We start from the raw sequence: 103,426 nt of genomic DNA on the forward strand, positions 1-103,426 counted from the left end.
ATTGTGTCTGACCTTATGTATAGATCTTAATTCCATTTTGAGTTTATTTTGGTGTATGGTGTTAGGAAGTGTTCTAATTTCATTGTTTTCATGTGTAGCTGTCCAGTTTTCCTAGCACCGCTTTTTGAAGAGTCTCTTCAGTATTCTGTATTCTCGTCTCCTTTGACTATTCAAGAGGAAATGGCACCTATTTATTCAGAGTTGGCTGTATCAAAGGAAGTCAGCCACTGTCAATAGCTTTTGGCAGAGATTCAAAGCAGGCAGAAAGGGAGGGCTCCAGGTATGCTTTCATTGGACTTGTTGCCATGGGGAAGCTGGGGGAGAGGCAACTATGTGATTGGTTTGGGCAACATAGCTGCCTTTTCCTAATTGGTCCTGAGTTGGAAGTGGATGCCAATCTAGAGAAGCTGGCAGTCATTGACTCTTCCTTGACTATTCCCCGATGGCTCAGTGGGTAAAGAATCCACCTGTAATGCAGGAGATGTAGGAGACGTGGGCTTGATCTCTGGGTCAGGAAGATCCCCTGCAGGAGGAAATGGCAGCCCTTTCCAGTATTCTTGTCTGAAAAATCCCATGGACAGAGGAGCCTGGCACGCTACAGTTCATGAGGTCGCAAAGAACCAGATATGACTGAGCACAATGGGCTTGGCTTGGCTTGGCTTTCTGGGCCAACTGCTATTAGAAGTTGAGGGTTGTGCACTGTTGTCAAACTGGCCACTGTCAGTTGGTATAGTCAATCTTGCACTGTGTTGAGTTCCATTTTAGCCTCTTGAAATTGAAAATGAATGTTTTTTTCTTGCCCTAGTTCTTTGGTCATTCCTATAGGTTGTCCAGGTTTGTTGGAAGTGTAGATAAAATATCCTGGGTTTGCAGCTGACTCCAGAGTGAAATAGGAATCCACCTGTTCCTTGAGGAAAGTGAAAGGCAGACAATCCTTAGCCTTCAGTGAACTCAGTTCTTTGATGTGCTTTTTCTGAAACACAGAGCAGAGTTTGTTAGGTGGCCAGGCTACCTTGGGAAGAAAGAAAGGAGAGATCAAGGCAGTTGTTGTCAAAGTTCAGGCTTTCAGTCTTATCATTTAGGCTTTGCACGTTCCTGGGTGGCAGGACAGGGGACATTTTGTTCCTAGGTCTCCTACCTTTAGTTGCAAAGAAGGATGCTTTGGCCTTTTGACTTTGTCACAGTAAAGACAGAGCTCCCCTTTCGAGACAGCCAAAAAAATATGATTCTTTTCCTCGTTCATAGGTTTCACAACTCTTCTGTGTGAAACTGATATATAAAAAGTCTCTGAAATTATGGACAAGGGTGGGGAAGAGGAAGGAGAGGATGAGATGAATGGAGAGAGTACCATGGAAGCATATACATTAACACATGTAAAACAGATAGCCAGTGGGAATTTGCTGTGACTCGGAACTCAAACTGGGACTCTAATAACTTTAGAGGGTTGGGAATGGGCAGGGGAGGTGGGAGAGAGGTTTAAGACAGAGGAGACATACGTACATCTATGGTTGATTCATGCTGATTTATGACAGAAATCAAACCAATATTGTAAAGCAATCATCAATCAATTAAAAATAAATAAATATAGTAATAATAATAAAGTCTTTGGAAAAAGTCAAAAACTGGATCAGCCCAAGAGGAAAAAAATGATCTTTTTTTTTTCCTGTTGACATTTTGGGTTTAACCACCATGTTTCCCTGTGCAGTGTCATCAAATTCTCAGGCCTGGATTGTCCCAGGACCCAAGAATGTTCCTCTTTTTAGAATTTCCCACTCCCTGTCCCTCTGGCTCCTCTTCCTCCCAGCCCTCCCAGGGAGACTTCTTTGAAGTCAGGGGGTCTCTGGGCCCACATTCCCATCCTTGCTGCTAACTGCCATCAGCTGCCCTGTGCTCTTTCCAGGAGGCAGACCTTTGCTGGTCCCAGGGGAGGGAGGTGCTGAGCTGCCCCATGGGGGAGGGCCTCCCTACTATAGGCAAGGGCAGTGAGAGAATGAGAACCACTTCTGCTGAGTAAAGCAACGCTGAGAGTCACCTCGGGCTGTGACGTCCTTGTCTGGAACTGCCTTGAGGACCCCGCCTTCCAAAACCAGAACTTGCTGGTTCCTGTCTCGAATATTACACTTCTTAAAGGTTACAGATTTGACTCTTGGGCCTGAAAAACAGTACCAGAGATTAGAAACCATTAACAAGGCCTCAGCTCCCCACCTTTCTCAGCGGACTTAGGCAAGATGTATGCCTCTCATTAGTTTTCTATCCTAACTCATCCATCTATTCATCGACGAACTTCAGTGATTAACCCCTGCACCCTGAAGTCAGACTGAGTCGGGGTCCCATCCTTGTTCAATCATTTACAAGCTGATGTGTGCGTGTGTGCTCAGTCATGTCCGAGTCTGTGTGACCCCATGGACTATAGCCTACCAATCTCCTCTGTCCATGGGATTTCCCAGGCAAGAATTCTGGAGTGGGTTGCCACTTCCTTCTCCACATTTACAAACTGAACAAATTACTAAATCTCATTTGGCCCAACAGTAAAATGAGGCTACTAAAGGCTACCTTACACAGGGTTGGTGTGGGGAATAGGAGGGATTCAAGGAAAGTTCATTATTATTAGTGGTGGTATGGGTAACATTCATTGAAAAGTCATCATTGTTATAGGTAATAGTTGTATTGATACATCCAAATGAAAGGAAAGTAATACATCATAAAAAAGCAATATATCCATGACAGTACTAAAGATACATCATCATCATTACTAGTGATAGTATTGATAATCCTCTTTTCTGCATCATTTCCCTGGTGGACCCATGCTATCAGTAAGGCTGGGGTAGCACAGATATCTGCCATATTGGGCACCAGTGAGGCCAATGGTGAGGAGGGTAAAAGGCTGAAAATAATGAGGTGAAGCAAGAAGGCCCCAAGAACAGCAGCTTTGGATTGAGAGGAACTGGAGACGCAAGAGTTTGGAGCAAAGTGTGGAGGGACTGTGTCTGCCCTTGTGGAGCCTGAGTGGGCAGGGCCAGCTGCAACATTGGCCAGGGATTTCCTTGAACCTGTTGGTGGGGAGAAATTGGAGCATTCAGTCAATGCAGCCCTGCTTAGAAGAGGGGGGCAATCCTAGACTGGAAACTTGTCCCTGTGCCACTTGTGATAGGGCCAGTGACCATCCATCAGATGGTCAGGTGTTGGGGCTTCCCTGGTGGTCCAGTGCTTAAGAGCCTGCCTTGCAATGCAGGAGATGTGGGTTCGATCCCTGGTCTAGGAAGATCTCTTATGCCATGGAGCAACTAAACCCATGAGCCTGTGCTTTAGAGCCCCTGAGTCACAACTACTGAAGCCCGAGTGCTCTAGGGCCCGTACTCTGCAACAAGAGAAGCCACTGCAGTGAGAAGCCAGCCCACCACAACTAGAGATTTGCCCCTGCTCCCAACAAGTAGAGAAAGCCTGTGTGCAACAATGAAGACCCAGAGCACCAAAAATAAATGAATAAAATTATAAAGAAAGATGGTCAGGTGTTGCAGCCCGTACATAGAATTGATGATAGAGTCTATCTAGAACAACAGATATAAAATATGGTAATTGATAGATGACCTTGTAGATTAGAAATTGTACCATATAATTATATACAGACATAACATAGTCTGGATTCCTATTCACTACAAACATAATGCTTTCAGCCTGGAGCCATAGTATGCACCCTCTTCCTGTTGCCTGTGATCCACCTCCTCCCTGTCCTGTCATCTTAACTCACATGCCACCTCCTCCTCCTGAAGCCTTCTGTCAACCCCTTAGTGGGAGAGACATTTTCTACTTGGATCTGCCCCAGCCATCAGTCTGTGTTTGGGGAAGGACAGCAGGATGGCAAGATCTCATACTACGGGTATTGCATGCTTGTGTGGGGTTAATTTCTGACTCATTCTATATTTTTCACAGGCCCAGGGTGGGGCTTTCAGGAATCAGCCCTGGGTCAGTGTTCACTGAGGTGGCCTCTCTGGGTCTGGAGGAAGTTATCAGTGTGCTTCAGAGGGCTCTTCTTCTTAAAAACTCTTTTAAAAAATTATTATTAATTTTTTTATTAAAAAAATATTTGGCTGTCTCAGATCTTGGTTGTGGCACATGAGTTCTTTGTTGGGTCATGCGGGATCTTTCATTGCAGTGGTCAGACTCTTTGGTTGTGATGCGTGGGCTTAGTTGCTCCCCAGGATGTGAGATCTTAGTTCCCTGACCAGGGATTGAATTTGTGTTCCCTGCATTGCAAGGCAGATTCTTAACTACTGAACCACCAGGGAAGTCCCCCAAGGGCTCTCTGACCTCAGCCACATGTGACTTTTGTTGGAGAATAAAACAATGAAGGTCGAAACTAACTGAAGATGCATCTACTTGTATCCCCAAGTTCAAATTGTCTTTTTTTGGGGGAAAAATAGATTGACACAAAAAAATGGCATAAAAAGTACTGGAATATTGTTAAAAATCAGTGGCTCCACACTTTCTGGTACCTATGAGGTCTAAGAGAAGTACACGACTGACCTTTTACAAAACTGGCATCAGGGATGCACTACATGATCGGCACGCAGTGAAAGGAAATCATCTGGAGTTTGACACCACTAAGATAGGACAGCCCAGCTGAGGAAAGCTTCTGCACCATAAGGGCATGGTCATTCAGGGAGGTGGACAAAGTCTTCATCACTTGGCTTTTTCAGCCTGCATTCCTGCCATCCCTCCACTCTGGCTTCACGACTCAGTCCCAAGCTCCTTCTCTTCCATATGCTCCTCTATGCCTTTGTTTACGCTGTTCCTTCTGCCTGGAATTGCTTTCTACCTTTATTCCCAGTGTAATTCCAACTTCTCCTTTGATATTCAGTGCAGGCATCACCTCCTCTGAGATATATAACACAATTCAACTCCCCAACATAAACTGGTTTTCTGTGTTCCTGAAACAACCTGTGCTGCCTTCTAATGCCGTTTCTTCTATTCTTTGTATATCAAAATTGTTGTTAGAAGTCTGTTGCCCCACTTGCTCCCCCACTGGCCTGCAATTGCTGAAGGTTGAATGAAAGTCATCCTGTGCTCATTTGCATAAGTACTAAGGGAGCATTCACAGGACCTTCCTTGCCTGGCCCCACTGCAGTCTTGGAACAGCAACTTCTACACCCAAAGTCAATGGCCAGAGGTCTTACACCAGGGCCTGGGTTCCAGGGGCAGGTTGGGAGAACTTGAAACAAGGGCATCTCGGCAGAGAATGGCAATCAGTGGGCTTCTGGTGGGAGGAGCTTCCAATGTATCACTTTCCCTAGTCTCTGAGGGACATCAGGGCCAGAGGAATTGGGGCCAGTCCAGGAAAGGAGTCTAACTTTTAATGCCAACCAAACCATCATTGCCACCAGCAAAACTGGGAGTGGCAATCACTGGCTGGGCTAGCAGTGAATGTTCATCTTTTCTTTCTGTCATTGGGTTTTCATAGCACTTTATAGACACGGAAGTGTGGGACCCATGCACACGTTCTGGGACTCAAACTGAGGTCTTCCCGTTGTGTGTGATGGAAGGACCCATAGACTTAGAGGCAGGCAGACCTGCTAATCATCCCGTCTCTGCTTACTTGTCACTACATGTCTTATATGAGTTACTCACATTTCTGATGATCTGTCTGTCGGGACCAGCCCAACAATGAACCGACTGGAGGGAGCAATGCCGCAGAAGAATAAAGAAGAAGACTCAGAAATACAGTGGGGATCAGGGGGCTGATGCCATTCCAGGCAAAAGCCCAGATCCTAATCCTTGCATGCTTTTTATTGTTAACTTCTACTTCTTTATTCCTGCTCTAGAGATACCTGTTCTTTACGATCTCAGATCGGGGATAAAGATATACAATGCACAGTCCTCAGTGTCAAACCTTCAGGGCTTTCATGACTTTGTTTAGCCTTTTGACTAGTGACGTCCTTTTTCAGCAACTCCCTCAAGGCTCTGGTTACGGGAACAGTCACTAATGGTTTTCCATCAGTCACATCAGTACTTAAACATCTTGTTTTCAAGATGTCTTTCCACAATGTACTTTTTACTGCTCCCAGCCCTTCACCTGGGGGTGATGAGAAAGTCATTCTTATTTTTCAAATAAGCCCCATTAATTATAGTACAGGCCTGTGCATAGCATATTCCCTACACTGTCTTTATCAAAAAGGTGGAAATATAACACTTTCCCAGTAAAGTTGGGCTTCCCAGGTGTCACAGTTGGTGAAGAATCCACCTGTCAATGCAGGAGACTGAAGAGATGTGAGTTCTATCCCTTGGTCAGAAAGATCCCCTGGAGTAGGAAAAGACAACTCACTCTAGTATTTTTGATTGGAAAATTTCATGGACAGAGGAGCCTGGCAGGCCACAGTCCATTCGGTGGCAAAGAGTCAGACATGACTGAGCACACACACAGTAAAGTTGTCATGGGAAACGAACATTCCCTTGTGGAAAGAGTTCAGCATGGAGTTTGGTATATATTTATCAAGAAATGTGAATTTCCTGCCCTTCACCAGTTCCAAGTCCTGTATCAACTTCCTGGGTTTATTCTTCCCCCAAAGGCTAATTTTTTCAAAGCAGAAATTGCAAAGGCTGGGTGCCAATTCCAACCACCCACCCCCAGTTTTAGATGCCCCCAGTTTTAGATGTTCCCTGCTTCTTAAAGGAGGCTTAGGTACACACCACCCTCCCCTCCCATCCCACAACCCCTTGGAAGGTCACCAGAGTGGGTGGGAGCCACAGAAGAAAGGCTGGGGTCTGATGCCAGGGCGCCTTGTGCTGATGACAAGAGACAAAGACAAAAAGTTAGCAACTGCAATGCATTAGCCTAAGGTGTAATTTCATTTGCTTAGAGGTGATTTAATTCTTAACTTTGGCAATTGTTAAATGGCAATCTGTAAAACTCTCACACAGAAACATATTAATGCTCTTAAGAGGGTTCTGTGTCCAATAATTTGGGGAGATTCTGAATTAAGTACTGTTAAGCCTGATTCCTTAAAGTGGGACTTCTCAGAGCCATTCCCCACCTCCCCCCAAATATTTGGTGAGGAATTACAAGAGTTTTGCCAATGGTGATCTAGCTAGACCTCCTCCAGTCCAAAAAAGGGGTCCCTTTTCTGATTTTTGGTTTGGAGGGCTAAGTAAGACTTTCAACAAGATGGATCTCACTCCTGGTTATTCCTTTGAAATTTTTAAATTTTATTTTATTTATTTATTTGGCTGTGCCAGGTCTTATAGTTGCAGCATGTGGGATCCAGTTCCCTGAGCAGGGATCCAACCTAGGCCTCTCTCATTGGGAGTGCAGAGTCTTAGCTACTGGACCACCAGGAAGTCCTGTGGTTTTGCCTTTTGTGGTCTAGGGAGTTTAGTATCTGCAAACCAGTTGATTGAGAATCAGTGCTTTGAAGTTTTGTTCTGTTTTTTAAATCAGAGTGTGTGTATGAAAATTGTGTCTACTCAGGATAGGCCTGAGGTCCTGAATCCTAATATGTCCCTTTCCAACACTTTTCATAACTGTCCCTGTCTACCTAATGTGCTTGGGCTTCCCAGGTGGCTCAGTGGTAGAGAATCCACCTGCAATGCAGGAGATCCAGGTTCAATATCCCCTGGAGAAGGAAATGGTAACCCACTCCAGTATTCTTGCCTGGAGAATCCCATGAACAGAGAAGCCTGGCAGGCTACAGTCCATAGGGTTGCAAAGAGTTGGACATAACTTAGAGACTAAAAAACAACAATTTAATGTGCTAGGGAAATTCCTGGAACTCAGTTCTTTGGCAAACTGGACAGAGGAAGAACCATTTCTATAGACAGCATTGAACACATTTCCTGTTTGGGAATCACTTTTTGATGCTCATGATGAATTTGTAGAGGTTGCTTACCTTCCAGGTCTGGCAAGGATTCAGACTCATCTTCATGGAACTCACAGCCAGTTTTCATGTCTGAGCTGCCCTCTGAAGAAGACATCACCCAAGGGGGAGAATTAACGTGATGGGAGAGGTGAAGGGAACTCTGGACCTGCAGAGATCAGGGGATACTGGTTATGAAATCTCCCTAGTCTAGAAAACCTCAGCTAGTGCCCTAATGCCTACCTACAGGACCTTGCCTCGTCTCTACTTGGGGATGTTGCTTTAATGTCGAAGTACGAAATCATTTCAGTTCATAATGAAATTCTGTTTAGAGTGTAGTCCACTGAGGTAATCCAGTGGTTTACCTATCAAATGACTATTTTTGGCTACTTGCTGTATTTTATTTCCCATGTAGAAGAATTCCCAGGAATCACCTGGAAGGAGTCTTGCTAAAATGCAGATTCTGAAACAGCAGGTCTGGCAAGTTCATAGGAGATGCTGCTGGTTCACAGACTGAGTGTGTGTGTGTGTGTTAATCGCTTAGTCGTGTCCAACTCTTTGCAACCCTATGGACTGTCTATGGGATTCTCCAGGCAAGAATACTGGAGTGGGTTGCCATTGCCTTTTCCAGGGGATCTTCCTAACCCAGGGATTGAACTCAAGTCTCTTGCATTACAGGCAGACACTTTACTGTCTGAGCCACCAGGGAAGCCACTGTCAGGCATATATTGGATTGCCCCAGAAGTATTTTTGGGTTTTTAGTAACAGTTTATGGAAAACCTGAATGAAAGTTTGAGTCAACCAAATACACACACACACACACACACACACACACACACATGTACACGCATGCACGAGTGCGCGCGCGCACACACACACACACACACACACACACATATATATACTTGTCTTAGAGATTCTTACAGAAATCCCCTAGACATGAAGAAATCTAGTGTTTGAGTTGAGAAGTCTGGGGACCACTGGTTTAGAAAGTATAGGTCATGTTGATCAGGCAGAGCACTCCCTTGGGATTAGTCAGTCCCTATAACAGTGCATAGGAGAAGAAAATGGCAACCCATTCCACTGTTCCTGCCTGGAGAATCCCAAGGACCGAGGAGCCTGATGGGCTGCCATCTATGGGGTCGCACAGAGTCGGACACGCCTGAAGTGACTTAGCAGCAGCAGCAGCATGACAGTGCATTTAGGTGTGGAAACAAAACTGTTAGAATGGGGTTGTGTTGTGCTGGGAGACAGAGAAGACTGGATTGATCCACCCAATAAAGAAAAAAAATGTCTGATACTTCCACAAGCACCAGAGAAGGGCAAGGGAAGGGCCCTGGAAATTGAGGGAGGCCAAGGAGTATGAAAGGAGAAAGAGAGGACTGGGAGCTGGAGCTGGAGGAGATGCTGTGTGAGAAGTTTCTGATGAAGGTACCACTGATGTGTGTCCTACCAGGAAGGGTACAGGTGGCTTGCTATATGCTGTCATCTCCTATGTGTGTGATGACACCTTGCTACTCTGGGTGTGGTCTGGGGATCAGTAGTATCAGTAACACTTGAGAGCTTATAGACAGAAATAGAGAACATGGGGCCCCACCTCAACCCCAGAAACAAGTCTTCCTACTAACAAGATATCCAGATCATTCCCATACACACTGGCATTTTAGAAGCACTGTGCTAGCTGAGTTTCTCAGTACTGCTGACACGGAAATACTCAGAGGAGCTAATAAAAATATAGAGGCCTGGGTCCCACCCTCAGAAATTCCTATTTGAGGGACTTCCACGGTGGTCCAGTAGTTAAGAATTTGCTAGCTAATGCAGGGGACACAGGTTCCATCCCTGGTTCAGAAACAACCCACATGCTGTTGGACAATTAAGTCTGTGTGCCACAAATAGTGAGCCCGCCTGCATCCTGATCCTGTACTCTGCAGCAACAGAAGCCACTCCTAGAGTACTGCTAGAGAATAGCCTCTGACTACAACTAGAGAAAGCCCATGCACGGCAACGAAGACCTAGTGCAGCCAAAAATAAATATATAAAAAAGAAATTCCTATTTGATTGATCTAGGAAGTTGACTCAGCATCAGGATATTTAAAAGTCTTGCAGGTGTTTCTAAAGCCAAGCGAGAACTACAGGGCTGGTACTGCTCAGTACCACTTTTTTGTTTGTTTGTTTTTGGAGGAAATCAAAGTTCTGGGTCAGTTTGGGACCAACACAAGAACCAACTGAAGTATGTAAGCCAAGAGAGAGATCAGAGGGCATAAGAAATCGCTGATGACAAAGAGGTACACTGAGGTCTTAGGAACTAGGGTAAGAGAAATTGGGTTTCCACCGTATGTTGGACAGGCCATTAAGTCAATTCCTACTTAAACATTGCAAAAAAGATGATTCCAATAGCCTGGAGAACTTGGAAATGTCTAGGTAACTGACATCCAGTTATGGACAAAATAGGCTCACAAGGCTAATGAAATTCACAACAGACTCTTAGATGATATTTACTTGGGTGGTATCTACAGATCCATCTAAAAAAGTCACATTCAGCCATCTGGCATCTGTCTCCATCAAGCAGAGTGCTCAAAACAGTGAGTCCAAAAGCACTCTTCTAAGACAAATTCTCTATTTGCCTTCAAAATTAGTCACTCCAGCCCCTGGAATAGAGAAGTTTGTGACATCAGTGGTACTCTACCACGACACACCAAGATGGGTATGATCCCAAGCTTCATACTCGCCCTCTCCCATTGTTGTTGTATCACTAACAACCCATTGATATCTACGGCCTCCTGGGAGAAAATGCCTGTTCTTGTTCTTAGGAGCAAGTTGCTCAAGGTGGTCTTAGGGATAAAATTCCGAAGAGCTAGAAAAGCATAAGCATAGTTAAAAAAAAAATTTCAGCCAAGCCAATGAGTGCTATTCCACATTTTCATCTATGCAGGTCCATAGCTAAGGAAAACAATTTAGATGTAACTTGATCCAGAAGACTGTGAAGGGCCAAAATCACTGGGACCCACAGCTCAGAGGGTGATTTTTAGAAACCAGGGATGAGGACCACATACCTGGGCCAGGGAGATCCCGTGTCTGAGGCTCTGAGTGGATATCAGCATGCTGGTGTGTCTTATACACTATCAGGACTGCTGCTCATCTGGATAATGGATGGGAGTGGGTAGATGTGAAATTATGATAACAAAAATTAGTTAACAACTCACGGGTGGGGCAGATTAAAGATGACTGTGGAGTCTTTAATATTCCTCTCCTTGAGATGAGTGATCCATATATCCTGTCTTTGACTCTGGGTGGGTTCTGTGATTGCTCAGGCAATAGAAGGTGGTGGAATTGTGTCTGTTTCCAGTCTCTTCCAGGTCTTAGGGACTGGTGGCGTTTACTTCCTGTCTCTTGGGATATTTGTTCTTGCAACCCAGTCATTATTCTGTGAGAAATCCCAAGTAGCCCCACTTAGGAGGTCCACGTGGAAAGAAATTAAGGCTCCATTGAGACACCTGCTGAGCTCTTAGCTGACATGCAGCACCAATATGAGAGTGAAAGGAGGGGCCTCCTGGGAAAGCATCCTCCAGGCCCAGTTGAGTCACATGAAACAGAGTCACTTTCTCAGCTGAGCCCTGTCCATAATGCAGAATTGTAAGCAAAATAAGCCAAAAAATGAGACTTTTCTGGAGGTCCAGTAGCTAAGACTCTGCACTTCCACTGCAGGGGCACATGCTTGATCCCTGAGGGGACTGAGATTCCACATGCCATGCTTCATGGCCAAAAAAAGAGAAAAAGCCACAAAGTTTTGGGGTGGTTGGTTATGGCAGGAATAGATAATTAGAAGAAATTTTGGTATCAGAAGTGAGGTGCTCCAGTAACTAAAGTTTAAAACACGTGACTCCAGCTTTGTGTTTGAGAGGCTGGTAGAAGCTGGAAGGCTTTGAGGAGACTGCTCGAAAGGCTTGAAGGGCAGTGGGGAAGATGCAACTGAAAACTGAAGAAAAGAATGGTGTGTGTTATGTCACAGAGGGGGTAAGTTCAGCAAAACTGATGCCTGAAGCAACGTGGGAAATTGAATCTCAGAAGGATTGAAGGGTGTGCCTGGGAGGTTCGTTAAAAAACTTGAAGGTCTTGTCCCACAGAAACCTCACAGGTGACGCAAGGTACGTGGGCTGTCTGCAAAGGAAATGTAGGTGTGTCTTTTTGTCTAGTGGAATTGATTATCAATTGAGAATGCAAGACTTTTTTAAAATTTACAGTTATTGAATTTATTTACCCATTAGTGAAAAATTTAATTAATTTATAATCTATAGTTTGATTCCAAGTTAGTTAAAAGGAAGATCATCAGAATTGTATCATGATGATCTTGTTGTTGTTTAGTTGCTAAGTTGTGTCAGACTGTTTGCAACCACATGGACTGTAGCCCGCCAGGCTCTTCTGTCCGTGGGATTTCCCAGCCAAAAATACTGGAGTGGGTTGCCATTTCCTTCTCCAGGGGATCTTCCTGACTTAGGGATAGAACCCATATCTCCTGTTTGGCAGACAGATTCTTTACCACTGAGACACCTGGGAAGCCCTATAAGTGTATGTGCATAGTGGCGGCTGCACAGCGCTGGAGCGGCAATTGGCCAAGAGGAGATACCCCACGGCCAAGGTCAGGAGTGGTGATTGCACTTAGCTGGAATGGCCATGTAGAGATACTCCAAGTCCAAGGTCAGAAAAACCCCAGTAAGATGGTAGACACTGGAGAGGCTGTGAGGAGATACCCCAAGTCCAAGGGCAAAAGGAGAAGCCCCACCAAGAAAGACTGTTCAGTTCAGTTCAGTCACTCAGTCGTGTCTGACTCTTTGTGACCCCAAGAATCGCAGCATGCCAGGCCTCCCTGTCCATCACCAACTCCCGGAGTCTACTCAAACTCATGTCCAGCGAGTTGGTGATGCCATCCAGCCGTCTCATCTTCTGTTGTCCCCTTCTCCTCCTGCCCCCAATCCCTCCCAGCATCAAGATCTTTTCCAATGAGTCAGCTCTTTGCATGAGGTGGCCAAAGTATTGGAGTTTCAGCTTCAGCATCAGTCCTTCCAATGAATACCCAGGACTGATTTCCTTTAGGATGGACTGGCTGGATCTCCTTGCAGTCCAAGGGACTCTCAAGAGTCTTCTCCAACACCACAGTTCAAAAGCATCAACTCTTCTGCACTCAGCTTTCTTCACAGTCCAACTCTCACTTCCATACATGACTACTGGAAAAATCATAGCCTTGACTAAATGGACCTTTGTTGGGAAAGTAATGTATCTGCTTTTGAATATACTGTCTAGGTTGGTCATAACTTTCCCTCCAAGGAGTAAGGGTCTTTTAATTTCATGGCTGCAATCACCATCTGCAGTGATTTTGGAGCCCCCCAAAATAAAGTCTGACACTGTTTCCCCATCTATTTCCCAGGAAGTGATGGGACCAGATGCCATGATCTTAGTTTTCTGAATGTTGAGCTTTAAGCCAACTTTTTCACTTTCCACTTTCACTTTCATCAAGAGGCTTTTTAGTTCCTCTTCACTTTCTGCCATAAGGGTGGTGTCATCTGCATATCTGAGGTGATTGATTTTTCTCCTGGCAATCTTGATCCCAGCTTGTGTTTCTTCCAGCCCAGTGTTTCTCATGATGTACTCTGCATATAAGTTAAATAAGCACAATGAAAATATACAGCCTTGACATACCCCTCTTCCTATTTGGAATCAGTCTGTTGTTCTAACTGTTGCTTCCTGACCTGCATATAGGTTTGCCAAGAGGCAGGTCAGGTGGTCTGGTATTCCCATCTCTTTCAGAATTTTCCACAGTTTATTGTGATCCACACAGTCAAAGGCTTTGGCATAGTCAATAAAGCAGAAATAGATGTTTTTCTGGAACTCTCTTGCTTTTCAATGATCCAGTGGATGTTGGCAATTTGATCTAGGGTTCCTCTGCCTTTTCTAAAACTAGCTCAAACATCTGGAAGTTCACAGTTCACATATTGCTGAAGCCTGGCTTGGAGAATTTTGAGCATTACTTTACTAGTGTGTGAGATGAGTGCAATTGTGTGGTAGTTTGAACATTCTTTGGCATTGCCTTTCTTTGGGATTGGAATGAAAACTGACCTTTTCCAGTCCTGTGGCCACTGCTGAGTTTTCCAAATTTGCTGGCATATTGAGTGCAGCACTTTCACAGCATCATCTTTCAGGATTTGAAAGAGCTCAACTGGAATTCCATCACCTCCACTAGCTTTGTTCATAGTGATGCTTTCTAAGGCCCACTTGACTTCACATTCCAGGATGTCTGGCTTTAGGTGAGTGATCACACCATCGTGATTATCTCGATCATGAAGCTCTTTTTTGTACAGTTCTGTGTATTTTTGCCACCTCTTCTTAATATCTTCTGCTTCTGTTAGGTCCGTACCATTTCTGTACTTTACTGAGCAGCTTTGCATGAAATGTTCCCTTTGCCACTCTAACTTTCTTGAAGAGATCTCTAGTCTTTCCCATTCTGTTGTTTTCCTCTATTTCTTTGCCTTGATCACTGAGGAAGGCTTTCTTATCTCTCCTTGCTATTCTTTGAACTCCTCATTCAAATGGGAATATCTTTTCTTTTCTCCTTTGCTTTTGGCTGCTCTTCTTTTCACAGCTATTTGTAAGGCCTCCTTAGACAGCCATTTTGCATTTTTGCATTTCTTTTCCATGGGGATGGTCTTGATCCCTGTCTCCTGTACAATGTCACGAACCTCCGTCCATAGTTCATCAGGCACTCTGTCTATCAGGTCTAGTCCCTTACATCTGTTTCTCACTTCCACTGTATAATCATAAGGGATTTGATTTAGGTCATACCTGAATGGTCTAGTGGTTTTCCCTACTTTCTTCAATTTCAGTCTGAATTTGGCAATAAGGAGTTCATCATCTGAGCCACAGTCAGCTCCCGGTCTTGTTTTTGCTGACTGTATAGAGCTTCTCCATCTTTGGCTGCAAAGAATATAATCAATCTGATTTCGGTGTTGACCATCTGGTGATGTCCATGTGTAGAGTCTTCTCTTCTGTTGTTGGAAGAGGGTGTTTGCTATGACCAGTGCGTTCTCTTGGCAGAACTCTATTAGCCTTTGCCCTGCTTCATTCTGTACTCCAAAGCCAAACTTTCCTGTTACTCCAGGTGTTTCTTGACTTCCTACTTTTGCATTCCAGTCCCCTATAATGAAAAGGACATCTTTTTTGCGTGTTAGTTCCAAAAGGTCTTGTAGGTCTTCATAAAACTGTTCAACTTTAGCTTCTTCAGCATTACTGGTTGGGGCATAGGCTTGGATTACCATGATATTGAATGGTTTGCCTTGGAAACGAACAGAGATCATTCTGTCATTTTTGAGACTGCATCCAAGTACTGCATTTCAGACTCTATTGTTGACTATGATGGCTACTCCATTTCTTCTAAGGGATTCCTGCCCACAGTAGTAGATATAAATGTCATCTGAGTTAAATTCACCCATTCCTGTCCATTTTAGTTTGCTAATTCCTAAAATGTTGGCGTTCACTCTTGCCATCTCCTGTTTGACCACTTCCAATTTGCCTTGATTCATGGACCTAACATTCCAGGTTTCTATGCAATATTGCTCTTTACAGCATCAGACCTTGCTTCCATCACCAGTCATATCCACAACTGGATATTGTTTTTGCTTTGGCTCCATTCCTTCATTCTTTCTGGAGTTATTTCTCCACTGACCTCCAGTAGCATATTGGGCACCTACCAACCTGGGGAGTTCATCTTTCAGTGTCCTACCTTCTTGCCTTTTCTTACTGTTCATGAGGTTCTCAAGGCAGGAATACTGAAGTGGTTTGCCATTTGTTCTACAGTGGACCACATTTTGCAGAACTCTCCACCATGACCCATCCGTCTTGAGCAGCCCTACACAGCATGGCTCATAGTTTCATTGAGTTAGACCAGGCTGTGGTCCATGTGATTAGATTGGTTAGTTTTCTGTGATTGTGGTTTTCAGTCTGTCTGCCCTCTGATGGAGAAGGATAAGAGGTTTATGAAAACTTCCTGATGGGATAGACTGACTGAGAGGGATAATGGGTCTTGTTCTGATTGGCAGGGCCCTGCTCAGTAACTCTTTAATCCAATTTTCTGTTGATGGGTGGAGCTGTGTTCCCTCCCTGCTATTTACCTGGGGCCAAATTATGGTTGAGGTAATGAAGATAATGAAGGTCTTCCCTGGTGGCTCAGACGGTAAAGTGTCTGCCTACAATGCTGGAGGCCCGGGTTCGATCCCTGGGTCGGGAAGATCGCCTGGAGAAGGAAATGGCAACCCACTCCAGTTCTCTTGCCTAGAAAATCCCATGGATGGAGGAGACTGGTAGGCTACAGTCCATGGGGTCGCAAAGAGTTGGACACGACTGAGTGACTTCACTTCAATGAATGAAGAAAGTGAAAGAGGAGAGTGAAAAAGTTGGCTTAAAGCTTAACATTCAGAAAACGAAGATCATGGCATCTGGTCCCATCACTTCATGGGAAATAGATGGGGAAATAGTGGAAACAGTGTCAGACTTTATTTTGGGGGGCTCCAAAATCACTGCAGATGGTGATTGCAGCCATGAAATTAAAAGACGCTTATTCTTTGGAAGGAAAGTTATGACCAACCTAGATAGCATATTCAAAAGCAGAGACCTTACTTTGCCAACAAAGGTTCATCTAGTCAAGGCTATGGTTTTTCCAGTGGTCATGTATGGATGTGAGAGTTGGATGGTGAAGAAAGCTGAGCGCCGAAGCATTGATGCTTTTGAACTGTGGTGTTGGAGAAGACTCTTGAGAGTCCCTTGGACTGCAAGGAGATCCAACCAGTCCATTCTAAAGGAGATCAGCCCTGGGTGTTCTTTGGAAGGACTGATGCTAAAGCTGAAACTCCAGTACTTTGGCCACCTCATGCAATGAGTTGACTCATTGGAAAAGACTCTGATGCTGGGAGGGATTGGGGGCAGGAAGAAAAGGGGACGACAGAGGATGAGATGGCTGGATGGCATCACTGACTCGATGGACCTGAGTTTGAGTGAACTACAGGTGTTGGTGATGGACAGGGAGGCCTGGCGTGCTGCGATTCATGGGGCCGCAAAGAGTTGGACACGCCTGAGTGACTCAACTGAACTGAATGAAGATAATGGTAACCTCCGTCAAAAGATTCCAGGCATGTACTGCCACAGTCCGTGCCCCCAACCCTGCAGCAGGCCACCACCAACCCACCACGCCTTGACAGGAGACTTCTGGACACCCACAGGCAAGTCTCCTGTGGAGTCACTGTTCCTGTCTCCTGGGTCCTGGTGCACAAGGTTCTGTTATGCCCTCCAAGAGTCTATTTCCCAGTCCTATGTAAGTTCTGGTAGCTCTTTAGCGGCATTAATGGCGACCTCCTCCAAGAGGACTTATGCCATACACACACCCAGAGCCCCTGACCCTGTGGCAGACCACTTCCGACCTGTACCTCCACAGGACATGCTCAAACACAGTTCTGTCTCAGTCTCTGTGGGGTCCCTGGGTCCTGGTGTGCACAAGGTTTTGTTTGTGCCCTCCAAGAGTCTGTTTCCCCAGTCCTGTGTCAGTTCTGGTGGCTCTGTGGTGGTGTTAATGGTGACCTCCTCTAATAAGGCTTATGCCATACCCAGGTCTACTGCACCCAGAGTTCCTGCCCCTGTAGCAGTCCACTGCTGAGCCATACCTCTGCAGGAGACACTCAAACACCATTCTGTCTCAGTCTCTGTGGGGTCTCTGGGTCCTGGTGTGCACAAGGTTTGTTTGAGCCCTCTGAGCATCTCTGGCAGGAACAGGGTTTGATTCTAAATGTGAATTCGCCCCTGCTATAGTCTGCTCCTCATGGTGGAGAGGTCTGACAGAATGTGGTCCACTAGAGAAAGGAATGGCAAACCACTTCAGTATTCCTCCCTTGAGAACCCCAGAACAGTATGAAAAGGCAAACTGATAGGATTCTGAAAAAGGAACTCCCCAGATTGGTAGGTGCCCAATATGCTACTGGAGATCAGTGGAGAAATAACTCCAGAAAGAATGAAGGGATGTAGCCAAAGCAAAAACAATACCCAGTTGTGAATGTGACTGGTGATAGAAGCAAGGTCTGATGCTGTAAAGAGCAATATATCATAGGAACCTGGAATGTTAGGTCCATGAGTCAAGGCAAATTGGAAGTGGTCAAATAGGAGATGGCAAGATTGAACGTCAACATTCTAGGAATCAGCGAACTAAAATGGACAGGAATAGATGAATTTAACTCAGATGACCATTATATATACTACTGTGGCCAGGAATCCCTTAGAAGAAATGGAGTAGCCATCATGGTCAACAAAAGAGTCTGAAATGCAGTACTTGGATGCAATCTCAAAAACGACAGAATGATCTCTGTTCGTTTCCAAGGCAAACCATTCAATATCATGGTAATCCAAGCCTATGCCCCAACCAGTAATGCTGAAGAAGCTGAAGTTGAATGATTCTATGGTTCTATGATTCTAAAGGTCTACAAGACCTTTTAGAGCTAACACCCAAAAAAGATGTCCTTTTCATCATAGGGGACTGAAATGCAAAAGTAGGAAGTCAAGAAACACCTGGAGTAACAGGAAAATTTGGCTTTGGAGTACAGAATGAAGCAGGGCAAAGGCTAATAGAGTTCTGCCAAGAGAACGCACTGGTCATGGCAAATACCCTCTTCCAACAACACAAGAGAAGGCTCTACACATGGACATCACCAGATGGTCAAGATTGATTATATTCTTTGCAGCCAAAGATGGAGAAGCTCTATACAGTCAGCAAAAACAAGACCGGGAGCTGACTGTGGCTCAGATGATGAACTCCTTATTGCCAAATTCAGACTGAAATTGAAGAAAGTAGGGAAAACCACTAGACCATTCAGGTATGACCTAAATCAAATCCCTTATGATTATACAGTGGAAGTGAGAAACAGATGTAAGGGACTAGACCTGATAGACAGAGTGCCTGATGAACTATGGACGGAGGTTCGTGACATTGTACAGGAGACAGGGATCAAGACCATCCCCATGGAAAAGAGATGCAAAAAAGCAAAATGGCTGTGTGAGGAGGCCTTACAAATAGCTGTGAAAAGAGAAGCCAAAAGCAAGGGAGAAAAGAAAGATATATGCATTTGAATGCAGAGTTCCAAAGAGTAGCAAGGAGAGATAAAACAGCCTTCCTCAGTGATTGATGCAAAGAAATAGAGGAAAATAATAGAGTGGGAAAAACTAGAGATCTCTTAAAGAAAGTTAGAGATACAAAGGGAACATTTCATGCAAAGATGGGCTCGATAAAGGACAGAAGTGGTATGGACCTAACAGAAGCAGAAGATATTAAGAAGAGGTGGCAAGAATACACAGAAGAACTGTACAAAAAAGAGCTTCACGACCAAGATAATCACGATGGTGTGATCACTCACTTAGAGTCAGACATCCTAGAATGTGAAGTCAAGTGGGCCTTAGAAAGCATCACTGTGAACAAAGCTAGTGGAGGTGATGGAATTCCAGTTGAGCTCTTTCAAATCCTGAAAGATGATGCTGTGAAAGTGCTGCACTCAATATGCCAGCAAATTTGGAAAACTCAGCAGTGGCTACAGGACTGGAAAAGGTCAGTTTTCATTCCAATCCCAAAGAAAGGCAATGTCAAAGAATGTTCAAACTACCGCACAATTGCACTATCTCACATGCTAGTAAAGTAATGCTCAAGATTCTCCAAGCCAGGCTTCAGCAATACGTGAACTGCAAACTTCCAGATGTTTGAGCTAGTTTTAGAAAAGGCAGAGGAACCCTAGATCAAATTGCCAACATATGCTGGATCATCGAAAAAGCAAGAGAGTTCCAGAAAAACATCTATTTCTGCTTTATTGACTATGCCAAAGCCTTTGACTGTGTGGATCACAATAAACTGTGGAAAATTCTGAAAGAGATGGAAATACCAGACCACCTTACCTGTTTCTTGAGAAACCTGTATTCAGGTCAGGAAGCAACAGTCAGAACTGGACATGGAACAACAGACTGGTTCCAAATTGGGAAAGGAGTATGTCAAGGCTGTATATTGTCACCGTGCTTATTTAACTTATATGCAGAGTACATCATAAGAAACGCTGGGCTAGAAGAAGCACAAGCTGGAATCAAGATTGCCGGGAGAAATATCAATCACTTCAGATATGCAGATGACACTACCCTTATGGAAGAAAGCGAAGAGGAACTAAAGAGCCGCTTGATGAAAGTGGAAGAGGAGAGTGAAAAAGTTGGTTTAAAGCTCAACATTCAGAAAAGTAAGATCGTGGCATCTGGTCCCATCACTTCATGGCAAATAGATGGAGAAACAGTGGAAACATTGGCAGACTTAATTTTCTTGGGCTCCAAAATCACTGCAGATCGTGACTGGAGCCATGAAATTAAAAGACGCTTACTCCTTGGAAGAAAAGTTATGACCAACCTACAGCATGTTAAAAAGTAGAGACATTACTTTGTCAACAAAGGTCCATCTAGTCAAGGCTATGATTTTTCCAGTAGTCATGTATGCATGTGAGAGTTGGACTATAAAGAAAGCTGAGGTTGAAGATTTCATGCTTTTGAACTGTGGTGTTGGAGAAGACTGTTTTTTTTAAAAAATATAAATTTATTTATTTTAATTGGAGGCTAATTACTTTACAAAATTGTATTGGTTTTGCCATACATCAACATGAATCCACCACAGGTGTACACGTGTTCCCCATCCTGAACCCCCCTCTCACCTCCCTCCCCATACCATCCCTCTGGGTCATCCCAGTGCACCAGCCCTGAACACCCTGTATCATGCATCAAACCTGGACTGGCGATCCATTTCGCATATGATAATATACATGTTTCAATGCCATTTTCCCAAACCATTCCACCCTCGCCCTCTCCCACAGAATCCGAAAGACTGTTTTATACATCTGTGTCTCTTTTGCTGTCTTGCATACAGGGTTATCATTACCATCTTTCTAAATTCCATTTATATGTGTTAGTATACTGTATTGGTGTTTTTCTTTCTGGCCTACTTCACTCTGTATAATAGGCTCCAGTTTCATCCACCTCATTAGAACTGATTCAAATGTATTTTTTTTAATGGCTGAGTAATACTCCATTGTGTATATGTACCACAGCTTTCTTATCCATTCATCTGCTGATGGACATCTAGGTTGCTTCTATGTCCTAGCTATTATAAACAGTGCTGTGATGAACATTGGGGTACGCATGTGTCTTTCAATTCTGGTTTCCTCTGTGTTTATGCCCAGCGGTGGGATTGCTGGGTCGTATGGCAGTTCTATTTCCAGTTTTTTAAGGAATCTCCACACTGTTCTCCATAGTGGTTGTACTAGTTTGCATTCCCACCAACAGTGTAAGAGGATTCCCTTTTCTCCACACCCTCTCCAGCATTTATTGCTTGTAGACTTTTGGATTGCAGCCATTCTGAATGGCGTGAAATGGTACCTCACTGTGGTTTTGATTTGCACTGCCCTGATAAGAGTGATGTTGAACATCTTTTCATGTGTTTGTTAGCCATCTGTATGTCTTCTTTGGAGAAATGTCTGTTTAGTTCTTTGGCCCGTTTTTTGATTGGGTAGTTTATTTTTCTGGAATTGAGCTGCAGGAGTTACTTGTATATTTTTAGATTAATTCTTTGTCAGTTGCTTCATTTGCTATTATTTTCTCCAATTATGAAGGCTGTCTTTTCACCTTGTTTATAGTTCCTTTGTTGTGCAGAAGCTTTTAATTTTAATTAGGTCCCATTTGTTTATTTTCACTTTTATTTCCAATATTCTGGGAGGTGGGTCATAGAGGATCCTGTTATGATTTATGTCAGAGAGCGTTTTGCCTATGTTCTCCTCTAGGAGTTTTATAGTTTCTGGTCTTACGTGACTCTTGAGAGTCCCTTGGACTGCAAGGACATTCAACCAGTCCATCCTAAAGGAAATCAGTCCTGAATGTTCACTAGAAGGACTGATGTTCAAGCTGAAACTCCAATACTTTGGCCACCTGATGTGAAGAAGTGACTCACTGGAAAAGACCCTGATGCTGGGAAAGATTGAGGGCAGGAGGAGAAGGGGACGACAGAAGATGAGATGGTTGGATGACATCACCAACTCAATGGACATGAGTTTGGGTAAACTCTGTGAGTTGGTGATGGACAGGGAGGCCTGGTGTGCTGCAGTCCATGGGGTTACAAAGAGTCAGACACAACTGAGCGACTGATCTGAACTGATATATATATATATATATATATATATATATATATATAAAATATATATAAACAAGTGTGAAGTCCCATACCAAGGTCACAGGTGGGAGGCCTTGTACCAATACCACAGACGCAGAGCCCAGAGCCACCTTGCCAGTCTCGGATATGAATCCTCCCTCCAGCTACACTCCCTGACATTGCTTGGCACAGCAGTGAACTGACTCTGCTGACTTCTGTCCAATTGTCAGAGTTTTGAACAAAACAAATGGTTGTTAATATTTTAAGCTACTAAGTTTCAGGTGGTTGGTAATGCAGTAATAGATGATGGAGATATTTGACTTCCCACGCTAGTAAAGTAATGCTCAAAATTCTCCAAGCCAGGCTTCAGCAATACATGAACCATGAAATTCCAGATGTTCAAGCTGGTTTTAGAAAAGGCAGAGGAACCAGAGATCAAATTGCCAACATCCGCTGGATCATCGAAAAAGCAAGAGAGTTCCAGAAAAACATCTATTCCTGCTTTATTGACTATGCCAAAGCCTTTGACTGTGTGGATCACAATAAACTGTGGAAAATTCTTCAAGAGATGGGAATACCAGACCACCTGACCTGCCTCTTGAGAAATTTGTATGCAGGTCAGGAAGCAACAGTTAGAACAGACTGGTTCCAAATAGGAAAAGGAGTACGTCAAGGCTGTATATTGTCACCCTGTTTATTTAACTTATATGCAGAGTACATCATGAGAAACGCTGGGCTGGAAGAAGCACAGGCTGGAATCAAGATTGCTGGGAGAAATATCAATAACCTCAGATATGCAGATGACACTACCCTTATGGCAGAAAGTGAAGAGGAACTCAAAAGCCTCTTGATGAAAGTGAAAGTGGAGAGTGAAAAAGTTGGCTTAAAGCTCAACATTCAGAAAACGAAGATCATGGCATCTGGTCCCATCACTTCATAGGAAATAGATGGGCAAACAGTGGAAATAGTGTCAGAATTTATTTTATTGGGCTCCAAAATCACTGCAGATGGTGACTGCAGCCATGAAATTAAAAGACCCTTACTCCTTGGAAGAAAAGTTATGACCAACCTAGATAGCATATTCAAAAGCAGAGACATTACTTTGCCAACAAAGGTCTGTCTAGCCAAGGCTATGGTTTTTCCAGTGGTCATGTATGGATGTGAGAGTTGGATGGTGAAGAAAGCTGAGCACCGAAGAATTGATGCTTTTGAACTGTGGTGTTGGAGAAGACTCTTGAGAGTCCCTTGGACTGCAAGGACATCCAACCAGTCCATTCTGAAGGAGATCAGCTTTGGGATTTCTTTGGAAGGAATGATGCTAAAGCTGAAACTCCAGTACTTTGGCCACCTCATGCGAAGAGTTGACTCATTGGAAAAGACTCTGATGCTGGGAGGGATTGGGGGCAGGAGGAGAAGGGGACGACAGAGGATGAGATGGCTGGATGGCATCACTGACTCGATGGATGTGAGTCTGAGTGAACTCCGGGAGTTGGTGATGGACAGGGAGGCCTGGCGTGCTGCGATTCATGGGGTCGCAAAGAGTCGGACACGACTGAGCGACTGAATTGAACTGAACTGAACTGAATATTTATTGTAGCCATCTTCAAGGCCAGAAACCATCTAAGCCATGACGAAAGAGGAAGCAGAAGATGAGGCGACTGCACAGCCACTTTGGCAACAAGGTGTCTGTGGAAAGCAGCATGATGGGTTCAAACAGGGACACTGGGTTTAAGCAAAGACACTGGGTTCAAGCAAGGCTTCTGCTCTCATTTAAATTTTCTTAACAACCCAGGGAGTCCAGGCAGCAGTGGCCTCTATTGTAACCAAAAGAGGGGTGTGGCTGCTCCTTGCTCAAAAGCCATGAAAAAGGCGAGGTTGGTGGAAAGAAAAGTTTACTTTATTTTGGGGAGCAGGGAGGGCAGATGCCTCTCCAAAGGTTTACTACCTCCCCCACCCCTGACAATCGGGAGGAAATAGCTTTTATAGGCTGGGAGGGGGTGCTACTTGCAGAAGAGCACAGTCAACTCTGACAGTCATCTTGAAATTGGTCATGGGTGTTCTGACCAGCGTTGTCCCACAATCTTCTTGGTTGTTTCAGGGGTACAGTTTATCTTCAACTTCAGGGTCGGTTTGTTCCCATTTCCTTGAGGCCAACTCTTGGAATTGTGGCAGCTTATGTCATGGCTACAGTCTGGTCATCATGTAGTTAACGTCTCCCACCAGGTGGGGGTTTCAGAATCTATAAGGCTGCTTATAGGATATGGCTCAGGATATTATCTATAGCCCTTGAGAAGAAACTAAAGGCCCTTGACTACACTTAATGAGTGCATGTGTCTGCTCAGTTGCTCAGTCGTGTCCAACTCTTGGTGAATCCTTGGACTATAGCCTGCCAGGCTCCTCTGTCCATGGGATTTCCTAGGCAAGAATACTGGAGTGGGTTACCATTGCCTTCTCCAGGGGATCACCCATACCCAGGGACTGAACCCGAGTCTCTTGTGCCTTCTGCATTGGCAGGCAGATTCTTTACCACTGAGCCACTTGGTCTTCTTTGACTGTTTTCCTTTGTTTTTGCATTTTCTCTCTTCTCTGATTAAACTTATTCTTTGGCTAATGTTTTTCCACAGACAAAAGGCAGACAGAGGACATGGAAAAGTGGGGGCAAGGGCCATAGGAACCTGCTCCGTTTCACTGTCTCTCCTTCCAGGTGTTCACTTAGATCCAGCTACCACCCCCTTCCGCTGCCCCCTTGACCCCTTAATCTTTAAAATGTGAAGCACCTCCAGGAGACCACCCATGACCAAGCCCCCCAAGGACCTGCTTCCCCCTACAGCCTGTTGGCTATTCCATATTTATTTCACTTTCCTTATTTTTCCTTGTCAACATTCTCTAATGCTTATTTGATGATTAATTTTTAGCATATGTTTTATGATGTCACAAATAGGTGGTTAATTCAGAAATAAAAGTCCATAAACCAGTTTGGAACCTACCACAACGAAGAGCGTAATGAATATTTATTGAGCACTTAATATGTGTTACACACTTTCTGTATTATTGCACTTAAATCTTACAGGAGCCTTAGCATTCAGATAAAGGATCAGGAGCTCAGAAGCTGAGAAAATTGCTCTAAGGCCATATGTGTATGTCAGAGAAGGGATGTAGTTCAGGTTTTTGTGACTCCAGAACCATGTTCCCAGCTATTCTCCTACACTACTTTAAAAATTTTTCTTTTCTTTTTTTTTTTTTTTGCCAAATCCCAAGGTAAGTAGGACCTTCGTTCCCCAACTAGGATGGAACTCATGCCCCCTGCATTGGAAGGTGGAGTCTTAACCACTGGACCACTGGGGAAGTCCTCGCTTATACTGCTTCTTAATCATTATGAAAGTTTACTGTTTATCCTTCTAGGCTTTTATTTTACATATATACATAGTTTTTAATTATAAATATAGAATCAAGAACAAAAAATTGGTTTATTTTTTGTCCCTGTGTGTCTTATAGTCCTTTCCATGTCATAAGATAGGCTTCTGTAAGATCATTTTTCACTGTTAGATAATGTGTAAGGATATATAAAAACTCTCTTCCTTTTTCAGCCATTAATGGAGTTTTTAGTAAGGGGAGACCCATCTTTGTTGGAGAGTTCCTTGTTAGCCTTTCCATAGGGGTTCAGACACCTTAAATGATATCAATATGACGATATGTTATTAAACTGTGTCCTAAGTAAAGTCTATCCTGGGTACTATACTGGTCTTTGTTTTGGTGAACCCTAAAATGGATAGAGGAAGAAAATTTGGTTGGAGAGGGGGGTGGAGAGTTGAGAAAATGGTTTTCAATGATAAAGAATCAGATTGGACTCAGTGAAATTTTGACTGGTGGCAAGGAGTGCAGGATGGAGGCAGAGAGAAGATAGGGGGAGGAGGAGACCAAGGGAGAGGGGAGGGAAGAACCAGGAAGGGAAAGCCATCTAGTGTGTGCAAAGAAGGGATATTGGATGATGGGGTAATTAACAGGGGGTTACACTGTAAACTTTCTCCATGCCTCCTACAAATCTGTAGTCCCTTCTACATTGCTAACACATAGTTGGGTCCAAGTGGGTGCTTTTTTGGGATCAAAATTGAGGGGAGAGACATGAACATCCCACAGTTCTTTGAAATGATTTTGTTTTGCTGGACACTTACAACAAATATGTCCTACAAATTCAGCAGTGAGTGATTATTTCCTTGTGTCTTTAGAAGAGGACCTTCTAAGTTAAGGAGTAGGCACAAGGTAAAGCTTTTAATGTATTTGACAACTTATATATATATATATATATATATATATATTTGGTAACATGCAGAAGTTGACTTTTTAATTTTATTGTCTTAATATTCCACTTTTCCAGGCTGTTATGACATCAGGTTGATAGCAAACTTTAAGATTGATTGTAAGCTCTTCCAGGTGTGCGGGCTGTCACGTCACTCCCTTTCCAGATCAAAATGTGCTTGTGGTTACTTAGAGAAGATGGCCAGATCTGTAGTTAATGTAGGTGACATTAACAAGTGGAGAAAGGATGGAACAACACTGGTCCAGGTACTGCTTCCTGCAAGGAAAAGGCTGATATAGGTGCTTCTGTACACACCTGTTCATGGATAAATCAGGGTGAGCTGGTCTCCAACGCCCGCTTGCCAAGGCATTGGCTTATCCTGATAGAATGGCACTATCCTGTGGTGTGATGCATTCTGTGGGCATTTTATGGTGTGGTAACTTTGGGTTAAGTTCAGTCAGTTCAGTCACTCAGTCGTGTCCAAGTCTTTGCGACCCCATGAACTGCAGCATGCCAGACCTCTCTGTCCATCACCAACTCCTGGAGTTTACTCAAACTCATGTCCATTGAGTTGCTGATGCCATCCAACCATCTCATCCTCTGTCATCCCCTTCTTCTCCTGCCTTCAATCTTTCCCAGCATCAGGGTCTTTTCCACTGAGTCACTTCTTCACATCAGGTGGCCAAAGTATTGGAGTTTCAGCTTCAACATCAGTCCTTCTAGTGAACATTCAGGACTGATTTCCTTTAGGATGGACTGGTTGGATTTCCTTGCAGTTCAAGGGACTCTCAAGAGTCTTCTCCAACACCACAGTTCAAAAGCATCAATTCTTCACTGCTCAGCTTTCTTTATAGTCCAACTCTCACATCCATATGTGACTAATGGAAAAATCATAGCTTTGACTAGATGGACCTTTGTTGGCAAAGTAATGTCTCTGCTTTTTAATATGCTGTCTAGGTTGGTCATAACTTTTCTTCCAAGGAGCAAGTGTCTTTTAAGTTTTAATTAACTCTGGGTACCGAACCACAAACTGGTGTAAACCATGCCAGGTACTAAGCAGGCTAAACAACAGCGTTTGTGGTTCTGATAGTTGACTCAGAAACAAACCTGGGGGGAGTCTGCTCCTAACTCTGGAACTGTGTGTGCATTTGATTGTGCATATGAGTGGCCACAGCTTGGGGACCTGCAGGGCCATGAGACACAGAAGTGGGGCCAGGAACAGGGCAGGGATACAGCAGGTCTTCGCTGAGTGATTCTGATGATGTGTTGTGCTTAGTCGCTCAGTCGTGTCTGACTCTTTGTGACCCCAGGGACTGTAGCCTGCCAGGCTCCTCTATCTATGGGGACTCTCCAGACAAGAATATTGGAGTGGGTTGTCATGCCCTCCTCCATGGGATCTTCCCGACCCAGGGATTGAACCCAGGTCTCCCTCATTGCAGTCGTATTCTTTACCATCTGAGCCACCGGGGAAGCCCAAGACTACTGGTGTGGGTAACCTATTCCTTCTCCAGGGGATCTGATGATACACTTGTATAAAGCAGTGCATTTCCCCTGAAGTCTTTTTATAAATTCATCAGACCCTTACAGCCACAACAGAAGTAAAATGGACAGGAGTTACCTCCCCCTCCCCATTTAACAAATAAAGCACAGTTGGGGTCCAAGCTTGGTTAGGGGCAGAACGGGGCAAAGGACTCTCTTCTCCTAATTCCAAGCTTGGTTCTCTCCACAGGGCCAGCTCTGGCGGAGGTGAGAGGGGCCGTGTGCTCACCAGAGCCAGTTGCTAAGGACCTATATGTTCTCTCAGCTCCCATTCTAACACGTGCCTTATCAACTGTGGGCTAAGACCCATAATAAGTCATAGAAATCAATTGCAAAACAAAAAGGAACAGAACCTAAACTAGTAGAATCCATTCAACACAATAAACGTATATCTCCTGCATCGGCAGTTGTATTCTTTATTACTAGCGCCACCCGGGAAGCCCCGAGTATTGTATCACGAAATGTCAGTTCTGCATTTAACTCACACATTCTTGGTAAAGGTTTTCTTTTACTTACTTTTCAGCAGGGGTTTCTGCTCCTACATCTTAACAAGGAACTTAACAAGAAAAGCAAATTAGAAGCAGTTGGCATTTTCTTTCTTTTTTTTCTGTGTAAGTTTTCTTTAAAATTGAAGTATAGTTGACTTACAGTCTTGTGTTGATTTCTGCTAAGCGAACTGATTCAGTTATACATACATACATACATACACACAGATAGATATATATATACACATTTTAAAAAAATATTCTTTTCCGTTATGGTTTATCATAGGACACTGAACATAGTTCTCTGTGCTATATAGTTAGACCTTGTTGTTTATCCTTTCCATATATTATAGAGTGTATCTGCTAACCCCAACCTCCTATTCTATCCTTCCCCCAACCCCTTCCCCTTTGGAAACCATAAGTCTGTTCTCTATGTCCCTGAGTCTGTTTCTGTTTTGTAGGTAGGTTCGTTTGTGTCATATTTTGATTCCATATATAAGTGAAATCACATGGTATTTGTCTTTCTCTCTGACTTACTTCACTTAGTATGATAACCGCTAGGTCATCCATGTTGCTGCAAATGGCATTATTCCATTCTTTTTTATGGCTGAATAATATTCCATTGACTTCCCTAGTGGCTCAGATGATGAAGAACCTGCTTGCAATGCAGGGGACCAAGTTTCGATCCCTGGGTTGGGAAGATGTCCTGGAGAAGGAAATGGCAACCCACTCCAGTATTCTTGCCTGGGAAATCCCATAGTCGGAGTAGCCTGGCAGGATATACTCCATGGGGATCTGCAGAGTCAGACACAACCGAGCTACTAAGAGTATTTCTTTATGTATATGTACCACATCTTCCTTACCCATTCATCTGTTTCTGGGCATTTAGGTTGCTTCCATGTAAGACACATCAATGGTTTAACATCATGTGGTGTGGAACTCAGCTGTCTACGCACGATTATGCTAAGCTCTGTGTTACCAAACTGAGATTTAACTTAATCACAGCTCCCAGCTCTCCTAGAAATGGAATCTTAACCCAGTCCATTAGAGATCACCTGAACAGCACTAGTGAGGTCATCTGCCTGGTAGACCTCTGTCAACCCTAAAATGAATGTAACTTTGTAACAACAAACCTAAACTTTTACCTAGTATAACTTCCTTGTCATTGAGCCCTACTGCCTTTGAAAGTCTTTTATTTTGTACAGCTCCTTAGAGCTCGTTTCTATGCACTAGATTGGATTTTGCCCAATTCTAATGGATTTTTACTCAAATAAACTCTTAAAATTGTTAATAAAGCCTCAGTTCATCTTTTAACATGCTGAAGAGTTGATGGCAAAGTAATTTTCTTCACAACTGAGTATGATTTGTGAATCTAATAACGTTCTAGTTTTTTTTTTTTTTTTTTAATGTTCTGCTGCTGCTAAGTCGCTTCAGCCGTGTCCGACTCTGTGCAATCCCATAGACAGCAGCCCACCAGGCTCCCCCGTCCCTGGGATTCTCCAGGCAAGAACACTGGAGTGGGTTGCCATTTCCTTCTCCAATGCATGAAAGTGAAAAGGGAAAGTGAAGTTGCTCAGTCGTGTCTGACTCTTAGCGACCCATGGACTGCAGCCTAGTTTTGATTAAAATGTTATGCATGCTGCTGGCCAGAAAATAAATAACACGTGAAAAGTAAATGTTTCATTTTAAGGAGAATGTAGGCCTTTATAACTTTACATGGTCAAGTTTTCATTTTTTGTTATCTATATTTAAAAAATGTTTCAAAATAAGTTGCTTTGAAAAATTTTTTAAAAATTAAGCAGGCAACAAGAAAACTAGAGGTAGTAGTACAGAAAATTTAATGTATTCTATAACAGAAATGTGAATATTTCACAAAAGAAATGCTTTAGGGAGTTCCCTGGACTCTGTGCTTCCAATGTAAGGGGCATGGATTCTATCTCTGTTGGGGGAACTAAGATCCCACAAGTCCGGTGGCCAAAAAAAAAAAGGTTTAGGCACATAAAAATGTTAAAAACTTTAATTTACAAGTACAAAGTCCAAAACTCCACTTTAATTAACTAAATTTAATTGTGTTAAACTATTTCTTTTTGAATTTATCACTGTGAAACACCATCAGCAGATTTCGGCAGATTAATATTAAAAGTCAAAAATGAGGGTGGGATGATGTGGGAGAATGGCATTGAAACTTGTATAATATCATATATGAAACAAATCGCCAGTCCAGGTTCGATGCATGATACTGGATGCTTGGGGCTGCTGCACTGAGAAGACCCAGAGGGATGGTACGGGGAGGGAGGAGGGAGGGGGCTTCAGGATGGGGAACACGTGTATACCTGTGGCGGATTCATGTTGATGTATGGGAAAACCAATACAATATTGTAAAGTAATTAACCTCCAATTAAAATAAATTTATATTTAAAAAAGGCAAAAATAAATATACGTGTATATTAGTATGCGTGTACTAAGTTGCCAAGTAAAATGTACTTCAAAACCGTGGTTTGCATTTAAAAAAAAAAAAAGGCTGAAAATCCCTTTTTTAAGGCTGGCATTCCTGCGGGAGCTCAGAGCTCTCCTGGTCCCACACCCGCGGTGTGGCCTCCAAAGGTGCCTTCGACGTCCTTCGGTGTCACAGCGCCCTCTGCTGGTTTAGGAAGGCACAGCTCTGATAGAAGCTCAGCCAGGGTCACTGGATGCCCTGAAGGTGTATCACAAGGAACATCTTTGGATTCGTTGGCAGCTAGGTCCTCTCTGTAGTAGTACCCATGAGGGGGCAGTGGCTGAGGATGCTCTTTAAGGGGTTTGTGCTGAACCAAACCGTTGTATTCGCGAAGCTACAGTGAGCCAGGTGGTGTGCAGAGGCGGTACATAGAGGGTCTGGACTCTCACTGTGAAGTCTGGATTTGCTGGGTAGACAGCAAGGAGGATTTTACATTTGAGAAGAATTTCTTGGCCAGAGTGAGTGGGCAGCCGACAGCAGGAGGCGCCTTGAAGTCTGCAGACAGTTATGGGCTGGGTCAGGAATCCTGGTGTAAGTGGTAACCCTAAGACTCAGATGGGCGTACCTTGTATCTATCTGCTCCATACCTGTGAAACTGGCTTTGCCGGCTGCCTCAGTGATCTCTTGTTCTCTGTCTTCTGGTTGGGTTCAGACACTGGGAGATCAGAGGGAGGGGGAAGAGTTTGATTAGTGTTGTTCCCCCTTGGCCCCAATCCCGGATCAGTTGGCAGTGGTTACATTCATATAAGTAAGATGACACATCCGGCTCTCTCTCTGTCAGGTCATGCCAGGTCCCCTTGCCCCTTTTCCTCTGGAAGGCATGGTGGATTCCAGCTGTCGGCAGCTTTACCATCTTTTGTTGCTTCCTTGGGACCTGCCTGCGCTTTTGTAAATATTCCTTTGAATGCTTTCTCCCTGGTTGCATCGTTAGAGCATAAGCTTTATCCCTCATTAGAATCTGACCTGTGCTAGGGTTTGAACTTATTGCCCAGGTAATAGGTAGTCATTGAAGGTTTTAGAGAGGACTGTGGAAAGAGCAGATGTGTATTCTGAAAAAAAAATCTGACTAAAGTGAGAGGACAGCTTGACTCAGCGAGGGTTTGGGGCAGCAGACCATTTACAGACAGCAGTGGGGACCCAGGTGATAAACGGCAACCCTGAGGCCTGCGGCGTTGGGTCAGGGAATGTGAGTGTGTAGCCAGTCATTATATGAACATGTCAGCTGCATGTATTACTAGGCATTTCACTCTAAAAAACTGGAAATGTGTTGATTTTCAGGGTTGCAAAATGAGTGTGTCAAAAGTGTCACACCAGGGACATTCCTGGTGGCCCAGTAGTTAAGAATCTGCCTGCCAATGCAGGCGACAGGGTTTGATCCCTGGTCCAGGCACTAAGATTCCACATGTCCCCGGCAACTAAGCTGGTGCACCACAATTACTGAAGCCCGAGCGCCCTGGAGCCCATGCTCCATAACAGACGTCACTGCACTGAGAAACCTGGGCACCGCAACTAGAACGAAGCCTTGGTTCGCTAAAACTAGGGAAATCCCACACACAGCAACAAAGACCCAGAACAGCAAAAGACAAGTGTCACGCCAAAACGTTCTGCTTTGCTCTGTCTCCCAGTCCTGGCCCTTCCACTCGGGCTAGGTAAGTAGCTGCCCTTTCATAATGTTGTCCCTTGCCTTTCTGACAACACAGTTGCATCCTTAGACTATCATACAAAGTGAAGTAAATCAGACAGAGAAAGACAAATATAATATCACCTGTATGTGGAATCTAAGTTTTAAAAGATGATATAAATGAACTTGTGGCTCAAATGGTAAAGAGTCTGCCTGCAACGCAGGAGACCTGGGTTTGATCCCTGGGTTGGGATGATGCCCTGGAGAACGAAATGGCAACCCACTTCAGTAGTCTTGCCTGGAAAATTCCATGGATGGAGGAGCCTGGCAGGTACAGTCCATGGGGTCGCCAAGAGTCAGACAAGGCTGAGTGACTTCACTTTCACTTTCTTTCACTTATAAATGAACTAATTTACAAAACAGAAACAGACTCACAGATTTGGAAAACAAATTTATGGTTACCAAAGGGGAAACATAATGGGGAGGGGTAAATTAAGAGTTTGGGATTAATATACGGGTACTACTATATATAAAATAGATAAGGAACAAGAACCTACTGTATAGCTCAGGAAACTTTATTCAATATTCCGTGATAACTTATAGGGGAAAAGAATCTGAGAAAGAATGAATATCAACATTGTTAATTGGCCAAACCCCAATATAAAATAAAAGTTTAAAAAATAATCAAAAAAGAACGAAAATATGCAATTGTGTACCTGAATCACTTTGCTATATACCTGAAACTAACACAACATTGTAAATCAACTATACTCCAGTTTTAAAAAGTACAGTGTAAACCCTACATCTGAATCATGTATGGAATTTTGAGTGTTCTAGTGGCCATATTAACAAAAGTGAAAAGACATAGGTGAAATTCAAAATATATAAAGGTCTGTGATAGTTCAATACTATGCAAACAAACAACTCAGTTAAAAATGGGCAAAACATCTGAACAGACAACTCCCTAAAGAAGATATACAGATGGCATATAGATGCATATACATCTATATGCAGACGTATATCTGCAGATATATAGATATAGAATACGAAAAGATGTCTATTTAGATGTGTGAAAAGATAAGTTATTACATATATCACTGTGGTGTGTGCATGCTCAGTGGTGTCCGACTCTTTGTGACCCCATGTACTGTAGCCCATCAGGCTCCTCTGTCTCTGGGATTTTCCAGGCAAGAATACTGGAGTGGGTTGCCATTTCCTTCCAGGTGATCTTCTCAACCCAGGGATCCAACCTTCGTCTCCTACATCTCCTGCACTGGCAGATAGATTCTTTACCACTGTACCAACAAAGGAGCCCTCATATGTTATTAGGACTTCCCTGGTGGCTCAGACGGTAAAGCGTCTGTCTATAATGCGGGAGACCTGGGTTCGATCCCTGGGTTGGGAAGATCCCCTGGAGAAGGAAATGGCAATCCACTCCAGTACTATTGCCTGGAAAATCCCATGGACAGAGCAACCTTGTAGGCTACAGTCCATGGGGTTGCAAAGAGTTGGACACGACTGAGAGACTTCACTTCTTAGGGAATTGCAAATTGAAGCAAGGAGATGCTATTACACACCTATTGTGAGTGAGTGAGTGAGCGAAGTCACTCAGTCATGTCTGACTCTTTGCGACCCCATGGACGGTAGTCTACCAGGCTCCTCAGTCCATGGAATTCTCCAGGCATGAATACTGAAGTGGGTTGCCATTTCGTTCTCCAGGGGATCTTCCTGACCCAGGGATCGAACCCGGGTCTCCCGCATTGTAGGCAGACACTTTACCATCTGAGCTACCAGGGAAGCCCACACACCTACTAGAGTGGCTAAAATTGGAAACCCTGACAACATCAAATGCTGGTGAGGATGTGGAGCAACAGGAACTTTTAGTCATTGCTGGTGGGAATGCAAAATAGGACAGCCACTTTGGAAGACATTCTGGCATTTTGTTTTTGTCTTTTTGTTTTTACAAAGCTAAACATAGTATCACCATATCACCCAGCAATTGCACTCCATGAAAAACTTGTGCACAAGTGTTTATAGTACCTTTATTCATCATTGCTAAAACCTGGAAGCAAGATGTCTTTCAATAGGCTAATGGACACAAAAACTGTCGTATGTGTGTGTGCTGCTTCAGTCATGTCCAACTCTTTGTGAACTGTAGTCCACCAGGCTCCTCCGTCCATGGGATTCTCCAGGCAAGAATACCAGAGTGGGTTGCATGCTCTCCTACAGGGGATCTTCCTGACCCAGGGATTGAACCCGCAGTGTTTCCTGTGGCTTCTGTATTGGAGGCAGACTCTTTACTGATGAGCCACTGGAGAAGCCACCAAAACTGTGGCACATCCTCAGACAGGTATATTTTTCAGCCATAAAAAGAAATGAGCTATCAAACTGTAAAAAGAGGAACCTTGAATGCATACTGCAAAATAAAGGAAGCTAGTCTGAAATGCTATGTATACTGTATGATTCCAAGTGTATGACATTCTGGAATATGGCAAAACTATAGAGACAGTAAAAAGATCAAGGGTACCAGGGGTTAGGAGAGGAAGAAAGAATGAGTCGGTGGAGCACAGAGGATTTTTGTTTTTGGTAGGAAAAACTACTGTTTATGATACTGTAATGGCAGATATTTGACATTATGTGTGTGTCTCATTTATGCAGGTGGATTTTTTACCAGTTGAGCCACGAGGGAAGCCCTTATGATACTGTAATGGCAGATATACGACATTATGTGTTTATCAAAACTCAGAATTGTGTAGCACAGAGTAAAGCCTAATGTAAACTATGTACTTTAGCTAATAATATTGTCTCAATACCATACATGGTTATATATGTAATATTGATTCATCAATTATAACAAATGCAGCTCTAATCAAGATCTTAATAATAGGGAAACTCTAGGCTGTGTGTGTGTGGGGGCTGCTTGGGGTAGAGTGGTATATGAGAACTCCTTGTACTTCCTGTTCTGTTTTCCTATAAACTAGAAACTGCTCTAAATAAAAGTGTATTAATTACATAAAATAGAGGGATGTGAAATTAATTTAAAAAGATATACTCTTTAGTTCAGTAGGCATATTATTTCACTATAATAGCTGATTGGGTAGAAACCTTTTATCTTCTGACTTTTTTTTAAGCAAACGTTCTTTTTTTTTTTTTTTTTTAGATTGAAATATAGTTGATTTACAATGTTATTTTTATTTATACAGTGAAGTGATTCAGTTATACATACATATATATATTCTGATTCTTTTCTTTAGAGGTTATTAAAAGGTATTGAATATAGTTCCCCGTGCTACACAATAGGTCCTTGTTGTTTTGCTGTTTTATGTGTAGTAGTGTTTATCTGTTAATCCCAAATCCTAACTTGTCCCTCCCTCTTTCCCCTTTTGGTAACCATAAGTTTGTTTTCTATGTCTGTGAGTCTATTTCTGTTTTGTAAGTAGGTTCATTTATATCATTTTTTTTAGATTCGACATATAAGTGATACCATATGACATTTGTCCTTCTCTGTCTGACTTCAGTTAGTATGATCACCTCTGGGTTCATCCATGTTGTTGCAAACTAGCCTGCATTTTCCTTGATGATGGTCATAACTCCTATTAGGTGACGTTGTCCACAAATCTTTCTCTCTCTGTCTGGGTTCTGGTAATCGTTTCCTCCCTTCATCCCTTGAGGCCTGAGTGTTAAGGGGGATATCCTTCTGTTAGCAGCCCTGGGGTTCTGCACTATGCCCTGGGCTTTCCGTAGTCTGCCCACATCTTTGTAAATAACTACATTACATCTATCTCAAATTGCCAAATTTGAGTGTGTTTTATGTTGATATTAGGACTTCACATTAGGACACAGCATGGCTCCCAAATTGACCCAAACAGTCTTGAAAAATTTTAATGTGGAAGTGACATTCTTTTTCTTGCAGGATGTAAATGACTGAGTATGCAATTCTGATCATCACAGGCAATTATTTTACAGCCTTGAAGGAACATGTCCTCAAGTTATGAATGTCAGTTCAAAGGAAATTTAAAAATGCCGATCCTTGTTGACATCAGAGAACCATCAGATCAGCAACCTCAACCTTACAGCTTGGCTTTCATTTATGTGATCTAGTAGTTACTTTGAGTTTTTTTTTTCTAGCTTTTGAAGCTGAAAGTAATTTAACCAATAGACTATCATAAGTAGAATTCAGGGGTCAAAGGGTACCCATGTATTAGATTTCTGAGAAATTGTTTTCCAAAAAGGCCTGGCTGATTCACACATCCATTAATCCACTGAGTGAATCTGTTTCCTCACACCATTGTCCATTATTTGTTTAATTTATGTTTTCCTGAAGGGTGGAAACTGAATCTCATTATTGCTTTGATTTGCATCTTGCTAAATATGTGGTTGCTTAGAGGATGGCCAACTATAATTACGTCTATTTATTGGATATTTACATTTTCTTCTCAGTGAGATGTTTTTTACATCTATTGCTCATTTTTTTCTGTACAATTATTTTTCATTTTTCTTACTGATTTGTTGTAAATTTTAAAACATTGGATATTAATTATTAGCTAGTAAGATGTGTGGAAAATATTTTCTCCCAAGTACCTTCTTTTAACTTTCTTCTGTGGTGTGTTTTTTCCAAGTTTTCCCCAGATTCTAAAAAATTAAAAAAAATTTTTTATTTTGTATTGGCTTGTATCCAGTTAGCAATGTTGTGATAGTTTCAGATGAACGATGGGACTCAGCCATACATACACAAGAATCCTTTCTCCCCGAAACTCCCCTCCCATCCAGGCCGCCACATAACATTGAGCAGAGGTCCATGTACTGTACAGTAGGTCCTTGTTGGTTATCCATTTAAAATATAGCAGTGTGTACATGTCCATCCCAAACTCCCTAACTATCCCTTCCCCCCATCCTTCTCCCCAGCAAGTTTGTTTTCTAAGTCTGTGAGTCTCTTTCTGTTCTGTAAGTCAGTTCATTTGTATCATTTCTTTTTAGATTCCACATATAAAGGATGTCATACAATATTTTTCCTTCTCTGTCTGACTTACTTCACTCAGTATGACACTCTCTAGGTCCATCAATCTTGGTGCAGATGACATTATTTTGTTCTTTTAAGTGGCTGAGAAATATTCCACTGTATAAATGTACCATATCTTCTTTATTCACTCCTCTGTCGATGAACATTTAGGTCGCTTCTATGTCTTGGCTATTGTAAACAATGCTACAAAGAACATTGGGAAGTGTATCCTGTCAGATCATGTTTTTCTCCGGATATATGCCCAGGAGTGGGTTTGCATGTTCATCTAGTAACCCTATCTTTAGTTTTTAAAGGAACCTCCATACTCTTCTCCGTAGTGGCTGTACCAATTTACATTTGCACCAGCAGTGTTCGGCAGGTTCCTTTCTCTCCACACCCTCTCCAGCATTTCCAAATTCTAAAATTTTGATAATGGTCAGCTTATCATCTTTTGTATTTTGTGTGATGTGGGCCATTGGGCAAAAGCTAAAAGTTCTGTCATTTGGCTGTTTCTTTGGGAATTTCAGATTTCAGGCGTTTAACTTACCACCTTTCCTTAAATGTTGCACCACAAGCTGTCCAATTAAGGCTTTAGCTGTTTGTTTTTTATTTTTTGGTTGCACATGTTATACAACTTGTCACTAGCTGTTTTATATTTAGAGACATATCCCTTTATGCTGTCCCTGTATAGTTGGCTCTTTTGTCTTAATGCTTTTTAATGCTTCTGTTTATTTCTGCCATTTTTGTGAGTAGTGTGGAGGTTATTTTTATTTGTCCTTTATTTTCACAAGAGAGAAAAAAAGCTGTTAAGTAGCATCTTGTCCCAACTCCTAAAGCCTGGGGTTTCATGGAGAAACTAGCTTCAGGGAAATGTGATGGGTGAGGCCACAAGGATGCAAGTCTTAGACAGCCAGCTTGGGCTACTTGGAGGAGCAGTGCTCACTGCTCAGTTGCTCAGTTGTGTCCGACTCTTTGTGACCCCATGGACTGAAGCCCACTAGGTTTCTCTGTCCATAGAATTCCCAGGCAAGAATACTGGAATGAGTTGCCATTTTCTCCTCCAGGGATTGAACCCAAGTCTCCTGTGTCTCTTGCATTGGCAGGAGGATTCTTTACCACTGCGCCATCTGGGAAGCCCTCGGAAGAGTTCAACTACATCATCCCACCCATGTTGAGTAAAGCATGTACTGCAGAGGCTGTCTGGCACTTTCCGAGGCGTTTTCCCAAAATGACTAGAGTACCAATGGCTCCATGCTATTCTTTTTGTGGTTCATGTTACACATCATGTTGTCTCATTAAGTGAACTTAGGTGAAAGCCAGTTTTTTTCCAGTAGCAATACACAACCCAGACTGTCAGCCCTGCTTGAAGGTAGCCTGTGATAGCAATAGCACCTAAGCTACAGTGGGTTTGGTCCTCTTAGGAGCCCCGAGGGCACTGGTGAGCACCATAGCAGAGAGCCCTGGATTAAACCTTTTGTTGTTGCTGCTTAGTCATGAAGTCGTGCTTGAGCCTGTCCTCCAGGTCGTTTGTCCGTGGGATTTCCCAGACAAGAATACTGGAGTGGGTTGCCATTTCCTTCTCCAGGGGATCTTCCCAACCCAGGGATCAAACCCAGGTCTCCTGCATTGCAGGCAGACTCTTTACCGCTGAGCCACCCAGGAAGCCCAGATTAAGCCTAGTTCTATTATTAATTGGATTCTGTGTATTGTCAACTGTTGATTTCCAGGAAATCAACCCTGAATATTCATTGGAAAGACTGATGCTGAAGCTGAAGCTCCTATACTTTGGCCACTTGATGTGAAGAACTGACTCATTGGGAAAGACACTGATGCTTGGAAAGATTGCAGACAGGAAGAGAAGGGGACGACAGAGGACTAGATGGTTGGATGGCATCACTGACTCGATGGACATGAGTCTGAGCAAACTCCAGGAGATAGAGAAGGACAGGGAACCCGGGTAAGCTGCAGTTCATGGGATCACGAAGAGTCGGACAGGACTGAGTGACTGAACAACAACAACAATTTGTCAACTGTAGGGGCCAGATAACCTTTACTGCTTCATGGTCCCTTCTGCGTTATTCATTGTGATTTTCAACTTGGTTACATGAATAAGTCATTGTGGGGATTGTGCATCTGTGAACAGACCTAGAGATTCTAGTGGTGAATGGTCAAACTTTCTTACTTTAGTTGGTTTACACTGGTGTTCCCTCAACTTGTTAAGATCATGGACACTTAATTAAATGAGCAGACTGGCAGGACTTGTTGTCAAACAAGTGTGAGTAATAATATCTTAAAGCTTGGAAATTAGAATCTAGACTCAGTGATCTCTTCAAATTATTTGCATGTCTTGGATCATTGGCTTTATGAATGCTTACTTGAGTTCAGTGCAAGCCACACTTAACAGTGTGCAAAATTTTCATTGTTCTAGGTGACAATAAAATATTAATAGAAAGAATCTGGCATACTGGGTTTTGTTCATAGAACCTCAATCTTTACTTTCTATAAGCAGCACTAAAATTGATGGCCTTCTCAAATATAGCTAAGGGATCATGGAATAATCCATTTTTCTCTAAGACAAAAGTTCTGGTCCATTTCTTCAGCAGATGGTCTCTCTGCTCTTCAATTATCCACCCCAATGGCTCAGTTCTTCCTTCTGATCATCATCATTCCTATTCTTCTCATTTCTCTGATAGTCATTCACACCCGAGTTTAAGCTGGGGACCTCAGAGTGGATGCTGATGGTGATAGTTCTGGGAATGCTGGCTTCTCTGAATGTTGGGAAGCCAGGAAAAGGTCATGATCAAGTGGAATAAAAGGTTGAGGCTAAAGAAGACATGCCATCATCATACATAGTCTTTTGCAGTCTTTATCTGGGCACGAAAAACCCAAGCTTTTAAAAAATTAATCAATGTATTTATTTATGGCCGCATGGCCTGTGGGATCTTAGTTCTCAGTCCAGGGGTTGAAGCCATGCCTTTGGCAGTGAAAGCATGGTGTCCTAACCACTGGACAACCAGGAAATTCCACCTCTGCCTCTTTTTCCAAAAGTTTTTTAAAAACATAGGTTGTATTATTTTATTTTACACACTCACAATATATTGTCAAAACCCCGGAATGACATTGGTATGGTTCTATGAGCTGAAATAAAAGCCTTATTCAGAATTCGCCAGTTTTGCATGTACTATCTCATTAAATAATTAGCAACTCAGGTGAAAAGTAGCAAAACTCTAAATAGTTGATCTTAGTGTCAACTTTTTCCCCCCTCAGGCCCATGCCCTGTGAAAATGGCCAAAATCTGAGAGTCAAAACTGAGAGAAAAAGATCAGTCCTGCCATTTATTAGGCTGGGATGATCAGACAGACAAAGTTTGTCTTTTTATTTGATTTAAATTTATCAGACAGACAAATAAAACCAGTCAAAGAAGTGAACAGAAAACACTGCGTCTCTTAAGTTCACACAGCGTGGTGAGGTCTGTTACATGTGAGAGCACCAAAGCAGTCCCAAAGACTTTTTAAAAAAAAAATGTACGTACTTTTGTTGCATTGGTTGCTGCATGCAGGTTTTCTCTAGTTGCAGTGCACTGGCTTCTCATTGCGGTTGCTTCTCTTGCTGAGGACTGTGGGCTGTAGGGCATGTGGGCTCAGTAGTTGTTGTGCTTGGGCTTAATTATCCAGAAGATACGAGACTTTCCAGGACCAGGGATCAAACCTGTGTCCTCTGCATTGGCAGAAGGATTCTTAACCGCTGGACCACCAGGGACGTCCTCCCAGTCTTTCAATCAATGGAAATACTGCTCTCTATGTTGTGTCCTCTGGGCCCTCTGAGCATCTCCAGGGCTGACCCTTCATCTCCATCTTTGTGTTTCATGCACCCAGGAGACCACACTCTCTTATCAGAGGTCTGAGCACCAGTTTGATAGAGGAACCCCTCCTGAGGTCTAAGCATCAGTCCTACAAGCTTCCTCCTTTGACTCCTGGATTCTTTTGTTTCCTCCTGATTCCTTCCTGCAGTTGGGTACTGTCTGAGATAGCAACCTCTGGGAGTTGGTGATGGACAGGGAAGCCTGGCTTGCTGCAGTCCGTGGGGTCACAAAGAGTTGGACACGACTGAGTGACTGAACTGAACTGAGGTACCTCTGGCAACTCCTTTTTACTCTTCAGCCTTCTAACATATGTGTAACCGGTTCCTGGTGTTCAGTTCCCTCTGTTTGCAGTTCCTTGTGTGGGTTCTGCTTTCCAGCCTAGATCCTGACTGAAACAGGGACCCATGAATTTGGGGGCCAGACGGTGGGGCCTTTTTGATGTCATTTTGGGGCAAGCATCCCAAGAAAAGGGGTATGTTGACTGAAGCATGATGGAGGGATTTTTCAGCTGGGCAGAGAGGACTCAAGAGGTAACACCGGCCAAGCCTGGATTTGTACAGAGGTGTATCTAAACTCATAACCACACTTTCTCTCCAAGGGAAACAGATAAACTGCAAACCAGAAGTGATGGGACTGAGGCCTCAACAAGGAAGGATCATGTTCCTCTAAGGCCAGAAAGGAGATGGGGGGGACTTCACCAATGGTTAAGAATCTGCTTCCACTACAGGAAGCAGGAGTTTGATCCCTGGTTGGGAAACTAAGATTCCACATGCTGGGTGGTGTGGCCTGGTCAGAAATATCAAAAAAAGAAAGAGAGTAAGAAAGAAAGAAAGAAAGGATATGGGGGTGAAATGTATGAGAGGTTAAGTAAGGAGACTCGTCTCAGGGCTGGGACGAGGGGTTCATGGAGGTGCTAATCTAGAAAGTTTTATTCTTTGCACTTTTTCCCCCAGGTGAATAAGAAGCTATAGGTGCTTCTAAGTCTGCCTTCTGAAATTCACTTCAGTCAAATTAACTTATGTCTCAGAAATGTTTTATGTGTGACCTCAGCAGATGGTGTGTACATGTAACAAATTTACAGAACAATAACTTACCATTTGTTGACACCTACAAATGTTCTACATTACTAGAGCAGAGTGGAAGGGGTAAGCTGGGATCTGGGGTTCAGTTGTTCGATAAGTCACTACCTACCTCGTTAGTCCTTAGGCAGGTCTAGAGTCCACTATATTTAGGGGCACCAGAAACTAGGACTTCTTCTTTTTTTTTTTCGGCTATACCAAATGGCATGTGGGATCTTAGTTCCCCGACTAGGGATTGAACCTGCGTCCCCTGATTGGAAGCACGGAGACTTAACCCCTGAACCACCAGGGAAGTCCCCAGGTTTACCACAGTTAAGGGTGTGCAGCTCAATGCCTGTGGCTCCCAAGAGGATGGAGGTGCATCTCCAAGGGACTAAAGGAGCAGAGGGAGGTGCTTTTAGCTTAACCCTCCATGTATGGGTAGCCCAAGTTGGAATGATTCAGTGACCAGAAATGCCATATGCCTCCTGTCTCTGCCTGTGTGTGCTAAGTTGCTTCAGTTGTGCTTGACCCTATGGACTGTAGCCCACCAGACTCCTCTCTCCATGGAGTTCTCCAGAAGAGAATACTGGAGTGGGTTGCCATGCCCTCCTCCAGGGGATCTTCCTGACCCAGGGATCGAACCCTTGTCTCTTATGGGCTCCTGCATTGGCAGGCTGGATTATTACCTCTAGCGCCACCTGGGCCCACAGCTAATTTTGCCATCATAGGGCTCCCTTAGTAGGACTGCAGAGGGCAAGCTTCCTGGCCCCAGGTGATGGATTCCCTTCACTTAGAGCCGACAAGTCCAGTCCAGAGTCACAGCAGCAGGAGAATTGGGTTCTGGGGAAGTCTTTCAATCTCCCCTTCCTGAGAAACCCAGGATCTGTCATTAACCCTGCTAGAGGAGCTTGGCTTGGTATTTTCTTCTCAGGGAGCCCAGACAGGTCATATCATGCTGATGCTGTAATTTCTTCATCTAAGCCTCACGCGATCTTCTGAAAGGAGGATCCTGCTTTCATTCATGTCATAAGATTGTCACACCCCATTGAGGTAGCTGGCACTCCCTAACATACCAGATAAATGTCCCCTGCTTTGTCATAGCCCGTCATTGCTCTCAGGACCTGCTGGAGCTACTATACAGTCCCCTGTGCTTTCTTTAAAGGTTCTTGCCAACTGAGAGCTGGAAGGTTCCTTGACTCTAGAGCTTTCTCTCTTTTCGTGTTTTAAGACTCAGTGAAGGGGTGGAGCCATGCCGGGCTAGGTGCCTCTTTCTAGGGAGCTGCTAGGATCCTGGCAGATCTACTTGACTCGGGTCCCTCCTCTGTTCCCAGGCAGATGCATTTGCCAGTGGGATTGGGGAGGGCTGCTGGGAGGAGGTGACCCAGACTTCAGGAGCTGTGGGCTATTTGAGGTCAAAAGTCATGCCTGACCTTGGAACCTCTAGGGGGAATACGGTCCCTGGCTGGATCCCTGGGAGGAGGAAAATTCTGCTTTACATGCCCTCCTTAAGGTTGCCTTGAGGTTTTGTCCCAGAAGGTGCCTCAGATCTTGGTATCAGTCCAGGCTTCCTGGCTCCCTGCCCAGAATCAGGACATTAGGAACTAGTTTCCTGGGAGGGTCTTGAAATGTCTTCTAATGCTCAGATCTCCTATCACTGTCCCCCACAGGCACTGAGACTACCCCACTATGGCATGTTTTCTGGGACACGATGGAGGAATCCATACATCAGGTGATGTTGGCATGGAGTCTGGAGGCCAGGAACATTCATGCCTGTCTCTTCTGAACACCCTAGCCTTCTCTGCCCCTTCCTGTGTACAGTCCTTACCACCCAAGGCTATCCATCTCCCATTGGAACATGAGGGTGTTGACCATTTCTTATTCACTGCTCTGGGTCCAGACACTGGCTTGGGCCAAACCCAAAGCATCAAGGAGAGTAGCTGGGCCTTGACACATGTGTACTTATGGGGATGAGAGTTTACCTTCTTAGACCAGTTATGGCCCTTCTCTTCCTCAACAGAGCCCACAGTTTCAGTGGAAAGAAAGGCTGGGTTCATGGGTCATGTGAGAGCTGCCAGTTTTAATGTGCAAACCCTGAACCATCCTTCCTGAAAGACCTGGATTAGATCATTCTCCTGGTGGTGGTTTAGTCGCTAAGTCATCTCTGACTCTTTGCAATCCCAGGGACTGTATCCCACCAGGGTCCTCTGTCCGTGGGATTCTCCAGGCAAGAATATTGGAGGGGGTTGCCATTTCCTTCTCCAGGTGATCTTCCCAGGTCTCCTACATTGCAGGTGGTTTCCTGCATTTCAGGCAGATTCTTTTTTTTTTTTTTTTTTTTTTTTAGTGTTCAGGCACATTCTTTATCGACTGAGCCTTCCTTCCTGAAAGACCTGGATTAGATGATCTTTCTCCTAACATCTGGTAAAGCAGCCTTCATCATGTTGGGGTTTTTAAAAAATTATTCTTTTCCATTTAAACAGCAATGGATAGTCCCAGATATGTAGTAGTCTCCGACTTGAGTCAGCAGGTGTGGTTCCTTCAGGGTCAGATCCTCGTGGTAGTTCCTCGGAGCAACAGTGTGGGGCCAGGTAAGTGACAGGTCATCGTGTGGCTGCTCCTTGGAGCAGCCTCACATCAGTGCGGCTGGGATGCTTGTACCATCCTTTTATTAAAGTGTGGCTTTGTAGCAGAGACATCATTTGGCTGACAAAGGTCCATATAGTCAAAGCTATGGTTTTTCCAGGAGTCATACACGGATATGAGAGTTGGACCAGAAAGAAGACTGAGCACCAAAGAAATGATACTTTTCAACTGCAGTGCTGGAGAAGACTCTTGAGAGTCCCTTGAACTACAAAAAATCAAACCAGTCAACCATAAAGGAAATCAACACTGAGTATTCATCGAAAGACTGTTGTTGCAACTGAAAGTCCAATACTTTGATGTGAAGAGCCAAGTCACTGGAAAAGACCTTGTTGCTGGGAAAGACTAAGGCAAAAGGAGAAGGGGGAAGCAGAGAATGAGATGGTTGGATGGCTTCACCAATTCGATGGATATGATATTGAGCAAACTCTGTGAGAGTGTGGAAGACAGAGGAGCCTGGTGTGCTGCAGTCCATGGGACTGCGAAGAGTCAGACACAACCTAGCAACTGAACAACAACACCTGGAGGGGGAAGAATTTCACATCTTCCCGGGAAGAGGTGTCTTGGACCATGGCAAAGAGAGCAGAGGGAGTGGAATAGCTTTCTGGGGAGCAGGAGAGCTGCTTTCAGTGATCTGAAGACCTGTCCTAAGGAAAAAGAGTGGCTTGTTTGCCCAACTTCCTATGTCCTAAGAGGACTAATTGGGTGGGTTGCACAGAAGGCAGATTTCAACATCAGTTAGGCAAAACTCGGTAATGAACAGAGCTTTCCAAGGATCAGAGGGGTTGCTTGGGATTGGTGCTCCTCGCCTCCAGGTGTTCAAGCAGAGGTTGTGAAAATCCCAACGGTGGGGTCTGCCTCCTTTGCCTGCACTCCATTTCCTAGAGCAGTGACTGGTGCTTGGTATGATTGAGTGAATGAATGAACAAATGAATATGAGGCTGACCACTCTGTGGGTCTGGTAGTGGGATTATACTCTTAAGGGCTCTTCCAGCCTTGCCTGTAAGATCTTGGTCTTTTGTAATTGCAAAAGGTCACTGACGCCGTAACCCCTCTTCTCTGACAGTCACTGTCACCATTATACCATGCAAGTATCCGGAGTGTCTTAAGAAAGACAAAGGGATTCCTATTTATTTGGGAATAAACCAGCCAGAAATGTGTCTATGTTGTGAGGACGTTGGTGGAAAGCCCGAATTGCAGTTGAAGGTAAGTGACAAAGAAAAATAATGTTAGAAAAAACCCAACTTCTTTTCTCAGAAGTTGATTTGTCAGGAAATCTAATTTTATAATTAAAAAATAAATAGTTTCCTGTTATTAAGCATATTTATACCTGGCTCCTTTAGAGTCATGGGCATGCAATAAGCTTTTATTTTTTTAAAGCCAAACTAATTTTTATTTGTTTAGTTTTGGCTGTGCTGGGTCTTGTTTTTCGCTGTGTGGGCTTTCTCTAGTTGCAGTGAGTGGAGGCTACTCTCTTGTGGTGGTGGATGGGCTTCTCACTGCAGTGGCTTCTCTTGTTGCAGAGCACGGGCTCTCTAGGTGTGTGGGCTTCAGGAGTTGTGGTGCGTGGGCTCATTAGTTGTAGCTTCTGGGTTCTAGGGCACAGGCTTGGTAGTTGTGGCATGGCTTAGTTGTTCCTCGGCATGTGGGATCTTCCCAGAACTAGTGATCGAGACTGTGTCTCCTGCATTGGCAGGAGGATTCTTTACCATGAGCCACCAAGGAAGCCCATGTTTTTCTTATTTTTAACTGCCTGATATAAAACAACTTGTTTCTGAAACTTCAGTTTACAGCAATTCAATTTAATTCAACACCATCCAATCCAAGCCAGCAAATGTGTTCATTCTAACTGGCCTCCAGCACTGTTGTAGGCATTTGAACATCATCAGTGCACAGAATGGCAAAGAGCCTTGCCTTTCTAGGGTTTACATTCTAGTGGAAGACAAGAAATGGCCCACAAGAAGCGTAATCATGGGTAAGCTGTGACATGTTAAAGGGGGTTATGCTGTCTGGGAAAGAATGATTAGAACTAGTAAAGAGACTGGTGGCGCCAGAAACAGCGAGAGCCTGGCTTCATGGTAAATAGTACAGCAGGTATTATTGTAAAGGTAAGATTTTATTGGACAGGAAAGGAAGAAAAATGTGAGCCCAACAGAGTGTCCAGTGAGGGCAAGTTCAAGGACTGGGAGTGAGCTGGGGAGGAGGCAGAGTTCAGAGAAAGGCAGATAGTAAAAGAGCTTTCCCACATTTGTAAAGTCTTTAACCTGTCAATCAATTAATTCATTCAACATATATGCTAGACTCTAGGTTCATCCACATCACTGCAAAGACCCAATTTCCTTCCCTTTTATGGCTGTGTAATATTCTGTTATATTTATCTACTACTACGTGTAAAACAGATAGCTGGTACAGCACAGGGAGCCCAGTTTGATGCTCTATGAGTACCTAGAGGGGTGGAATTGGGGGTGGGGCTGGGAGAGAGGTCCAAGAGGAAGGAGATATATGTATACATAGGGCTGATTCACTTTGTTGTACAGCAGAGACTAACAACACTGTAAAGCAACTATGCTCCAATTAAAAATATATAAAACAATTTTAAATTAATTCAACCCAAATTATTAGAATGTTTTGAATAGAAGAGTGACATGAAAGGACATAGATTTTAAAAGGATAATTTTGGCTGCTACTTGAGAGCAGGGTGTGACGGACAAGGACAAAATTTCCCTTGGAGGCTTCAGGGTGACCCAGGTGTAATCTGAGGGTCTACTGGAGGAAGAGGGATGATGGTCAGAGTCTTGAAATACTTTAAATTAAGGCAATAGAATTTGCTGACAGAGTGGATATGGTGTGTGATGAAGTAGATGAGGACGAAACAGTACGCTTTCAGCTCTGTAGGCAAGAGCTAGATGGTTTAGACCCTGCAGGTTTTGTTAAAGGCCTTAAATTATATGATAATTATGAGAACATCATTCAAGACATTTAAGCTGGATGGTAACATGATCTTGTTTATTCAGTTATTTCAGTTTACAGTTCATTCAACTGCTTTGTGGAGAACGGGTGGTGGGGATGGAACAGGTGTGCGGGAGGATGTGAGAAGCGGCTCAATTCAACAAATATTTTGGAACTAGGCTTTACAGGTCTTGTTACTGGGTTAGATGCTGAGAGGTCAAAGAAAGCAGTTTCAAGGTTGGCTTCTTGGTTTTTGGCTGTCCACAGAGTGGGATAGATTAACTGGCAGTTATTAACTGAATAAAGGAATCTTTTGGAAGAGGTCCCCCTATTCAGGGTAGAATGTGGCCGAATTATGGGCCATTCCATTATCTCTTTGGAGATCTTGGATATAATGTACTTTACTTAGAAATACTTATCTTACCTAAATATAACAATATGTAAATATATAAATATATACACCTACAAATATCTTTCTGTATACAATATGGAAGATTTTTTCTGATTATTCTATATTCCTTTGTTCCTTTGAGTGCAAGTCCTTTGAGTTTTTAGACCCTCTTGTGCCTTTTTCATGGCTTTGACCTTTCTCATATGTTTGACAATCAAAAACCTATACACCCCCACCTGGTAGTCCTTTGCCAGAACAGTGGTTCTTACAGGAGGGGGTCTCTCATGCATGCAGCTTGGGTGAGAGAGGACCTTGGCTTCCTGCTGCAAATTTGCATCTCCTTCCTTTTCCTCGGGGAAGAGGGGGTCTTCTCAGCCTCTAATGTGAGGAGAGTTCCAATTTGTAATTCAAGCGTGGCCACTTATCCGTGAACCTGTGCCTTGTGTCAACTTCCATGCCCCCTCTGGATTTGAGGGTGAAGGCTGGGAAGGTGAGATTTTGGGTGTGCCCACTCTGCTGTTCCTTTGCAATGTTTTTCCTAGGCTTGCTCTAATATATGGATAGGGTTGCTCAAACATTGGAACATTTATAGGTTGTGTGCAAGGAACCTTGAACTGCAGGGCTTTCAAGGTGGCTCAGTGGTAAAGAATCTGCCTCTCAATACAAGAGACGAGGGTTCAAGCCCTGGGTTGGGAAGATCCCCTGGAGAAGGAAATGGCAACCCCCTCCAGTAATCTTGCCTGGAGAATCCCATGGACAGAGGAGCCTGGCAGTCTACAGTCTGTGGGATCTTCAAAGAGTCGGACATGACTTAGCAACTAAACAACAACAACCTTGAACTACTCAAACAGCCTCTGTTTCTCCTTCTGGCATTTTCTGTCCCGTTTCAGAACCAGAAGATAATGGATCTGTACAACCAAGCCAAGCCTGTGAAGCCATTCCTTTTCTACCACCAAAGGACAGGCAATACCTCCACATTTGAGTCTGTGGCCTTTCCCGGATGGTTCATTGCCTCTTCTGAGACAAACCAGCCCATCTTTCTCACTTCTGAGCTGGGGAACATATACAATACTGCCTTCCAATTAGATTTCAAGGTTTGAACTCAACCTAGAGGTGGCAACTTGGTCTTATCATTTCTAGCACTCAGTGTCTTTGTTTGTATTATCTCTGTGTCATTTTCATCAGTGCTTAGAGGTGGGCTTGAGCCCGTTCTCATCTTATTTTATAAATGGAGAAGAAGCAATGACTCTATGGAAACCAAGGAATAGAATGTGGGCTCAGAAGCAAAGGAGGTGGGTGGTGTGTGGCTCTCCTTTTCAGCTGCAATGGTCCATCCTTCAAGCCATCTGTACAAACATATCGGGACCCTAAAACAGTAGGACTCTCTCCTGGGTGTGGTTATGAAGAAGCCTCAGAGCTCATGAGTCTTACCCAAGATATTGGGACTAGCTTGGAGCTGATCTTTCTATTCTGCTTTGTTTCCTGATGGTATTACATTTCCCATAATCTCTATATCTTTCCAGTACTTTGCAAGGGTTAATGCATCATTTTAAGGGTTAGAGTCTTGTAAAAGAAAATAATTCTTAACGAAAGTGAATTATTTTTGTCTAATTCTAATGTGTTACCATAAAGCCAGGGCTTCCCTGGTGGCTCAGAGTAGAATCCACCTGCAGTGCAGGAGCCTCAGGAGACATGGGTTTGATCCCTGGGTTGGGAAGATCCCCTGGAGGAGGGCATAGCAACCCACTCCAGTATTCTTGCTTGGAGAATCCCATGGACAGAGGAACCTGGCAGGCTACAGTTAAAGAGTCAGACATGACTGAAGCGACTTAGCACACATGCACTCACCAGAAAGCCAAATATAAACTCTAGGTTTTTTATACAATAAGAAAGCTAAAACAGATATAAAATGAAATAGGAAACAAGGAGCAAGCTGAAATTAGCAAGTGTAATTAAATGAAGACACCACAGTGGGTCAGCCTGGGGCTTAGCTGAAGGGAGCAGGGTCCTTATCAATGGTGATAGGTTGGGTGGTGGGGGTATTTCATGTAAAAAGGCACTACCATTTACTATTTTCTGTGGAATCTCATGCCTTGCTTTCTTTTCTTTTTAGGAATTCTCACCATCTAGCAGCTCCCTCTAGAAACTGCAGTAAAAGGTGCCTTTTGGGGGAATGGAGAGCCTAAATTCTTCACCAGCCGTGCTTCAGATGTTACATTGTGATGAAATGAAACAACTGATTTAGGGTATAATTGTAAAAAGATTTAGCTCAGATCTGGTTCTGCATATCGTAGATTTCTTATTCTGACTCTGATACTACAAATGCAGAAAACGATGTTTGCTTAAATGCAGTCCACACGATAACAACAGTAATGAATTTTTTAAAATGAAACTTTCATTAAAGTAGTGGACAATCACACCACTTACTCTACTAGGCAGGCTAGTAAGCAGTCAATAAGCACTGACGTAACACAGTGTCTCTTGATTCTTAAAAGTTTTCTTCTTCAGTGAAATACTTTTTCAGCATGCAGTTTTATAAAAGCCGCCATTAATGTGGACACAAAGATGATTAGTTCTGGAATATCAAATAGAAGAATTACTCATTGGATATTTAGTACTACACTTACTGCTAATAAATGGTGACATGTTGTTACATCTGCCAATTTGCATCATTACATTGTCAATTGATACATGTGACAGTTGGGGTCTGATGACACATTCCCTTGCAACATGATTATGATTCTGAGTGCCATGGCATAGCCATGGCATAGCCAGTCCTACCAGGGGCTGTGTGATGATTCAGTTTCCTCATCTCCTTTCTCTACCGTGTTCATGCGGGCACTATGATACCTTTGTCAACTGGCATGTACAAGAGCTCATGCAAAACTCTAATAAGGTGATGCTTTGTGGCTGGGCTCAGGCGTAAGGGGGTCATTCTGGTCACCCATAAGAGATTCTGATAACATATTTAGAACATACTCAGAATGAAAAAATGGGGCTTCTCTGGTGGCTCAAATGGTAAAGAATCTGCCTGCAATGCAGGAGACATGGGTTTGATCCCTGGGTCCAGAAGATCCCCTGGAGAAGGGAATGGCTACCCACTCCAGGATTCTTGCCTGGGAAATCCCATGGACAGAGGAGCCTGGATGACTACAGTCCATGCGGTTGCAGAGTCAGACACGACTGAACAACTAACACTTTCACTCTCAAAATGCAAACATAGGGAATTTCTCCAAGATCCAGTGGTTAAGACTTGGTGCTTTCATTGCCTTGGGCTCGTGTTCAATCCCTGGACAGAGAACTAAGGTCCCACAAGCCAAGCAGCATGGCCAAAAACAAACAAACAAACAAAGCAAAACCAAAAAAAAACAAACAAAAATGAAAAACACAATAATCTCATCTTGTGGAACCCAGAGAACAGCCTTCCATGGACCCCCAGCTTACCCATCAATTTTGAGAAATACCACACATGATCTGGCACAGTGGAAGAAATCAGAGAAGGTTCTTGTGAGCAGCAGCACTCTCATTTTCAGCTCATTACCTGGTGCACATCTGACTTTCACGTGTTTGCTGTGTCTAGTGCTCTTGCACTTGAATACCATATGCTCCAGGCCAAGATTCATTGAAGCATTTGGTTCCTTTGGATCTTTAGCAACTAGATACTACAGAAAACCTTGATGCCCTGGGAGACGGGTTTCTGGCTTCCAGTGGGGGGAGGGGATTAAGAACTTTGCCACCAAAATCACAAGTCCAGAGAAAACAGTTGAGTGGAATGTTTTCCTGTCAAGCTGCTTTGGGGCTTACATCATCTGGCTCCAGAATCGCTGAAGGGCAAAGATGGTTTCCTGAAGACACTGTCCCCAGCATTAACAATTGGCCATGAGGACTAAAGATGCCTCCCCAAGATCCTGAGACCAGGGGTTGTAATGAATAATTCTTCATGTCAATAAAACATCAGTTTGCATTTCTCACACTTGAGGAGATGGTTGGATGGCATCACCAACTTGATGGATGTGAGTTTGAGCAAGCTTCGGGAGTTGGTGATGGACAGGGAAGCCTGGCATGCTGCAGTCCATGGAGTCGCAAAGAATTGGACACGACTGAGTGAACTGAACTGATGATGTGATATCACTTACATGTCAAATCTAAAGAAATGATACAAATGAACTTATTTACAAAACAGAAAAAGACTCATAGAGAAAACAAGCTTATGGTTACCAAAGGGAAAATAGAGAACGGTAAATTGGAAATTTGAGTTAATAAATACACCCTTCTATATATAAAATAGATAATAAGAACCTACTGTATACACAGGAAACTGTATTCAATATTTGGTAATAATTTTAATGGAAAAAATTCTGGAAAACAATATATATATATGTATGTACGTGAATCACTTTCCTATATACGTGAAACATAGTAAATCAACTCTACTTCAATTAAAAATAATAGGCACACAATAGTTTTTTGCTCCCCCTCCCCAGGAATTGTATAGTTTTTCTTAGTGACATCATCTCCTTTAGCTTTTTCATTTTATGAATGAGGAAAGGGAGGTGCACAGTGTGGCAGTGACTTACTGAGGTGGCATTGACATTGATTATTTGAACTGGAAGTCATGATAGCCTTGATTTGGGGTCTTTCAATTTCTGTTTCCTGGAGTTGGGATATTATGAATCACGGTGTGAGAAATCGGCAACAATTATCAACAGCAATCTTGTTGTTGGGACTTTCTTCCCACGGTGTGAGAAATCAACAACAATCAGCGCCTTGGGAGCCTCCTCACTTCCATCGCCGGGCTGTTCTCGTCTAGCATGGTGTCAGTGGATGACCCACCCCAGGCGGAGCATTCCTGGCACCTAGGCATCATTATGAAACGACTTAAGTGCTGACCTGTATTGTGCAGTCGTATCTCACTTGTATCTCAGTTGTATCTCACTGAGTATCTCACTCAGTTGTAAGCAACGTCAGAATCACCTGGGGTGTAAACTAAAAGCTCGGGTGTTTGGGCAAAATGTAGACCTAGTAAGTCAAACCCGGGCTTTCTTGGTGGCTCAGCGATAAAGAATTCGTGTGCAATGCAGGAGACTCGGATTCCATCCCCGGGTCAGGAAGATCGCTTGGAGAAGGAAATGGCAACCTACTCCAGCCTGGAAAATCCCATGGACAGAGGAGCCTGGTGGGCTAGAGTCCATGCAGTCACAAAAGAGTCAGACATGACTTAGCAACTAAACAAGAACGACAAAGTTAAACCCACTCCTATCAAAATTCTAACTGTCCAGGTTTAGAGCAGGGCCTTAGATGAAAGAGATGTATGTGGCAAGGTATGGAGACAGAGCATGGACCTTCCAGGTTCCCTGAGCATGCCACTAACTCCAGATCTTTGACATGTTCACCAGTCTAGAATTTCTCCAAACCCCATCTTTTTGGGGTTTTATGCAGGCTTCACTACATAGATATGTTTGATTAAATCATTGGCCATTAGCAATTGTTTCAACCTCCAGCCCCTGGAGGTCAGAAGTTGGTGGCAATGAAAGTTCCAACCCTCTAATCCAATGGTTGGTTTCCCAGCAACCTGCAAAAGTCACCTCATAACATAACAAAAGACAACTTTATTGCTATCAACACCTAGGACATTTCAAGGGTTTTAGGAGCTCTGTGCCAGAAATGGGGACAGAGATTAAACATGTATTTCTTTTTTAAATATTTATTTTATTTTGGCTGTGCTGGGTCTTCGTTGCTGCGCTTGGACTTTCTTTAGTTGCGGCAAGCTAGGGCTACTCTCTAGTTGTGGCTCTCCGGTTCCTCACTGTGAAGGCTTTTCTTGTTGCAGAGCACAGGCGCTAGGACCATGAGCTTCAGTAGCTGCAGCGCACGGGCTCAGTAGTTGTGACTCGCAGGCCAAGTTGCCTGAGGCATGCACAGTCTTCCCAGACTAGGGATTGAACCCGTGTCCCCTGCATTAACAGGCCCATTCTTAACCACAGGACAGCCAGAGAAGTCTGAATACGTATTTCTTAATTCAGATCACAATACATGTGCCATACTGGCTGATCTGTGTCTTGAAGATGTAAAATAATATTTAGCTGAATACATAAGATTAGAGGCAAGTTTCCATGTATGGGCTTTTCCCTTATCACTCGGAAACCTCCCTCGGTCATAAGGGTTGGTAACAAAATCTCATTCCCAGCGTACAGGGAAGAGGCACATGCCATCTGCAGGGGTTGGGAGTGGAGTGGGAGTGGAGTGGGGAGAACAGAAAAGCCAGCTCTCAGCATTGCAGTGGTGAACCACTCCCTCCTGATACCTCATGTGAGCCAGCTCATGAGCTGGTCATCACTATTGGTGTGACCACTTCCTAGGAGCTGGTGGGGCCTGGAAAAACCCTGGCCACATGAGGAGAAAATTTTGTTTTGGGAATTAGAAAGATCAGAGCTAAGAGGATTGGTGACAAATTTTATTTTTTTTATGTGAAAACTCAGGCTGTGTTCATGGTCTTTTAAAAACAATGTTTTCCAACAATATGATTTAATAATGAAAAAGAGTCATCATTTTTAAAAATTAGATTTTAATTTTAAAAGATATTATTCAAATTTAATAAAATATTTCACTACTGAACAAAAACTTTGCATTTAACAAATAAAAATATTGCATCTTGCCAAAAAAAAGAGATGTTTCCAAAAACAGAATCACAACATAGAGAACAGACATCTCAAGGGAAACAGGGAATTGGGGAAGGATGGAGGAGGTTGGGATTAGCAGATGCAAGCTATTATATATAGGATGGGTAAACAGCAAGGTCCTATTGTATAGCACAGAGAACTATATTCAGTATTCTGTGATAAATCATAATGAAAAGGAATATTAAAAAGAATACACACATGCACACAAAGTTCCCTACATACAAATGAGTTCCATTCCCAGAGTGTGCTCCTGAGTCCAATTTGTAACTCCAACAAAGTTGGCCTAAGTACCCAACTAATACAAAGAGTTAAATATTGTAATACTGTAATACATTTATAATACTCTTCACACAAATAATACATAAAAAACAAACACAAAAAATGATGAAAACATATTTAATCCTATAGTATGGTACCTTGAAGAGTACAGTAGTACAGTATACCAGCTGGCACACAGGGGCTGGCATCCAGCGAACAGGCAAGAAGTGTTACTGACTGGAGGAGGGAGCTGGTAGAGCTGAAGGATCATCAGCAAGAAGAGGTGGAGGGCCAGGTGCAGTTTCACTCATGCCTGATGTTGATGGCACAGGTTCTGGTTCCTTGCTGGATTCAGTTCTATCCGTACTCTTGAAAAAATGATCCAGTGATATCTGGATAGTAGCACATTTGTATCTCTGAAAGTTTGCAACTTGAAGGTTCATATGTAGGGGACTTACTGTGTTTGTGTGTATTTGTTGTTGTTTAGTCGCTAAGTTGCATCCAACTCTTTTGCGACCCCATGGACTGTAGCCCACCAGGCTCCTCTGTCCATGGGATTTTCCAGTCAAGAATACTAGAGCAGGTTGTCATGGCTGCCATTTCCTTCTCCAAGGGATCTTCCCAGCCAGGGGTTGAACTCGCAGTTCCTGCATTAGCAGGCAGATTCTTTACTGCTGAGCCATCAGGGAAGCCCCATGAGTGTATATGTATATATGTAGATCTCTCTCTCTCTGAAACCTTTGCTGTACAGCAGAAATGAACGCATCATTGTCAATCAACTATATGTGGATAAATACATTTTTAAAAAATGTTTCAAATATATCATTGGTTGTCTAACTCTTAACATTTGAATTTAAAATAATTTTCCTTTGTCACCGGTGCTGTTTCTGTTTCAAGCAAATCATGATTGTTCATTTTGCCAGTGGGCTGGAGGCCATAGGATGGGGAGGTGGCCCTTCTTGTTCCCCACTGGGCAGATGTACCATTGGTCTGCCTGTACACCCTCACCTTGAGGTTGTCCAGATTAACACCCAAGTCTATAGAGAGGGACTAAACGCTTTCATTCGTCACTGATTCATACTTTGGAATTGTAATATCTAAATATCTATACTTAAAATTTTCATAAATGATTTTATTTTTTCTCTTTGTAAAAGTTTGATGAAAACATTATTGGCTTTCCTATATGACTGAATTTATTTTTTATCTTTTTTTTACTGATATCTGATTTTTTCTACCTTTTAATTAATATTTTAGCTTTTTTCTTTTGTTTCACACATGAGTTTAAAAATGCTACATATAGCTGTTAAGAAATTGTTAAGAGAGTTTAAAGAAGGAGTGAAATTATGGTTAACAATAAATGATAACTATCATTGTATAAGTATTCCCAGAAAATTCAGGAAATCTTTCTATTTTAACATAAATATTGAATTATATTGAGGGAATATTTACAACAAATATATTCAAGATATAAATAAAAGGGACCAACATGAACCCAGCCCTCAGCTGAAGAAACAGAAGACATTAAGAAAGCCGTGTGTTCATTCACCATCCCATCGCCTTCTCATCCTTCCATTGGATGTAACTGTTATCCTGAATGTGATGGCTATTATTCGCTTGCATTTTGTTATAGATTTACCACATATGTATATGCCCTAAACAGATGTTGGGTTTCCCTGGTGGCTCAGCGATAAAGAACCCACCTGCCAATGTAGGCGACACGAGTTCAATCCCTGGTTTGGAAAGATCCCTTGGAGAAGGAAACGGCAACCCACGCCAGTGTTCTTGCCTGGAAAATCCCATGCACAGAGGAGCCTGGTGGGCTACAGTCCATGGCATCACAAAGAGTCAGACATGACTTAGCAACTAAATGGCAACAAAAATAGATGTTACTTAGTTTTGCATGCTTCTAGACTTCATATAAGTGAAATCATATTGCTTATGCCCTTGTACAGCTTGCCTCATGTTCCTGAGATTCATTTGTGGTTCTGTCATGTTAGTTTGGGGGCTCTGAAGAGAAGACCCTGAGGTGAAATAGATGTCAATAAATTTATTGGGAGAAATGCACATGAAAGATATGGGGGGAGGGATTGGGGCAGTCAGGCAGAGCATTCAAATCATTTGTTTTTTTAAAATTATATATATATTTATTTTTTGGTTGTGCCATGAGGGATTTGGGACCTTAGCTACCCAACCAGGGATTGAACCCATGACTCCTGAGTTGAAAGATCAGAGTCCTAACCACTGGACTACCGGGGAAGTCCCTGAGCCTTCAAATCATCATGCAAAACTGACACCAGTGATTGAAAAGAGGGAAGAAAGAGTGAGAGGAAGAGCATGCAGTACAGGTGTGAGAACTCAGAGAAAGTCATGATCAGACTTATGAGGAGATGCACAGCAAAAGTTACCTGTAACAGCTTCTGTGTCCTGATGGAGTCCTGGCTCTGGTCCCCCTGCTGTTCTGTCATTGGCTGGGAGTGTCTCAGGGAGAGTAGCCTTGGCAGGAATATCACAGTGGATCCAGAGGTGTGGCACCTAAGGCCATCTGCTTATTATTCTCCTTGTGACAGGGTTTCTTAAAAGGAGATCTGAGAGACACATCTCTGTGGCCACAGCACTTCACCATTGTGCTGCATGAATCTCCTCTCCACATGTTTGGGAGCAGATCCACTCCGATTCCCTTTTTCCTAAGGGGAACTTGGAAGCAGTATTATAAATGGATGGACTACTGCACCTGTTTTTGCAACTGGTTCCAGTGACTGGTTTCTACTGTCTTTCTTCTCCACTATCTATTCTGGATTCCCCTTATCCTCAGTGATCGCCTTGGCAGGTCTTAGTGGCTTTCCTGGTGATCTAACCAAAGATCTCATCCATGAGAAGTCTGACCATTTAGTTATCATGTTCTTGTGATTGTTTAGTCACTAAGTGTGCCTTTTTGACTGCATGGACTGTCAGGCTTCCATGTCCTTCACTATCTCCCAGAGTTTGCTCAAACTCTTGTCCATTGAGTTGGTGATGCCATCCAACCATTCTCATCCTCTGTTGCCCTCTTATCCTCCTTCCCTCAATCTTTCCCAGCATCAGGGTCTTTTCCAATGAGTCAGCTCTTCACCTCAGTTGGCCAAAGTATTGGAGATTCAGCTTCAGCATAAGTCCTTCCAGTGAATATTCAGGGTTGATGTCCTTTAGGATTAACTGATTTTATCTCCCTGCTGTCCAAGGGACTCTCAAGAGTCTTCTCCAGCACCACAATTCAAAAGCATTAACTCTTGGGCACAGCCTTCTTTATGGCCCAACTTAGGTGTTCTTACATGTACTTATTCACAGTTACAATTAGGCAAAGGGATACCAAGAGGTAACCAAGCAGATCACCTGAGTTCCTTTTGTATTGTTATAGTTTAGTCACTAGGTCATGTCCAACTCTTGCGACCCCATGGACTGTAGCCCACCAGACTCCTCTGTCCAGGTAATTTTCCAGGCAAGAATACTGGAAAGGGTTTCCATTTCCAGTATTCTCCAGGGGATCTCCCCAATACAAGAATCAAACCTACATCTTTTGCATTGCAGGAGGATTCTTTACCGCTGAATCCCCAGGGAAGCCCTCCTTGGATATTACACAAGGAATATTACAGTGTATTTCTCCCTGTCTTCATGTGTAAAGGAAACTCTACCTCCTCCTTCATAGGCTGAATCCTGAAGGATGACTTCCATCCTCCAAGAGTACTGCCACTGAGAGGTACTTCAGTTGTATCTCCAATACGCCACCCAAAGCTCCATTAAGTTGACTACTTCTGGATGGACCAGTGGATCCAGGGAAGTAGTAGAGTTGGCTCATACTGGCTAGAAAAGGGCAAAGGTTACATCTTCAGATTTTGAAAACCAGTTGGTAACTTTAAATTGCCCAAGTTGGGAATATCTACATCATAGATACTGATAACCACTACCAGTTTTGTCTTATGTTCTGTTTGTTTATTTTCTAGGAAGAAAAGAGTTAAAAATTTACCAGCATACTATTGAGTGGATTCAATGGTCATGGGCCTCTTTTAGCCCCTCATTCAATATAAAATGAACTCTATGCTTGGATGCTATCTTGTGTGGGATTCCATGCCTGTAGATCAGTCATCCCATAATAGTGGTGATTGAGGCTCTGAAGGCAGAAATGGTATATACATCAATCCCTCTGAGGGCACACTGTTGCCCTTCCAAGAGGGAAAAGATCTGACACGTCAGGAACTTGCCACCATGAGATTAGTCAGACTCCTTGAAGAATACTGCCACATCAGGGGCTCAGTATTAGTCTCTGTTGCTAGTAAGTTGCACAGTCATCCTTGGTAAGTGGAAATGCCTTCTATTGGGCCCTATAGTGTTCTTTTCTCCTGTTGTCCGTCTTTGGTTTTGGTGTCATTATGATGCTAGTCTCATAAAGTGAGTTTAGGCCATCTTCAATTTTTTGGAAGAGTCTGAGAAGCTAATTATTTAAATGTTTAGTAGAATTCACCATCTGATCCTGGGCTTTTCTTTTTTGGAAAGTTTTTGATTACTGATTCTCCTTACTCATTTTTGGTCTGCCCAGATTTTCTTTCTTCATGATACTGTCTTGGTAAGTTGCATATTTCCAGGTATTTCTTCTAGGTTGTTATATTTGTTGGTATATAATTGTTTATAGTGGTCTCTTATGATCTTTTGTACTTAATGTAAGTTGTAATGTCTTTTCTTTCATATCTGACTTGATTTGAGTCTTCTCTCTTTTTTCCTTAACTAGTCTAGCTGAAGATTTGCCTATTATGCTTATCTTTTCAGAAAACAAAGTCTTAGTTTCATTGATCTTTTCTTTGTGTGTTTGATTTCTATTTCATTTACTTCTTCTCTGATCTTTGTAATTTCCTTTCTTCTGTGAACACTGAACTTAGTTTACTCTTCTTTTCTGTTCTTGAGATATAAAGTTAGGCTGTTTATTTAAAACCTTTCTCTTTCCTTAATGTGTTTATTATTATAAACTTTCCCCTTAGCACTGCTTTTATTGCATCCCATAAGTTTTGTTTTACTGCATTTTCATTTTTGTTTGGTTCAAGTTATTTTAAAATTTCTCCTTTGGGCTTTTTCTTTGACATATTAGTTATTCAAGTACATGTTGTTTAATTTTCACATATTTGTTTATTTTTCAGTTTTCCTCCTGTTATTGATTACTAGTTTCTTTATTTTTATTTATTTCTTGGCTGCACCATTTGCCCATGGGATCTTATTTCCCTAACCAGGGATCAAACCCACAATCCCTGCAGTGGAAGCTTGGAGTCTTAACCATTGGACCACCAGGGAGGTCCCTCTTCATATATTTTCTTGTTGCTAGTTACTGCTTTTTCTTTTCTTAAAGAAGTTTCTTAACATTTCTTTAGACTCTTTTGTGACCCCATGGACTGTAGCCCACCAGGTTCCTCTGTCCATGGATTTCCCAGACAAGAATACTGGAGTGAATAGCCATTTCCTTCTCCAGGGGATCTTCCCAACCCAGGGATCAGACCCACATCTCCTGCATTGGCAGGCAGATTCTTTACAACTAAGCCATTAGTGGTGATGAACTCTTTTATCTTTTGCTTTTCTGGTAGTCTCTTAATCTTTTAATCTTAAGAAGATTAATCTCTTAATCTTCAATTCTGAATGATAACTTTGCCAGGTAGAGTACTCTTGGTTGGAAGTTTTATTCCTTTCAGTACTTTGAATATATCACACCACTCCTTTCTGGCCTGCAAAGTTTCTGCTGAGAAGTCAGTTGATAGTTTTATGAGAATTCCCTTGTATGTAACAAGTTGTTTTTCTCTTGCTGTTTTTAAGATGACCTGTTTAACTTTTGACATTTTAATTATTACATGTCTTGGTGTGGGTCTCCTTGGGTTAAACTTGTTTAGAAGTCTCTGCGCTACTGGCAACCCACTCCAGTGTTCTTGCCTGGAGAATCCCAGGGACGGGGGAGCCTGGTGGGCTGCCGTCTCTGGGGTCGCACAGAGTCGGACATGACTGAAGCGACTTAGCAGCAGCAGCAGCAGCAGCAGCCATACATATACATGTATCCACTCTCCCCCAAACCCTGCTCCCATCCAGGCTGGTACATAACATTGAGCAGAATTCCCTGTACTATACAATATGTCTTTGTTGGTTATCCATTTTAAACATAGCAGTGTGTACATGTCCATCCCTAACTCCCTAATTATCCATTCTCCTGGCAAACATAAGTTCATTTTCTAAGTCAAAAGCTTTTTTTTTTTTTTTTTAATTGTTTTTTGACACCAAAGGGAATGGACTGCAATCGCTTCATGCTCTGTGTAGCCTCACACCTCCACATCTCCTTCAAAACAGAAGGAGGTGGGTGCTTCCTGAGCACTTGCAGTACATTACTTATCATGAAGCCGAATGAAAGAAACAATATCCCAAGTCGTATTAGGAAGAAAGCTTCCTTTTACAAACTTCAAGGAATCCCAACTCTGGTTGGCTACAAGTCTAGTTAAAACAGAGCGGTCCATATGCCTCCCTGTTCCTGCCTTCCTCTTTTTTTTTGCTATGATAGAGATGTCATGTCTAAGGATAGCTCAGAAAATAATGTAATTCCTTGTTCAAAGTCAGAGCATTCTAGTTTAACTTCACTGAAAACTTTCTGGTCCTAATGCTCTAGTTACATCAGAATAAAAACAGAATCTGCTTAGAGTGATACAAGTGTGGGGGAGTAATTTTTCTTCTTTAAATTTGACACTGGAAGCACAGTATACTCTGTTAGATATTTTTCCAGTCACTCTCCTGAGTGACTTGACTCATAATTCCATCCCTGCCTGTGTCTTTGAAATGCAACTGATACCCTGACAGACAGTATTCTAAAAGTCCAGGCGATTTTGCTGGGGTGGGGGGTGGGTTATCTTGTTCCCTGTGTATCCCTGTCATCTGAATTGAAAGAATATTTTTTTAAAGTTCCAAATTTAAAAAAAATTAAAGTTTCAAGGTTTATCCATGCAACCGCCATAGGTTCTAACCAATTCACATGCCAAATTTTGAAGGGCGATCCCATTTTATATATAAGGATTCCATCCTTATAGTCAAAGAGATGTCTTTGCTTAAACTGCTTCTCTCACCCAAACCAAGAAAACGCCAAGAAAACATTTAGTAAGTTGTAACTCAACTCTTCGGAGAAGGCAATGGTACCCCACTCCAGTACTCTTGCCTGGAAAAGCCCATGGACGGAGGAGCCTGGTAGGCTGCAGTCCATGGGGTCGCAAAGAGTCGGAGAGGACTGAGCGACTTCACTTTCACTTTCACTTGCGCTACCTCATCGTGGATGGCCATTTCCTTCCCCAGGTTAGAGGTTTTCAGACATTATTTCTTCAAATAGGTTTTCTGCCCCTTTTACTCTTTCTTCTTCTGTGTGTGCTTAGTCATGTCCAACTCTTTGCGACCCCATGGATTGTAGCCCACCAGGTTCCTCTGTCCATGGGATGTTCCAGGCAAGAATACTGAAGTGGATTGCCATTTTCTACTCCAAGGGATCTTCCTGACCCAAGGATTGAACCTGAGTCTCTTGTGTCTTCTGCATTGGCAGGCGGGTTCTTTACCAGCTGAGCCACCTGGAGAGCCCTTTCTCCTTCTGGTACCACTACAATATGGATGGTGTTCTGTTTGTTGTTGTTCAATAAGTCCCTTAAGCTATATTCACTTTTAAAAATTCTTTTTGCTGCTCTGTTTGGGTGATTTCTACTACCTCTCTTTGAGGTCACTGATTCATTCATCTACTTCATATAGTTTGCTGTTCAACCCTGCTAGTGTTTTTTTTTTTTTTTTTTTTCAGTTCAGCTATTATATTTTTCAGGTCTGTGACCTCTATTTCATACTGTCTTATATTTTTTGTCTCTGTCTTACAGTTCTCACTGTGTTCATCCATTCTTCTCTTGTTTTTGTAAGCATCTTTATGACCATTACTTTGAACTCTTTATCAGGTAGATTATTTATCTCTATTTCACTAAGGTCTTTCTCTGAGGTTTTATCTTGTTTTTTCCTTTGGAATATGTTCCTCTGTCTCCCCATTCTGCTTGATGCTCTGTGTTTGTTTCTACGTCTTAGGTAAAACAGCGATCTCTCCAAGTCTTAAAGGAGTGGCCTTGTGCAAAAATGACTCATGGGGCCCAGTTGGACTATTTCCCTGGCCACCAGAGCTAGGCAGTCAAGGGACATCTCTATGTGGGCTGAGTGTAATTTCTAGCATTAGTAGGGCCACAGCCGTGGCATGGTGGGATCAGGTGTGCCTACTGGCTTAACAGGGAAAGAGGGAGTGCCAAAATAGTGCCCACCAGTGCTGATACCAGCAAGGCCAAAAGAGAACTCAAATATGATGCCTGTCAGTGCTTCCATCCCCAGAGAGTCTCAGCAAGTTTCTGCATCTCCAGAAGTCCCCCCAAGTCTAGCAAGTCAATCTCCTCTACACGTGGTCCAGGCACCCTTCAAACTGCCACTCCTGTGTGAGTTCCCAGGGCAAGTGAGTCAGTGCATGAGCCCTTTAAGAGCAGTTTCTCCATTCTCTACAGCTCTATGGACATAAACCACGTTTGTTTTCATAGACAGAGACTTTGTGGGCTTGTCTCTTTGGCATAGGTCCCCAGGGTTTTGAATGCTTTATGTGGAGCATAAACATCTTGCTCTTCAGGTCAAAGTTCCATATTCTTTTCAGATGTCTCCCTCACTTATGGGTTGCCATGTCTCGGATGTGGTATTTGGTGAGACCAAGTCTCTGCTTCTTCTACCCATCTCAATGTGGCCTTTTAAATTTGTTGTAGATGCAAGTTCAGCTAGTTTTGTAGATTTAGTGTGTCCTTGTGATGTGAGTTCAGGATCTTTGTTCATCGCCATTTTGAAGTGGAAGCTTTCTTTTCTATTTTTAAGTTTTATTTATTCTATTTTTGGCTGTGTTGGGTCTTTGTTGTGGCACGGGTTTTTCTCTAGTTGTGGATAGTGGGAGCTGGTCTCTGTTGCAGTGTGCGGGCTTCTCATCCTGGTAGCTTCCCTTGTGGAGCATGAACCCAATAATTGTGGTGCCCAGGCTTAGTTGCTACATGACATATGGGATGCTCCCGGATCAGGGATCAAATCTGTCCATGTCTCCTGCCTTGGCAGGGAGATTTTTACCACTGAGCTACCAGGGAATCCCTCTCTTTTCTATTCTTAATTATTTTTTTTTCCTGTTTTTCTCCTCTAACTGAATAATTTCAAATGACCTGTCTTCTGTTGCTCTAATTCTTTTTGTGTTAAATCCAGTCTGTTGTTGAAGCTGTCTGTGGAATTCATCAGCTTGGTCATTGTAGAGTTGAAGAGTCCTTCAACTCCAGGATTTCTGTTTGTTTTTATTTAATGATTTCTGTTTCTTTGTTCATTTTTTTAAGTTTTAAATTTTTAATTTAATTTAATTTAATTTAATATCCAGTATGACTTGTGAGATATTAGTTCCCTGATCAGGGATCAAACACAGGCTCTTGGCAGTGAAAGCAGGGAGTCCTAACCACTGGACTGCTAAGGAATGCCCTAAACTAATTTTTTTTTTAATGCATTATGCTTCTAATTTTATTTTGTTTTCTCTGTGTTCTTCTGTATTCTTTTGTTCTTCTCTGTGTTCTGTAGTTCACTGAATTTCTTAAGAGTACTATTCAGAATTATTTGTCAGTCCATTTATCTCCTTTTCTTTAGGGTCAATTATTGAAGCTTCTGTGGTGGCTCAGAGGATAAAGAATCTGTCTGCAGTACAGGAGATCTGGGTTCGGTCCCTGGGTCAGGAAGATATCCTGGAGAAGGGAATGGCAACCCACTTCAGTGTTCTTGCCTGGAGAAGCCCATGGGCAGTTAGCTTGGTAGGCTACAGTCCATGGGGTTGCAGAGTTGGACACAACTGAGCAACTACTACTAAACTACTATGGAGCTGTATTAGTTTCCTTTGGTGGTGTCATGTTTCCTTGAATCTTGTGATCTTTGTGGCCTTCGTTGTCTGTGCATTTAAGAAAGTAGTTGCCTCTTCCAGTCTTTACAGTCTGGCTTCAGAGGGGAAAGCCCTTCACCAGTCAGCCTGTCCAGAGATTCTGAGTAAGGCATCTGGTGGTGTCCATGGGTGTTTGCTGCTGGAGTTCTCAGACAGGCAGGTGGTACTTGGGTCAGCAGGTGACCATACCTGGTGCTTGGATCCACAGGGTCGATCCTTGCAATGAACTACCCTTGCGTCTGAGTTCACTAGGGTTGACCAGATGCCTGAGTCTGTGATGGTAAGCCTGGGACCTGAGTCTGTGTGGATGGGTCTGGATCCTGGGTCTGTGCCAGCCAGTCAGGTCCTGGGGACGATTGGGGTGGGTCTGGCATCTGGGTCCACAGGAGCTGTCCTGGTAGTGGGGCAGGCCTGGAGTCTGGGTTCACAGGAGCCTGAAAGCTGGGGTTACCTAGCATTTGGGTGAACCTGACAACTAGGGCTGTAGGAGTCAGCCTATAGTCTATAGTTCAGGGCTCATGGGGCCAACCTGGAGGTTGAATCCAAGGGACAAGTCTGGAGGTTGGGACCATGGGATTCAATCTGAAAGCTGGGGCCATGAAAGCAGCCAAATGCTGGGCTGGGCTGGACTGGGATGGGAGTCTGTATCCACAGAAGCTTGCCAAGAGTCCAGGCCAGGAAAGCCAGCCTAAAGTCTGAGGCCATGGGGCTGCCTGGTGCTGCCATGAGTCGGGAGCCTGCCTGGAGCCTGGGGCCAATGGTACCAGCCTTGCATTGGGGCAGGCCAAAAGCCTAGTTCCATGAAGGCTCATCTGGAGTATAGGTCTGTAGAAGCCATCTTGGCACTGGAGCCATGGAGTCAACCTGGTCCTAAGGCAGGAGCCTACCAGAAGCCTGGGTTCATAGGAACCTGCCTGGTGCTGGGTGGACTGGTAACCTGGTTTTGTGCAAGCCCACCAGGAGCCTGGGGTCATGGGAACTGACCTGATGTTGTGGTGGGCTGATGGTAGAGTCCACTGTGAAGTCAAGTCCTTACTTCACTTCCTTCTGCCATAGGTTAGATGTCTCTCTCCACAGGGGAGGGGTGATGGGAGTAAGGTGAAACTGTCTTTCCTATGTTTTTCAATGCATCTTTTCTTACTTCCATGTTCCACCCAAGTGCTGTAATCCCTCACCTGTGAAGCTCTTGTGAAGGTATTTCAGAGTATGGAGAGTTGTTCAAATGGATGTTTCTGGGAGGGGACAAGCCCTAGAAATTCCTAAACCACCACCTTGTTGATGTCATTCTCTAATTCTTCTGTTGTGTGCTGTCTATTGCCAAATACAAATATTGGCTTATTTTGTTTGATGTATTTTACAGTGCAAGAGATGCTGTTTGCTTCTTCCAAATTTGCCACTTTTCATAGTTTGCTGTTCTAGAAAGATATTCTTATTCATCATTTGTTTCTTAAACATGGTTAGGACAGTTGTTTTAAGCTCTGTGTATAATAGTTACAAAATGTGATCTCTGTGTGGATATGTTTCTATTTTCCTTTTCTTTCTTTCTTTTATTTTCTCCCTCACTCCTTCTCTCCCTCCCTCCCTTCCTTCCTTTCTCTTTCTTTTCTTTCTTTTTGCTCTTATTCTTGTTTGTGTATATGCCTGGTAATCTTCAACTACTTATGGCCTGTTGTCTTTGGAATGACTTTGCTCGCCTCTAGAGAGACTTTCTCTTTCCTTCTGGTAGAAAGTATTTGGCCTAAATGAAACCAAATATAGTTTGAGAGTACCTGGTTCAATCAAACTGTAAGTACTCCAAGTGAAAATCCTTGTGAGGGTCTGTCCATCATCACAGACTTCCAGGAATGACTTCTTTTCTTTACTACTGCCATCTCTCCGCCCCCCACCAGTGCCAAGACAGCCTATCTCATGGGTTCCAAAGGCTGAGGAAAGCTGAGGGTGGGTCTAGGGCTGGTTTGCTTGTTCCTTCCCCAGGCCCAGGCCTACCCTGAATCCCAACTTCTTTCTTGCTATGCTTATGTGACTAGACTATTGACAGTGGTGTGTTCTATATCAGCATAGAACATATTGTAGTTTTAATGCTGTTTAAAAACATTTCAGGTCCTGATCCTGTAAGTCTGGGGTAGAACCTGAGATTCTGCATTTCTGGTAAACTGCTTGTTGTTGCCAGTGCCGCTGCTCCATGGACCACACTTTGAACATGAAGAATGTGCAGAACAAGGACAGTTCCATGTGATTTTCCAACAGGTGAACCATAGAAAAATTGAGTTGTGGGGATTATACTATCAGAACTGGAATGGATTTGTGGGGCTGAGATGACTGTATTAGACCTTAAACTGAATAATGAAGGATAGATATGGATGGGCAAAAGAATTAAATTTCAAGGCAAATTCAGTTCTGGCTAGCTAAGAGAGTAGGGAAGCTGTATCTCTAAACTGTATCCCTATCTTGCAGAGAGAGAAATTTCCTTCATCATATTTGATTCAAGTTCCCTTCTCAGGAGTACCTACTCCCTTAGCTATCAAGGATGTCACTTCCATATTAGGGAGAGATACAGAGAGGTCTTGGGTTATCTGGTATCACCTAAGCCCCCATCACCTCTGATAATGGTACTATGGGCTAAGTTTCCAGGTCATATAGAGCTCCATGTTTTATAGGATGCAATAAAGCATCTGGAAGGACCACATATCCTATTGACTGTGGTCATGAATAAGTTTGCATTAGTATATGCTGCATCTATACTTGTGGGTCCTGGATGTTTGCTTCTTTGTACCTGATGGCAGGATATTGAGCCCCTTTTCTTAAGATATCCAAGTGCATTCAGTCCTGTGTAAGGAGCATGGGGGTGATGTCACAAGCTCTGGACTTTCTTCTGCCATTTCCTTCTCAAGGGGACCTTCCCCATCCAGGGATCCGACTAGTGTCTCCTACAACTCCTGCCTTGGCAGGTGGATTCTTTTAACACTGAGCCACCTGGGAAGCCCAAAAAGAGCATGGGAATCAACTCATGCTAAGGGATGCTCTACGCAGGACCTCTTTATGGACTCAACTTGATTCTGAATTCCAGTTTTGACTCAAAGAAACTTGCTGTACATTTAAATGTCAGTGCTTCATGACTCCACACTCCTAAAAGGACAGCTCACCAGCTTACCATGGGCTACCCAGGACAAGATCAAGAAGCAAGAATCTTTGGGGAGGGTAAAGGCGTGAACATGAGAGTGTCTTTATGAGGTGAGGTAGGCTGGTGAGGTAGTTAGGAACCCTATAAGAAATGTTAGCACAATCCCATCAGAGGCTGAAGAACCTGAGACATTTATTCACCAATCCTCTCCTCAATTGGTTAAGGCTGCCCCTGAGATGCAAGCCCTTGATGTGGAGCAGACAGGAGCTGGGAACCACTACAGATAGTGAACTCAGATGGGCTGAAAGGTCGGGACAGAGTCTCACCAGCACTGCCTATTTCCCTTTGCGGAAGAGCTAATGCATGTCTTCTAGCTCAGGGAATAGAGCATCTAGGAGCCACTACTCTAGAGTCCATGAGGGGTAGGGTGTGCAGGAACTGACCTTGTCCAGGCAAGGCTTTCCTTGAGTGGAGAGGCAGCATTCACACTCACTCTGAAAAGCTGGAGGAGCATACACTGGAGTGTTTGTATTTTTTCATCCGAGATTGGCAGGGGATAAGATGACTGGACCAGGAGTGGTTGGAAACTACACAGGCCTTAGGGGACCCCTCCCTTTCTAAGTCTACCTTGAACCCACTATGGGTTTCCACTCTTTGGAATAAGATTAGTGTAACATTTTGCAGCATCATTGCTTAGTCATCGGCCATGGGACAGTCCCCTAACACTTCTTTCCTCAAACTCAGTGTTGATGACGATGTTTCCTGGTGACTGCTCTTAAAGACTTAGCATGCCTCCTTTTTCACGGTGTGTGAACAGGTTGCAACCCTGCCCCAGTTGATATTTCTTTATATAAAGCCTCACTAAATTACCCTGGTATCAGGAGCTGACAAATACTCAGGGTGCTGGGAAGTCCTAGCCCCAGTGAGGCAGAACTTCCTCTTTTCTTGGTGTGGGTCAAAGGCTCGGGCCCTACTGGACTCTGTCAGAGCACCTGAGCACAGAAGAAGCCATAGTCCATAGCCACAGGGACATGGCGTCCTTCGTAGCTGCAAAGCCTGCTGACCTTTGATCTTTTCTGCTTCCAGACCTCTGGCCTTGGCCCTCCTGTCGTTTTAAGGCTCTGGGTTTAGGTCTGAATGCAGGTACCACTGCTTCTGCTGGAAGGTAGGCTACGTCCAAGAAGGTGAACAGGAGAGGGAGCGAGGTGAGTTCTGGGACCATAGATTCTCCCTGAGGTTGCTGTTGGCTCATTAGCTCTTCTTCTGACTCAAGGTCAAACCGTGGCTTGGGACTGACTCAGATCCTCCTGTGGGATCCATCTGCACATAAATGTCTTCCCACCTTGGCCGTTCTGAAACACCATCATCCAAAGGGGATGGAAAAGTAAAAGGTCCAGGTGAAGATGTACATGGAAGGGCAAAAAAAATTGGAAAGGGGGGATATTCAGTACCCTGCTGCTCACATTTGCCTTTTGATTTTCTCTACAGTATTATCCAGGATACACCCGATTCTGGTGAATATTCAGGATATCAACCATCTGGTATGGGTCCTTCAAGGCCAGACCCTCACAGCTGTCCCAAGGAAGGACCAAATGGATCCAGGTGAGTGGCAAGGCCTGTCCATGGCAGTCCCTTTGGCCAGTACTGCTGTGTGGTGTGTGCTCAGTTTTTTCATTTCACTGTGAACAGACTCGTTAATTGGGCTTATCTCGCAGGTTGTAATGAATGAGAGAGTGACCTGTGATTATGTTGTGTTCCCAGTCACTGTTACCTTAGTCTCATGCAAGTACACAGAGACTCTTGAGAAGGGCAGGGGGAATCCTGTCTACTTGGGACTGAAGGAGCCGGAGCTTTGTCTCTTCTGCACGAAGGTCAAGGGGCAGCCCACGCTGCAGCTTCAGGTGAGTATGGAAAATAAGGGTCTTGTCTATGCCTGACTAGGAGTGAAAGCGAAAGTGTTGGTTGCTCAGTTGTGTCCGGCTTTGCCACCACACAGACTGTAGCCCTGCCAGGTTCCTCTGTCCATGGGGTTCTCCAGGTAAGAATACTGGAGTGGGTTGCCATTTCCTACTCCAGGGGATCTTCCTTACCTAGGGATCGAACCCAAGTCTCCAGCATTGTGGGCAGATTTTTGACCATCTGAGCCATAGTATTTATCCCCAACTAGGAGGAAGGTGTGCATTAATTTCACTAAGTGCTCATTTGATGGAAAATTTAGCTTTTTAGAATCTTTGTTAAATTTTTATTTTTTAATTTATTTCTAGCTGTGCTGGCTCTTCATTGCTGTGCATGGGCATTCTCTACTTGCTGAGAACAGGGGCTATTCTCTAATTGAGGTGCACAGGCTTCTCATTGTGCACTGAGAAGTGGTGGCTTCTCTTGTTGCAGAACATGGGCTCTAGAGCATGAGAGCTTCAACAGTGGTGGCACACAGGCTTAGTTTCCCCGCAGCATGTGGGATCCTCCCAGACCAGGGATCGAATCTGTGTTCCCTGCATTGACAGGCCCATTCTTAACCAGTGGACCACCAGAGAAGTACTCTAGAATCTTTTAAAGGACAAACTATTTATTATCCTTATGCATATTTATTTTTGGTTCTTTAGGCTGTGTGTATTATGAAATAAGAAAAAATTGCAGGAGTGTTTTGAAACTAATCTGCTAAAATCGTTTGTTTTGCTTAAAAAGTAATTCAGCAAAGAGGAAGGATTTTAGATTTATTCTTGACTATATATATGAATCTCTCTCTCTCTCTGTCTCTCTGTCTCTTTCTCTCTCTCTCTCTCTCACACACACACACACACACACACACACACAGAGCCATCCTTTGGCATCTTTGGGGGATTTGGTGCAGGACTCCTCTATCCCTCATGGATACCAAAGTGGATGCTCAAGTTCCTATATAACCTATATAATTATGTAACCTATTCTTAAAATCATCTCTAGATTACTTAATAATACCTAATACAGTAAGAACACTATATAAATAGTTGCCAGCATACAGAAAATTCAAGTTTTGCTTTTTTGGAACTTTCTGGATTTTTTTGTTTTTTTTTTTTTCCAAATATTTTTGGTCCTCAGTTGGTTTACTCCAAGTACGCAGAATCTGCTGATAGGAAGGGTCAACTGCACATGTGTGGGTGGAATCAGCTATGACAGTTTCAGCAGTTGATTATCACTAGGTGGATGAGATAGTTTTCAACTTTAAGTGAACAAGCAATTCTCTGTAACAAACATTTTAATAATGCGGTTCTCCATTATTTAAAAATATTTTAAGTTATAGGAGGATCACAAACCAGGCCTCTGTGTGCTTTAGGGAAATCTCTTGATCCCTTGATCTATATATTCTATAGGTTTCCCAGGTGGCCCTAGTAGTAAAGAACCTGCCTGCTAATGCAGGAGACGTAAGAGACACGGGTTTGATCCCTGGGTCGGGAAGATCCCCTGAAGGCAGGCATGGCAACCCACTCCAATATTCTTGCCTGGAGAATCCCATGGACAGAGGAGCCTGGCAGGCTACAGTCCATAGTGTTGCAAAGAGTCGGACACAACTGAAGCAACTTAGCATGCATGCATGTATGTTCTATATCTATATTTATTATACGGAAAGAAGAGTGAAAGTCACTCAGTCATGTCCGACTCTTTGGAACCCCATGGACTAAACAGTCCATGCAATTCTCCAGGCCAGAATAATGGAGTCAATGGCTATTCCCTTCTCCAGGGCATCTTCCCAACCCGGGGGCCAAACCTAGGTCTCCCCCATTGCGGGCAGATTCTTTACCAGCTGAGCCACCAGGGAAGACCATCTATTGGAGTCAGTAATAAATGTAAAAGCCTTCAGCAAACAAGCATAGGCAGACACTCAATTTGATGACAAGATAGAAAATAGTGGTTTAATGATGGGCAATTTTGCCCCTGACAAATTTTTCAATGTCTGGTGATATTTTTAGTTGCCACACCTAGGGACTAGGGGATTCTGCTAATCTCTAGTGGGTAGAAGCCAGGGGCGCTATTAAACCTCCCAGCATACACAAGACAGAGCCTGACAACAAAAGATTATTCTGCCCAAAACATCCATAGTTCTGAGGTTGGAGACACTTGATATGAAACAACTCTGTTTAGATTCATGATAACTGTTATGTAACTATTCCTTGAGTTTATAAGGAACAGGTAATGGCTAAATCTGTGCTTTGTATTCTCAAAAACATTGATGTCAACACTGTTCTTCTTCAAAGGCTCACATTAAGAACCATTGAAATTAGTGGTCTAAGTTTTCACTCCTAAACTTAATATCTCTAAAGTATTTGGGGCTGATAATTTTTAATGGTTTAATATGAAATAGAGGTGCCCAGGCCTGTTTCAACAGCGAAAACAATCTCGAATAGGAACTGTTAGTGTGCAGAGTGTGGAAGAACTCAAACAGTGCTGTTTCTCCCTGGGACCTCCTTCTCGCCCTTTAGGAACGGAACATAATGGATCTGTACCACCAGACTGAGCCTGTGAAGCCTTTTCTCTTCTACCATGACCAGAATGGCAGGGCCTCCAGCTTTGAGTCTGTGGCCTTCCCTGGCTGGTTCATCGGCTCCTGCTCCTGTGGAGGCTGTCCTGTGATTATCACCCAGGAACTGGGGAAAATCTACACTACTGACTTTGGGTTCACAGTACTCCAGCCTTAAGGCTGGTCTAGGGATGAGGGTTGTTCTCTGCGCAGAGAATCTTGTCTTTGGTTTCCTCCATTCAAGCTCCTGAAATGCTTCTGAATCACAACACTGCAAATCAGCAATACTTTAATTAATAAAGAAAAAAAGAGAGAAAAGTACTTTGGAGATGAACATTGTCATACCGATCATTCAACAAGGAAAGGCAGAATTGCCAGAATTATGTCCATTTCATTTTTGGGGGGCTTGCAGATTCCCCAACTGTGAATTGAACCATCTTAGTCGTAAAAGAAGGAAGAATCTTGGTTAAGCTTTTCATCCAAGAGTATCTTACTGACCTCAACATGTCCATGCAGTGACAACATACGCACAACACTGGGCCAAGTTGTGTGCCCTCCGCCACATGGACAACAGTGCAGGGAAACTGAGGGTCTTTGCTATGGCCATGTGGCTAAATTATGACACCTTGACAAAAATACTAAAGAAAACTCTACTTAACATACCTGCTAATGATGCTTCAAATAACAAATGAAGGTGATAATTCTTTCATTTGGAGTCCAGATCTCTGGATTTTCAGATATGTTGCTCTGTGGCAATGTATCAAGATCTTTTGCATCCTGGTGGGGAAAAGCAGACAGACAAGTTCCATAAAAGAAAAGACTAAGAAGAAAGCTGGAAGCCCTTGTGGGAGTGGCTTGTGTCTCAGTGAAGTTATGTGCTCTGCTGGTTTGAATGAAGAACTAGTGTTGTTTATGAAGCTTTCACCTAAAGCATTATCACTGGATCTCATGGAAAGTTAAATTTGTGAAATAAAAAATTTGCTCCTCTCAGTTGCTGTTATGAATTTAATGACTTTAATGGGATAGCATGATCATAATACTGACTCTCTGCATTCATAAGGAGTTTTATCATTTTTTCCCATGAAATGACAAAACCAGGTTCCCATGAAATCTCCCACTTCTAAGAACCCAGTAGGATAGTTGTAGAAGGTGGTATCTTCCTAAACTCAGGTTTCCCCTGGCTTCACTACTGGGGTGGTGGTACAAATAAAGCATCATTAGTAGATATCATACTCCATATTTTATGCATAATGCTACTGCACAGCTAACACAACACTCCCCTATCCTATCCCAGAAAGAGCTTCTTAGCTCTTTTCCCATCAACTCACAGGCCATGATCTGACATGGCATCCACTCATCTAGAGCATAGTGGCAACAAAGACTTATCTTTTCTTCTACCCTTTATGAAATAACATTTCTTCCCACATCATGTCAGTAAACAGCATCCTCTGTAAATACAGGGATATTTCTTTCTTAAAATATGTATTTATTTATTTAATCTTGGCTGCACTGGGTCTTCGTAGCTGTGTGGGCTTTTCTCTAGTTGCAGTGCATGGACTGCTAATTGCAGTGGCTTCTCTTGTTGCAGAGCACAGGCTCTAGGGCATACAAGCTTCAGTAGTTGCATCTTCCAAGCCCTAAAGCACAAGCTCAATAGTTGTGGTGCATGGGCTTAGTTGCTCCATGGCTTGTGGGATCTTCCCATACCAGGGATTGAACCCATGTCCCCTGCACTGGCAGGTGGATTCTTATCCACTGAGCCACCAAGGAAGCCCAATATGGTGATTTCTAACCCATATCATCTTGTGATTTTTTTTTTTAACTTTCTGTTATGATTTTACTTGTCCTGAGATTTGGAGAAAGATTATGGAGACAATATTTTTCCAAGCACATTGATGAATTTCTGGGCCCCACAAGCATGCCTTGACCTCCTCACCTCATCCTAATATCTTCTGCCTTTCAGCATTAGAGTGGCCATGTTGATGTCAGAGATTCAATTTCTTCCTGGTGATAGACAACACATAAATCCCTGAGCTTTCATTTCTCATGGTTTCTACAGAAAGGTAGACCTATTTCTCCTCTGCTTTTCCCTATGTAGGTAATTTCCCTAGAGCTGTGAGGTGGCCAGAACTCTTAAGAGAGTGAAAGGAGCTCTATTAAGAATTACACAGGAGGAATCCCCTGGTTGTCCAATGATTAGCGCTTTCACTGCCAGAGCCTGGGTTTGACTCCTGGTCTAGGGGAATTAAGATCCCGCAAGCCATGCAGCAGAGTCAAAACAAAACAAACAACAAACAAAACAAAAAACAATCCCCACCCAGAACAAAACAAAAATATCCCCCTGCAAAAAAACACCCCCAAACCCAAAATAATAAAACCCAAACGAGTATCACCCTGGGAAAATGGGCATAAACTGGATGCTCTTGGACCAACTGGGGTGTACAGTGTCTTGGGTTCAAGGCTGGAACCCATACAAGGCTTCCCAAGAACTCCCTCCCTACACTGTCTTGGCTGAGGAGCCAGGGTGAGCCCGAGGATCTCCAGGTATATCAGTCATCCAGCTGAAGGTGAAGTTCCTAGTCTCCTCTACTGTTTGAGAGATCCTCTTGGGGTAGTCTATTTCTGCTATGGGATAGCAACCCCTGACTCTTCTCCATGAGGGGGCAGGAACTTGCCTCTCATCTCAACAGATGCCCCTCCAAGGCAGCTCTCTCCCTTTCTCTCTTCCCAGTCTTCCTCTTATTCATAGAATATTCCATTCATTCCTTTGTTTATTTAATAAATTTTACTATTTCCCAAAATAAGTGAGACACTATTTCAGACATTAAGGATCTAGTTAACAAGACAGACAAGTTCCTTGGCCCCGTGAAGCTGGCATTTTGGTGCTGAGGACAATACACACATACATACGTGTCTATGTACATACATATATACATATGTACATACACAGATAAATATCCATGGTGATGGCAACATACATATTATAAAGAAAATAATAGAGAAGAATTAGAAATCAGAGCATGAATGTGCAGGCTCTTGGAGACAGGGCAGTCAGGGAAGACATCATTTAGAGGCTGCTTGTTTTTTTTTTTTTTTGCAAATGCATGGAAGTAAGGGGGTGGACCCTATAAGGTCTGGGAAAGCCCAGTTCCTGCAGAGAAACAGGAGAGGCTCCCTGAGAAGATGAGCTCTTTGTTGGGGGCAGAGCGTAGAATCAGCAAGACACCAGAGCAGGGAGGGTAGGAAGGGCAGGGATAGAAGACGTGCAGAGAGACAAGCAAGGGCAAGTTTATAAGCAATGGCAAGTTTATGTGTGCTGTGAAGCCATGGGAGAGTTATGAGCAGGGCAGTGATAGGATCACACTGACATCTTTGATCCTGCTCACTGCTGCTGGACGGGAGTTTAACTTGAGGGAGGTAAGAACGGAAGCAGGGAGGCCAGTTAGGGACTACTGCAGTACTCAATGGGAGAGAGTCAGTGGTGGGTTTCAGAGAACAGAGCCCTGATTAGTGGTTGTGAGTAATGTGGAAGTAAATCTTGGCATGGAATGAATACTTCTTTACTTTTAGGCTTGCGTGTTTGCATGCTAAGTTGTGTCAACTCTTTGTGACCCTGTGGACTGTAGGCAAGAATACTGGAGTGGGTTGCCATGCCCTCCTCCAGGGGATCTTCCAGCTGGAGGGATTGAACCAGGGTCTCCCACATCTCCTGCAATGGCACACAAGTTCTTTACCACTAGCGCCACCTAGGACTGACCAACAATATGGGTTTCAAGGGTAATGGTTCTCTTTCACCACCTATGTTGAGGCTGTCTGATTCCTGAAGCAGAGACAGGAAGCCAGGAGACCTCCAAATTTCCTCCTATTAAGTGAGTCTCCTTAGATACAGTGCAGTTTTTAATATCCACCACCAAGCACAAGGCTCCCTATGTATCTCAGTTAACACAGGGTGCAGGAAATCATGACCCAAAGGCAACACACTACATAGTGGTTAAGAACAGAGAGGTTTGACTTTTAAAAAATAATTTTTTTGTTTATTTATTTTTGGCTGTGCTGGGTCTTTGTGCTGGGCAGGCTTTTCTCTAGTTGCGGTGAGTGGGGGCTACTCTTCATTGCGGTACAAAGGCTTCTTGTTTCAGTGGCCTCTTTTGTTGTGGAGCACAGGCTCTAGAGTACATGGACTTCAGTAGTTGTGACATGTGGGCTCAGTAGTTGTGATTCCTGGACTCTAGAGCATAAGCTCAATAGTTGTGGCTCACGGCTTAGTTACCCCACGGCATATGGAATCTTACTGGATCAGGGATCAAACCCGTGTCTCCTGCATTGGCAGGTGGATTTTTCACCACTGAGATACCAGGGAAGCCCAGAAAGACTTGATTTTTAACTTAGCTACATTTCTTAGCAGCTATATGACTTTGGGTAAGTTTTGCCATTTCTCAGGGACTGTTTTCTTCCATAAGAAATAAAGATGAATGGCTCCTAGAGGATGAAAGATTCATCAGATACATGTCTATCAGATACAGAATGAGCTCTCAATGTTGGTTATGCAAAACTCTGAAAGGAGGACTATGGATTGCCCCAAATAGGATATGAATGAGGCCATGGCTCACACCATCAGTGAATCAAGTGAGCCACACCTCTGCCTCCAAAGCAGTCCAGAAGGAAGTTCTCCTTCTTAACTCAGCATCTGGCCTTTTCTGTATTTCCTCATCGGTGTTTCCTGACGTTTACTCTCCTCTGGTTTCTCTAGGACCCCAGCCTGGCCACACCTGTGTTGCCTCTCAGTCACTCGCTGAATCCTCATGAGACCTCTGTCTTGGACCAGTTTTATTGCCAAAGTGGGCACACCCAGAGCCAGGAAATAACCCTCCTTCCTCACTCATTTAAAGGCCTGGAAGTCCTGGACAGTTCTACAGGGCACTTGGGGCAGATGGAGCCTTAAGATTGGGCTCTAGGACAAGAGCATCTCTTTGGACAAAGGTAGAAACTGTGTATGGGAAACCTTCCTTCACTGCTCTGTGTCCAGCCTTGAGGAACCTCTGGGAGCCTTGGTCCAAGACACGCAGTGTCAGAGGAACTGAGACTGCTTCCAGAGTGCTGCTGGTAGTGGGTTTATTCTTTCTCTAGGGATGACTATAGATTCAGGCACTGCATATCCTGAGGCAGAGGAGGATGTGAACAATTGGTTCTCATTGTGGGGAGTTTGTGGTCTTCTTGGGGAATTGTCATGGTTCCCTAACCAGAAGCTCAGAGATAGATGTCCCCTAACAGTCAAAATACCTCATGTGGTCCGTGGACATCCTTGTGCAGAGATGCCTCTTTGGATGAAGGGTTGGGGAAGATGTGAGTCAGAAAAACAGGGTAGCTACTGGTTATTTAGGATGCTCAAGCTTGGAGTCAGGATAGCTGGTGGCTAAATGGAGACAGGCAAGTACTCTTTCTTCCTCTAAATCCAGAGACTTAGTACCTGAGCTGATGCACTGAAATCTCCTAACAATCCTAGCTGTGATGGATAGAGGGCATCCCAGGGTCACTGCAGCCTGGAGAGCCAGGACCACTCAGCCCTGACAGTAATGGGAGCTTCCATCTTGGGTTTTACAGCCCTGGAACATGCTTTTCCCATCCTTACTCTCAAATGTGCATCTAAGATAGGGTCTCAGGACAGTTTTTTTTAATACAGAATTCCAGGGGAAGGGAGAGAAATGGATAACGTATTTTCTTTCCCTCTTTCCCTACAAGACTAACCGCTGGACCACAGCCTCTCCACCATCTGGTCTACCTCGTCCTCTTCACAGAAAGCCCTGAAGCCAACATGGCGTGCCCTATGTGTAAGTGGTGAATCACAAACCAGCTTGGAAATACTTCCATCTGGTCTCCCCAAAGAAATGGAGTACAAGGGTTTCTGTTTTGTAATTTAGAGTACAAGAAACCCTTGTAGTCCAGATTATTCATTCAAAATAAATAAGGAGTTCTAGAACTACTTATTTATTTTGATAAAGAGGGTAAATAAGAAATAATGTATTGATGACTGATTTATATATACTTTGTTTTGTTACTACCCAGAGACTATCAATCAGCAAAAAGACAAGTCACTGATAATCCTAGAAAAAAGGGTGAATCTTGAAAGACTCTTGGGACTATGAGTGCATGTAGCTTCTTTCAGATGCGTTGGTTCACAAACCAGCTCCTGCCCTATTTCCCTTCCCTTTTTCCAACAGCCACTCTTTGTCAGAGCAGTAAATCTACTCCTAGGAATCCTAGGAATCAAAGGCCCTTATTACCAGTTGCAATTGGAGTCCTAAAATTTACAATAACCTCATGTATATTTTGTGATTTTCTGTCTTCTGGCAGTGCGAGAATATCCCAGTTACCTTCACATTCGTGATTCTCGGCAGATGGTGTGGGTCGTAAAAGGAAATTCATTAATAGCAGTTCCTTCTAGCAACAACATTAAACCTGGTGAGTGACAATCAAAGCCATTGTGCTGCCCTTAAAGGGACATCAGCTCCACTGGGGATGGGGCCAAGCTTGTGTGAGCTTGGGAAGCATATTCTTGGGGATAGCTTCAGTGTCCTCAAGAAAGGCAGGAAAGGGCAAGATGGTTCCCTCACACTATCTGGAAAGGGTATGAGGAAAGAAGACCTGTACCCAGAAATGAGGGTGTGATGGATCTGGAGCTCTCCTTACCAAAAGAAAATGTCCTTGATTAAGAAGAGATTATTCATTCAATTAACAGCTGACCTTCTCCTTGGAATTTCTCTCTTCTAAATTTCAACCATTGCTACCTCTGTCCTTAAATTTAAACTGTTTCATCTTTCCATTACCATACCTGTATTTTTCAAATTTGGAGTCCTCTTTTCTAATAATAGGGGAATATTCCTTCTTCCCATCAATCCACTGCATGCCTATTATACCTCAATAAAGCTGGAAAAAAAGTCAATCCAAGTCAGCTTCTTTTCCTTTCTTGTTTGTTCCTTTGATGTTTGATTTCATTCCCCTTTCCCCTGCTTATTCTGTCTTTGTCTTCTTTCTAACTCTGATTAGACATGCACTAATGGAACATTTCCAGGCTTAATACTAAAAACCTCCTCTGGATTTGCACATTTCATTTCTACAAGTGTTCTATTTTCTTATGTGGTAATATACATACTGTTCTCTGTACAGTCATAGTCAAGTACACAGCTTGTCTCCATTTCCCCACATGTCCATGCTTACATCAAACAATAAAACTTTTGAATTGTTCTTTGCCCACTCATCTCTAGCTTCTCTTTCCAGTCACCAGACTCATTTGTCTGTCCTCACTTTTTGTTCCTCAGTGGCTGCTGCTGCTAAGTCACTTCAGTCGTGTCCGACTCTGTGCGACCCCATAGACGGCAGCCCACCAAGCTCCCCTGTCCCTGGGATTCTCCAGGCAAGAACACTGGATTGGGTTGCCATTTCCTTCTCCTCGGGGGCAGTCAGCATAATTGATTACTCTTTCTCGAACACTCTCTGTTCCGTCCTTTGGTAAGAATGTTCTATGTGGTTCACTGGCTCTTCTTTTGCACTCTACCTTCTGACTCCACTTTCTCTGTAAAATAGCCAAATGCTGGCAATTTTCAGAGCTCAATCTGTAACCATCACCCCACCACTCTGAAGGGACTCAGAGCTGGTTTCTTGGATTGACGTGTTGCCTCTTCATTCTGGCATTTATGCTTCCAACCCAGCTGTCTCCCCTGAAAATTTTACCTATGTCCTTTTTCGTTTCCATCTGACAGAAGATGATAGAGAGCAGAAGAGTGTGTATAGAGGGGCTTTGTGATCAAGCGTGAAAATGGCCTGGAATATTCCCATTCATAACCATTGGCTAAAATGGAGTCACATGACTTGTAGCTAACTGCAAGGGATGCTGGGAAATGTAGTCTAACTCTGTGTCCAGAGCCAAAACAAAAACAGATTTTGGCTAGTAGCTAGTGGCCTTTAAATTCCAACTATCATAGGGTGGATGTTCAGTGAATGTTTCCTGAACTGTTTGCTGAGCTGATGTACAGGTCTCTGTAACCCATTTCCTTTTGATGTCCTCTCAGACATCTCAGTGACAATAGTGGTAAAGAACCCGCCTGTCATTGAAGGAGATGTAGGAGATGAGGGTTCGATCCCTAGGTTGGAAAGATCCCCTGGAGGAGGGCGTGGCAACCCACACCAGTATTCTTGTCTGAAGAATCCCTGGGACAGAAGACCCTGGTGGGCTACAGTGCATGGGGGTCACAGAGAGTCGGACACGACTGAAGTGACTTAGCATGCAGACATCTCTAACATCTATTCCAAAAGTGGAACTGTGGATCTGACTTCTCAAAACGGTTTACAGACCCAGTCTTCCCCATCTTCTTCTTCACCCTGTTCACTGGAGCCAGAAATACAGGAGGCATCCTTATTTCTTCTTTTCTTTGATCTCCATTTAATCCACCAGCAGAGACTGATGAGTCTATGTGCAAAATAAGCCTTATTTCTAAGTTAATATCATCTTTCACTTGGAACACTGTATTACTTCCTCACTGCCCTCTCTCCCACTTCACTTGTGTAGCTTTGCATCCTATCTTCACGAACCATCAACAGTGACCTTCTTACCACATTAATTGAAGAATATTGTTTCCAAGTATTTGTGTTTTGGGGGTGGAAGTTTGGGGAAAGTGAGCAGTGAGGAGATCTGAGGCACACCAATCTAATTTTTGGAGCCTGGAACTTACCGAGCTTCTTTCCATGTAAGGGTCTTAACATTTCCTTTCCCTGTCAACACTCTTCATCCAAACCCCTCCACCACCACATTCCTGTTTCTTCATTTACTGGCTTCCTCTTAGTGTTAAGTTCTTGGCTTGAACTTCACTCTGCTTTTTCGCTTCCTCTTTCTTGGTCTCTCTCCTACTGTCTCAGACCTTTGTCAGTTTCCCCAAAACAGGTGTTGCCACTTGTGGTTCTGGTCATTTCTCTCTTTCCATGGTTTAGTTCCATTTTCCATGGTGGCAATAACAATGTCTCTAGTTCTCAGCTAAGTCTCCAGAGCCTTGAGTGGGTACTCAACAAAGAATGTTGAATGGATAAATTCCCTTCTCCCTACCCAGAAGGATAGATGCAGAACATGCAGGCTCCTGGGAATCATCTGCTAAATTAGTTGAGAATTAAATTATACTGATAGCGACAGAAAATTCACTCAACTAGGAATTTATTAGGGGCTTCCTCGGTGGCTCAGTAGTAAGGAATCTGCTTTCCAATGCAGGAGATGTGGGTTTGATCCCAGGGTCAGGAAGAACCCCTGGAGGTGGCATGGCAACCCACTCCCAGTATTCTTGCATGGAAAATCTCATGGACAGAGGAGCCTGGCAGGCTGCAGTCCATGAGATTGCAAGAGAGTCAGACATAACTTGGTGACTAAACCATCCAGCAGGAATTAAATAAGATAGAAATTCCTTTCTTTCTCAGGGAAAAGAAGCCTGAGAAGGCAGACTAAGGCCCATAGGTGCCTCTGTAATGCCACCAGATTCCAAGGATTCTAGGGTTCTGCTTTACCATCTTCAAGATCACCGTCACCACAATCTAGGTATAAAGACAGGGAATAAGAAGAAAGCTCCTTCCAACTGAGTGAACTCCTTTTAAAGAAGAACATTCTTAGAAATCCTACACAACATTCCACTCTTATCTCATGAGTTAAAACTTAAGCATATGGTCAAAGTTAGCTGTAAGTGTGATGGGAAATTTATTTTTATTTTGGGGAAGTAATATATCCTGGTGACAGCTGGGGCTCTGATATTAAGGAAGAAATAGGAAATGGATTTCAGTCAACTGATGAAGGGTTTCTGACACATGGCTAGTGGGAGAAGACTTTGTGAGGGGGGCGTGTCCTGGCTGCTCATTATCCCCTAGATGTGAGTGTCAGACCAGAAGGAATGGCCTTTTCACTGCTTGGAGCCTGACACCTGTTTCCATTTTCCCTGTGTTTCCAGTCATTCTTTCCTTGATAGCATGTAGAGACATGGAATTCGATAAGGAAGGAAATGGTACTCCACATTACCTGGGAATCAAGGACAAAAATCTCTGTCTCTGCTGTACAGAAATCCAGGGCTATCCCACTTTGCAGCTTAAGGTGAGTGGTTGTGCAGCTAATTAGAGAAGTACATTAATGAGAGGAACTTTCAATTTCATTTAATCTGTTACTGAATATAAGTAATAGGTTTGTATAATTCTACAGTAATAGAAGAACAGACTCTGTATGATTTCAATATCTTTAGACCATGAAATTTTTGCACCTTGTTTTATGTCCCTGGATGGTCCAGGGTCTCCTGGTTTATAGTCTATGGGAACTTGAATAGAATTTGTATCCTGCCACTGTGTGAAAATTGTATAATCTTAATTATGTTGAATTGGTCCATAGTGCTTTTTGGGTATACTATATGCTTCTATTTTTCTGTCTATTCATTCTAATAACTTTTGAGAGTTTGATATTGAAATTCCAACTAAAAATCTTAATTTAATATTAAAAAGCCAGACATTACTTTGTCAACAAAGGTCCATCTAGTCAAGGCTAATGGTTTTTCCAGTAGTCATGTATGGATGTGAGAGTTGGACTATAAAGAAAGCTGAGCACTCAAGAATTGATGCTTTTGAACTGTGGTGTTGGAGAAGACTCTTGAGAGTCCCTTGGACTGCAAGGAGATCCAACCAGTCCATCCTAAAGGAGATCAGTCCTGGGTGTTCATTGGAAGGACTGATGTTGAAGCTGAAACTCCAATACTTTGGCCACCTGATGCAAAGAGCTGACTCATTTGAAAAGACCCTGATGCTGGGAAAGATTGAGGGCAGGAAGAGAAGGGGACAAGAGAGAATGAGATGGTTGGATGGCATCACCGACTCAATGGACATGAGTTTGGGTAAAGTCTGGGAGTTGGTGATGGACAGGGAGGCCTGGCATGCTGTGGTTCATGAGGTTGCAAAGAGTCGGACACGACTGAGCCACTGAACTGAACTGAACTGAAAAATAATTGTAACATATGGTGGAATAATATGTAACTTTGTTCTGTATTTTCCAAGTCTCCTGTAAATATGTTATCATCCTTTCATGCTGCTGCTGCTGCTGCTAAGTCGCTTCAGTCATGTCCGACTCTGTGTGACCCCATAGATGGCAGCCCACCAGGCTCCTCTGTCCATGAGATTTTCCAGGCAAGAGTACTGGAGTGGGGTGCCATTGCCTTCCCCGCATCCTTTCATAATTTAGAAAATAAAAAAGAAAGAAGAAAACAAACAAACCAAAGAGAAACAGGTTTGCAATCCTGCATATTCACCATAAAGAAGAAAAGCTGACTTGATTCCCAAGTCAACACAAGGGACCTTTGGAAGGTGTAAGACTCATTTTACTGAAAGAGCTTACTCTGCAAGCCCGAGAATACATCCTTGAAAATGTTTCAGAATGGCCATTCTCAGTCCTCTTTAATCATCTCCCAGAGATCCTCTGAGGCTCTGGGATGCTTCCTCTGAAGTAAAGCTACTGAATGGCAGTGGAGACCAGAGGGGAGATTGTTAATTGGATTTGGTGGATGACACGCTTATGGTCCCCATTCTGAAAGTCAGATAGGTAGTTATGAATCCTCTGCTTCTGATGGAAGCTGTAATGTATAAACCCACTTGGAGGTGGGGAACCTCATGAGACTGGCCTGAACCCATCCGATGAGTGCGTCCATGAAAGAGTTTACAACTCCCTCTGTTTTCAGGAAGGCAGTTCTGGTTCAAGGGATCAGAAGCACCTCTTGTGATGGGATTCTGGGGTGGGGCCAAGAACTGGGAACCAGTGGATTGCCTGTGGCGTCCCCCTCTCATCTGCCTGTGTCCCTTACCGCTGTCCCTCTCTTTGTGGAAAGGGGACAGTGCCAGGGCTGAATTAGTTTATCTCCCTCCTCCCCAAAATCCTCTCTAACCAGCCTTTTTCGTACCTTCAGGAAGAAAGTATCATGAATCTCTACAATAAGCCCAAAGGAGAGAAGTGCTTCCTCTTTTACCGCAATGATGAAGGCTCCACCGTTGTCTTTCAGTCTGTCTCCTACCCTGGCTGGTTCATTGCAACCTCCTCTGAGGCAGGGCACCCCGTTACCCTCACCAAGGAGAGGGGCACAGTCCAAAGCACGAATTACTACTTAGAGGGTGGACTCTAAATCCAGTCTGGGCTCTGGGTGGCTGAATCCAGTTCAGAGGATCAAGCAGTCAGAGGTTCTTCTGTTTGAAAACACAACAGATCATCTTAAGAGACCACCATACATGGATGCCCATCAACAGCCTACCTCATTCTCACCACCTCAAAACCACCTCCTCTACTAGATACCTTCTAAATGTGTTGCTGTTGTTTAGTCACTAAGTTGTGTCCGACTCTTTTGTGACCCCATGGACTATAGCCTGCCAGGCTCCTCTGTCCATGGGATTTCCCAGGCAAAATATTGGAGTGGGTTGGCATTTCCTCCTCCAGGGAATCGAACCCGCATATCCCACATTGGCCAGCAAATTCGCTGAACCACCAGGGAAGCCCACCCTCTAGATAATCTCTAGATAATTTCTAGATACACTGTGTCCCCAACTTGCACATCATTTCAGTGTGAAACCTGAGTCACTTTTTATTCTTTCTTGATCTTGTCCCATCATCCTAGTTGCCAAGTCCAGTTAAGTCCACTCCCAAATCCTTCTTACAACCTCTCTTGCTATTCCTTCTGCCAACCCATAGCCTGGAAATGTGACTTCCAAACATATAATCCTATCAATAAAAGATATTAATAATTCTATGCATGCTTATTATAAATATTGTAACATGAACTCCAAAAGATGAATCTAAAGGGTAAGGCGGATGTAAAATAAAAATATCACAAATATCATAGTCATGATGAACTCATAGTATCATTAGTTAATAATTTGATACACAGTATACAATTCAGTTAAGATTAATTGTTAACCACAGTGGATGTAAATCAATCTGTATTTCAAAGAATCACAAATAGCAGTTTATACTTTTTTCAAGCATCAACTATGACATTTTCTTGTTATTATTCCTGTTTCCTAGACTTTTAGGGGGACATTCAAACACCAGTTTCTTTATTCTGATGCTTTTAAACCAGTTGTCCATTTTGTGAGGATTACTTTAGTTAATGCTTGTAGTAAAATTTATGAATTCACTCAACCAGAGACATGTAAATTGCAGGTTTTATAATGCCCTGAATATGAATGTGAGCATATCAGGTTTTCTTCCTTCAGGAAACCTTGCCCTTCTTGGTATATGATGAACAGGCATATTGGGCTTTTCAATGACTGGGAACCCTTCACCAATGGGGGAGAGCGGGTAGGGGAATTTCAGCTCTTTAGTCTGCATGATTCCTCAGAGGGTCCAAGCAGGATTGAGTCATAGTCACCCATGGGAGTGTTGAGCTCAGGAACACCTCCTTGCATTGGTTTCCTTCATTTCCCTGCTTCAGTTTCTCTAGCTCCCATTCTTATTCCTTCAGATCATTTCTCATCATTCCAAGATAGACAGATGGAGAAAGAGAGGAGGGACAAGATGGCAGAGTGGACGGACCTTGAGCTCACATCCTATCATGACAGATGGAGAGCTCTCTATCAGTTTTATTTCCCTTGTTTCAGTCTCTGAAACACTGGTTTCTATGACTTTTTCCTCCAGCCTTTGAGATACTCTAATATTCAAATTTTTGATGCTATTGTTGTACTTTTATTTTTTTTTTTTAATTTTTTCTTCTATTTACTTGGACATAGGCATTAAAAATAATCTTATTTATTTTTGTTTGCAATGGGTCTTCATTATGCAACGGCTTTTTCTCTAGTAGTGGGGAGGGGTTTTACTCTTTGTTGCTGTGTGTGGGCTTCTCATCATGGTGGCTCCTCTTGGTGTGGAGCACAGGCTCTAGGGCACTTGGGCTTCAGTAGTTGCAGCTCTCAGGCTCTAGAGCACAGGCTCAATAATTGTGGTGCACTGGCTTAGTTGCTCCGTGGCACGTGGGATCTTCCCCTACCAAGGATCAAAACTGTGTCTCCTGCATTGACAGGCAGATTCTTATCCACTGAGCCACCAGGGAAGGCCATGACTAGATGATTTTACTTGTTATGAATTTAAATTCCAAATGGATAGCGATGATTTGATCTGGCCCAGAGCTCTTGTTGGAACTCCAGATTTGCACTTACAACTACCAGCTTGGATATTCTCCGAACCTGCAAATTGAGCATGTCCTAAGGAGCACCCTTGATCCTTGCCCGATATGCCTATTCCCACAGCCAGTCTTTTCCATCTCAGTTACTCAAGATAGAAACCTGGGAGTCATCCTGGATTTTCCTCTCCCTAAAGACCTGCATCCAACCCATCAAGTCTATTCACCAAGAAGCCTGCCTTCAAAGTACATCTCAAATCCACCCATCCCTCTCCAACTTCTCTGCCATCCACCACTGGATATCTGGAAACCACCATAACTCACCAGTTCTGTGCATCTGCATCCTGACTGGTGACCTCCATCTACCACTCCATCTATCTGTTAAATCAGTTCTCTGTGAGCCAGCAAGGATTATCTCCATAAATGGAAATTCAATTATGTCATTCCAATGTTTAGAATTCTTTGATGTTTCCACTTGCAGTTAGAATGAAATGCAAATTCATTTATCAAAATTTGCTTATTGTTAAATTTTTTAATTGGTGGAAAATTGCTTTACAATGTTGTGTTGGTTTCTGCCATGGAACAATTCAAATCAGTCATATTTAGGCTGATAGATAGATAGATAGGCTTCCCTGATGGCTCAGTGGTAAAGAATCTGTCTGCAATGAAGGAGACCCCAGTTCCATCCCTGGGTTGGAAAGATCCTCTGGAGCAGGGCATGGCAACCCACTCTAGTACTCTTGCCTAGAGCATCCCATGGACAGAGGAGCCTGGCAGGCTGAAGTCCATAGGGTCGAACAGAATCAGACATGATTGAAGCAACTAAGCAGCATATACACACACACACATACACACACACACACACACACACACACACACTCCCCTTTGAGCCTCCCTCCCTGCCCTCCATCCCACTCCTCTAGGTCATTTCAGAGCATCAGGCTGGGTTCCCTGAGTTATACAGAGACTTTTGACTATCTATTTTACACATGACCTACATCCAACCCATATATATGCTTTATCATGTGTATATATGTCAATGCTACTTTCTCAGTTCGCCCCACCCTCATCTTCCCTCACTGTGTCCACAAGTCCATTCTCTGCTAGGTTCATCAGTATCATCTTTCTGGATTCCATATATATGTGTTAATATACAATGCTTGTTTTTCTCTTTCTGACTTACTTCACTCTGTGTAAGAGGCTCTAGGTTCATCCACCTCACTACAACTGACTCAAATCTGTTCCTTTGTATGACTGAATAATGTTCCATTTATATATTTATCCATTAATCTGTTGATGGACAACTAGATTGCTTCCATGTCCTGGCTATTGTAAATATTGCTGCAATGAACATTGGTGTACAAGTGTCTTGTAGAATTGTGGTTTTCTCAGGGCCTATGCCCCGCAGTGGGATTGCTGGGTCATGTGTGTGAAAGTGCTATGTCAATTCAGTCATGTCTGACTCTTTGAGACCCTATGTGCTGCAGCCCATCAGGCTCCTCTGTCCATGGGATTTCCCAGGCAAGAATACTGGAGTGGCTTACCTTGCCCTCCTCCAGGGACGTTCCCGACCCAGGGATCGAACCCATGTCTCTTATGTCTATGTGCATTGGCAGCCAGCTTCTTTACCACTACCCCAAACTGGGAAGCCCTTGCTGGTCATATGGTAGATTTATAGTTTTTTGAGGTATCTCCATACAATTCTCCATAGTGACTGTATCAGTTCCCTTTTCTCCACATTCTCTCCAGTATTTATCGTTTGTAGATTTTTTTGATGATGGCCATTCTGATTGGTGTGAGGTGATACCTCACTGTAGTTTGAATTTTCACGAAATGCAAATTCTTTACCATAGTTTACAGGTTTGACTGGATGGTCTGGCCCCTGATGGCCCAACACTACTTTCAGATCAGTCTCTCCATTGCCATCTTCAGTCATGCTAATCTTTCAGTTCTTTGAATATACTGAGTCCTTTACAGCCCCTGGACCTTTGCATATGCTATGCTCATGTACATTTCTGTTACCTGTATTGGCTTATTCTCTCTCTTTGCCTTTCTGGCTCCTTTAGGTTATTTCCTTATATGTCACCTCCTCAAGAGGCCTTCCCTAACCACCATGTCTGAAGAAAACTGCTTCTTCTACCTCCTGAAATTTCCTTTCTCCTGTTTTTTTTTTCTTCACGTGATTCATAATGACTTTATTTGCTTCCCTCTTTGCAGTATAAAATCCTTGATTGGTGGGAAGTAGTGTTTGTCTAGTTCACCATTACAGCCCCAGCTCCTAGCACCATGTCTGTGTCAAATAAATATATGTTGAACAAATTAATTATTAATTAATTGCTAAATGAATGAATAAATGGGGAGCCAACTTTCTCCCCAGGCAGTTCACCCTCCCCAGGCAGTCCACCTTCCCCAGAAAAACTAGTCTCATCCAGAATAAAACATACCTTCCTGTCCCCAATTCTTGATGTCACAGAGAAGAGAGGTCTCATGTCTATACAAGTGCTTCCTCTTTGTGAAGGTGACTCCATGGCCCTCTGTGATCTCCATTTGTTAACAAGGCTGTTGCCCCAGAATCATATCTCTGCCTCTCCCTCAAATGGAAATCAACTACATATAAGTGATATACAGTATTTGTTTTTGTCTGACTTATTTCACTTAGCCTAATAATACACTCCAAGTTCACTGATGTTGCTACAAATGGCAAAATTTCATTTTTTATTGTTGAGTAGTATTTCATTTTATACACACACACACAAATATATGTTCCACAACTTCTTTATCCATTCATCTTTTGATGGACTCTTATGGTGTTTCTATGTTTTGGCTACTGTAAATAATGATGCTATGAATAATGGGATGTGCATACCCTTTCCAATTAGTGTTTTTGTCTTTTTAATGGCTATGTATTCAGGAGCAGAATTGCTGGAATTGGCAGTCCTATTTTTAGTTTTCTGAGGAACTTCCATACTGTTTTCCGCAGTGGCTCAAGAAGCCACATTTCTAATAGTTTATGGTTTAAAAAGTGAAAAAGCAGGAGTCGCTCGAGAAGGGGGATGTCGTGTGTTTCCGTTGCTGTGTATTTTGTGTTAAGGCTTTGTCTGTGTCCTGTTATCCCAGGCTGATGAGTGATTGGGCTGTTTAACTCTCTTAAATGGATAAGTGGTAAAGAACCTGCCTGCAATGCAGGAGATGTGGGTTCAATCCCTGGGTCAGGAAGACCCCCTGGAGAAGGAAATGGCAACCTACTCCAATATTCTTGCCTGGGAAATCCCACGGACAGAAGAGCCTGGTGGGCTCCAGTCCATGGGGTCGCAGAGTCAGACAACGCCTGAAGCAACTGAACAACAAGAAGTCTCTCTGTGTCTTCTTGCTGGAGGTCCTCTTTTTATTCCTGAAGGGAAGGATGGAATGTAGGACAACCTATGAGGCCTTGGAGAGCACTGACTCATGGAAAGTCGATTCGTCAGCAGTGTGTGGGGGTTGGGGTCTCAGAGCCTGTGAGGCCAGGGAAGGACCCCGAGCCCTTCCCAATCCACCATTTGCTCTGAACCTTGGCTGCAAGGGCTGGAGAGACTGTTCTGAGGTGGGCCAGGAGGTGAGCATCACAGAAGGCGAGCAAGTCCACCTGCTTAGAATTTCCTAGTTTCTGGCTCTGGGTCAGCATTCTTTCCCTGTCCCACACTGGGACAGCAGGGAACAAGTAGGGGGAATTGTCTAGTCCTCTCTTAGAGAGATCAGTGTCTCCAAACCTGTCTGCTCCTTGAGGGTCCAAGGCAAGTTCAGGGTTAAAGTCCTTCAATGTTCTCTTTATCTGTCTCCAGTCCTGCCTCTTCCCAGCCTTGCTGTGGGGAGCATGGTCCCACCAAGACGTGTATGACCGAGTCCCTCTGCTGTCCACCTGAATCCACCACAACAATGTTGTCCACCACAACATTGTTAATTGGCTATGCTCCAATGTAAAGTAAGAATCAAAAAAAAAAAATAATTAAAAGGAAAGAAAAAGAAAATGCTGGCATCTTCCACCTTCATTAATCTCTGGAAAACCTTACAATTTGCAGGCCTTGGGAATTGGGAAAGGGGCTTTGGAAAAAGACATGAGCCAGAACTTCAATCTTGGAAGACATGTATCTCTCTTCTGCATCTTGATGGAGGGATGTTGAGTCCATTCTCATGGACCAGGATGCCCACAGGTGGCCTGCCCTGGGCTCTGAGGAGCTGGGGACCTGTCAGGTGGGGATGCTTTTCCCCTGAACTCCTTCATCCTCCTTGCAGAGAGCTCCCAATTTCAAATGGGACAAGATCTGGGCCTCTGACTCAGGGCAGTCCCACAAAATACTTCTGTCATTTAAAGTCTTTATTTTCACCATTCAGGAGATTTCTCCTTTTTTTTTTTCCTTGAGCAACTAATTGGAAAAGGTATATGCATCCCGATATTCATAGCATCATTATTCACAGTAGCCAAAACATGGAAACGAAAACAACACAAGTGTCTGTCAAAAGATGAATGGATAAAGAAGTTGTGGAATATATATGTGTGTGTGTGTGTGTGTGTGTATAGATATTCAATGGAATACTGCTCAACAATAAGACTGCCCAATGAGAAGCAGTTGTCCCTTTGATTCCTGCACAGGCTTAGTCCCTCATCAGCACCCACCACACACCAAAAACACAACAGTGATCGTGGGATCTGGTGGCAGCAGCTTCACAGCACAACTGGGCTGGGGGGCCCAGACACCAGTGTGAATCAGTGTCTCTGTGGTCTCCTGGGCATGGCAGCCTGTCTTACGGATTCTGTTCTCTGAGCAAATCAGGACTGGCTTCTGGGCTTTTAGCTAGAGAAGCATGTGGAGGCTTCTCTCCTTAGAAAGCTGCTTGCTGGTGAGGCTCTGGGTAGGGAGATGACAGCCACGGCATAGCTCAGACTGCTCAGAGCTGCTCAAGGGAAAAAAAAGCAGGAGAAATCCCCTGAATGGTGAAAATAAAGACATTAAATGACAGAAATATTTTGTGGGACTGCCCTGAGTTAGGGGCCCAGATCTTGTCCCATTTGAAATTGGGAGCTCTCTGCAAGGAGGATGAAGGGGTTCAGGGAAAAAGCATCCCCACCTGACAGGTCCCCAGCTCCTCAGAGCCCAGGGCAGGCCACCTGTGGGCATCCTGGTCCATGAGAATGGACTCAACATCCCTCCATCAAGATGCAGAAGAGAGATACATGTCTTCCAAGATTGAAGTTCTGGCTCATGTCTTTTTCCAAAGCCCCTTTCCCAATTCCCAAGGCCTGCAAAATGTAAGGTTTTCTAGAGATTAATGAAGGTGGAAGATGCCAGCATTTTTTTTCCTTTCCTTTTAATTCCTTTAAAATTTTTATTTTACTTTGGAACATAGCCGATTAACAATGTTGTGATAGTTTCAGGTGGACAGCAGAGGGACTCTGCCATACACGTACTTGTATCCATTCTCCCCCAAACTCCTCTCCCATCCAGGCTGCCGCATAGCATTGAGCAGAGTTGCCTGTGCTATACAATAAGTCTTTGTTGCTTATTCATTTTAACTATAACAGTAAGACTCTAGCATTTTCTGTGCCAGCAGAACTTGAAGAGACTCTGGGGAAACACATTGGTGTTGATGAAAAATTAATCAGTAGTCAATCTAAGAAAGAAATGAGGGCTTCCCTGGTAGTCCAGTGGGAAAGAATCCTCCTGCCAGTGCAGGGGACAAGAGTTCAATCCCTATTGCAGGAGGATCCCATATGCGGAAGGGCAACTAAGCCGGTGCATTACAATACTGAGCCCACGTGCTGCAAGTACTGAAGCCCATGTGCCTAGAGCCCATGCTCCACAGCAAGAGAAGACACTGCAATGAGAAGCCTGGGCACCACAACAAAGAGTATCCCCTGCTCACTGCAACTGGAGAAAGCCTGCACACAGCAGCAAAGACCCAGCAACCCCCCAAATAAATAAATAAACAATTCTTTTTTTTTTTTAAGTAAGAAATGGAAAATTGTATTTGCACCAATCTGGGGATTGTGACCAAGGAGACAGTCTCTCAGACAATTCTTGAGGACTTTTCTATAGAGGTGAAGGGAGAGCCCAGTATATATGTGATTTTGGCAAAGGGGTACATACAACCAAGAAATCACCTTGGTTGAGGGTTACTGTTATTTTTCAAAGGACAGGGATCTTGGTGTCTTTAATGCTTTTCTCAGTATGGGTAGGTGCAAGAAACTGGGTTCATAAAATCTTCTCCGGAATATATCTGTCTCGGGGCCAGTCTGTGAGTTTTTCCAGTGTACTTAGTGCCTCAATCTGATCTTCCCCTTGAATTGATTTCAGGGTGTACTATAGGTTAGTGACTGCAGTAGCTAATGGCTTGATTCTTATAAAACTGGATGGTGGGCAACATTCTTTGTTTTACAATCCCTTCCATTTTGGTCTTAATTTTGATCAAGAATCGGAAAGCATTTTGTGACTAGTTTGTCCCACAGAGCCCTAGGAATGCCCAGGTCAGACGAGCATTTCATTGAAGGTCACTCAATATGCTTTTTTTGTCTTATTCCATTACATTTTTTTCAGTATTTTTGAGGTATAATTGACATATAGCATTATCACAAGTCTAGCTATCACATGTTACCACACAAAGCTAATTCATTATTATGGCTTATATTCCATATGATGCACTTTATATCCCCATGACTCAATTTTTAACTGCAAGTCTGTACTTCTTGGCCCCTTGACCCATTTTGAGTCCCCAGCTCCCTCTCTTTTGGCAACCGCCAATCTGTTCTGTGAGTCTGGATTTTGTTTTATTTGCTTTGTTTTTCAAATTCCATATATAGGTGAAACCATATGAAAATTGATTTTCTCTAACTTCACTTAGCATAATACACTCAGAGTATATCAGTGTTGTCACAAATGTCAAGATTTTATCATTTTTTAAAAATTGCTGAATAGTATTCACATTATCACATACCTCTTCTTTTTTAAATCTATTCATCTAACCTGGGATGCCTGGGTTGGTTATACACCCTGGCTGTTGTAAATAATCCTGCAGTAAACATGTGCTATGTCACGCCAACTCAATGTGCTTTTACTGGATATGTTAATGATAGCCAAAAGGCTCTGTACTGCCTGTCTTTCTGGACTGTTATAATCCGGAAAATGGTTCTCTCTTGTTGCTTCTTCCCATATCTAGAGTTACACTATTAAGATCATTGATCTTACAGAACTATATATTTGATCAATCATTTCAAGTCACCTATTATTCATTTTATCTGAGGCTCAAGTATGCATTTGGTAATGTAAGAAACAAGATATATTGTAAAAGGCAAGATACAAGTAATAGAGCTAGTAAAATTAACAAGGTCATGACTAAGTATTTGAACCGAGAACTTCCATTAGGTGTGGCTTTCCTTAAGTCATCTGACCAGTCTGTGCTGCCTCAGTTTCTCTCTGTAAGGGAAAGGCTGTATTGGCATTGCACATAAAGCTCATCAAAGATGTCTGCATGTACAAGGCGAGTAGTGGGTCGGTGTGATCCCCTTACAGGACTGAGAAAGGAATGTTATCTTCTAAGGAGTTACATGGCTGGTGCCAGAAGAAGGAAACTAGATTTCTACAACAGAACAAGTTTTTCTGCCAGTGGGGAGGTCTGGTTAATGCATAATACAGACACATAGTACGCACTGGAGGGGAAGGGGAGGTCAAAGGGCAGAAAGTTTTTATGTCCAAATTTTTCTTGTCTTCCCTTAAAATAGGTTTTTTCCCCCCATCATTAGGAAACAGTTGGTAGAAACTCCCATGACAACTCAGAAGTGTGAGATGCTTGTTGGGGCAGGTGGTGGGTGGGTGGGGATAAAATAATCCCAGAGGCCCTCTTGACTCCATGTGAAGAAACCCGAGGTTGGCAGAAGGACTGGAACCATGGGGTTTTCCCCCAGGAGATCAGTGGGTTGAGCGATGACATGTCCACCCTTGAAGACAGTTTGGTCTGAGACCTATGCAGGTCTCTCTGAGGATGCTAAATGGTAGGGAGAGGCAGGGTGATGCTGATGGTCCTACTCTCCCTGACAACTACACACATATTGCTATAGAGAAGCAAAATTTGCCACTCCCAAATATGTCTCTTTTGCATGTGAATTATTTTAGGCTGATTATTTTTTAGCAATAGAAGACTCAAAAAGTCTTTCTCTTTACCTCCTCTTTAGCTGCCTTGGGGCTTCCGAGATGGCTCAGTGGTAAAGAATCCATCTGCCAGTGCAGGAGACACAGGTTTTATCCCTAAGTCAGAAAGATCCCCTGGAAGAGGAAATGGCAACTCACTCTAGTATTCTTGCCTGGGAAATCCCACGGACAGAGAAGCTTGGTGGGCTACAGTCCATGGGGTCACAAAGAGCTATGTTTGTGAGCATGCATGCACAAACATAGCTGCCCAAAGACTGGATAAAGGGCCTGTTCTGGGAATAAAGCTCCCTCCAGAGATATTTGCAAGAATATGGGCAGGGTGTGGTTGGGGAAAACATGGCATGTCCCATTGTCTCTGCCGGGCCCAGAAAATACCAAATATTTGCTTTTCCATCTCCTCATTAATCTCCTTTCTCCTCTTTGAAGTCCCAAAGCACTACCCAAACATCTTTTCTGAATCTCAAAAGCAATATGTGTGTATCACTATGGTAAAAATTAAAATTAACTGAAATAGTATGATTCTGTGTCCTTGTTTTACTCACCTGAAAATGTCTTTCTCTTTTTCAATAGGGTGAGGGCTGAGTCCCCTTTAAGAAGATCAATATAAGAAACCCAGGAGGATTTATCTGAATCACAAACAATGACATCAGTCTTCTTTTCTCTTTGAGAGGAAAACCAAACATCTGAAGAATGTACTTGAAGGCATCAAGCTCATTTTTCATGCTCATGTTGGAAATTCTGCCTCAGTTCTTGTCCTTCCTGCTGACAAAGTTGATGACAAACTGGAACTTCCATTTCCTGCTTCCAGAAGAATGCATTTCTGTGATGTCCAAGTAGCTCAGTTCTTTCAGAGGCCCTTGAGTCAAAAGAATGACTAAGTCCTTAATTCTGCATGGAATGCCTCATCCTGATTTCTCAAAGCTGAAAACCCAGATGTCCTTTTCCTGGTTCAGAGTGAGATGGATGATGTTGGAGGCCCAGCCTTGGTGATTCACACAATCAGAGGAGGCCACATCTGGGCCAGACAAAAATCTAGGGCTGCACTATCCCATGTAGACTACCCGCCCTGCCTGCATTCCACTTGTAGGAAATTTTCCTTCCCTAAGTTTCTGCAGCCTGGTGAATGTAGCAGAATCACTAGCAGTTCAGTTTAATTCAGTCTCTCAGTCATGTCCGACTCTTTGCGACCCCATGGACTGCAGCACGCCAGGCTTCCCTACCCATCACCAACTCCTAGAGACTACTCAAACTCATGTCCATCGCATCAGTGATGCCATCCAACCATCTCATCCTCTTTTGTCCCCTTCTCCTCCCGGCTTCAAACTTTCTCAGCATCAGGGTCTTTTCTAATGACTCACTTCTTCACATCAGGCGGCCAAAGTATTGGAGTTTCAGCTTCAACATTAGTCCTTCCAATGAATATTCAGGACTGATTTCCTTTAGGATGGACTGGTTGGATCTCCTTGCAGTCCAAGGGATGCTCAAGAGTTTTCTCCAATACCACAGTTCAAAAGCATCAATTCTTCAATGCTCAGCTTTCATTTTTTTAATTTAAATTTATTTATTTTAATTGGAGGCTAATTACTTTACAATATTGTATTGGTTTTGCCATACATCAACATGAATCCACCACGGGTGTACATGTGTTCCCCATCCTAATCCCCCTCCCACCTCCTCCCTGTACCATCCCTCTGGGTCATCCCAGTGCACCAGCATCCTGTATCCTGCATCGAACCTGGACTGGCAAATCGTTTCTTATATGATATTATACATGTTTCAATGCCATTTCCCCAAATCATCCCATCCTCTCCCTCTCCCACAGAGTCCAAAAGACTGTTTTATACATCTGTGTCTCTTTTGCTGTCTTGCATACTCTCACATCCATGCATGACTACTGGAAAAACCATGTCTCTGACTAGATGGACCTTTTTGGCAAAGTAATGTCTCTACTTTTTAATATGCTGTCTAGGTTGGTAATAGCTTTTCTTCCAAGGAGCAAGTGTCTGTTAATTTCATGGCTGTAGTCACCATCTGTGGTGATTTTGGAGCCCCCCAAAATAAATTCTGTCACTATTTCCATTGCTTCCCCATCTATTTGCCATGAAGTGATGGGACCAGATGCCATGATCTTAGTTTTCTGAATGTTGAGCTTTAAGTCAATTTTTTTTCAATCTCCTCTTTCACTTTCATTAAGAGGCTCTTTAGTTCTTCTTCACTTTCTGCCATAAGGGTGGTATCTGTATATCTGAGGTTATTGCTATTTCTCCCAGCAATCTTGATTCCAGCTTTTGCTTCATCCAATCCAGCATTTTGCATGATGTATTCTGCATGTAAGTTTAATAAGCAGGGTGACAATATACAGTCTTGATGTACTCCTTTCCTGATTTGGAACCAGTCTGTTGTTCCATGTCCAGTTCTAACTGTTGCATCTTGACCTGCATACAGATTCCTCAGGAGGCAGGTCAGGTGGTCTAGTATTCCCATCTCTTGAAGAATTTTCCACAGTTTGTTGTGATTCACACAGTCAAAGGCTTTGGCATAGTCAATAAAGCAGATGTTTTACTGGAATTCTCTTGCTTTTTTGATGATCCAGCAAATGTTGACAATTTGATCTCTGGTTCCTCTGCCTTTTCTAAAACCAGCTTGAACATCTGAAAGTTCACGGTTCACATACTGTTGAAACCTGGCTTGGAGAATTTTGAGCATTACTTCACTAGCATGTGAGATGAGTGCAATTGTGTGGTAGTTTGAATATTCTTTGGCATTGCTTTTCTTTGGGATTGGAATGAAAACTGACCTTTTCCAGTCTTGTGGCTACTGCTGCATTTTCCAGATTTGCTGGCGTTTTGAGTGCAGCACTTTCATAGCATCATCTTTCAGGATTTGAAATAGCTCAACTGGAATTCCATCACCTCCACTAGCTTTGTTCATAGTGATGCTTTCTAAGGCCCACTTGACTTCATATTCCAGGATGTCTGGCTCTAGGCGAGTGATCACACCATTGTGATTATATGGTTTGTCTAGTTCTTCTGTGTATTCTTGCCACCTCTTCTTAATATCTTCTGCTTCTGTTAGGTTCATACCATTCTGTCCTTTATTGTGCTCATCTTTGCATGAAATGTTCCCTTGGTACCTCTAATTTTCTTGAAGAGATCTCTAGTCTTTCCCATTCTATTGTTTTCCTCTATTTCTTTGCATTGATCACTGAGGAAGGCTTTCTTATCTCTCCTAGCTATTCTTTGGAACTCTGCATTCAAATGGGTGTATCTTTCCTTTTCTTCTTTGCCTTTAGTTTCTCTTCTTTTCTCAGCTATTTGTAAGTCCTCGTCAGACAACCATTTTGCCTTTTTGCAAAATGGCGGAGGAATAGGACAGGAGACCACTTTCTCCTGCCACAAATTCATCAAAAGATCATTTGAATGCTGAACAACTTCCACAAAACAACTTCTGAACACTGGCAGAGGACATCTGGCACCCAGAAAGACAACCCATTCTCTTCAAAAGAAGGTAGGACAAAATATAAAAGACAAATATACTTATATATGTGTGTGTGTATACACTATTGATACTATGTATAAAATATGTCATTAATGAGAGCCCAATGTATAGCACAGGGAATGCTACTCAATGCTCTGTGGTGCTCTACATGGGAAAGAAATTTAAAAAAAAGAGTGGATATATGTACATGCTATGCTGTGCTTAGTTGCTCAGTCATGTTCGACTCTTTGTGACCCCATGGACTGTAGCCCTCCAGGCTCCTCTGTTCATGGGATTCTGTAGGCAAGAATACTGGAGTGGGTTGCCATGCTCTCCTCCAGGGGATCTTGCAAACCCAGGGATTGAATCCAAGTCTCCTGCATTGCAGGCAGATTCTTTACCAGCTGAGCCCCAGATATATGTATGCATATAGCTGATTAATTTTGCTGTACAGTAGAAACTAACACAACATTGTAAAAAAAAAAAAAAAAACCTATAGTCCAACAGAAATTTAAAAACAAAAACCTATCTGCTCATGCAGGATGCGGACTTAGCATAAGTCTTTTTGTTTATGATTATATGGACATGATAGTTGGACCATCAAGAAAGCTGAGGGCTGAAAAATTGATGTTTTTGGACTGTGGTATTGGAGAAGACTCTTGAGAGTCCCTGGGACTGCAAGGAGATCAAACGAGTCTATCCTAAAGGAAATCAGTCCTAAATATTCATTGGAAGGACTGACGCTGAAGCTGAAGTTCCAGTACTTTGGCCACCTGATGTGAAGAACTGACTCACTGGAAAAGACCCTGATGCTGGAAAAAATCGAGGGCAGGAAGAGAAGGGGACGACAAAGGAAGAGACAGTTGGATGGCATCACAGACTCGATGGACATGAGTTTGAGGAAGCTCTGGGAGTTGGTGATGGACAGGGAAGCCTGGTGTGCTGCAGTCCATTGGGTCGCAGAGTCAGACACGACTGAGAGACTAAACTGAACTGAACTGATATTCCCTATGCCTACAACACTGTCTATGTGCTTAATGTTTTTCTCACCATTTGAATAATGATGAGGATAAGATGATAAAGGGCTTCCCTTGTTGCTCAGCTGGTAAAGAATCTGCAGGAGACCTGGATTTGATCCCCGGGTTGGGAAGATCCCCTGAAGAAGGGAAAAGCTACTCACTCCAGTGTTCTGGCCTGGAGAATTGGATGGACTGTATAGTCCATGGGTTCACAGAGTCAGAAATGACTGAGCCACTTTCACTTTCACTAAGACAATAAACATTCTTCAGGAAAAATAAAAGCATCTCTAGATGGATTGAAAATAATAATAATAAATCCTCTAAGAATTTGTGCTGGAAACAACACCCCAAAATGTATCTTCCTAGCATGAGGATTTGTTTAGGCTGATTATGTTTAAGAAACAGAAGACCTAGGAGGTTTTCTGTTTCTTTTTTTTTTTTTAACTTTCTCTTGCTGCCCAAAGAATGTAGATAGAGGGCATGTTCCATGAATAGAGCTTTGACCACAGATAACTATTAGTGTGGCTTCCCTGGTGTCTCAGTGGTAAAGAATCTGCCTGCCAATGTAGGAGACCTGAGTTCAAACCCCAGGAAGATCCCCTGCAGAAGGAAATGGCAACCCACTCCACTGTTCTTGCCTGGAGAATACTGTAGACAGAGGAGCCTGAAGGGCTACTGTCCATGGGGCCCCAAAAGAGTCAGACATGACTTACGGACTAAACAACAACTATTTGTATGAAGTAGGCAGAGTGAACATGCAGGAACTGAGCAAAGTCTATTTGTTAAAATTTCTCTCTGTCCCATTATCTGCGCCTGGCCCAGCAAACATTTGCTTATAACACCTTTGCTTTTCTATCTTCATGTGAATTGCTTTCTTTTCCTTTGAAGTCCCAAACCACTACCCCCAACACCCTCTTTTGTCTTTAGCTGAAGATGTCATTTAAGAGGAGGATTTTGGTCATTTTTGTCTCAGTTTTCCTGGGTCTCTCCCATATGAACATGTTATTTTAACTTTTATTTGACTAGCTCCTGCTAATCTGTCTCATGTCAGTTTAATTTTTATACCAGAGAGAAGAACAAAGAAAGGTAGAGAAAATTTTCCTCCTCTCTGACAAAACCATATCCAGATCCTTCTCTACCTCCATGAATGTTCTACCAGCAAGAACCTTTGTTCTTTCTTGGAGTTCCCTTGAGATTTACATGTGGATTCTCTCAACAGACCAGAGAGTACAAATCTGTGTCATTTCAGAAGACCTAACTCCTGTAGAAGACCCAATGAGTCCATACTTCATGTTTTTGTACATGCTTCAAATTATTATATTAATAATGAGATTTTCTATATATATATAGTATATATAAATTTTTATATTTTATATGTATTTATATATACATATGGGCTTCCCTGGTGGCTCAAGGGTAAAGAATCTGCCTGCAATGCAGGAGACCTGGGTACAATCCCTGGGTCAGGAAGATCCCCTGGAGTAGAGCATGGCAACCCACTCCAGTATTCTTGCCTAGAGAATCCCATGGACAGAGGCGCCTGGCAGACTGCTCCTGCCAGGAGCAGGGTCACACAGAATTGGACACGACTGAAGTGACTACACAGCAGCAGCATAAATACATATAGAGACTCTTTAGGAAATTTGTTTTAATCAATTTTATGCTTTAGAGGCAAATTCTTATCAAATTATAAATTACATTTTGTGTACTGATTTGACCCTTGGCACCCCACTCCAGTACTCTTGCCTGGAAAATCCCATGGACGGAGGACCCTGGTAGGCTGCAGTCCATGGGGTCACTAGCAGTCAGACACGACTGAGCAACTTCATTTTCACTTTTCACTTTCATGCATTGGAGAAGGAAATGGCAACCCACTCCAATGTTCTTGCCTGGAGAATCCCAGGGACAGGGGAGCCTGGTGGGCTGCCGTCTATGGGGTCACACAGAGTCAGACACAACTGAAGCGACTTAGCAGCAGCAGCAGCAGCAGATCAATTAAAGGAGGAAACATTTGGTATTACAAAATTTGCATAATTAATTTTCTGTTTCTTAGACCAGTTTAATTTATACATCATAATTAGGGTAGATCTGCAATGAGAAAATTTTTCTGGGCAATTTCCTCCTTGAGAGAATGAATCAGAGTTTGAATGAGACTTTGATGATGACATTGGAAGTCCAGTAATACTGCTTCTCCTTGGGTTAAATGACAACTTGAGAAACCCTTCCCTCCCCTCCACTACAAAGCCTTAAGTGGGTCTGAAATATACCCAGAGGACAGACTGTATGGATAACTTGGGCCTGGGGACAGCTGGGGATCTGTGCTTTGCACTTCCCAAACAGGGAAGACACTTTTCTTCTTGCTACAGGGTGATAGATAGGAGACCTTCAGAGAACAGGGTACCCAGATCTTCCTTCTCTAGGAGATCTTCCTGACCCAGTGATTGAACCCACATCTTCTGCATAGGCAAGCATATTCTTTACCACTGAGCCACCAGGGAAGCCCAAATTCCTGGTAGAAGATTTCTAATCCAACTGTGACCTCCAGTTGCTCCTCTGTTGTAATTCATAGAATGAGATGTGTGCTACTGGGTGACATCCTTGAGTCTCAGACCAGTTTGGTCACACATTGAGGAGGTTGGTTGATATGGGGGGCAGATGTAGAACAGTGAAGATTTCAAGCCTAAGGCTCAGATGAGAGGCTTTGGGATGGGTTATTTGGGGGATCCCAGGAGAAAAGATAAGCTTCACGACTTCTCAGCAGGTAAAGAATCCATCAGCAATGCAGGAGACCCTGGTTTGATTCCTGAGTTGGGAAGATCCCCTGGAGAAGGGATAGGCTACCTACTCCAGTATTATAGGGCTTCCCTGGTGGCTCAGCTGGTAAAGAATCACCTGCAATGTGGGAGACCTGGGTTCAATCCCTGGGTTTAGAAGATCCCATGGAGAAGGGAACTTCAGTATTCCACTCCAGTATTCTGGCCTGGAGAATACTGGAGTATTCCTGCTATGGACTGTATAGTCTATGGGGTTACAAAGAGCTGGACATGACTGAGCAACTTTCACTTCACTTCACAACTTCAAAGACTGTTGTTAGGAGTGAGAGACCAAAGACAGAGATAAAGACAGAAGATAGAGATGCAGAGACTGTATGGATTCAGGGACAGGTGGAAAGAGCTCATTCTCTCAACTGCTCCATCTCCATCTCTGCTTATTTTTCAGATGAAGAACTCAGCAATGAGTGCTGCTCAGTAGGAAACTGTCTATTGCAGACCATACAAACTATGTCCTTTTGTGACCTCCTCCCGTTATCACCAGACTGAAGGCAGATAATCGTGGGTCCTGTCCTTTAAGTTCAAAGGCTGAGGAGTAAGGGTAGATAGTCTTGGGTTTCTGCATACAGCCTCCTTTCTCTAGGTTGGATACCAAAGTGGTCCCTGATGCCTGACTTGCTCCACTCATCTTGGATGTCCAAGAATGTAGTCAGTATCTACTTTGTTGGGTGGAGCAGGCACCAACTTTGAATTCTGCCCTTGCTTGGCCCTTCAACAAAGCCATTACAAATGAAATAACAGAAAGTCACCTTCTGTCTGCATCACAACACTCAGGG

The 103,426-nt window shown here is 43.3% G+C and overlaps 3 protein-coding genes across 4 annotated transcripts; all 3 read left to right on the forward strand.

Annotated features, from left to right (window-relative positions):
- The first annotated feature begins 44,118 nt into the window (after positions 1 to 44,118).
- IL36G (interleukin 36 gamma) lies at positions 44,119 to 51,085 on the forward strand. Its single transcript, XM_070798138.1, has 5 exons — positions 44,119 to 44,182; positions 44,934 to 45,041; positions 46,160 to 46,299; positions 49,324 to 49,527; positions 50,547 to 51,085. The coding sequence occupies exons 1-5, from the start codon at positions 44,140 to 44,142 to the stop codon at positions 50,574 to 50,576; spliced, it is 525 nt and encodes a 174-aa protein (XP_070654239.1). The 5' UTR covers positions 44,119 to 44,139; the 3' UTR covers positions 50,577 to 51,085.
- Positions 51,086 to 69,319: 18,234 nt separating this feature from the next.
- LOC109565559 (interleukin-36 alpha-like) lies at positions 69,320 to 73,965 on the forward strand. 2 transcript variants are annotated; one of them, XM_070798139.1, is made up of 5 exons: positions 69,320 to 69,651; positions 69,760 to 69,883; positions 69,975 to 70,088; positions 70,248 to 70,387; positions 72,944 to 73,965. In XM_070798139.1, exons 2-5 carry the CDS (start codon positions 69,817 to 69,819, stop codon positions 73,157 to 73,159), a joined length of 537 nt encoding a protein of 178 aa, XP_070654240.1. In that variant the 5' UTR covers positions 69,320 to 69,651; positions 69,760 to 69,816; the 3' UTR covers positions 73,160 to 73,965. The 2 variants fall into 2 exon arrangements, with proteins under 2 accessions (XP_070654240.1, XP_070654241.1); XM_070798140.1 differs by having other exon boundaries at positions 69,323 to 69,651; positions 69,760 to 69,877.
- A 4,828-nt stretch (positions 73,966 to 78,793) lies between these two features.
- Positions 78,794 to 85,775, forward strand: IL36B (interleukin 36 beta). The gene is made up of 4 exons (XM_019969943.2): positions 78,794 to 78,809; positions 79,333 to 79,440; positions 82,959 to 83,098; positions 84,945 to 85,775. The coding sequence occupies exons 1-4, from the start codon at positions 78,794 to 78,796 to the stop codon at positions 85,155 to 85,157; spliced, it is 477 nt and encodes a 158-aa protein (XP_019825502.1). The 3' UTR covers positions 85,158 to 85,775.
- The last annotated feature ends 17,651 nt before the right edge of the window (positions 85,776 to 103,426 follow it).

Source organism: Bos indicus, chromosome 11 (genome assembly GCF_029378745.1).
Source record: "Bos indicus isolate NIAB-ARS_2022 breed Sahiwal x Tharparkar chromosome 11, NIAB-ARS_B.indTharparkar_mat_pri_1.0, whole genome shotgun sequence".
Taxonomy (NCBI): Eukaryota; Metazoa; Chordata; class Mammalia; order Artiodactyla; family Bovidae; genus Bos; species Bos indicus.

What these genes read in the sequence shown, in the direction of transcription:
- IL36B (XM_019969943.2), top strand. An exon ending in TAGCAACAACATTAAACCTG is followed by an intron (nt 79,441 to 82,958) that starts GTGAGTGACAAT and finishes CTGTGTTTCCAG; the next exon opens with TCATTCTTTCCTTGATAGCA. An exon ending in ATCCCACTTTGCAGCTTAAG is followed by an intron (nt 83,099 to 84,944) that starts GTGAGTGGTTGT and finishes TCGTACCTTCAG; the next exon opens with GAAGAAAGTATCATGAATCT.
- IL36G (XM_070798138.1), top strand. Translation starts at nt 44,140, where the DNA reads ATGGCATGTTTTCTGGGACACGATGGAGGAATCCATACATCAG. An exon ending in GAGCAACAGTGTGGGGCCAG is followed by an intron (nt 45,042 to 46,159) that starts GTAAGTGACAGG and finishes CTTCTCTGACAG; the next exon opens with TCACTGTCACCATTATACCA. An exon ending in AGCCCGAATTGCAGTTGAAG is followed by an intron (nt 46,300 to 49,323) that starts GTAAGTGACAAA and finishes GTCCCGTTTCAG; the next exon opens with AACCAGAAGATAATGGATCT.
- LOC109565559 (XM_070798139.1), top strand. Translation starts at nt 69,817, where the DNA reads ATGTCTTCCCACCTTGGCCGTTCTGAAACACCATCATCCAAAGGGGAT. An exon ending in TGGAAAAGTAAAAGGTCCAG is followed by an intron (nt 69,884 to 69,974) that starts GTGAAGATGTAC and finishes TTTTCTCTACAG; the next exon opens with TATTATCCAGGATACACCCG. An exon ending in AGCCCACGCTGCAGCTTCAG is followed by an intron (nt 70,388 to 72,943) that starts GTGAGTATGGAA and finishes CTCGCCCTTTAG; the next exon opens with GAACGGAACATAATGGATCT.